At 41.1% G+C, this 144,179-nt stretch overlaps 2 protein-coding genes and 1 long non-coding RNA gene across 3 annotated transcripts in view; 2 read left to right on the top strand and 1 right to left on the bottom strand.

The window, feature by feature from the left end:
• Positions 1-12,795, bottom strand: part of LOC132872149 (uncharacterized) — a 17,645-nt gene extending 4,850 nt beyond the window's left edge. The window contains exons 1-5 of the long non-coding RNA XR_009651389.1: positions 12,094-12,795; positions 11,774-11,910; positions 11,513-11,583; positions 10,772-10,985; positions 5,434-5,570 (exon numbers count right to left, since the gene is read on the bottom strand). This is a non-coding gene — a long non-coding RNA (uncharacterized LOC132872149). The remainder of the gene's footprint in view (positions 1-5,433; positions 5,571-10,771; positions 10,986-11,512; positions 11,584-11,773; positions 11,911-12,093) is intronic.
• Positions 12,796-27,905: 15,110 nt separating this feature from the next.
• On the top strand, positions 27,906-36,383 carry selenoe (selenoprotein e). The gene is made up of 4 exons (XM_060906759.1): positions 27,906-28,022; positions 29,599-29,675; positions 35,577-35,655; positions 36,240-36,383. The coding sequence occupies exons 1-4, from the start codon at positions 27,906-27,908 to the stop codon at positions 36,381-36,383; spliced, it is 417 nt and encodes a 138-aa protein (XP_060762742.1).
• Positions 36,384-36,918: 535 nt separating this feature from the next.
• zgc:112294 (transmembrane protein 17A) lies at positions 36,919-92,371 on the top strand. Its single transcript, XM_060907141.1, has 5 exons — positions 36,919-37,048; positions 39,788-39,894; positions 44,896-45,009; positions 45,093-45,380; positions 92,204-92,371. The coding sequence occupies exons 1-5, from the start codon at positions 36,919-36,921 to the stop codon at positions 92,369-92,371; spliced, it is 807 nt and encodes a 268-aa protein (XP_060763124.1).
• The last annotated feature ends 51,808 nt before the right edge of the window (positions 92,372-144,179 follow it).

Here is a 144,179-nt window from a genome sequence, read left to right as displayed (position 1 = left end):
TAAAGGGGAAATGGGCATGGCATCATGAGAAGAAGGTTTCTGGGGAAGGGCAGGGGAGTCACGTCACGTGAGCTCTGATTAGAACCAGAGAAGTGGGGATACACTCGCGAGCACCAGTGATACGTGTGTCGCATGTGTGTAATAGACTAAACAAAAGCCAAAAAAGTCATGACTGTACAGATTTGCTCACCAGTTCACCAGCTCTCACAGTACAAACACTTCTCATCGGCGGAACTTTTATACGAGTGTCCTATAAAACACTCCTGTAACACAGCCGTCTTCGTCGTGTCAGCAAGTCTCGGGTGCAGTTTAGAGCCGTATGAAGTGCTAGGTAAACATTATGATAAAGCCAGCATGTGTTCTCACAGGAGCAAACGTTTCTTCACATCTCTTTATCTCTCTTTCAGGAGGATCTACTGAACGTGTTTGCATGAATGGGCCACACATGGAGGAAGTCGAGTGCTAACATGACATACTGAACGCACGTCGAGCTCCAGTCAGCCCCCACAACCCCAAACCCCAAATCTATTCGCAACCCGGACCGTCGTTATGGTGACACGACCGGATTGCTTTCACATCTGGTAGCAATTTCAGGCCGTGTGGAAAAAAAAAATGCAGCAGAAGAAAGAAATTTATGAGTGAAGGGGAAAAAAGACAAATATTTTCTGCAATGCAAAGCAGAAAGAAGCCCAGGCTAGAGTTACGCTTGAAAGGGGTGCGATTTTTTTTTTTTTTTTAAGACTGTATGTTGCTCTGAGTCAGTAGCTGTGTGCGAGATTTTGCTACGTTGACATGCAACAGAAGGTAACGGACAAAAGCACAAAGCTAAACTGAAAAACAAAACATTGTTCTTGACATATATTAAAAAAAAAACTTTTTGGAAAGCAGAGTTGGAGATCTGCTGTTTCCTCCTCCATCCAGAAAGCATGCTTTTGGCTGTGCAAAGCGACAGGAAGAGGAAACTGCCAACATTGTTGGCGAATGTCATTGGGTTTCTACTCCACTGATTTCTGAAGCCACTCCCATATCGGACTTGGATCTTTCTCCGTGGCTGGCATGGAGCAGCGGACGTGTCGCCATGAAGGAAAAGCGCTGTTTGTGAAAAGGCGTTCGGCCCTGTCGTGGGCCTCCGAGCGCAAAACGCTGAGCTCAGCACTTTAGCAGGCAGAACCACAGGAGTGAGCTCACATGTATGTGTGTGTGCGTGTGCGCAATATATTATTTCCAGCAAAATTGAGCTTGCACTGTGATTTAAGATGTAGTGATTTCGCCTGAAATACATTATAATTAACTGGGAAACAATATAAGCCAATAAAAGCTTTGGTTTTTAGTCGTTTTTGACGTGCAATATTTAACTCACCTCATTAAACTTATTTCTGTCGCACCCTGGCAAGGGTGTCAGGATTGTTTGAAAAAAAAAAGAATCACATGATATATAAAAATGCATAACACAATGTGCTAGTTGGAAAACAAACAAACAAACAAACAAACAAACAAACACCCTCCCACCTAGTCAAAGTCATGTCAGACAAATATTACATTTAACTTATCCAGCATTGCATTTCTACATTGTTATAAAGCAGGGGTGGTGCAGTGGTTATCACTCAGTGCGTTTACATGCACATCCAAATCGAGCTACTGTCGGTAATCCCAGCAGGGGTGCCAGAGAAATCCAATCCTACATGCACACAAGGAAATCGAGCTATTGTGTGAGGTACATTGTGCACCGGGCGGCACGGTGGTGTAGTGGTTAGCGCTGTCGCCTCACAGCAAGAAGGTCCGGGTTCGAGCCCCGTGGCCGGCGAGGGCCTTTCTGTGTGGAGTTTGCATGTTCTCCCCGTGTCCACGTGGGTTTCCTCCAGGTGCTCCGGTTTCCCCCACAGTCCAAAGACATGCAGGTTAGGTTAACTGGTGACTCTAAATTGACCGTAGGTGTGAATGTGAGTGTGAATGGTTGTCTGTGTCTATGTGTCAGCCCTGTGATGACCTGGTGACTTGTCCAGGGTGTACCCCGCCTTTCGCCCGTAGTCAGCTGGGATAGGCTCCAGCTTGCCTGCGACCCTGTAGAACAGGATAAAGCGGCTACAGATAATGAGATGAGATGAGACATTGTGCACCTGAGCCACAGGTGGCGCTACACGCCCCATCATGTTGGTACACTTCCGGTTGTCATCATGAAGAAGAGCTATTCAAGAGTATAAACAAAGTTATCAGTTCCGTGTTCACAAAGTTATCAGTTCCGTGTTCCGCGTTCTCTTCCGCTGCTCGCTACTACTACTGTTGTCATGCCGACCGAGGCTGTTGTGTTTCCCGCTTGTGGTCTCGTCGCTCGTTACTTCCGGAAGGGGCAGTGCTGAAGTAAGTAGCTCGACTATGTAGCTCGATAGGGTTTACATGCACTAAGTAGCTCGGCTACAATCGCATAATCTAGGTCGCGTAGCTCGATTACGAGAAATCCAGTTCGGTTCGATTTCAGCCGAGCTAAGGTGTTTCCATGGCATTTAGAACTTCGATTTCAGTCGAGCTACGGCAGAAATTCGATTTTCTCTATGTACATGTAAACGCACTGACTGTTGGCTCAAAGCAAGAAGGTTCTGGGTTCGAATCTTGGAGCCGACTGGGGGTTTTATTGTGTGGAGTTTGCACGTTCTCTTTCTGCCTGTGTGGGTTTCCTCCAGGTGCTCTGGTTTCCTCTTACAGTCCAAAGACATGCAGATTAGATCAACTGGCCGCACTAAATTGCCCATAGTACATGAATGTTCGGCTTGAAGAAATGAAGTTTATCTTCTTGTGTTGAAAATCTCGTATTTTTCGGACAAAATACATCACAGATCCGAGTGACATATTTAACAGTTATTCCACGAAATCGAGTCCACGTAGCACCGAGTCGTCTATAAGTCATGTACGATGAGATTGAGTGGAATAGCTGTTTTATTTTATCCACATTCACTGGGTTTTGAGAAACAGAGCATTTTTTTTCAAATCTGATAAATAAAAACTTTATACAAAACGTCCGACAAAATAATTTCCATTTAGAATGTAAACAAACCGGTGAAATGACAGGAGCAATTTGCGAAAAATGCGATAATAATAATAATTCTTGAAAAATAATAAAAAAAGATACGTTCTTACCATCAAATAATTCATTCCATATTTTGTTGCTTTTTTGTATTTTTTGGAGTTTTGTTTTCAAGTAGGGCGGCACGGTGGTGTAGTGGTTAGCGCTGTCGCCTCACAGCAAGAAGGTCCGGGTTCGAGCCCCGTGGCCGGCGAGGGCCTTTCTGTGTGGAGTTTGCATGTTGTCCGCGTGGGTTTCCTCCGGGTGCTCCGGTTTCCCCCACAGTCCAAAGACATGCAGGTTAGGTTAACTGGTGACTCTAAATTGACCATAGGTGTGAATGGTTGTCTGTGTCTATGTGTCAGCCCTGTGATGACCTGGCGACTTGTCCAGGGTGTACCCCGCCTTTCGCCCGTAGTCAGCTGGGATAGGCTCCAGCTTGCCTGCGACCCTGTAGAAGGATAAAGCGGCTAGAGATAATGAGATGAGATGAGATGTTTTCAAGTAGAGTTTTTATTTCACCCTCAGTTGGTTCAGCAACATGCTCCGCCATTTTCTTCTTCTTCTTTAGGGTTTTTTGGCGGTTGGCAAACCAACTTAAAGGTGCATTACTACCACCGACTGGGCTGGAGTGTGGAACAGGAGATATTGGGGGGGGAGATGACAACCCCCCCCCAGTATATTCTTTTAGCTATTTCTGTTTCTTTTACATACTTGATAACAAAGTGATATATCTGACTTAATGTGCTCTGCCATTTTGTTTTTCTCTACTCACAGTATATGAGCTGATATCCTAGTAGTAGAGTAGGCAATCAGAGTGCACGATTACTCATATTCAGTGCATGTGGATAAAATTTATGTGTGTGTGTGTGTGTGTGTGTGTGTGTGTGTGTGTGTGTGTATATACCGTATACACAATACTGTGCAAAAGTCTTGGCTCCCTATTTTTTTCGTCCAAACTTTGTTATAGATTTCTATTTTATGGCTTCTACATTATCGAGTCAAAGCATTACAAAAACATTTTAGAGTTCCAAACGTTCAGTTTTTTCCAGCACAAAATTAAATGTTACAGAAAAAAAAAGTTTGTATCTGAGCAGCATATTACAAAGAGAGCACTTTTCAGATTAAAAAAGAAAACATAATGAAGGCTGCTGGTTTTTGGTGCAAAATGAAGAAGCGAGTGTGACAGTCAAAGTGTCCAGATGAACTGTGGCTGGTTCTATAAGATGCTCAGTAAAACCTACAGCTCATTTCCGCATAAAACTGCACTCATTGGACCTCAGACTACTATTTCTTTTAAGCAAAGGGTCGTCTTACACCAAATATTGACTTTGTTATATTGATTTATTATGGCTTACTGATTATAGTACTTTTTTAATGTTGAAATATCCATCCATCCATCCATTATCTGTAACTGCTTATCCTGTTCTACAGGGTCGCAGGCAAGCTGGATCCTATCCCAGCTGACTATGGGCGAAAGGCGGGGTACACCCTGGACAAGTCTCCAGGTCATCACAGGGCTGACACATAGACACAGACAACCATTCACACTCACATTCACACCTACGCTCAATTTAGAGTCACCAGTTAACCTAACCTGCATGTCTTTGGACTGTGGGGGAAACCGGAGCACCCGGAGGAAACCCACGCGGACACGGGGAGAACATGCAAACTCCGCACAGAAAGGCCCTCGCCGGCCACGAACCCAGAACCTTCTTGCTGTGAGGCACCAGCGCTAACCACTACACCACCGTGCCACCGTGTAGAAACATTTCATTATTTTTTAAGCCATTTTTGGTCTACAGCATGCGCCTAAGACTTCTGCACAGAACTGTATCTATAAGTCTATGTGATCTAATTTTTGTTCTTCTGTTCTTGTGCATAATGCATGAGTGCAGCATGAAAAACAAAATTATGTCTCTCTTGGTGTGTAAGTGTGAGAAATAAGGCTGATTTGCACTGTCTGGCTCCTCCCCATCACCGCTCTCTTTTCCTGTTTTGTCAGCATAATTTGTGCCGAGTTTATTAAAGAGGATCTGTCTGTAACGGAAAACAGACCTTTATCCATCTCTCTCTCTCTCTCTCTGAACCCCCTCTTTTTGTCTCTTGCTTTCTCTTTCTCCCACTTTTTCCCTCCCTCTCTCTTTCTCTCTCTAGAGGAAGTTGTGTGGCCAATCGAGGTTTCAAGTTTCAGAGACTAACAGAGAAGCCAGGTTCTCTTTCTCTCTCTCTCTCTCTCTCTACTATGTTTCAACGAAGGACAGAGAGAACGTTTGTCCTGTCTGTACCAACATGGGCAAAAACATCATGGAGAAACACTCACAAACCCATTTCCCTCTTAACAGCACACACCAGCAGGGTCAAGCGACACTGACCTGGTGTAAATCCATACACCATCCGTGTGTCCTGCTGTGACCAGAACCAGACCACCAGCTCCACTGAAACGCAATGTGCAGCGATGATTAATGAGACGTTTCGGTTTAATTCTGGATGAAATCTCGACTTGAAATCTCTGCAGAGTAAAAAGAATCAGGTCATTATGAAACGTCTTCTCGTGTGTGTGTGTGTGTGTGCGTTTTCTCTCTTCCTCCCTCCCACTCTCTCTTTTTCTCGGCTGCTTCACTGACTGAGCATGTGTTTTTCATTATCAGTGTGAGATTAGAGCTGTGGCGTTGCTGCTGTAGTCTGCTCTCTCTATAGCGCCTCTGATGTGGTCACCTCTGGACCTCAGTGTGTATTTGTGTGCGTGCGTGTGTGTGTGTGTGTGTGAGACTCTAACCAGTGTACATCCGGTCCCTGGTGTGGTGATGTCACCAGTGCAACAGCTCGAAATCTGTAAACACGACTGCTTTCTGCCTCTTTGCGCCTCTCTCTCTCTCTCTCTCTCTCTCTGGAGCTCAGAGTGCAGCACGGAGGAAACATTGGTCTATAACCGCAATGTTCATGCTAAAAGAGGATTGTTTAAAAATAATATATGGTGAAAAAAAATTACCCTTTGGATCCCTTATCTAGTATTGCAGCACAACATTTGGCACACGCTTATATCCGAAGAGGCAGGATCCCAGTTATTTTAAAGGCCCGGTCTTACAATACCAATAAATATAACTATAACTGGGGCGGCACGGTGGTGTAGTGGTTAGCGCTGTCGCCTCACAGCAAGAAGGTCCGGGTTCGAGCCCCGTGGCCGGCGAGGGCCTTTCTGTGCGGAGTTTGCATGTTCTCCCCGTGTCCGCGTGGGTTTCCTCCGGGTGCTCCGGTTTCCCCCACAGTCCAAAGACATGCAGGTTAGGTTAACTGGTGACTCTAAATTGAGCGTAGGTGTGAATGTGAGTGTGAATGGTTGTCTGTGTCTATGTGTCAGCCCTGTGATGACCTGGTGACTTGTCCAGGGTGTACCCCGCCTTTCGCCCGTAGTCAGCTGGGATAGGCTCCAGCTTGCCTGCGACTCTGTAGAACAGGATAAAGCGTCTAGAGATAATGAGATGAGATGACTATAACTACAACTATAATGATAACCATAAATAAATCAGTCCCCTGCAGTCATACATGTCAACCTATACGGAATGTCCGTATTTTATACGGATTTGATTCAATAAACGTAGTATACGGGCGTATAAATAAAGTTATACGGATTCTTTAAAAAAACTTCAATATTTATTTAGAGCTATAATCAATTCCCACGATGATAAAAGAGCGCATAACATTTAAATGTACTGTACACCACAGACAGCCAGTAAAGAGTCTTATGAAATCGCGCGTTATCTTGTGGTAGCGAGACTTCGTTCCACTTTTGATCATGCGCACACTGCATTGCGAGAATCCCGCCAACCGGGAAGTCATAGACATATAAACATAGACATCCTATTATTACGTAGACGGAGCATCCAATGTAAATTCTAAAAGCGCTGACGAGACGCGGGGCCGCCATCTTGGAGTGGTGATACGCTGCACTCAGTGTAATGCGCTGGCAGCGCTGGCTCGCATTTTTTTGTCATACATGTAGCTATGATAAAGGATAGCGGCGGGGTTATTATTCATAGTTGGCTTCACGTTAATAGAATATCCTGATATTAAGTGAACAGACGTCGGAGATTGTTGAAGTTGAGGAAACGGTGATTAATATCCTACAAAAAATGTGTGAATACTAAATACATTAGATATAAACAGCTTAACGTTTTTCTATCGGCTACAACCACCAACCTGTTGCAATGGAGAGGGTAAATTCAGGTAAAGTGGGACACTTTTTTAAAATAAAATGTGGTTTTAACAATCTAAATCCATTATAATGATTCAAATGTGTGTATGTTTTCTTTAAATAGATTGTTAAGAACATATCAAAGGGGAAATTAATCTAGTCAGTGAATTTATAAGAGCCTTTTACATCCTTCAACACAATCTTTGTATCTTTTTAACTGTCAAACAATAACCGTTTATTGCAACACGCCTCATCTGTTATAAATAGTTGTGTATGAGGAATAATTTGTTCGCTCACTTCTCTCGAAAAGATCATGGAATGAGATGGCGAAGTGTAATCTTGTAGCATTTCCTCTACTGTTATTTACAGGTTACTTTAACCGACAAACTTTTTTTTTTTTGAAACCGAGAAAAATTTGACAGGTTAACGTAGGTTAACAGCCCTACCCCATCACAATCTAGACTGTACATTTATACCCGTTGGCATTCACAATCATCATAATTTCTTCATCATTTATTTCGACTTTATCATATTTAATTTCATTCATGTCTATTATTGTCATACTCTTATGTATTAGACTAGTGCTACCTGATGACGATTTAAGTCTCTTAGCTCCTTCTCAGCTCTGGTAATATACTATTTAAAAAAAACAACAAATAGTACGGTAATGTTAAATCTTAGGCCAAGTTTACATTAGACCGTATCTGTTTCGTTTTCTTCGCGGATGCACTGTCCGTTTACATTAAACTGCCTGGAAATGCTGGGAAACGGGAATCCGCCAGGGTCCACGTATTCAATCCAGATCGTGTCAGCTCCGGTGCTGTGTAAACATTGAGAATACGCGGATACGCTGTGCTGAGCTCTAGCTGGCGTCGTCATTGGACAACGTCACTGTGACATCCACCTTCCTGATTCGCTGGCGTTGGTCATGTGACGCGACTGCTGAAAAACGGCGCGGACTTCCGCCTTGTATCACCTTTCATTAAAGAGTATAAAAGTATGAAAATACTGCAAATACTGATGCAAATACTGCCCATTGTGTAGTTATGATTGTCTTTAGGCTTGCCATCCTTCCACTTGCAAGTAGTAAGTGATATGCGCTGGGATCACACAAACAGCGGCTCAGTCCCAAATCACTGCTCGTGCGCTTCACTTGCGCGCTCTGTGAGCTGCGCAGGGCCGGAGTGCGCACCCTCCAGAGGGCACTCGCTGTTCAGGGCGGAGTGATTTGGAGCGCAGGATGCCTGCGGAGCCGAGCGTATCCGTGTATTGGTGTTGCTGTGTGCACGCGAATCGTGTGTTGGCGTTGCTGTGTGCACACTAATCGTTTTAAAAACGTTAATCTGATGATCCGCTGATACAGTCTAATGTAAACCCCACCTTACTTGTGAAAAGTAATCCCCCGCTTCTGTTTGAAATGGTTTGCTCGTTTGAGCAGGAGTACGCTGAGCACCAGCCTGGCATCTTGTCTCTTGTCTTCTTCTTCAGTCGTGTAGTATGGTGCAGTAATAGACGTTACCTTGATATATATGAGTATCTCGCGCTTATCTCACTACTCCAAGATGGCGACCGTATTTCTCGCGTCAGAACAGCCAACGCTCCGTCTACATAATAATAGGATGTCTATGCATATAAACATAGACGCCGCCTTCTGCGTAGAATCATACGTCATCCTCGCAGCCATATTGGATGTGGCAAAGTGGAGATTCTTCACCCGTCTCTGGTATACCGTCTAGACAGTAGCCGAGAATAAAGATGCCTCATTCATGTGCTGCGTTTAACTGTACCAACAGGTTTACCGTCCAAACGAGATCACATGGGATTACCTTTCACAGGTGAGACTGGAAAAATACTTTTCATTGTATTTGGTCATTATAACGTAATTTTACGAACAGATTTTCCTGACTTTGTGGCTAATATGAAGTCTCGCGCATAATAGCCGCTCGGTGAAACCTGTCTCCAAACAACGAAGTATTTCCTTCGTAACTACGCTGATAACACTTTGTGTTTTTGTCAAACATTGGAGCTTTGTATTCATTCTGAAGGTTTATTGTTATTAATATTGAATAAAAAGTAACTGGGATATATCATTGTTAATTATCATTCAAATTTTAGGTAAATTATTTTAATTTGCATCTTATATGGATTTTATAAGGGAAACACGGATTTTGGAGGTTGGTTATACAGGTTTGATTGACCAAAGGTTGACATGTATGTGCAGTTTATGTGGTCGGTGCTCACACCAGCCCGATAACGATCCCTCTAGCCCAGGCCTGGGTTTATCCGTATCAGTGAGATTTGCTTCTGGAGCCATTTTTCCAGGCCTGGACCTGATCCGATAAAACATCTGACCAATCAGGTAACTGTTTACATGTGACGTTGTCTGAGCACGTGCTATTTTTCCCCAGGCATCTTTGTACATCCTTGTCGCATCATGAAGTCACGGAATACGGATTCACGGGAAATAAAAAATATAATACAAAGCACGGATCTTTTATTCACAGATATGTGATTATGTTCCATGAAATATCAATCGTAAATTAATAAACATATAAATGCAGGTAAGATATTTTAATTATGAACTTCGGCAGGCCAAACATTGAATTGTTTTAGACTTCTTCTTCATTTTTTTTTTTTTATCTCTGATGCATCATCCGTGTGAAATCGGGAACCGATCCGTAATATACTGAAACGTCTGCGACCAAGCCGTAAATTATTAGCATCCGTATTAAAATCCGTAACCACTCCATATGTTGTATCCTTTTTTATTATATTTCCATAGTCCATGACCTATCCGTATTTTATCAACCACTGGAGTGTGTGCACGGGTTGTTTTGAAGTCCAAGCTGTGCAGTATGACCCGGAATAATGTGCTACTACTTGGAAAAAACTTCCATGACTATTCCTAAGTTGCATGGCATTTATTTCCGTGAGTGTCAGGACCAAGCGATGTGAAAGTCGGGATTATAGTTGTGGTGTTTTTGCTCCAGACTGGAATTAAATTCAGGCAGAGGGACGGTCAGAGTTGGAGATAGTTATAGTTATCGGTGTTGTGGGACCGGGGCCTTATACGTGTATGAGCAGCTGAAGGTTAAAAGTCTTGCCCAAGGGTCCCACAGAGACTCTCAGGTTCCACAAGCATGGAGCCGGCACTGGTTCAGGGAACCCACACATTTATTTATTTATTTATTTGTTTGTTTAAAACCCTGAGCCGTTGTTATTAGATGTGGGGGTTTATCAGATACTTCATAGACAATCGTATTTCTCAGTTGAAAATTCAGAATTGTTGAATCTGTGTGTGTTCAAATGCACTAAGAAATATTATTTCTATGATAAGTATGATTTCTAAGCTCTGTATAATTGATCAGAGACATAAGGTAAGTTGAGACACACCTATTTGTCTCTAGGTAAGAAAGGAAGTAATGTTGTTTTCGTAAAATAATCAGTTCCAGGCTTGTGTAAAGTTAGAAGTTAGAGCTTTAACGACAAAGTCGATTTGATTTCCTCTAAACACACACCTGATTTTTTTTAACTGTTGTTAGCTCATCCAGCTGACAGGCGATGAGTTTATGCCATCGTGTGTCGTCCGTCGTCCGTCCGTCGTCGTCCACATTTCACGAAAATCGCTTCTTCTTTCTCAATTCCTCACCAATTTTTATTCTTTTTGGCAGGAACGTAGGTCTGCCTGGGGTGCAGAGATCTGCTTTGCAGCCAGAACTACAGTCTGAGCTTCTGTCAGAGGAAATTAATCAACACATACCGACCAATCAGAATCAAGAATTCAGCGTTGCTGTGGAATTTTTAAAAAAGTGTTATTTCTCTATTTGGGAATGAACAATTACAGATTTTTAGTGTTGTGAGGTGGTGGGGTGGTGGAGTTAAACTGTGTGTGTGTGTGTGTGTGTGTGTGTGTGTGTGTGTGTGTGTGTGTGTGTGTTTATATAATACTAAGGACCAAATGTCCCCATAAGGATAGTAAGATCTGACAATTTTGACCTTGTGGGGACATTCGGATGGGCCCCACAAGGAAATTGCTATTGTTGTGTGTTTTTTAAACAAATATTTAAAATAATAAGAATAAAAGAGCCAAAAAGTTTCCTTTTCATTACTGAGGTTAAGGTTAGGGTGAGGTTTAGGTTTATGTGCAGGCACAGCATTAATTAACTGCAATAATAATTATGTCAATGGAAGGTCCTCACAAGGATAGTGAAACAAATGTGTGTGTGTGTGTGTGTGTGTGTTAGTTAGTTAATGAGTACCTTGGGGACCCAGACATGCAGGATCAAACATTCCGCCTTCATTATTCGCAGGAGGAAGCTGTACTTAAATGCTGAGTGTGAAGAAAAACAAAAGAGGGTTTTGTTTTGTTTTGTTTTGCTTTGTTTTTTACAGAAAGGATGAGAGCCTGGAGCTGAAAATGGCTTCCGCTTCCTTATTATGAATGTTTAAAACAGGGTTATTGTGTGTGTGTGTGTGTGTGTGTGTGTGTGTGTGTGTGTTAGGATGTCCCGCTGCTTAACCAGAGGAAAGGACAGGATGAGCTTCCGAAACGTCCCGACTGATCATAACCTGGACATAAGTGACTCATCAGGGATGAAGGGATGTTTGTAACAGGAGGTGTGAGACATCAGGAATAAATATCAGGGATATGAGAAACCTGCACAGGCAACATGTGAAACAATGTGAAAACGTTTCGCAGATGTGGCTGGAACACTTGCGTAACACTGAAATATTCCTGTTCAGGCACACAAAGTCCTCTCGTCCTTTCTCACACTAATTCCCCTCTCTCTCTCTCTCTCTCTCTCTCTCTCTCTCTCTCTCTCTCTCTCTCAGTACTTACCCTGAAGGTTCATTTGGATAGAAGCTCAGACAGTGAGACCAAAAGAAGGAAACAGCAAGAACAGAGGGATAGAGAGAGAGATAAATGGAGGGTGAGGGAGAGGATAGGATGGAAATGGAGAGGTATAAAGAGTGGGAGAAAGAGATAGAAAGAGAGAAAGGGTGAGGTAGATAGAGTAATAGAGAAAGAAGACTGCAGTGAAGGTGTGAGTGGAGGATAAAAAGCAAGAATTAAAGGCGGGATAGAGAGAGAGAGAGAGAGAGAGAGAGAGAGAGAGAGGAGGAAGAGAAAGAGAGCTGGAGAAAGATAGACAGGAGAGATGAGCAAAGCAAGGTGAACAAAACAGACATGAACTGTGTGGGGATACGAGTTAGACGGATAGAGAGAGAGAGAAGAAAGGAGGGCGGAAAGAGAAAGAGGAGAAGAGTGGGGGAAAGAAAGAGCAAGAAATAGACAGAGAGAGAGGAAGAGGCAGAAAGGTGAAGCAGATGAAGGGAAAAGAAAGTGGGAATGCAAAAGAAAGTGAAGGAGAAAAAGAGTGCGAAGAGAATGAGTAAAAATGATGGCAGATGATATGAATGGAGGAGAGAGAGAGAGAGAAAAGGAATGATGAGAATGAGGGGAGGAGAGAGAGAGAGCAAGAAACAGACGTGGTATTGAATGATCGAGAAATGGAGGAAGAGAAAGAAAGACAGAAGAGGAAGAGGAAATAAGGTGAAAGGGAGGATATGAACAGAGAGGTAGCGAGAGAGAGAGAGAGAGAGAGAAGAACTAAAAGAGTAAGAGGATATGGAGAGAGTGATGAAGAAGAGAAAGATGAAGAGGAGGAGTGGGCGTGTTGTCATGCTGTAGTGTGTAGTGGGTTGGTTTCATGTAGCATTCCTTTGGACAGCAGTTTATTTTCACAGCTTTGTGAGGGACAGGAAACACAGCGCCCTCTGTTGGCTGTTTACTATTTAAGTCACTTCGTCATATTCACCATATCAATCAGTATCAAAATCAACTTATTATTATTATTATTATTATTAAATAGAGCTGATTTAATTATCCAGTTATTCATCTTGACGCACATTATTCAGTAACTTAGTCGTGCTAATGTTACAGTTTAGAAGCCCTGTCCCTCATATTTACTTTTAATAGAGCGGCGGCTACAATTATCGACAGTCCATAATTATCGACACCTTTTCAGATTTACCAATAAAAAAATTTTTTACAAAGGTGAGTTTCAGTTACAACAGTTATTATTGGTTAATTAATCAACCGGAAGACCCCTCCCCCTTCGCCCTTTGAGTTTGTCGTCTGATGACACAGCTCGTTACCTGAGATAGAATTTATTTTCGCATGATCAGCAATTTGACAAAAACCCAGATAAGGTAAGCATGGTGGAAAGATCATGGACATGTTTTTACTAATCAAATTCACCGATATTTCATGATCTCTTTGTCCAAACCTACTTTGTTTCTTACTCTTTCATTTGACAGTCGCCATTTTGTATCTAAACGTGCGTTTGAGAAGTCACGTGAGGTGTCGATAATAGCGATCACTTTCCACTAATGGTGCCCACCATTATCGACACCCTGTGGAATTAAGTGATATTTACAACTGTTATGGATCGATCTTTGGGTAACATTGTTGAAGTAGATGAAGTACTTTAAAAAAATAAAAGTGCTGTGATTTATAATAATATTTTTAAATTCATAACAGAATGGAATATTTATAGAGTATTTTGGAATCCTATTGCAATAAACAGAGTTAGACCAGAATTAAATTCCTAGCATATAATAAATTACATGCTTGAAATATTCAGATTTTTCTATTCCATTCAGATTTTTTTTGTCAGTTTGTTGTAAATATCTACCACATATTACAATATCAGTAGAGATTTTATATTTTGGTTCGATGAATGACATGCGACCTTTGACCGGGAGTTTCATGTGGTTACAATGCCAATTGCCCGTTGACATTTATTGGTAAGCTACAAAACTAGAAATTAATACAAACAACAACGAATGATTAACAAAATGTGATCTATGAAAATACTTAGAAAGTGGGTAGAAAGATTTTCTGACAGGTTAAACATTATCAGTTCATTTGTGTACAAACATTAGAATTACTTCCTCATTTATGTACCGTAAACACCGACATTGATATGTTTATATAAAATATATTTTGTACTATAAGTCTATGTCAAACAAATTTTAAATAAAAACTGTTTTTTAACTTAATACCACATACTGATTTTTTTTAAAATAAATAATCATCTGGATGTCAATAATTGCGGAATGGTGTCACATGAGCTAATACACCAAATAATCAAGAATCAACTCGTTTTTTCCAATGGAAGTTTGAGTAACTATTCATGCACAATTTACATATTGAAAGTCTTTTCTACTTTTGCAACGGCCAAAAGATCATTAAGGTGTTGATAATTGTAGCCGCCGCTCTAGTTTATTTACTTAAATATCTATAATTTGATGTCCCTCATGTGTCAGCCATTTTAAAATAATCCTCCATTTTGATAAAAAATATAATTGGTACCAGTCAAAAGGTTAGACACACCTTCTGTTTCAATGTTTCTTTATTTTTATGAATTAAAAGACGCTTCTTCATGTCTTAAAGTAATGATGGATGTCATTTCTCTTTACTTAGTTGTTTGGTTCTTGACATAATATTGAATGGATTAGTACAGTTGTGGAATAGGGATATTTATTTAGAGAGTATTTTTATAAGAGATAAGATAAAACTTTATGAATCCCGAGGGAAATTCTTGTGCCAGAAGTCGATCTATAACAAAACAGTATAAGTTAAAATACAACAGTACAAGCTGGAGGGGGGAAAAACATGATAAGAACTGTGTAAGAAATAAATACCTAAAAAACAGTGCCTAATAGAACAACAATGGAAATACAATAGAAATAAAATAAATACTGTAAGTTACTATAAGGGGAATAGAAAAAGCAAAAACCAGTGCCTCGATGGTCAGCACTCTAACGGTAGAAATAAGGTAAGTTACAGTCGTGGCCAAAAGTTTTGAGACTGACACAAATTTTGGTTTTCACAAAGTTTGCTGCTTCAGTGTTTTTAGATCTTTTTGTCAGATGTTTCTATGGTATACTGACGAACAGTTATAAGCATTTCATAAGTTTCAAAAGGGGGCGGCACGGTGGTGTAGTGGTTAGCACTGTCGCCTCATAGCAAGAAGGTCCGGGTTCGAGCCCAGTGGCCGGCGAGGGCCTTTCTGTGCGGAGTTTGCATGTTCTCCCCGTGTGGGTTTGCTCCGGTTTCCCCCACAGTCCAAAGACATGCAGGTTAGGTTAACTGGTGACTCTAAATTGACCGTAGGTGTGAATGTGAGTGTGAATGGTTGTCTGTGTCTATGTGTCAGCCCTGTGATGACCTGGCGACTTGTCCAGGGTGTACCCCGCCTTTCGCCCGTAGTCAGCTGGGATAGGCTCCAGCTTGCCTGCGACCCTGTAGAAGGATAAAGCGGCTAGAGATAATGAGAGATGAGATGAAGTTTCAAAAGCTTTTATTGACAAATACATCAAGTTTATGCAAAGAGTCAATATTTACAGTGCTGATCCTTCTTTTTCAAGACTCCTGCAATTCGCCCTGGCATGTTGGATATCAGCTTCTGAACCAAATCCTGACTGATGGCATCCATTCTTGCATAATCAGTGCTTGGAGTTTATCACAATTTTGGGGTTTTTTGTTTGTCTACCCGCTATTTGAGGATTGACCACAGGTTCTCGATGGGATGAAGATCTGGGCAATTTCCTGGCCATGGACCCAAAATTTCAATGTTTTGTTCCCTGAGCCACTTACAGTTGTGGTCAGAAGTTTACATACAGTGACATGAATGTCATCTTGGATATGAATGTCATGGCAATATTTGGGCTTTCAACAGGGCCGGAGTGGGCCCTGTTTTCAGTCCGGGAGTTTAATTCACATTCAGGCCACTTTGAAATAGAGGAGGAATTTGAGTACATTAAAAAAGATAAAACAAATAACTGTTCTTTCACAATGCTTTTTATTTGGTTTAAATTCAGGTAAACTTCACTTCACTTCACTTTAACAATATAGGTTATAATTCAAATTAACATAAAACAAAAGATAAAAATTAAGAATAAAAGTTGTTTGTACAGTTATTTAACCAATCAAACTGCTGGTGTTCTACTGTAGCTTCACTACACATATTTAGGATGTTAAAACATCAAAAGCCTCTTCAGCAAAGCACTTCTCTCTGCAAGTTTGTTGATGACAATGCCATTATCAATGGACATGTCCCAAAGTTCCTTAGTGAAAATATTTGAAAACACATCCAAAGGACATGCATCTTCAGAAATCGGCATCTTCGGCCCGGGTGTGGGAATGAACTTTTACGTCGGGGGCGAAATCCAGCTGACTGCCACTCCAAATAGCAAAGCAGCGAGTATGGCTGATTGTTTCGCGTTATTTAAGATGAATTACACAACACATTTTTAGTCACATAGTCTTAAAATAACGAAAGCACCCATCTCGCGTGCATTTGAACCAATGCTTGTGCATTACTGTTAGGACTTGGACTGTTTTGGCCTCTAGAGGCCGCTGTTATTTCCTTTTCGTGTCATGTTTATTTTGGCCTCTAAAGGCCGCCACTGTTCCTGTGTTTTGTGTTTTTGTTAATTGCCTGTTTGTCCTGATTATCTTCACCTGTGTCCTTAATTAGTTTGTGTATTTATACCCCTGAGTTCAGTCCTCTTGTCACGGAGTCTTTGTGCTGTTATGTTTATCTCCAGTTTCCTCTATACCGTGTTCTTTGTTTTGCACTTTGCTTTTCTGGTTTTTTGGCTTTTGTTTTGTGCCTTTGGATATTTTTATTTTTGTGATCTTCTGAGCTTTTGCATTTTTGCCTTTTCCTTTTGGACTTTGAACTTTTATTTTATTTTTCCCTTTGTCTTCCCAGTATTGGATTATACTCTTTGTTTTTTTTGTTTTGCCCTGTATATAGTGTATATAGTATAAATAAACCTTTTGATACTTTTTCTACTTCCGCCTCACGCCTCTGCATTTGAGTCATCCCCCTGGTGGCCTAGTGGGGGTTTGCTGGATTATCACACCAACGAACCAGGTTTGAATCCCAGCAAAACCCTAACAATTACATGCCGCATATGCCTCGAAAATAATGGCAAATCAACAATGCTGGGTACTCAGCAACCGGCAGATAAAGCATGAGGGCACATTAGGCAACTCAAAAATGGTTAAATGAAATGTAGGCTAAAGCAAGTGTTCGATTCTGCTTAGAATATTGGCATACGCATACACCTCTTCTAAATTATATATTTAACAACAATTATTTAACATCAAATATGACTTCTAGGCCCATGTGTTCATAACCACAATGTGCGCACGCCTGTGAAAATGCACGGTGTGACAGCGAGATGAAATAGGCTGGATGAGGAAATAACGCGCAACAGCACATTTGGGACCTGTTCATCTAAAATTGTTAATAACTGGGATGTAAAGCAATGTCCGGTTCTTCTTAGAATTAAGACATACACCACATCTATACCGTGTAAATTGCGAGATTTCACATGACATCAAAAAGCTGAATTGACATCGCAAACTATCGACACATTATAGGCCTAGCATAGACTGATAAAATCAACAAACAGGGTTATCATACTCCATATCTTTTGTAACCTACCAGCTGGTCTTGAGAACATATCTGTCAATTTGGCACATTTTGCTGCCACCTCCTTCCTTTTTTTAAGCTTTGCCCTTTCGGTTCCACCTGGCCTCTTTCTGCCCTCCATCACTGACGCGCGCTGTTTCGCGCCAATGTTGTTTAAGTTCCCCGCAATACAGAGGAGGAGTCTTGGACCAAACCAACTGCAATAGAGGGGAGGGGAGAATTTCCTTATTTGGTAGCGCCTATTTAATCTGCTGCGATGCTGTCGGCGTCTGGGCTGCCATGTGAAAATGCAGAGTGCAGTTGAATTGATGATTAATGCAAGAATAAGATCAGTGACCAAAATTAGTGAAAATTATTTTCCCCATGGTCCAAGCAGGCCACCATTGATGGTTTGGGCCGGGGATGGTCCCGGCTAAATATAGGGCCACCCCGGCATTGGCTTTCAATGATTTCTTTGAATGGTTTGTTTTCTGTGACGAAATGATTGTACAACATATTTCTTGAATAGAAAAAAAACATGAATTTGGTGCAGAAGTTTTAATTTATTTTGGGTTTTCTGAAATCAACACAGGATCAAAATGATACATACAGGATCAAAAATTTACTGATAGATTATTAATTCAGAGGTGCTGAAACTTCCAAAATGTCTCTTATCTTGCCAAGGCCGAGGTCTCTTAACTTCCTGTTAGTGATCATGATTGACTACAGCTGGTAGCTTTTCTGTGGCTTCATAAAAAGGGCTTGTTTACAGCACTCGTTGGATTGACCAACACACAGTAAAATGGGAAAGTCCAAGGAGCTCAGTGCAGATCTGAGAAAGAGGATCGCAGATATACACAACTCCGGAATGTCTCTTGGAGCCATTTCTAAACAACTGCAAATTCCAAGATCAGTTCAAACAATTGTATGCAAGTTATTGTGAGGTGTAGTCACTTTGCCAAGCCACTTTGCTTCAAGAAAACCCAAGCTGTTACCCTCAGCTGAAAGCAAATTGGTTTGGATGGTCAGGAACAACCTGGGAACCACCATGGCACAGCCCTGCCATGAACTGGAAGCTGATGGATGACTGTCTACAGTTCAGATCACCATGGACTAAGAGGCTGCTATCCAAGAAATAACCCCCTGCTATAAAATTGACACCTTTAAGCTTAACTAAAGTTTGAAGCTGACCACATGGACAAAGAAAAAGCCTTCTGGAGGAAAGCTGTATGGTCAGATGAGACAAAGATTGAGTTGTTTGGCCAAAATGACCACCATGTACAAAGGGACGCTGTACCAGCTGGTGGTGGTGGTAGGATCATCATGCTCTGGGGCTGTTTTACTACCAGTGGAACCGGTTCATTGCACAAAGTGGATGGAATAATGAAGGAGGAGGACTACCGCAGAATTCTTCAGCATAAACCATCAGAAACTTGAACACGATTTGGGAGTTACAACAGGACAATGAACCCAAACACGCATCAGAGCTGGTTGTGGAGGATAAAGCAGGCGAACATTAAGCTTAAAACAAGTCCTGACTTCAACCCTATTGAAAATATATGGACCGTACTTATAAGTTGAGTCCATGCCAAGGAAAAAAAAACAAAAACAACAACAAAAAAATTTAATTGAACTCTACCAATTCTACCATGAAGAGTTGTGAAATATCCAACCAGAATTCTGCCAGAAGCTTGTTCATGGTAATCTTACGAAGAGACATTTTACCCAAATAGTGTTTTTTTTTTAAATTAAAGATGTATGCTGTATGTTTTGCCACAGAAAAAGAACAGTTCAAAGAAATGACTGAAAGCCCAATATTGCCATGACATTCATGTCACTGTATGTAAACTTCTGACAACAACTGTAGTTATCACTTTTGCCTTGTGACATGGTGCTCCATCATGCTGGAAAAAGCATTGTTTATCACCAAATTGCTCCTGGATCATTGGGAGAAGTTGTTCTTGGAGGATGTTTTGATACCATTCTTCATTCATGGTAGAGTTCTTCGGCAAAATTGTGAGTGAGCCCACTACTTTGGATGAGAAGCAACCTCACACCTGAATAGTCTCAGGATGCTTTACTGTTGGTATAACACAGGACTCATGGTAGCACTCACCTTTTCTTCTCTGGACAATCATTTTTCCAGATGTCCCAAACAGTCTGAAGGGGGCTTCATCAGAGAAAAAAAAAAATCATTTTGCAGGACATTTTGCAGACTGCAGAGGACTGGGGTAAAGTTATTTTCTTTAAAAGCCTTTCAAACTTATGAAATGCTTATAATTGTTCGTCAGTATACCATAGAAACATCTGACGAAAAGATCTAAAAACACTGAAGTAGCAAACTTTGTGAAAACCAAAATTTGTGTCAGTCTCAAAACTTTTGGCCACAACTGTATGTAAGAGACTAGCTTAATGGTGAAAATAAATATTGCACATACAGTACGTTGGGGAAAAATATTGCACATGGTGTTGTGAAAAAAAAAACATTATTGTATATGACCACTCTGAATATGGCACATGATTGATCAGCTATCTATCTTACAGAAGGGGGAGGAGTTATACAGTTTGATGGCCACTGGTAAGAAGGACCTCCTGTGGTGTTATTATTTACTATTTACTGTTTGATGATTTCAAATGGGGCGGCACGGTGGTGTAGTGGTTAGCGCTGTCGCCTCACAGCAAGAAGGTCCGGGTTCGAGCCCCGTGGCCGTGAGGGCCTTTCTGTGTGGAGTTTGCATGTTCTCCCCGTGTCCACGTGGGTTTCCTCCGGGTGCTCCGGTTTCCCCCACAGTCCAAAGACATGCAGGTTAGGTTAACTGGTGACTCTAAATTGACCGTAGGTGTGAATGTGAGTATGAATGGTTGTGTATCTCTATGTGTCAACCCTGTGATGATCGGGCGACCCGCCTCTCACCCATAGTCAGCTGAGATAGGCTCCAGCTTGCCTGTGACCCTGTACAGGATAAGTGGCTACAGATAATGGATGGATGGATGTAGAAAATACAAACTACAGAAAAACCTATGAATGAGTAGAGTAGGGGTGTACAAACTTTTGACTGATACTGTAGTTTAGAAAGTAAATAAAAACATTTCTTCATTGTTTTGGTGAAAAACAAAACAATGCATGCTGTCTTAAAGGTCCAGTATGTAGGATTTAGGGGGATCTTTTACAGTAAATATATTTTCATTAGTGTATAATTCCCTGTAACTACGACTCATTGCGTTTTCAAAAGCTTAGAATGAGCCCTTTATATCTACACAGAGTGTGGGGTCACTTCCACGGAGCCGCCATGTTGTGCCGCTACAGCAGCCCAGAACGGGCAAACCTCTAGAGAGTGCCTTCCACGTTTCACGTTTTTACAAGAGGCAGTGTGAATCCAGAAGGAAGCACTGAATGGAAGAAAGAAGAAGAATCAGTGTTTGCTGGTGCTGGCTAACACATTTTGAAAAATGGAAGATCATATTACTTAATTAGCATGAGAAAAAGCAAGGGAGCGTGAATGTAATACCCTGTCCACACTAGGGATTTTGTACCGATACGATACTACTTTCGTACCGCAACACCTGTCCACACTAGCAACTATACCGGTACTGTAGCGGTATAACTGTACCGGTACGAAACCCACAAATGTATGGGTTTACAGTATCAGTACTGTAGCGCTTCGCTGTAGTGTGGACAGATGAAGCGGTTCTGTATCGATACAAATATAATGCGCATGCGCAATGAACCATTCCTACTTCTTCCGGGTTATTCATACAATACAATACGCACGTGCTTTCCAGCTGTAAATAAAACGTCAAAATGGCTCAAAACGACCGTGGAGCTACATGGAGCAAAGACGGAGTTATGTGTTTGTTGGAGCTTTGGGGAGACGAGCGATGCCAGGAACAGTTGGAACAGGAGATTCGTTTTCTTTGTTTCTTTCTCAACTGCCTCGCGCGTTTTATACGATTCGACTGAATAAATGACCACCAGAAATGCAGACTGTACATTGACAACAAAAAGCACACACACGTTGTTTCATCCGCCATATTCTCGGAAGGAAGTTACTCGGTAACCACGGAAACATTTCGCGCATGCACATTTCAACTACTGTGAAAGAAAACCGCAAACATTTCTTGCTAGTGTGGACAGATGCACTAAACTGTACCGGTATACTTTGTATCGATACAGTTATACCACTATCGTACGGGTATATATGTGAACACAGCTTAAGTGTTGAAAGTACTCTATGGGCACCTGACCTTACCTTCACCACCATACCTTCTACACTGTCAAAAAATAAAGTATATTATTGTACCTTTAGGGCTACAATGGCTTGTCACTGGGGTAGTATTCTCTAAGGTATTTATTTGTAGGGGAGAGCGGGGTAAGATGAGCCACTTTTTACATTTTTCATCATAACTACATGTTAAAGCCATTTTTGCTTCCAGTCTACACACCATACCAAATTTCAAAGTGTACTGTTACTATCTGAGCAAAACATAATTGATAAGCTCTTATGGTTAGAGTGATATTACCTCTTGAAAAAAAAATGTCAAGTGGCTCAACTTACCCCATGCACGGGGTAAGATGAGCCACTGTGTGGGGTAAATTGAGCCAACACAAAACATGTTAGGTTAACAAAGTAAACAACTTTTATTATTAGAAATGCAATCAATGAATCAAGTCAAGTCAATCAAGTGGGGGATAGGGTCGTTGCATAGAGAAGGGGAGATGAAGAGAGAGGTGATAGAACGAGGGATAGATAGGGATAGATAGGGAGGGATAGATAGATGGATAGAGAGAGAGATATGCGTAGATAGATAGAAAGAGGGATGGTTAGAGAGGGAATGAGAGATATACTATATTATAGAAATTACTAAAACAGTAGAACAGTGCCAAAAAAATCTTATTTCTTTCAGTAGGTTAAAACATTGCTAAAACATGCAGCAATCATTCCATCAATCATTCAATCATTTCATCATTATTCAATGTTCCAAGCGTTCAAATGGCAAGGGAACACCATTTGCCTCTCCCTCCGTGCTGTCCCCCCAACAGTAAAGGGGCGGGGCAATTTTTTCACAATATCCTGTCTTGACAGGACAGCCTCATCTTTCTCTTTGAAGACAAAGGTTGGCTTTCTTGCAGAGCCATGGCATGACCGGCTTCTTTTGAGAAATCTTGCCTCTATTTCGAAGACATCCAATTTGATTATCTGGCCAATGAAGAAATGCACTTTCTTCTTCCCCGTGTATTTTGCCACAACATAATCCCCCACATCTAACAACTGGTCTTCCTCATCTGATGTCATATATATATATATATATATATATATATATATATATATATATATATATATATATATGTTGTTGTCATATATGACCAGTAAATGTGAAAACTTAAGTGTCATCCATATTGGGTAAGCGCTCAGCCACCAATGGGGTAAGTTGAGCCAGTGGCTCAACTTGCCCCACATCTAATGGCTCATCTTACCCCATGGCCACCATTTTGTAGAAAAAGCTAATAAAGGGGATTAGGCTAATCAAAATTATTTTTATTAGCATTCATATCATAGCTTAGAAAGCCACTAACTTAACCCTAATGTGTCTAAATATTATTCTACTTTTGTCTTCTCTAAATCATCTTCACTGTGGACAAACATGGAATTGACTTAGAAAGCACAAAAACACATTTTTATAAATATGTCCCTCACCTAGTTTGACATGTGGTGCTCCTCTCCACAAGTGTAAGTAAATGGTCCTGGCCCCCTTTGAATGTGGTCACATGGTCACATTTGTTTACTGTTTCTTAGAAACAGGGGGTGGCTCATCTTACTCCCTGGCTCATCTTACCCCGCTCTCCCCTACCCTTTATATACCATTTAGGAACATATATGTACCTTTTTGGCCCTAAAAGGTACACATAGTTACCCTGAGGTCCAGTAATGAGGCCTAAGAGGTACATTAGTGTTGACTGTATCTTGGGGTACAGAAATGGACTCCTACTGAACCCCTATTTCTTTTTTAAATTTTTTTTGGGGCTTTTTCACCTTTATTGGATAGGACAGTGTAGAGACAGGAAATGAGCAGGAGAGAGAGACAGGGAGGGATCGGGAAATGACTTCAGGTCGGAAGCGAACCCGGGTCCCCAGATTTATGGTATGGCACCTTATCCACCTGAGCCACGACGCCCCTGAACCCCTATTTCTGACAGTGTAATACAATTTTGGAAAGGGGAGGGTATTCAGTTGGTTGAGTCCTACATTGTGGAGCTTTAAAGTTGAACTTTTTTGAGAAAATCAGCAACATCTGATGGGTTATCTGTTACCAGCCCAACACATATGGTGTTGGTATTGTGATTGTTGTTTTCTCTCTGAATACTCAGGGTTTGACAGACTTTCAATGTAATAATTTTACTCCTTTTTCTTCTCCCAGTGATTCTAAATGTGAAGTTCTTACATTTCTTTCGCCCTGTGTGTTACACCACTCTGTTGAAATGTCAGCACTGAACAAATTTACGTAGAGACCTATAGATTCAGTGAACTGTGTAAACAATCTCAGAGGTCATGACCTCCAACGTATTCAAAAGCACCAGTCCTGGTACTGAGGGGATTTTGAACTTCAGTGAGTGAGTTATGACCAGCGTTTGTTTCTGTTGCAGTATAGTAACATGTGAAAGTCAGTGTTAGGTGATGAAGGTTTGTTGGGCTTCGGGAGACTCTGAGCAAACATCAGGTGCTCATTTATATCAGAAATTGTTTGAGTAAAAGCAATGAAATGCACTAAATTAGGTTAGGTTTCTAGTTTTATTAAGATAGTATTGAGGATTTCAGATAGGATTTGTGTTTCAGTAAATCATATGTAACTAGAAGAGCATATGGTAGAGCGTATAACTTCACCAAGATACATATTATCAACATCAAAATTAATTCACATGAACCTAGGATAATACTAAAGCTGTCCACCAAACTTCATCCAAATCCGTTCACTACTTTTTGAGTTATGTTGGGAGCAGACAAACAAACAAAATCCTGGATCCACATACATATTTGGATTTGCATCAAAATTTAATCAACTGTTCCTTGGCCCATGGCTCACCTTTCCTCCAAATTTCATCCAAATCTGTTCATGACTTTTTGAGTTACGTTGGGAACAGACAAACAAGCAAGTGGAGATGAAAATATAACCTCCTCCAAAACATTAGCCCCCTTTTTTTTTTTAAATCTAAGAAAAAATGTATTTAAACTGTTCAGGACACGGGCGATTGCTCTAAGACAACGAGGGAGGCTCAGCCTCCTCTAAAAATGACGAACACCGTGTAGGATGAATTGCGCTAGGCTTATGTTATAGCTGACCTTATAACATTGCTATTTCAGATCCAGAATCATAGAAATATATGTGCTCAACCCAACTACAGTGCGAAATCATTCCGTTATAACTTTCCCCAGTTCGCCTAATGTGTGCGTGAGTTTTTCCCCCTCGTGACAGCGCGATGCAGCCCAGCCTCAGTGGACTTCAATGGCATTTGGGAGCTATGCGCTTTTCAATATTAAAATGCAAGACGATTATTGGACAAATACTGTGAAAACGCCCGCCCACCGGACTCCGAGCCTCACAGTGGGAGGGACATGGCAGTTTCCGTGAGGAGACTGGTGATTGGTGAAAGTGGCCAGATATTTTCTTTGATTGACAGCTCATTTCAAATATAGACAGGCAGCGGTGAATTTCAGTTCAGTCCCATGCGGATTCGCAAGTGCTGTGGTGTATTGTAAGAGATCAGCTTACATTTCGATTTCATTCATTACATACGGTTTCTACCAGCTTTTTTAGTTTGTATATATTTTCATTGTAAATAAAGTGTAAATATAGTGTTGTCAAGTTTGCTATCTTAGTTCCAGAAATTTTGTTTATTTGAGTGACTGAACTTGAACTTGAGGGGGCTAGTCAGCTAGCAAGAAAGCTGCGCACGGATGCCAAGCATTGCTGATTTAATTTTGGCGATGCCATTTGCCAGTCTTCCTTTCGAGGAAAAAATTAAAATTAAAGAGCAGGGTAGACCAACGCCTCAAATTGACTTGGTGAAAAAGGTAGGGAATAATACTCGTTCCTTTCAGCTCTCCTGGTACGAGAAAGTGAATTGGCTAACAGCAAGTGGCCCACATCAACAACAGTAAATAGGCTACTTTAGTAATATGTCATGGATGGACCAAAAATATAGAATCTATTTAAAATGTTTATGCTGAGTATATTATATTGGAATATATATTTTTCTGGATATGAATTAAACACAGCTACAATTTGGAAAACATTTTTAAACAAAAACACAGCCGAGAACATTTCACACTACAGACCTGGATTAAAAGTGAAGGGTTATCAAAATTGTCAATAAAACATTTCTCAGTCAAAATAAGTAAAATATAGGGAAAGTGTCATTGAATGAAATGTGTGGCACCCAGCTCTATGTTTGGCTCCCCAAGGTCAGTGCTTGTGCCTATTCCAGAACACTCTGCTGTTACTGCTGAGGTTCCTGACAAAGAGCTGCTTTCAATAATGATCAATTTTTAAACAACATGCCACAATTTTAAAATATAAAATGTTAAAATATACCCCCCCCCAACACCACCATCATGTATATTGGACAGTAGGCTAATGGGCCAAAAGAACCTGTCATTTCACAGTTTGTGACCCTGCCAACAATCAGCCAGATCAGAGGCAAGAGTATGGGCAAAATTGATGTGTTTTTTCTTTTAAAATCTGGAAATATCGTAACCGACCAGCCTCCCCTGTTTGAAAGACTACCAGCCGCCACTGGTTCAAAAACTGTGTCATCCCATCCCAGGTGACAAGATCCTAATTGTCTCTTTGATGAAATTCTCAAAAATGAGTAACAGAATTGAGATTTCATGCAAGAAAACATTGTAAGCTGAAAAAGTTAATGCAGGCTAAAACAGAAAGGTATCAGCATTAACTTTCTCAGCAGTTTGTGCTACAGTAGCTCTTCTGCGGCATTGGATCATATGGGCTAGCCTTCGTGCCCCATGTGAATCAATGAGCCTTCGACACCCATGACCCTGTCACCAGTTCACTGGTTGTCTTTTGGATCTTTGGACCACTTTTGGTAGGTACTAATCACTGCATCCCAGGAACACCCCACAAGATGTGCCATTTTGGAGATACTCAGACCCAGTCATCTCACCATCACAATTTGGCCTTCGTCAAAGTTGCTCAGATCCTTACACTTGCCCATTTTTCCTACTGTGTATATATATGTGTGTGTGTGTGTGTGTGTGTGTGTGTGTGTGAGAGAGACTACAAAAAAAAAATTAAAAATGAAAGAATTGCATTCTTCCACCCATGATCTTCAGGAAACTGAGACGATGCAGCTTCCTGTTGAACATGGGAAGGGACAGGAAGGGAGGGAAGCCATGGCCTAATGTGTAGAGAAACAGCTTTGGGACCAAAAGGTCACTGGTTTGAGTCCCTGGACCAGTAGGAATGGCTGAAGTGCACTTGAGTAAGGCACGTAACCCCCAACTGCTCCCCGGGCTGTTCTGGGTATGCTGTACGTCACTCTGGATAAGAGCGTCTGCTAAATGCCATTAATGTCATGTGACTTGTGGAATATTCCATAGGAGTTAATGTGTTCAGGTCACAGGTGTATTTCTTAATTAAATAATAACATTAATTAAATACATTTTTATGTACAGTATGTTTCACAAATGAGATGTCAAATGGATTCACAGATTGATGCAAAAACAATAAAAGTATTATTTCATATTTCAAAGTAGCCTGTAGTTAGTGCACTGGCATTCCAAACTGAAGTAGCAGATATTTATTTTTCTTTTTTTTTTAATTAAAGTTTTAAGTCATTTATTTAAAACGTACATGGGTTGCTGTCAAAATCAAGAACATTTTATATGTGTTGAAATGACCTTTAATTTACGTACAGGACATATTTATACAGTAAATGTAATATTAGATGGATACAACTGGCTCTCCAGTCATAGAATCACCAGCATTTTCATAAAATTATACAAGATGGGTTTTATAATTTGCTTTCATATTCCAAAAACAGCCAGGACCTTAAACAGACCAATCAGGCTTTGCCACGAGTGTAGTTGTGTATCAGTGCACCTGTATTTCCCACGGACATTTTCCATCGCTGTGAGATTTCACCATGTGGCTCTCACTGCTGCTCCTCCTGGCTCTTAGTGCCACGGGAAAAGCAGAGGAAAACACAACGCAGAGTCCAGCAAGAGAAGAAAAACTCATCATTGCAAGAGGAAAAGTGATCGTGAGTAGTTTTATCGAGAATCTTGACAGGTTTGTGATTATATTGCAAAATGATGCCACAGGTCAAAACATATGTTCAAACCCCACCACACAGTCAGAGGACTTGTGTGAAACCAGGATATGGACGTGAAGCTCAGGTAGACAAGAATGGACAGACAGACAGACAGACAGACATCTACAGTACTGTGCAAAAGTCTTCAGCATGATATTTATTTTCTCCATACAAACTTTGTTATAGATTTCTATTTTATGACTTCTACATTATCGAGTCAAAACGTTACAAAGATATTTTAGAGTTCCAAACGTTCGTTCTTTTTTCCAGCACAAAAGTAAATGTTACAGAAGAAAAATGTTTGTATCTGAGCAGCATATTCCATAAAAGGGCACTTTTGAGATTAAAAAAAGAAAACATAATGAAGGCTGCTGGGTTTTGGTGCAAAATGAAGAAGCGAGTGTGACAGTCAAAGTGTCCAGAAGAACTGTGGCTGGTTCTGGAAGACGCTCAGTAAAACCTACAGCTCATTTCCGCATAAAACTGCACTCACTGGACCTGAGGGTCGCCTCACACCAAACATCGACTTTCTTTCATTTATTATGGCCTACTGATTACTGTTTATAGTGGGGTTTTTTTTATATTGAAACATTTCATTTCATTATTTTTTAAACCATATTTGGTCGACAACATTTCTTTACATGTGCCTAAGACTTTTGTACAGCACTGTAGATTTGGGTAATGTTGTCACTTTATTGAGTTTTTGTCTTATGCATGGTATTAGAGTGTATTATACAAACAAAAGTACAGATCTTTGTCTCATCTCATTCATCTCATTATCTCTAGCCGCTTTATCCTGTTCTACAGGGTCGCAGGCAAGCTGGAGCCTATCCCAGCTGACTACGGGCGAAAGGCGGGGTACACCCTGGACAAGTCGCCAGGTCATCACAGGGCTGACACATAGACACAGATAACCATTCACACTCACATTCACACCTACGCTCAATTTAGAGTCACCAGTTAACCTAACCTGCATGTCTTTGGACTGTGGGGGAAACCGGAGCACCCGGAGGAAACCCACGCGGACACGGGGAGAACATGCAAACTCCGCACAGAAAGGCCCTCACTGGCCACGGGGCTCAAACCCGGACCTTCTTGCTGTGAGGCGACATCGCTAACCACTACACCACTGTGCCGCCCAATAATAATAATAATAATAATAATAATAATAAAGCACTTATTACATGGCTCATTTGAATACTCATTTTGATTGGTCAAATATGGTATTCAGGGGTCTGATATTTCTTTATAACACACCGTTAGTATGGACCATGTCATTTCAGAAACATGAAACTGCATGCCATCTGAACAGCTAGTAGTTTAAGATGCCATGTCAACTTGTGCTCTCAGTAAGCGATCACTATATGCCAACATTCCTGTGTATCACTTACTGCACCTCACTACATTATCTAAATGCTAAAATGGCTTCTACCACAACCATCAAGAGAAGCAGAAAGAAAATGAACAAATTACGCTTCTCTTTTCTTAACTCTAATCTGTCTGCTTCTTTTTTTTCTCCTCTGAGGCTCCTAGTGTGGTGGGATGATCCATAAAGAAGATGCCTGAGCTCTACAAGTTCCTCATGGAGCGCTTGGCACTGTAGTATCCTCACAGATTAGCATGAATTAGCATGAAAATGGCTCCTCAGATTCCGATACAGTATAATTTACTCTGAAGTTAAGCTTTCAATTTAGCCAGATTTAAGAGAAGAGATTTAGATGTTCAGCTTCAGTGAAAAGTAAAGTGATTTTAGAGCTGCATTGTTTAAGCACGTACAGTAAATATACAATACCCTAATTCCATATATGGGTAGTTATTCGGTAACGGAATTACATTCACAGCAAAATGTGGTAACTTTTTTAGTTGCAATACTCAAGATAATGGTATTAAATAAAAAAAAAAATCACGCTGTATGGTGAATCTTTTGATCCTAAAAAAGCATAGAAAAATTGGCTCTATGTAACTCTGAATGCAAACTCTTTTATGAGGAAAGAAAAGTCAGTAACAGATTTACGTGAGAAAAAACTGAGCTTTCATTTCTTAAAATTCAAACCAAGATTTCTCTGAAGCGACATTGCTATAATTGGGGTGTTGATTTTTAAACATGGTTTTCAGTAAACCGTAGGTGCTAAAGAAGTCAACTGAAAAAAAAAAAAGTCAAAGTCCTTCCCACGCCCAGTACCTGGTATTCCTAGGCAGTCTCCCACTCAAGTACTAACCAGGCCCAACTCTGATGGTGGCGCATCGGGCGGCGCCGATCTCCGTTTCCGTAGCCCTCGGCCTCTCGCCTATTACATAGCTAGGGTTACAGTGGGGGGCTAGTCCTCTGGTAACCACGAGAGTTCAACTCCCCATGCACATCTGTATTGCAGCGTGCCTTGCCAGATGGTAGTAGGTACCATTTTTTATGATGGTCTTTGGTATGACCCGACCGTGAATAGAACTTACGATCTCCCGATCGAGAGGCGGACACGCTACCACTAGGCGGTAAAGAAGTCAACTGAACTTGCTTGAAATTCTTGAAGACGTTTCACCTCTCATCCAAAACGCTTCTTTAGTTCTGTCTGACTAGTGGGGAGTTCCAGGTATTTATCCTCTAGTGCAGGGGTTTTCAAAGTGTGGGAGAGTCAGCCCCCCCTCGGAGAGCAAATAAACAACAGCGCCCCCCCTTACAATTTTTGTTGTTGCTATACTTAATGTTCCATTCATATTTTTAAAAAATGGTTGCTGTACACATTTTTCTTTTTTTCTTTTTCACATTTTAAACATCTGTGCTTTTTAAAACATCTTGTTTTACACATTTTAAACATCTCATAGCATCGTTAGCTAGCACCTCTTGGCAGACAACACACTGTGGCAGTGGAGCATCTTCAGATCCAGTCCATGAAAATCCAAACTTTAAATAATCGTGGTCATACTTCCTTCTTTTTTCAGTCCCCCCAGGATTTTGCGGGCCTTTTTTGTGATTGTTGCGGGCTAAAATGTCTGATGTTGCGAGGGGTTTTCCAAAAAATTGCGATGAAAGTTGCGGTGTTTTTTAGGTTTTTGTTGCGATTACATTGCGGGAGGAAGTGAAAGTTGCAAGAAATTGTTGCGATTTTCTCTTTTTGTGATTAAAATTGATATGTTAAAGATTAAGTTATTACTGAAAAACTATTGATTAAAAAAACAAAGACACTGAGAAATGGTCCTATAAACATCTTTACCAATATAAAAGATTACCAGGACTACAAAAATGCAGAAAAATAGGCTTTACTTATCCAAATGCACCTGTTGGTTCAAAAGTTAAAGTGCAGAGAACCTCACAGCACAACATGAAGTTACCTTAAAATATAATATAAATGCCTCAGCTTTCATGTAAGAAAAAAAACTATAAATACTAGTACTGTGTGCAGGCAGTCTCTCCTGAAGACTAAATTAAACAATAATTATAAACTAATAAAATAAATGGCTCAGGCTTCATTGAAGAAAAAAACAATTTGAACAGAATCTCACAGTATGATGCTGAAGCTGCCTAAACAATGGAAAATAAAATACCATTTTGGCAAAAATGTTGGCATCCATTAATTTCTTGTATTAAGTAAAAAAATAATGTAAAGTGCACACAGTCCTTCACTGTAAACATAACACACTTTCAGTAACAGAATTTAAGCCTACATAAACACTGACTCACATATGCAGTGTTGCCAGATACTGCTGACGTTTTCCAGCCCAAAATATGTTCAAAACCCGCCAAAATGCACTTGAAACCGCCCAATCTGGCAACACTGCGCGCATGCTGCTTCTCTTGAACGTATAGACGGAAGTAAGGCAGAAGGTAGTTTGTCGACGTCACATCAAGACGACGCCAACGATTGGTCAAATTTGCGGGAAAGTTGCGGTGATTGGATATAATTGCAACACCGCCCTGAATTCGTGGGGATTGGTTGAATTTGCGTTGAAGCTGCAAATCGCAACATCCTGGAGGCTCTGTTTTTTTGCTTGGCCCAGACTCTGTCTCCTCACTCACTGTAGCTTTAGGTACTAAAAATCGATCCATTTTGTCTCTGGTAAAGGCTAGCTGAAGTTTGCTAAATGTCCGCAATAGTAACTTATTCTGGTTTATTTTTCCTCACGTTGCGCTCCCCCTGAAGAACTCTGGCGCCCCCCAGGGGAGGTGCGCCCCACACTTTGAAAAGCCCTGCTCTAGTGGATCAAAAGCGAACCTAAGGAGAGTTGTTGAGGTCACATGAGTCGTTGACCCTCTCAGTCATCCTGTAGGTTGTTAGGGTCACTGGAGGCTGGGTGTGAACTGTGTTAGCAGCCTAGAGGGTCGTTAGGGTGATCTGTGGGTCATTGGCTCTCTCTGCCATCATGTGAGTCATTGAAGTCAGATGAGTCTTGGTGTGGATGTGTATTCAATTTTCTGGGAAGTGTGCCAAGGACTGCATTATAGAGGGATCCCGCATGACGTCACCGCGCCGCGAGATTTCGGTAGTCGCCATATTGGAAGACCAAGTACACATCTATGCAAGTACATACATACATAAAACAAACTACACCTGAAATGTAGCCAGGGCCGGTTCTGCCCTAATCTGGACCCGGGTGCAACATCGCGCAACCCCCCCCCAAAAAAAAAAACCCCAAAAAACACCAGTGTAAATCAGGACAACCAGTGTTCGAACTACGGGGGTACTCGGGGGATCCGAGATCCCCTGAAACAAACATGAGATCCCTTGAAAACATGATTTGGGAAATGTTGGGGGGTCTCTAAAATATTGGCAAAATGATGTTTATTGACATAGCAATCGTGTGTAACGGGAAGCATTTGCATATCCGAAGTGTTGTGTTTACATCAAAGATAAAATAAACCGATATGACAACGACTGCTGCTGCCAGGTTGGTTGTTGAGTAGCCTGACTGTTTTTTTTTCTTGCGTGTGGTATCATTGTTGACGCGAGGTTGTTTTTTGAACATGCCAATGCGGACACGATTTCCCCTGATGAGTTATGACTTCAGACGTGATGCGTGTGTGCAGGTGTGGAGTCCGCGTGATATGTGCGTAAGATAGGCTTCTCATGTGTTTGGAGATCCGCGCTCCGAGACAAACGCAAGCACCCCCCAGGGAAAAAAAGGGACCCCCCAAAAATATCGGCATAGTTCGAACACTGAGGACAACCATCACATAACTATAACTATAAACATTTTAGATCAACTATTTTAACTAAATGGGCTATAATAAATAAGCCTGCAGGCAGCCACGGCGGGCTGCCTCAGAAAAGTAACCATTCAATGACACAACTGAAAGCCTGCAGCCATGCCGGGCTGCCTCAGAAAAGTAACCATTTGTCCTACCTTAAAACTCGTTTTGCATTATCTGCCTCCTTTTTTGTATTTTCGACCCTGCGTTTATTTTCTTTCCTTTTCTGAAAACCCGATTTGTGTCCAGACATTTTGTTCTGCTACCAACGAACTAACTCGTCAGGTCTCGTCTCTCGAGTCCGCGATGAAGGGCAACAATTGATACATTTTTACAAACAGCCAATAAACAGCCAATAGGGAGGTTGCAACGTTCAGGCTCTCCTTTGCTCACAGACACTCAGTAATGCACTTATTCTCTGTCTCCTGGCAGAAAGCTCCTTAGTTTGCTCCCCTTGTGTCTCAATCACAGCTGGTATTCTGAAGAACGACTTCTTTTCACCTTTCCCATCAGCTTTCTTGGAACACCCTAACACAGCACAAAAGTTTACCATTGTAGGTTTATGATGAATCAAGTGCCTCGTGGGTTTAAATTCTGCGCGCTGCCGTTATTTCCCCCTGATCACGAGTTTGTTGGTCTTCCAATATGGCGCAGGGTCTGTTTACTTCCGGTTTCCGGTGACGTCAGTGGGAAGGGTCTATAGGTGGCTGATAAGTGGTGTCTCAGACCATCTCCTCTGTTCAGTGATGGCCATTCCAAATTGACGAAGATGGCTTCTTTTACTCCTCTTTCAAACCACCGGTCTTCTCAGACCAAACTCAGGAGGATCTTCTACAAATGCACCATCCCTGTAAACTTCAGACCTACTAATACTCTGAGGCAGAAATTGGTCCACCCTAAGGACAGAATACCCAATCACAAACAGGACAACATAGTGTACATAATTCAGTGCAGTGAGGAATGCACAGGAATGTCTCATCTCATCTCATTATCTCTAGACGCTTTATCCTGTTCTACAGGGTCACAGGCAAGCTGGAGCCTATCCCAGCTGACCACGGGCGAAAGGTGGGGCACACCCTGGACAAGTCGCCAGGTCATCACAGGGCTGACACATAGACACAGACAACCATTCACACTCACATTCACACCTACGGTCAATTTAGAGTTACCAGTTAGCCTAACCTGCATGTCTTTGGACTGTGGGGGAAACCGGAGCACCCGGAGGAAGCCCACGCGGACACAGGGAGAACATGCAAACTCCACACAGAAAGGCCCTCACTGGCCACGCGGCTCGAACCCGGACCTTCTTGCTGTGAGGCGACAACGCTAACCACTACACCACCGTGCCACCCGCACAGGAATGTACACTGGGGAAATGAAACAACTGCTTCACAAACACATGGCTCAACACAGGAGAGCCAGTTCCTGAGGCCAGGACTCTGCAGTCTATCTTCATCTCGATAACAAAGGACACTCGTTTCAGGACTGCAATGCATGCATTCTAGCCAGAGAAGACCAGTGGTTTGAAAGAGGAGTAAAAGAAGCCATCTTCATCAACCTGGAATGACCATCACTAAACAGAGGAGATGGTCTGAGACACCATTTATCAGCCACCAACAATACAGTCCTTGGCACACTTCCCAGAAAACTGAATACACATCCACACAAAGACTTGGCTGACTTCAATGACTCACATGATGGCAGAGAGAGCCATCGACCCACAGATCACCCTAATGAGCCTATAGGCTGCTAACACAGTTCACACCCGGCCTCCAGGGACCTTAGCACCTACAGGATGACTGAGAGGGTCAACAACCCATGTGACCTCAATGACTCTCCTCAGGTTTGCTTTTGGTCCACTAGAGGATAAATACCTGGAACTCCTCACTAGTTAGACAGAACTGAAAAAGCCTTTCAGATGAGAGGTGAAACATCTTCAAGGTTTTCAAGCAAGTCCAGTTGCCTTCTTTAGCACCTACGGATTATGATGACCTGGATGACTGAGAACCTTCACAGATATGGCTTTCAGTACATTTTGCCTTGGATTCAGTACTTTAGCAACATCACTGAGCTGACAATTTAAGGCAGTCTTAATAATTTCATAATTTTGGCCTCTCTGCTGAAGAATTGCCCCTATGTTTCATATGTTATTTCATAGTTTTGATGTCTTCAGTATTTTTCTACAATGCAAAAATAGTCAAAATAAAAACAAAACAAAACAAAAACATACACCTTTGAATGAGTAGGGGTGCACAAACTTTTGACTTGTACTGTACAACTGGGGCATCTTTGAGTGGTTGTTTGCTTTAACCTGAATGCCAAAGTCATAATCTGGAGTATGATTCAGGGGACAACAAAAAACCACGTCTTATCTTCTACAATGACAAGGATGAGGAGGTGAAGGTAAGCTGTGCTACATTTGAATGTGTACAGCTAAAAATTATGCATAGCATAGCATTGCAGTGCTACAAGTGCTAAACCAGGCAATCAAGATTACTTTGGTTCATTTATCTGACCAGAATGCTGCTTTATCTAATAAGATAATAACTTTTTAGGGAAATATCCTCGTATGTTAGCATGAGCTAGCATGAATCATGAAAAATGTGCAATTTTACAATGGTACTTTATGGATCACAAAATCGTAATTCTGATAATTGCATGGTTTAATTATGGCATGTTATGGTAACTATGGTTACCAAATTCCGAATGCTGAAAATTCAGTAGTTTTACTGTCATAATTAATGGTAACTATGGCTACCAAATTCTTCATCTGACTGGAATGAGTCAACTCCCAACTGACTCATCTGACTGGAATGTTGTTTATCTAATAGGCTAATATCTCAACATCATGCATCATCATCATCATCATCATCATCATCATGCATCATCATTATCTTCATCTGAAGGAATTCTCCTCACATGTTGTTAGCATGGACTAGCATGAAAATGGTCAACTCTTTTGATCCGGCAATCTTTTTTGTCTTCAGGTTGTTCCATTGAAGAAGATGAAGGTGGATGAGATCTGTGATCTTTTGGACTCACTCGGTTTCTACAAAAGGTCACAGAAAGGCGAGGACGTCCCTGAAGAATTTCAGAACTTCCCCCTGAAGGCACCACGAGACGAACTTTGACCCCTGGTGGCCAACAGCTGCAACTGCACCAAGCTAAATCATGATGCCCAGGACCTCAAGACCAAACAATCGTGTCAGGTTCTGGGCTGAGATAACTTTAGCTCAGGGCAACAGCTGTTCGCTTAAACATGATGAATTTCCTAATAAATGTTTTTGAAATCTTTGCATTGGTGCACCAATCAATCATGGGAAAGTGTTCGATGCAATTTCATCTGGCTGAATGAAGCAGCATCCATTTAGTCAGGATAATGAGAAATTCTTGACAAGCCACTGATTCCGTCACATTGAATGTTTCGAAACAAAGTGTCTAACCATCTGTGTCTAGAAAGTGGAATGGTTACTGTTAAGCACCCGGTATATAGTTGGCACATTTAATCAGAATCCAAACGAGGCATATGCAAGACTAAAGCTAATCCCCTGTCAGGGGGATTTAATCTGGTTAGCGTTTAGCCATCTGTCTCTAATCTCAGCCGACACAAGACAGAGCCTCAGAGGGGCGAAGTGCAGCATGGCTGAGTGCTTCTCTTAGGCCACCATGCCAGTGTTTTTTACACCAATACCCCAGAATTTGAGAGTGGGTCTGGTGCACGCCACTAGTGCCATATTTATCAACAATAGAACAAGAGATAGCGGTTATCTGGGGGGACATGGAGTTGAGAAGGAAGGTAAGTGCTAACCTGAAGGTTACATTTGAAAATTCACTTGTAGTTTAGAATGTTTACCAAATTCTGATAAAGTCCTGATAGTTGTGTGGTTTTAGTGCTTTGCTTTATAATGCCTGTCTCGACAAAATTCTTAATGTTTATAGTTCCATATAGTTTTTATTGTGATGCTGTATGGTAATTATAATTACTAAGTTCTGGTATGGTTACCAAGAGTGTTATTTTGTTAATTTGTGCTAACTCTGTGTGGCAGAGGGGGTATGGTCAAGCGTCAGTTTGTGAATTGAGGGCAGGGCCAGGGAAGGTGAGTGGCAACAAGTGTGACCACTTTGCCACTCACCTTTCCTGGCCCCACCCTTGATTCACAAACCGACTCTTGACCATATCCCTGCTGCCACACTCTGTTTACCAAATTCTGAATTCTGATACTTGTGTGTGGTTTTATTCTTTTTGGTGTTTAGTAATTACATTTACCACATTTTCAGAACCCAGAAAATTTGATGGTTTTACTGTGATACTTTGTTCTGTTTGCGTGTTTGTTTGTTTGTTTGTTTGTTTGTTTGTTTGTTTGTTTGTTTAACCAAATTTGAATCCTGAAATTCATGTCCTACTACGTGGTGATTGCAGTTCCCATGAAACTAGCATTTTACTATGGCACCTTATGATATTACCATGAGCTGGCCTAATATTTAGTGTGTCCCCCTCTTGACTGGGAGATCGTAAGGCCGGGTCACACCAAAAACCATCATTAAAAAAATGGTATCTGGCAAGGCGCCGCAATACAGATGTGAGTAGGATGTCAGTCTTGCGGTTATCAAATCAAATCAAATCAAGTTTATTTGTACAGCGCTTTTAACAATAAACATTGTCGCAAAGCAGCTTTACAGAATTTGAACGACTTAAAACATGAGCTAATTTTATCCCTAATCTATCCCCAATGAGCAAGCCTGTGGCGACGGTGGCAAGGAAAAACTCCCTCAGACGACATGAGGAAGAAACCTCGAGAGGAACCAGACTCAAAAGGGAACCCATCCTCATTTGGGCAACAACAGACAGCCTGACTATAATATTAACAGTTTTAACAGGTATAACCCTGTTATAATTATCAGAAGATCAGCCCCCACTGTAGCCCTAACTATGTAATAGGTGAGAGGCCAAGGGCTATAGAAACGGAGATCGGTGCCACCCAATGCACCTTAATGGCCTGGTTTGTACTGGGACAGGAGACTGCCTGGGAAGACGAGGTCCTTGTATGGGAGGGACTTTGGCCTTATGATATTATACGTTTCTTAAACTCTCTTACACTAAGTATCCTTATTTTACAAAAAAAAATGGTAGTCCAAAGGCAACATGGTGGTGCAGTGGTTAGCACTGTTGCCTCACAGCAAGAAGGTTCTGGGTTCAAGCCCAGTGGTCAGTGGAGGCCTTTCTGTGTGGAGTTTGCATGTTCTCTCTGTGTCTGTTTGGGTTTCCTCTGGGTGTTCCGGTTTCCCCCACAGTCCAAAGACATGCAGGTTAGGCTAATTGGTGGCTCTAAATTGACCGTGAACGTGAGTGTGAATGGTTGTTTGTCTCTATGTGTCAGCCCTGTGATGATCTGGTGACTTGTCCAGGGCGTACCTCGCCTCTCGCCCGTAGTCAGCTGGGATAGACTCCAGCTTGCCCGTGACCCTGCACAGGATAAGCAGTTATGGATAATGGATGGATAATGGATGGATGGATGGCGGGCCATGCCAGTAGGCACCATTTTTATGTTGGTCTTTGGTATGACCAGACCATGAGTAGAACTTGTGATCTCCCGATCAAGAGGCAGATACGCTAACCCCGAGGCCACTTGCCGGTACAAAAAATATTACACAGCAAAATTTGGGTTAACAAAACATAATAAAATAAGAATAAAAACACTAAAAACATATTGAATGAAATGCAGAATTCAACTATATATATGTTTTTAGGGGAACAAATTTTGGCTGTATGGTGATGTATCTGGTCATGTTGGTGCCTCATGTCTCCAGGGTTGATGTTTCAATCCTGATCATTCACATCTGTTTAGTTATTTATCTTCCAGTACTCTGATCTTTTCCTATCCTGCAGGTGGATTGGACTCACATAAATTCAAATCCATGTTATTTAATTTTAGATTTTCATTTATAATTTTTCAGTGGGGCGGCACGGTGGTGTAGTGGTTAGCGCTGTCGCCTCACAGCAAGAAGGTCCTGGGTTCGAGCCCCGGGGCTGGCGAGGGCCTTTCTGTGCGGAGTTTGCATGTTCTCCCCGTGTCCGCGTGGGTTTCCTCCGGGTGCTCCGGTTTCCCCCACAGTCCAAAGACATGCAGGTTAGGTTAACTGGTGGCTCTAAATTGACCGTAGGTGTGAATGTGAGTGTGAATGGTTGTCTGTGTCTATGTGTCAGCCCTGTGATGACCTGGCGACTTGTCCAGGGTGTACCCCGCCTTTCGCCCGTAGTCAGCTGGGATAGGCTCCAGCTTGCCTGCGACCCTGTAGAAGGATAAAGCGGCTAGAGACAATGAATGAATGAATGAATGAATGAATTTTTCAGTGCTAGAAATGACCTTGTCAGTTCTACCTCTCTTCCTTAAAAAGCAAACTGTAATGCGTATATCATTTCATTAGAAGGGGTGTAAGGTGGGAAATGCGAAAGGCCTAACAATGTGTTCCTTGCAGTTAAAATTTCCATCACAACCAGCAGAAGGCTTTAAAAATATCTCCAACACATTTACAGTTTCCAGCAAGGTTTCATCTTACCTGCCTCTGCAGATGCTTCTCTACTTCAATACTTTCTTCTTTCCTTTCTGGTGGCTCTCTGAGATCGTCATGTTAGAGTTAAAGGTGCGTCTAAGTCTTTCAAATATAATATAGGTGCATGTTGGAAATTCAGGACAGTTTCATATGAAGCATTTTTTAAATTTTATATTATGGTATGGTGAGACTTTGGGTTCACAATAAATGACCATATCTTATAGATATTATTTCTATTATTACAAATAATTGTTATTATTCGATCCACAGTCACTGGATATGAGCAATCACGTGCTCTGATTGGCTACTCTACTACTAGGCTATCAGCTCATATACCATGAGTAGAGAAAAACAAAATGGTGGAGCGTGTTGCTGAACCAACCGAGGACGAAATAAAAACTCTACTTGAAAACAAAACCCCCAAAAATACAAAAAAGCAACAAAATATGGAATAAAAGTATTTGATGGTAAGAATGTATCTTTTTTTATTTCTCAAGAATTATTATTAGAGTATTTTTCACAAATTGCTCCTGTCATTTTGCCGGTTTGTTTACAACCCCGATTCCAAAAAAGCTGGGACAAAGTACAAATTGTAAATAAAAACGGAATGCAATAATTTACAAATCTCAAAAACTGATATTGTATTCACAATAGAACATAGACAACATATCAAATGTTGAAAGTGAGACATTTTGAAATTTCATGCCAAATATTGGCTCATTTGAAATTTCATGACAGCAACACATCTCAAAAAAGTTGGGACAGGGGCAATAAGAGGCTGGAAAAGTTAAAGGTACAAAAAAGGAACAGCTGGAGGACCAAATTGCAACTCATTAGGTCAATTGGCAATAGGTCATTAACATGACTGGGTATAAAAAGAGCATCTTGGAGTGGCAGCGGCTCTCAGAAGTAAAGATGGGAAGAGGATCACCAATCCCCCTAATTCTGCGCCGACAAATAGTGGAGCAATATCAGAAAGGAGTTCAACAGTGTAAAATTGCAAAGAGTTTGAACTTATCATCATCTACAGTGCATAATATCATCAAAAGATTCAGAGAATCTGGAAGAATCTCTGTCTGTAAGGGTCAAGGCCGGAAAACCGTACCGGGTGCCCGTGATCTTCGGGCCCTTAGACGGCACTGCATCACATACAGGCATGCTTCTGTATTGGAAATCACAAAATGGGCTCAGGAATATTTCCAGAGAACATTATCTGTGAACACAATTCACCATGCCATCCGCCGTTGCCAGCTAAAACTCTATAGTTCAAAGAAGAAGCCGTATCTAAACATGATCCAGAAGCGCAGACGTCTTCTCTGGGCCAAGGCTCATTTAAAATGGACTGTTGCAAAGTGGAAAACTGTTCTGTGGTCAGATGAATCAAAATTTGAAGTTCTTTATGGAAATCAGGGACGCCATGTCATTCGGACTAAAGAGGAGAAGGATGACCCAAGTTGTTATCAGCGCTCAGTTCAGAAGCCTGCATCTCTGATGGTATGGGGTTGCATTAGTGCGTGTGGCATGGGCAGCTTACACATCTGGAAAGACACCATCAATGCTGAAGGGTATATCCAGGTTCTAGAGCAACATATGCTCCCATCCAGACGACGTCTCTTTCAGGGAAGACCTTGCATTTTCCAACATGACAATGCCAAACCACATACTGCATCAATTACAGCATCATGGCTGCATAGAAGAAGGGTCCAGGTACTGAACTGGCCAGCCTGCAGTCCAGATCTTTCACCCATAGAAAACATTTGGCGCATCATAAAACGGAAGATACGACAAAAAAGACCTAAGACAGTTGAGCAACTAGAATCCTACATTAGACAAGAATGGGTTAACATTCCTATCCCTAAACTTGAGCAACTTGTCTCCTCAGTCCCCAGACGTTTACAGACTGTTGTAAAGAGAAAAGGGGATGTCTCACAGTGGGAAACATGGCCTTGTCCCAACTTTTTTGAGATGTGTTGTTGTCATGAAATTTAAAATCACCTAATTTTTCTCTTTAAATGATACATTTTCTCAGTTTAAACATTTGATGTGTCATCTATGTTCTATTCTGAATAAAATATGGAATTTTGAAACTTCCACATCATTGCATTCTGTTTTTATTTACAATTTGTACTTTGTCCCAACTTTTTTGGAATCGGGGTTGTACATTCTAAGCATAAATGATTTTCTCGGACGTTTTGTATAAAGTTTTTATTTATTGAATTTGCAATAAATAAAAATAAAAATGCTCTGTCTCTCAAAATCCAGTGAATGTGGATAGAATAAAACAGTTATTCCACTCAATCTTGCCGTACATGGCTTATAGCCAACTTGGTGCTACGCGCCTCATTGACTATCAGCTCATGTACGACTCGATTTCGTGGGATTACTGTTAATTAGACCTTGATGTTAGACCTTGGGCTGAGATCGTGACCTGGAATTGGACCGAATATAGTTGGACAGCTTGCCATTTAAGAAAATGTCCAGCAAAAAAAAGCAACGAACCAACCAAACAAACAAAATTTATTATTATTATTATTATTATTATTATTACAAATGTATTCAATCAGCCAATATGTTTGATTGATGAAATTTGCTTCTTGCCTTAGTTTTAGACTGAAGCAAGGAACCAATGAGGTAACGTGGTGGTGATTATTTTTAAATAAACTGCAGCCACAAATTAATATCTTGAGGCTAGGAGTAAAGTTTCTTGAGATCTATTTCACTGCCACAAAGTGCATAAAAATCATGGCAACAATCATATTTGAAAATGACCAAGACAGCGAAATCAATTAAATTCTCCCATTGTGGTGAAAGGAGCCAGTATGGAGATGACTCATAATATTACACTCTCACAATACAGTATTACAATCTTGGAAGGAGTCATGAAAACAGACTGGAGTCACTGATATTATTAAGGCTTCAGCGAATTTCTAAAATTGAATTTTGTCTGTTGTTTCCACCAAATAATTAACTTGACACCAAGTATAACGTTCAAACCTCTTATGAAGTCAACGGCTCAAATGACACAATTTGTGGCCACAATTTTGGTATCATAATAATGAATAGTCATGAAATACTTCTTGAAATATTTTATTGTAGTTGTAATATATACTAATATTATATAGACATGAGTGTTTTACTGGGAAATACACCACTTGCATTTTTCACACAAGCTCCATCTGGGACATGGAGAGCCAAAACCATGACATAAATCTCTATATGTCACTCGTGAGGAAAACGATGAATTGTTTTGATAAATTTGGGAACTTTTTGTTTGTGAATGTCTCATCTCATCTCATTATCTGTAGCCGCTTTATCCTGTTCTACAGGGTCGCAGGCAAGCTGGAGCCTATCCCAGCTGACTACGGGCGAAAGGCGGGGTACACCCTGGACAAGTCGCCAGGTCATCACAGGGCTGACACATAGACACAGACAACCATTCACACTCACATTCACACCTACGGTCAATTTAGAGTCACCAGTTAACCTAACCTGCATGTCTTTGGACTGTGGGAGAAACCGGAGCACCCGGAGGAAACCCACGTGGACACGAGGAGAACATGCAAACTCTGCACAGAAAGGCCCTCGCCGGCCACGGGGCTCGAACCCGGACCTTCTTGCTGTGAGGCGACAGCGCTAACCACTACACCACCGTGCCGCCCGTTTGTGAATGTGTCAATATAATAAAAAGAAAATCACACGTTGGCTTGAAGACATGAAGTTTATCTTCCCGTGTTGAAAAACTCATATTTTTCATACAAACCACATCACGGATCTGAGTGACATATTTAAATAATATTGGCTGGATTTTTTTCATGGTATATCAGATATATTCTGTTCAGCTAGCATGATACTGAACAAGTCGAAGATGAGTAGCTGAACGGAATATATCTGATATGCCACGAAAAAAAGCCATTATTATTATTATTATTATTATACACTCTCTTAATATCAGCATTCTCAAAGGCCAATGCTAGCATACTTGCAACTCGGTGCTGTTAGCGCAGCAGTCCAGTTACCTTCCAGCCGGTGTAGCGTTCATCAATAGTGTTAGGAAATGCTAATAAAGTGGTCAAGCCAGTGCTATTGAGAGCAAGTAGCACAGGCTAATGACCAAGAAACTAAGATTTCTGTCTCCAGACTCTTCTTCCATGCCACTCACTCAGACTTAAGTATTCATTTCCCTGTGTAATTTACTTAGTTACTTTTAAAATCAACATTGACAGCGACACACAATGGAGCGACCTGGCAGCCAAAATTCTCTCAAAATCTTCTGTATTTAATGAAGCAAACCTGGCCGCCATGTATGATTATTTACAAATTGTCAAAGTCACTCGCTCATACGGAAGCTTTACATCTCTGGCGTGTGACGTCATGTTGTCTTGACAACCATGCAATATCGTAAACCATATTCAGTGCTCATTCTCCATTGGGTAGAGTGACGTAATACACGTAGGATAAGCGATATGCTAACAATATTCCATGCTATCAAACCAAATGAATGAAACCCACTAGAAGGGAATAGAACACGTTTTTATTCCATCGAAAAAGTGTCCTGTGTGTATAATAATTCCCGATATTTCACTCTGATGATGTCACTCCTAGTGTTTTCCTGCTGACGAGATGCGCATTGTCAAAATGGCAAACCGGTTCACAACTAAAATTCTTTTGATTAACTTGCGTATTTTTGTGGATGTGTCCGTATAATATAAAGAACATTACATGGTGGTGTGAAGATATGACGGTTATCTTCTCGTGTTGAAAATATTTTCACTCGTTTGGTTGAAAGATAAACTTCATATCTTCACACAACCGTGTATCCTCTGTCCTATGTGTATAACTTTTTGGTGATACGTGACTGAAAAATAAGCACCATAGCTTCAGAAACTAGATGGCTAATGCTGTATTGCTAACAATGACAGCAAACAAGAGACACTAAGATGTTTGTGGTTGATTTGGGGTAGTTAGGAAACTGGATAAATTACATTTTTTCCACTGAATTATTACTGAATAATAGTTTGGGAGAAATCTATGGTAATTATTGTCAGACTCTAAATGAATGATTTTTGTTTCTATTTTTTTCTTAAACCCCAGTTCAGCCTACTTCCTGGATACTACCAGTGCCTGATGGTGGGTGGAATGGGAATAATTAGCATACTTGAGGTTCTCCGTGTGTACCTCGGCTACGTTGGGAACCTGAAAGAGAAGGTAATCTGAGTGTGATTAAGGTAAAGTGTTTGTGTCTGTACTGTATATGTTCAGGATTCTTCCCTCCTCTCTTCTCCTGTAAGGTCCCGGAGCTAGCTGCTTTCTGGCTGATCTCTCTAGCCTTCCAGCTGCCCATCCTCCTCTTCTTTGTCACTGATGAAGGCTTGCTAATCCTCCCTCTGGAGCGAGTAGTACACTCTCTGTATCTGGCCTTCCTCCTGGGCGAGGTGTTATCTTCATTTGTGGCTCTGAGGGTCATGACACGGAAACTCGCACTGCAGTTCCACCTCAGGCAGTTCAGACCTGTTGACCCATCCTCTGTGTTCAGCTTCTCTTGTGGAAATAGGAGTGTGCTACCAATTCTCCCGATGGTCAGAGATGTCCAAGTTCAGTGATTAGACTGACAGTAGGAGCTGTGTTTCATTTGACGTTAACAATCTCACTCACTGGGCAGCATTTGAACTATCAAGGAACCTTGAAAGGCTTGAATTTGAGTCATTGTAAATTTTATGTTGGACTGTGACATTAGTTTATTCCAAAGATCTCAAGAAGGTTGGGTATGTTGGTTTAGTCAGAGTTTCTGATTCATCTCCAGAGTAACCCACAAATAAATTATAAAATAAGTTCCTGGTTTAAACACTGGGGGTCACTATCATGCAACCAGATCAGCTTTCCTTCTCTTTTTTGAGCTTTTCATAAACAGTACTGAAAGTAGTTCCATATTAAAGGGGAACTGAAGTCATTTTTAAACTTACTTTATTTCTTAATTAACGTGTTATTCAATTACGTTTTCGGTTTTAGTAACCTTACAGTATATCGTGACTCGTATTGGCAACTAATTGCAATTAAATATTATACTTATCGGCCTATTCGTTTTTAGCCGTGTTGAATTTACTTCGTTTGGTCCACGGCAGGCGTCGCTTATCCGCGCGATCTTCACAAGACTTGTGCGAGACTTTGAAACGTCAAGTGTCAGACAGGTGTCAGTGCCGCCATTTTGAAAACTGTTTTCCAAATTGCACAAAAACGAGTTTAAATCACGATTACTGCCTACTTTTTTCAAACTTTCCTGATCGCTATCAAAACAAACAAAACTTCCGGCTTGATTACATCAGCATTCGAAAGAGGCCGCGCGTGTCTTTTGACAACGTTGGCAGATGTCGGTCACTTTGATTCCGCTGTACGTTTTACTTCCGTCCTACGACGTCTCGCACAGGTCTCAGCGAATCTCGTTTACGCCCATTGCTTTGACATATGGACTACAGAGCGTATTTCAAACACTTATTTTATAATTTATTGCTGTAGCAGTGACAAAATAGTGATCAAAAATGCATTCCTATATTTAATAAAATGAGATAAATAGAATTTTGATAATAAAAAAACTTGCCTTCAGTTCTCCTTTAATGTTACAGAGATTCTGCACAACAAAAAAGTTGGAAAAAAAGTTGAAAAATGTGCTTATGTCGAGAGGTAACTGGATTGTAGCTTAAAGATATCAAACACAGGCCTGCGCGAAATAACCAAGACTCAACTGATAAAGCTATTTTACTATGAACAACAGTTAAGATACATCACACACATTTGTCGTATGGATAATGGGGAACTGCAGAAACAACTTCTGTTTGACACAAGGTCACCAAAATGGACTCGGTTTGAGAATTTGCTGGGATTAGATGCCCAGAAGATACGGTGTATAATGATGTCAAAATCAGGCTTTAAGCGACTGCTGGATAGAAGCACCCTAAGGAGTGGAGAACTTCACTCGGGGAAAATGATGATGGTGATGATGATGATGATGATCCTGGGAAGGAATGTAGTCATGACGGAATACACACAGAGAATGAAATCTGTTCTAAAACCTTCTTGAAACAGATACACTTTCCTGTTAACTTCATAAAAACAGGTCGAAAAATCAGTTTTTCTGGAAAAACTAAAATTATTGGCAAGGCAGTCTGCTCACTTAAACTCTAAAGCAATTAAATTAACCTCATCTTTACATATTGTGTATATATTATGAGTACAAATACCCTGTGGCTTGTGTCTCCATGTTTATTGCAACGTTTGGAGAAAAGTTTTGGCACCCTGCTCCCTGGCCATGTTACACTGTGTAATAAACATCATGACCACATGGTGGCACAATAAAACAGTTGCACCTCGAGCAAACATTGTTGCAAGAAAACCATCATGGGATGACTCATCACACTATTTCTCATGCGACACACACACACACACACACACACACTGCAGTAGGGAATACCACGAATATTTTGTGTTAATCAGGGTAAAACCTTTAGTAGCATATAACATGGTGTTCTTTTTCTTTTTGCTGGGCAACTTTGGAAAAAGGGCGGCACGGTGGTGTAGTGGTTAGCGCTGTCGCCTCACAGCAAGAAGGTCCGGGTTCGAGCCCCGGGGCCGGCGAGGGCCTTTCTGTGTGGAGTTTGCATGTTCTCCCCGTGTCCGCGTGGGTTTCCTCTGGGTGCTCCGGTTTCCCCCACAGTCCAAAGACATGCAGGTTAGGTTAACTGGTGACTCTAAATTGAGCATAGGTGTGAATGTGAGTGTGAATGGTTGTCTGTGTCTATGTGTCGGCCCTGTGATGACCTGCCGACTTGTCCAGGGTGTACCCCGCCTTTCGCCCGTAGTCGGCTGGGATAGGCGCAGCTTGCCTGCGACCCTGTAGAAGGATAAAACGGCTTGAGATAATGAGATGAGAACTTTGGAAAAAGAAATATTTGAAAAAATAAAGAGTCTGATCATAATTTTTCTACAAACTCCTTTTAGATTTGTATTAACTGTTATAACACTTAATACAGAGAAATAAAGTGTCCCTTGCTAATGACCGTGATAGTGTCTTTAAATTAAAATGGCAGTTTATACCACAGCGCTGCTGATTACTTAACTCTGATTTGTCAGAAAGCGTTGATTAATTTTCTATAACAGCAGCTCAAATTCACCAATTTTTATTAACGCACTTGTTCTATCTTCCATGTTATCATTTCCGGAGTAACAACTTACACAGGGACTTTAACGGCAGATGCTCCACATAAACAAGAAAAAAATATTTGTGCAATTTTTGATATATCATAGACATGTTGATTTATGAAGGAGTCTCCAGTGTCAGCGAGTGTCAGGTACGTTTTCCACCATGTGAAAGTCTTCATGACAGAGCACTTTTTGCATTTCGTAGTTTATTGGTAAGACGACAACCCGAGTTTTTGTCATATTAAGAGAGTGAAAAATTTGAGAGGATGTTGTGGGAATGGATATTTATAGCTGCTAAGTGATAACAGGGACTAATTTGCGTCATGGATGTTCCAAAACATTAAGCATACAGTGTCCTCCAGAATTATTGGCACCCTTGTAAAGATTAGTCAAAACGGATGGAAAAAAAATCCACCTTTTGGTGAAGTCGCTTCATCTCACACTGGAAAAAAAAGGAGAAAAATCCTACCTTTAATTGAAATAAGTTCATCCAAAAGGCAAAAAAAAAAAAAATCCCTCATTAAGAAATAATTATTTTCATCAAAATACATGTGCCACTATGATTGGCACCCCTGGAAATGATAGTGAACATAATATAACTGAAGCATGTTTCCTATTTAAATTGTACACGTTAGAATTGATTGGGGGGCGGCAGGGTGGTGTAGTGGTTAGCGCTGTCGCCTCACAGCAAGAAGGTCCTGGGTTCAAGCCCCGGGGCCGGCGAGGGCCTTTCTGTGCGGAGTTTGCATGTTCTCCCCGTGTCCGTGTGGGTTTCCTCCGGGTGCTCCGGTTTCCCCCACAGTCCAAAGACATGCAGGTTAGGTTAACTGGTGACTCTAAATTGAGCGTAGGTGTGAATGTGAGTGTGAATGGTTGTCTGTGTCTATGTGTCAGCCCTGTGATGACCTGGCGACTTGTCCAGGGTGTACCCCGCCTTTCGCCCGTAGTCAGCTGGGATAGGCTCCAGCTTGCCTGCGACCCTGTAGAACAGGATAAAGCAGCTAGAGATAATGAGATGAGATGAGAATTGATTGGAGTGTGTAGGAACTTTCAAGCTGAAATCCATGACTTCCTGATTAACTGGGGAACAAATATGAGGTGACACAGAAGCCAAATTCCCTCAACATCAACATGGGAAAGATAAGAGAACACACAAGCCAAATGAAGGAGAAGTGTGTTGACCTTCATCAGTCAGAGAATGGTTATGAAAAAAAAAAGCTACTCGTCTGAAAATCCCAAAAGTAAATAATCTTTACAAGGGCTGCCAATAATCACTGAGGACACTGTAATAAGTTTGAAAACAATAGTGTGTCATTCTTTAATAAATAAATAAATAAATAAAAAATCATAACCACTGGGCAAATTCTACACAAAATTCGAAGAGGAATAAAACACTTCATGACATGCCGTCATAAGAAAATGATCAACTGCTTCGCACCAGGCCATATCATTGATTATTCGCTCATCCAGCCAGCAAGCAATGAGTTTATCCCATCATGTGTTGTCCATCGTCCATCCGGTGTCATCTACATTTCATAAAAATCACTTCTTCTCTCTCAATTATTCACCGATTTTTATTCTTTTTGGCAGGAAGGTAGGTCTCCCTGGGGTGCATATATCCATCCATCCATCCATCCATTATCTGTAGCCACTTATCCTGTCCAGAGGGTTGCATGCAAGCTGGAGTCTATTCCAGCTGACTATGGGTGAGACAAGTCGCCAGGTCATCACAGGGCCGACACATAGACACAGACAACCATTCACACTCACATTCACACCTACGGTCAATTTAGAGTCACCAGTTAACCTAACCTGCATGTCTTTGGACTGTGGGGGAAACCGGAGCACCCGGAGGAAACCCACGCGGACACGGGGAGAACATGCAAACTCCGCACAGAAAGGCCCTTGCTGGCCACTGGGCTCAAACCTGGACCTTCTTGCCGTGAGGCAACAGTGCTAACCACTACACCACCGTGCCACCCTTGGGGTGCATATAGTCAAAGCCCTTCCTGCACCATACATGGCGCATTTGGCGCTGCCAGTCTCCATTTCGGAGCCCTCAGCCTCTCACTTATATTACATAGCTAGGGTTACAGTGGAGGGTTGGTCCTCTGGTAACTGCGAGAGTTTGACTCCCCACTCACATCTGTATTGCAGCGTGCCTTGCCAGATGGCAGTAGGCACCATTTTTATGATGGTCTTTGGTATGACCCGACTGTGAGTAGAACTCGCGATCTCCCAATCGAGAGGCGGACACGTTAACCACTAGTCCACTCGCCAGTTATATAGCTTCTACCCAAATTTGCCTAAATGCAATTAATAATGAAGTTATGGAGTAATTAATAAATTCCTAACAAGCAGTTTCCACACAAATCACTTCTCCCTCAATTCTTCACTGATTTTGATTCTTTCTGGCATGAAGGTAGGGGTACCTAGGGTGCATATAACGTCTACCCAGATTTGCTTAATTACAATTATTAATGAAGTTATGGACTAATTAAGCCTTAATGAGCAGTTCAACAAAAATCGCTTCTTCTCGGTCAATTCCTTGCTGTTTTGTATTCTTTCTGGCAAATAGGTCGGTATTCCTAGGGTGGATATCGCTTCTATATATAGCTTGTATATAGTGTATAACATTTATTGTGCAAGGTGGCCCACTTTAGATCGTTCCTTCTGGACTAGACGGTGCCGGAGTGAGCTACGCCATCATTGGTTAGCGCTGTTGCCTCACAGCAAGAAGGTCCGGGTTCGAGCCCTGTGGCCGGCGAGGGCCTTTCTGTGTGGAGTTTGCATGTTCTCCCCGTGTCCACGTGGGTTTCCTCCGGGTGCTCCGGTTTCCCCCACAGTCCAAAGACATGCAGGTTAGGTTAACTGGTGACTCTAAATTGACCGTAGGTGTGAATGTGAGTGTGAATGGTTGTCTGTGTCTATGTGTCAGCCCTGTGATGACCTGGCGACTTGTCCAGGGTGTACCCCGCCTTTCGCCCGTAGTCAGCTGGGATAGGCTCCAGCTTGCCTGTGACCCTGTAGAACAGGATAAAGCGGCTACAGATAATGAGATGAGATGAGATGAGAATACAGTGTAACAGATGCTGCTGCAGTTACTGGGTGCGTTCAAAATGAGGAAAATGCCATCTCAGGAGGATGACAGCGAGGTATCAAGGACCATTCAGAATTGATCAAACTCTCATTTCCTGTCTTATAAGATGCCCCCAGTTGAAGGCATCATCAGTGTATCCTCAAAGCTGCTTATTACCCATTAGTCTGGGCAACAGCTCCCTGAAGCAACTGAATAAAATAACAAAAAATAAGAGACAAAACTTCACAGAAAATCAAATTCATATACAGATGTACATGTTTCGGGGCCTTCTTTTGCTTTGATTTTTGAAATGTTAAAGAGAAATAAACATCTTGTTAACTTATAACCCTGTAACTGTAATCAACTAAATTTGTTACCTCCATCAGCTTTGTTGGAGGAGGGTATGTTTTCACCTCCATTTGTTTGTTTGTTTGCTTGTTTGTTTGTTTTTTGTCAATATAAATAAAAAAAGTAGTGAACAGATTTTGATGAAATTTGGAGCAAAGGTGAGCCATGACCAAGGAACAACTGACTAGATTTTGATGCAAATCTGGATACGTATGTGGATCCGGGATGTTTTTGTTTGTTCCCAATGTAACTCAAAAATTCGTCAACGGATTTGGATGAAATTTGGTGGACAGCTTAGGTATTATCATACACTATATTGCCAAAAGTATTTGCTCACCCATCCAAATTATCGGAATCAGGTGTTCCAATCACTTCCATGGCCACAGGTGTATAAAATCAAGCACCTAGGCATGCAGACTGTTTTTACAGTTTGGAGCTGGCCCCTTCCTCTTCCAACATGACTGTGCACCAGTGCACAAAGCAAGGTCCATAAAGACATGGATGACAGAGTCTGGTGTGGATGAACTTGACTGGCACAGAGTCCTGACCTCAACCTGATAGAACACCTTTGGGATGAATTAGAGCGGAGACTGAGAGCCAGGCCTTCTCGTCCAACATCAGTGTGTGACCTCACAAATGCGCTTCTGGAAGAATGGTCAAAAATTCCCATAAACACACTCCTAAACCTTGTGGACAGCCTTCCCAGAAGAGTTGAAGCTGTTCTAGCTGCAAAGGGTGGACCGACGTCATACTGAACCCTATGGATTAGGAATGGGATGTCACTTAAGCTCATATGTGAGTCAAGGCAGGTGAGCGAATACTTTTGGCAATATAGTGTATGTTCAAGTGATTTGATTTGGATGTTGATAATACAGTATATGGCTTGGCGGAGGTATGCGCTCTACCGAGTGCTCTTCTACTTTGATATGTTTTGTGAGGCACCTGTTAGTCAACTAACTAATGTTAGCTAGCTTGCTTAAAACAAACAGCTTTAGTCCTGGTGTGCTGATGTGATATATTACCATAAATGTTATCTTAAAAGGTCATTCGAAATGAACGTTCTTATAAGATGCCTTCAGAAGAAAGTCACGCTGTCTATTAAGGCAGCGACCGCTTATTTCGAACACACCCATCATATACCGTACTGTATGAGTGACACTTTTGAGACAGCTGTAACTGCTGTTACGAACTCTGCCAGTGGTAACGATGATGATGATTATATCAAAGGTTTTGTTGTCTCCGACAATCATTTTTTCTCATCAGAGATTGGAGCTGAACTCTGGAACATTCCTGCTGCTGCTGCTGCTGTTCCAGATGTTCTGTCATTTTTCATTTGCATTAACCTGTTGAATCTGGAATTTTTCCCAGCCCTGGGAGAACTGAGGAATTTTACACAAGACATCAACAGAAACTGTGCGTTTCTTAAAAAAAGATAAAAGTCTGGAATGGTTATTGAATTGATGCGTTTAATTGTTTGGTTACAATCTCATCTCATCTCATTATCTCTAGCCGCTTTATCCTGTTCTACAGGGTCGCAGGCAAGCTGGAGCCTATCCCAGCTGACTACGGGCGAAAGGCGGGGTACACCCTGGACAAGTCGCCAGGTCATCACAGGGCTGACACATAGACACAGACAACCATTCACACTCACATTCACACCTACGGTCAATTTAGAGTCACCAGTTAACCTAACCTGCATGTCTTTGGACTGTGGGGGAAACCGGAGCACCCGGAGGAAACCCACGCGGACACGGGGAGAACATGCAAACTCCACACAGAAAGGCCCTCGCCGGCCCCGGGGCTCGAACCCAGGACCTTCTTGCTGTGAGGCGACAGCGCTAACCACTACACCACCGTGCCGCCCTGGTTACAATCTGCTTCTATTAAACAGTATAATGAATGACTGAATTATACAGTATAGCCAAAAAGTAACTAGAATAAAACTTTAAAGCAACTTTTACAGTATTGGCAATACACATGTACCGTAATAATAGTGAAGATGTAAAGATACAAAATCACATGCAAAACTATTTTGGCCGATATCAATTTACCAAGTCTTACACATGACACATCAAACTATATATAAAAGAAAAACAATTCATAAACAGGTTTATGTATTTCACATACCCATCCATTATCCGTAACTGCTTATCCTGTGCAGGGTCGCAGGCAAGCTGGAGCCTATCCCAGCTGACTACGGGTGAAAGGCGGGGTACACCCTGGACAAGTCGCCAGGTCATCACAGGGCTGACACATAGACACAGACAACCATTCACACTCACATTCACACCTACGGTCAATTTAGAGTCACCAGTTAACCTAACCTGCATGTCTTTGGACTGTGGGGGAAACCGGAGCACCCGGAGGAAACCCATGCAGACACGGGGAGAACATGCAAACTCCGCACAGAAAGGCCCCCTTCGACCACTGGGCTCGAACCCGGACCTTCTTGCTGTGAGGCAACAGTGCTAACCACTACACCACTGTGCTGCCTGCTGTATTTCAAATAGGTTATCTTTATTCTGCTTAATATCGAGGTATAATTTGATGAAGATAGCATTAATAGATCCTTTAAAAGGTCCCATATGGTGTGAATTTTCAGACTTATAAGTTGTATGCCATTTCAGACATGGTGTACATCATGAGGCTCCGATGATAAAAAAAAAAACGTCTGCTTCACACAGAGCCAATGTTAGTGACCATGTTAGCAACAGCTAATTTTTTTGAAAAACTTTTTATTTTTATTTTTTAATTTTAATTTTTTTTAAACAAAGGGAGTGTCACTTCTTTTTGCTTAATAGAAAAAAAAACATGATCATAAATCCATTCCTAGCTTCACAGCTTAGCAGTTAAAATTTATTTTGTATTTTTTTTAATTTGCTGTACGATTCTGAAAGTTAACTGCACTATAAACAGCAGATCTACCGCTTTCAAAAGACGGCCTTCTGAACCAATCGGACGCTTTGTTATACGATGATTACGCTAATGTGAGGAAATCTGGGGATCCAACAACAGGTTTGTATGTGTCATTAAGCTATCTGCGATTTAAAAAAACAAAAAACAAAAACCTATACCAGTCAAAAGTTTGTACACCCCTACTCATTCATAGGGTTTTCTGTATTTTGTATTGAAATAACATCTGGAACATATGTGGAATTATGTGGCAAACAAAAAAACATACAGTCCTGTGCAAAAGCCTTAGGCACATGTAAAGAAATGCTGTCGACCAAAAATGGCTTTAAAAATAATGAAATGAAATATTTCAGCATTAAAAAAATACTATAAACAGTAATCAGTAAGCCATAATAAATGAAACAAAGTCAGTATTTGGTGTAAGACGACCCTTTGCTTAAAAAAAAAATAGTCTCAGGTAGCCTGGCAACCCAGACTAAATGTGAATATTTAGTCTGGCCTCGATCCGTAGACATTTCCGAAGCGGGTGGGAGGAACAAACCGCTGTCTTTCAAACTGTCTCTGTGCGTATAGGCCAACGCTCTGACCAATCAGCGCAACAGTGACTGTGACGTAGTCAGAGCGACAGAAAGCAGTGGGGGAGACCTTGAAATAAATAATTTTTCAAAATGCGTATTAATTAATAAACAGGTTCTAGATATTAAGACGTTTGGAGATAATGACCACAAGTTTGGAGTCTGTACCACATACACATTTTTTTCCAAGTGTTTTTCAAGGGTTTGCTTAAACTGTTTTTGAGAGTTTTTATTTAGTGGTGTTTGGTGAAATAATTTCCCTTAAATTTAAAATAACGGGAAAATAAGAAACAATCAAAAAGTAATGTTTCAAAGCTGTTTATTAATTCTTCGAACTGCACAAACTAGCCCCATCCTTTTGGCTACGAGCGGAGCCAGCTGGTAGATCAGACTTTTGCCATAGCCGGTCGGCAAAACAGCGAAAACGTCCTTCTTGAAAAGGAATGAGCGGAGAGCCTCTTCCTGCTCATGTTTCAACGAAAACTCCAAGTCTAATTCTTCTAAAACTGATTCCAAAGCGGAGTCAAACGCGCGCTGTTCACTAGCCGTAGCCATCTTTCCTGTCGCGATTTCTCCAGCGTCGCGCAGCTTTGTCGTCACTCCTGCAAAAGCCTGCCCAAAGAATCCAAACAAAAACCCTGCGTTGTGATTGGTGGGCACGATTTGATGCCCGGGGTGTTTTTGTTTATATGGTGCGAGGCTAGACCCACTCGCTAGGCAAAAATATTTTTGGCCGCTAGGCGGTTGGGTCTAGTTTACTAGGCTAAGGCTCAGGTCCAGTGAGTGCAGTTTTATGCGGAAATGAGCTGTAGGTTTTACTGAGCATCTTCCAGAATCAGCCACAGTTCTTCTGGACACTTTGACTGTCACACTCGCTTCTTCATTTTGCACCAAAACCCAGGAGCCTTCATTATGTTTTCTTTTTTAATCTCAAAAGTGCTCTCTTATGGAAAATGCTGTTCAGATACAAACTTTTTTCTGCAACATTTAATTTTGTGCTGGAAAAAAAACTGAACGTTTGGAACTCTAAAATGTTTTTGTAACGTTTTGACTTGATAATGTAGAAGTCTCATCTCATCTCATTACCTCTAGCTTCTTTATCCTGTTCTACAGGGTCGCAGGCGAGCTGGAGCCTATCCCAGCTGACTACGGGCGAAAGGCGGGGTACACCCTGGACAAGTCGCCAGGTCATCACAGGGCTGACACATAGACACAGACAACCATTCACACTCACATTCACACCTACGGTCAATTTAGAGTCACCAGTTAACCTAACCTGCATGTCTTTGGACTGTGGGGGAAACCGGAGCACCCGGAGGAAACCCACGCGGACACCATGTAAACTCTGCACAGAAAGGCCCTCGCCGGCCACGGGGCTCGAACCCGGACCTTCTTGCTGTGAGGCAACAGCACTAACCACTACACCACTGTGCTGCCCAATGTAGAAGTCATAAAATAGGAATCTATAACAAAGTTTGTATGGAAAAAGAAATAGAGAACCAAGACTTTTGCACAGCACTATCCAGCATTTGCCTTGATGATGCTTTGTACATTATTGGCATTTTCTTAACCAGCTTCATGAGGTAGTCACCTGGAATGCTTTTCAATTGCCTCGTCGAAAGTTAATTAGTGGACGAGTTTCTTACCTTATGAATGCATTTGAAATCATCAAACAGGAAATAGTAAATAATAAAAATACTAAATAAATAAATAGCCCTACTCAACAACTGTAGTAATCCGTACAGTATTATGTCAAGAACCGAATGACTAAGTAAAGAGAAATGACATCCGTCATTATTTTAAGACATTTTAAGAAAAAGAGACTTTTAATGCATAAAAATAAAGAAATACCATTGAATTAGAAAGAATTACTTTTGACTTCTCTCTCTCTAAACCTGTATCACATCCCAGAAGCAAATCCAGTGTCTGGTTGTTTTGGGGTTAAAATGGTTTATAATCACAGCTGCAGGTGAAGTGGAACTGGAAAATTTGTCTACAAAGTCAGCATCAGTGACAAAATTTCCATTTTCCTAGCAAAGCACTAACACTGCAGCTAAAGCTCATGGGGATAATTCTATAATTTACAGCCATATAGGTACAGAAACCTGACTGCCATTTGTATAGCAGTCCCTTTTTTGCTCCGTCTTTATTGCTTTATCATTGTGTGTGTGTGTGTGTGTGTGTGTGTGTGTGTGTGTGTGTGTGTGTGTGTGTGTGTGTGTGTGAAAGAGAGAGAGAGAGAGAGAGAGAGAGAGAGAGAGAGAGAGAGAGAAAGAAAATGAATATATCTCCCTAATTACAATATTACAGCTGTACCAGCCTCCAGTTATGGCTCCTTTAAAGTGCTTTAATGAGCACTCTGCGACTCTGTTGGAGCTGTTGAACCACCTGAAACAATCCACCCATGAGCTCGTTGCGTTCTCTGGAACTGCTTTCGGGAACAATAGGGTTGACAGATATTTTATTTTCACATAATAAAGAAGAAATAAAGTGAGATCCATATATAGCTGACGGGTGGTGAAGTAATAAAAGGTCTATTTTTACCTCTATACAATGTACCCCTTTTATAAATATACACAGTTCTGAATATCAGAGGAGTTTTGATCCATTTGGATGAAGTATACAGTGAATTACCTATAGTGTGAGGATGATAATAGTAACATCTACGACTGTCCATTCGGATTGCTCAGAAGATGTTGATGAATTTTCTAGAACGGCAGCTCTGAAAGTCTCATCTCATCTCATTCATCTCATTATCTGTAGCCGCTTAATCCTGTTCTACAGGGTCGCAGGCGAGCTGGAGCCTATCCCAGCTGACTACGGGTGAAAGGCGGGGTACACCCTGGACAAGTCGCCAGGTCATCACAGGGCCTCTCAAGAACATTTTGAACATTTATTTCACATTCATGAAAGGAGTCTCCAGTGTCAGCATGAATAGTTTCCGGTTTCTTGGAACATGAAAAGCTGCATGTTGTTTTTTTTTTCGTGCACTTATTCAAGAGATATCTACTATAACATGAAATATAACAGGAAGTAACTTGTTTCAAGGACACCATTAACTGCAACTCTCAATGGATAAAAAAGTAAGATGTGATGTTACCTCATATTATCTGTAGCCGCTTTATCCTGTTCTACAGGGTCGCAGGCGAGCTGGAGCCTATCCCAGCTGACTACGGGCGAAAGGCGGGGTACACCCTGGACAAGTCGCCAGGTCATCACAGGTGATGTTACCTTTTTTTTAAATAAAAAAATATACTGTGTATATATATATATATATATATATATATATATATATATATATATATATATCTCATTGGCAAATTGCTGGAGTATAATTAAGTTATTCCACGAAATTGAGTCATACATAAGTTGTCTATAAGGCATGTACAACAAGATTGAGTGGAATAACTGTTTTATTCTATCCACATTCACTGGATTTTGAGAAACAGAGAATTTTTATTTTTTTATTTTTTTGCAAGTTCGATAAATAAACACTTTATACAAAACATCGGACAAAATCATTTCTGCTTAGAATGTAAACAAACTGGTGAAATGACAGGAGCAATTTGCGAAAAATTCTATAATAATAATAATTCTTGAAAAATAAAAAAGATACGTCCTTACCATCAAATACTCATCTCATCTCATTATCTCTAGCCGCTTTATCCTTCTACAGGGTCGCAGGCAAGCTGGAGCCTATCCCAGCTGACTACGGGTGAAAGGCGGGGTACACCCTGGACAAGTCGCCAGGTCATCACAGGGCTGACACATAGACACAGACAACCATTCACACTCACATTCACACCTACGCTCAATTTAGAGTCACCAGTTAACCTAACCTGCATGTCTTTGGACTGTGGGGGAAACCGGAGCACCCGGAGGAAACCCACGCGGACACGGGGAGAACATGCAAACTCCGCACAGAAAGGCCCTCGCCGGCCCCGGGGCTCGAACCCAGGACCTTCTTGCTGTGAGGTGACAGCGCTAACCACTACACCACCGTGCCGCCACCATCAAATACTTTCATTATTTATTTATTTATTACCTTTTTTTGGTATTTTTGGGGGTTTTGCTTTCGAGTAGAGTTTTTATTTCATCCTTGGTTGTTTCAGCAAAATGCTCCACCATTTTGTTTTTCTCTACTCACGGTATATGAGCTGATAGCCTAGTAGTAGAGTAACCAATCAGAATGTGCGATTGCGCATATTCCGTGACTATGGATAGAATGATCATTGTTACTGAGAGATAATCAACTTTGAGATGGTAAAATTTTAGGGGCGTGTTTGATTATTTATCTATTTATCATGTCATGTTTTATTCTTTACTTTTGAACAACTTTTTCCGTTGTTAATATCTGAAACTGTGGGAAAAGTTGGACACTAGAAAAAAAAAGCATCAAAAGATTAAAAAGTATGTCTCGCAAGGGAATCATATCTATACGACTGCAGGCGTGCTACAGAAAGGAGCGAGAGTGTAATCATATTTCTCTCCCGGGTAAGTAACCATGAGACCTCGCCCTCTGTGGCCTCTCGTGGCTGCAGCTTAATGACTTTGCCCTCCATCATTCTGAAAGAGATAGAAGCTACAGAAAAGAGAGAGAGAGAGAGAGAGAGAGAGAGAGATGAAGCAGTGGGCTTGGGAATGGAAATGCACTCTTGAGATCAGGGCTCTTCAATGCCCAGACCTTGTATGCTTGAAGAGTGAGGTGAATTAATCCATTTTGGAGAGGGAGAAAAGAGATGAAATGGAACAGCACTGGCACACTAATACACTTGTGCTAGAATCGAGAATAAAGCCTTGCACTCCCTGATTACAGGATATTGTGTGTATTCCAGCATCGTGATTGAAAATGGCATTGCATGGCTCTCAAATTTCTTTCGAAAGTAACTGAAGCTGTAATGATGCTAAAGTTCAGACCTGGTCATGTAGAATGTCCATTCAGAAGTGGGCAAAGTACCCAACTTCATTACTTAAGTCAAAGTGCAGATCCCACTGGTCAAATGTTACTCTGATACAAGTGAAAGCTGTACAGTCAAATTTTTACTTAAGTTAAAATACTAAAGTACTTACTTTTAAAAATACTCAAGTGTTAAAAGTACATTTTCTGTCAACGCATCGTTGTATTATCACCACAATGCTTACAAAACCTAACGCCGTTACCAAAGACAGAAATGTGAATTCACAAAATGAACGCATGCTGTGCATCATGGTGGTTTAACGTTAAGCTAGCTAGTCAGTGAAGCTCCACCTGACATGCTAGCAAACTCTTTTCAAACTCGAAATCATGTTGGGTCGCTAACGCTACTAGAAAAGAAAGGTTTCTACATTCTGTTTATTTGGCAAGATTATGCTAAAACATATTTCTGAAAGCACTTCAGATAAGTTAACGTTATTCATGTTAGCGTAACTCCATTTTTACATGCTAACTAACAGTGTCCAGGTTAACTAGCTATGTGTTAACGTTAGCCGTGGACGAGGCTACGGCAAGTTGGTGGGCAAATCCATAGAAAGTCAATTGACGAACCAGACTGCATAGCTATTGCAACGTTATCGTTAGCTATAAAGTACAGACAACTTCATTACAAGCTTTCTCTTGGAATAAAATGTTTACATACCTCAATATACTTCCGCAGGTTGGATGGCGAGTTTTTGTAAGCTGTGATGTGGTCCGTTTTCAGCAAACAATGCAAACGTTTAAAACGAAATGAATCTTTATTCCTTTTTGAAAACTGAAACATGGGTTCATGGGCCATGAGTGCGTGCATTCTCCAGAAGAACCGCCTCCTTCCATTCTGCCATCAACTGATCGTGTTAAATAATACTGCTAAGAAATCACTGAACTTGATTTTATACAGTCTATGGACGTGACGTGACCCTAGTGATTACTGATCGGCTGTCTCAGCGTCACCTGTGAAAAAACCAATCACATTTTAGAAAAAAAAAACATCCACTTTCAAAGCTGCTTCATAGTAACGAGTAACGAGGACCTTGATAGAAATGTTGTGGAGTAAAAACTACAGTATTTGCCTTTCAAATGTAGTGAAGTTAACGTCAGAAGTTTCCAAAAAAATAATACTCAAGCAAAGTACAGATACTCAAAAAGTGTACTTAAGTACAGTACTCAAGTAAATGTACTTCGTTACTGTCCACCTCTGCTCATTTTCTGTATGTACAAGCATGATGCTATAACATTGAAGATTCACTGGAAAACATATCACGAAGGTAATATTTTATAAATACACTATTTCATACAGGTACTAGTCTGCGCCATTATTCTATGTTTACATTAAAACTGTGGAAGATACAGTACCTAATTGGAAGAAGGACTCAGAAGATCAGGATCAGTGATTAGGAGACGAAGGGAGCAAAATTGTCTGCGCTGTCTGAGTGGGAGTGATGATATACTACACACTATCACCTGTCAATCACAGCAACACTAGACAATCACGAGCATCTGTGAGCACGTGTATGTGGAAGAGGGCGGATAGCGCTTCCCTGGGAATGTGTAATGCTGTCCTGTGATGCAGCGTGAGCAGAAATTTGAAGTGATGTCATTGGTTGGATTGACATGTCATGGAGGAAGCCCTTATCACCCTTATCATCCGTATACCCCCCCCCCCCAGGTGGTAGCTGTTGTGAGATCCGGGACAGCTGCTTATTGGGTGGGGATTGGCAAATTAATAATTTGAGAGAAAATCGGGCTAAAAATGTGAATTGTGGCAAACAGCAAAAAAAAGATTCCATGATCAGCCATAACATTTTGACCGCTGACATCTCATCTCATCTCATTATCTCTAGCCGCTTCATCCTGTTCTACAGGGTCACAGGCAAGCTGGAGCCTATCCCAGCTGACTACGGGCGAAAGGCAGGGTACACCCTGGACAAGTTGCCAGGTCATCACAGGGCTGACACATAGACACAGACAACCATTCACACTCACATTCACACCTACGGTCAATTTAGAGTCACCAGTTAACCTAACCTGCATGTCTTTGGACTGTGGGGGAAACCGGAGCACCCGGAGGAAACCCACGCGGACACGGGGAGAACATGCAAACTCCGCACAGAAAGGCCCTCGCCGGCCCCGGGGCTCGAACCCGGACCTTCTTGCTGTGAGGCGACAGCGCTAACCACTACACCACCGTGCCGCCCGACCGCTGACATGTGAAGTATAACATTGATTATCTCATTACAGTGGCACCTGTCAAGGGGTGGGATATATTAGGCAGCAAGTGAACAGTCAGTTCTTGAAGTCGATGTGTTGGAAGCAGGAAAAATGGGCAAGCGTAAGGATCTGACCGACTTTGACAAGGGCCAAATTGTGGCAGTGAGATCCCAGCAAACACAAAAAACGTTTATATAACGTTGTATAAACGTTTGGCTAACGTTTCAGAAACGTTACAAAATAACGTTTATAAAACAAAAATTTGTGGACAATTTTTTCGTTTTATAAACGTTTGAAAAAACGTTATATAAACATTTGAAAAACATTCTGGAAACCATCATACAACATTCTGGAAACGTTTCAGAAACGTTTTTTAAAACATTGTATAAACGTTTCTTAAAACCATTTAAAAACAATAGTAAAACGTTTCTTTAATGTTTTAGAAATGTTATTAGAAACATGTTCTCATCTCATCTCATTATCTCTAGCCGCTTTATCCTGTTCTACAGGGTCGCAGGCAAGCTGGAGCCTATCCCAGCTGACTATGGGCGAAAGGCGGGGTACACCCTGGACAAGTCGCCAGGTCATCACAGGGCTGACACATAGACACAGACAACCATTCACACTCACATTCACACCTACGGTCAATTTAGAGTCACCAGTTAACCTAACCTGCATGTCTTTGGACTGTGGGAGAAACCGGAGGAAACCCACGGTGAGAACATGCAAACTCCGCACAGAAAGGCCCTCGCCGGCCACGGGGCTCGAACCCGGACCTTCTTGCTGTGAGGCGACAGCACTAACCACTACACCACCGTGCCGCCAGAAACATGTTAATACCTGTTAAACTTATAATATAACAACACATTTTTGTTATTGCACTTAAGTTTATTTCATTCCTCTTTGCAAGTTCAACAAAACCGATTTAAGAGCAGAGTTTTTTTACATAGACAATATTCACATTTACATATAAAGCCCTCATGAACAGCAAAAATGATAAAGATACTAGTATTAAAAATTTATCTAAATTTATTAAAGAAGCCTTGCTACTAAGAACCAAAACATTAAAGTTAACGTAATCATAGCAAATGCGCAAAATCAGTTAAAAGTTGAAATAAACAACAGCAGCAACACGCTCAAAATGGCGCTACTTCCGGTCCCTGCGCCTGCGCAAAGACGTAGGTCGCGCAGGCGCAGGGAACCAGCGAACAAAATGCCAGGGCCAAAAGGGCGTGTATTTTAGCAAATATAAAACGACGAATGGTCGTCTATCCAAATTATTCAAACCATACTTGATAATTACGAGACTAGAGACACACATTTAATGATTTATCTATCTATCTAGATCTACATCTAAAAAATATTTAGCTAGATCGAAGGTTTTTTTCAACGTTTATTAAACGTTTATACAACCACTTATTTTCCATAAAATTATTCCCATGTTTTTTGATACTTTTTAAAAACGTCATCATGTAGTGTTTATAATCACACAATTAATTGTAGAAATTTTAATATTATCTGTTTTAGCCAGAAGTCTCCGAATATGTATAACGTTTTATAAACGTTTCATAAACGTTGTGAATGAAACGTTTTAAAGAGAACGTTTATAAAACGTCAATAAAACGTTACTCATTTACTGATTATTTTGATAATTGTAATACAATCATTATGACATCTTAATATCTAAAAATACCAAGAGATGATAAAAAATGTGCCACGGGTCAGCAAATATGACTTTATTAAATTTTCACCAACGTTTCATAAACGTTTAATAAAACCTAACCTTAATGCAACCCAAATGAAACGTTTTATAAACGTTTTGTGTTTGCTGGGATGACTGGGTCTGAGCATCTCCAAAATGGTACATCTTGTGGGGTGATTCCTGGTATGCAGTGGTTAGTACCTACCAAAAGTGGTCCAAGGATCCAAAGGACAACCGGTGAACTGGCGACAGGGTCATGGATATCGAAGGCTCATTGATTCACATGGGGCACAAAGGCAAGCCCATATGGTCCAATCCCAAAGAACAGCTACTGGAGCACAAACTGCTGAGAAAGTTCATGCTGACTAAAACAGAAAGTCAGGTCTTGAAGTTGTGTTGGAAGCAGGAAAAATGGGCAAGTTTGGCCCTTGTCAGAGTCGCTCAGGTCCTTACACTTGCCCATTTTTCTTGCTTCCAACACATCAACTTCGAGAACTGACTGTTCTCTTTCTGCCTAATATATCCCACCCCTTGACAGTTGTCACTGTAATGAAATAATCAATGCTATTTTATCCACATTCACTGGATATGAGCAACCACACGCTCTGATTGGCTACTCTACTACTAGGATATCAGCTCATATACAGTGAGTAGAGAAAAACAAAATGGCAGAGCGTGTTGCTGAACCAACCAAGATGAAATAAAAACTCTACTCGAAAACAAAACCCTAAAAATTGTTGTCAAGTATGTAAAAGAAACAGAAATAGCTAAAAGAATATAGGGTCTACCTTCCAAGTTCTCCTGTTCTACACTCCAGCCCAGTCGGTGGCAGCAATGCACCTTTAAGATGGTTTGTGGACCGCCAAAAAAAAAAAACCTAAAGAAGAAGAAGAAGAAAACCCCCAAAATGCAAAAACAATTCCAAGAATTATTTTTATAGCATTTTTCACAAATTGCTACTGTTTTTCATTTTTCACAAACTGTTAGTGCAGTGGTTAAAACAGTTGTTGCTATAGTAACAATAACATTGTGCATTAATATAAACTTATGACTTGCATCACAGGGTTTCCTTCATCTATTGCACACCTCAGTATAGTATGATCCAGTAGCATGCAAAAGTTTAGGCACCCATGATTGCAGGATTTTTTTTTCTCAGATGTATGGATACTGTATTTTCCTTGTTTTTTTTCTGCCTCCAAAGACAGAGCCATTAATGCAGTGTGAGCAAATGAGAAATTCAACCTACAGGGGACCAATTTTCAAAAATGGTGCACATTTCCACCAACGATATAACATGTAAAATGCAAGTTATCTACTGGGAATGGGAACGTGATGGATGTCATTGGATGAATGGCTTCATTTCATGCTGACACTCTGCTGCTCGAGTTCCCTTTGAGGACTGATTGCAGCCTGTTCCACATGAGACTGATTTGATCAGCGGGTAAAAGAATGGCATTGTTAGTTCAAGACATGTGTTTATGCACAGAGGATGGATGAGCAAAGTGAAGGATCGTTTTGTAAAGAGGCCACTTCTGTAGTTTGAATGTAGACTTTTGTGTGACGTGTTAAAGCTGGAAAATCATCTGACGCTGCACTGTAAACATACGTCAAGTCTGTGAAGTGGATCTGATTTCTCATCTCATTCTCATCTCATTATCTCTAGCCGCTTTATCCTGTTCTACAGGGTCGCAGGCAAGCTGGAGCCTATCCCAGCTGACTACGGGCGAAAGGCGGGGTACACCCTGGACAAGTCGCCAGGTCATCACAGGGCTGACACATAGACACAGACAACCATTCACACTCACACTCACACCTACGCTCAATTTAGAGTCACCAGTTAACCTAACCTGCATGTCTTTGGACTGTGGGGGAAACCAGAGCACCCTGAGGAAACCCACACGGACACGGGGAGAACATGCAAACTCCGCACAGAAAGGCCCTCGCCGGCCACAGGCTCGAACCCGGACCTTCTTGCTGTGAGGCGACAGCGCTAACCACTACACCACCGTGCCGCCCCGGATCTGATTTCTTCTGTCAAAATCTACAAGATGTGCAGGATGTTTTACAGGTAAACAGTGTAATAGCATGGGTTTTAGTCTCTTTCAGTCAGAAGTAGTGATATTTTAAGGATAGAAATTGCACAATTGTCATTAAACTTCCCATTAAATGTCATTAATTAGACCTGAAGAACACCGATTTGGAGGTTTTTGAGTTTTGCTACACTTTTGCCAGCTTGTAGCAAGCCATATTTAACCGCGCTGCAACCGCCACGGCCTTAAAGAAAATATCTCGCAAATAAACAAATTGAGCTAAAAGTCGGTCTTTATGTTTGTCCTTTATTAAAAAAAAACTGCATGTTGAATTTGTTCTTAACGATATAACCACTACAGTGATGAAAATAGACGGGACTATTTTTTTGTCAGGGAGGCCGCCATAACTCCATCGTGCGTGATGTTATTTTCCATGAGCACAGCGGTGGTGTACAAGTGCATGCCATACTAGACTGTAGTACAGTATAGTATATTATGGTCTAGCATAACTTCTTGGTCAGTTTGTTTGCATTTCTGCACAAAAATTATGGTAATTCAGGATTAGAAGAGGAATCAATATAAAGTAGTGGCTTTTGCTTGTTTATTGCCTGTTTATTTTAAAAATATATATATGTTTACCTGCTTATCTTCCATCCATTTGATGCGTGATATGGTACAGTGCCTTGAAAAAGTATTCATACCCCTTGAACTTTTTCACATTTTTCCACCTTACAACCACGAACTTAAAAGCTTTTTATTGAGATTTTATGTGATAGACCAACACAGAGTAGCACATAATTGTGAAGTGAAACGAAAATGATAAATGGTCTTCAAAATTTTAAACAAATAAAAATCTGAAAAATGTGGTGTGCATTAGTATTCAGTCCCCTGTACTCTACTCTGATACCTCTAAATACAATCCAGTGCAATCAATTGCCTTCAGAAGTCATCTAATTAGTTAATAGAGTCCTGCTGTGTGTAATTTACTCTCAGCATAAATACACTTGTTCTGTGAAGGCCTCAGTGGTTTGTTAGAGAACACTGAAGAACAAACAGCATCATGAAGACCAAAGAACTCACCAGACAGGTCAGGGATAAAGTTCTGGAGAAGTTTAAAGCAGGGTTAGGTTATAAAAAAATATCCCAAGCCCTGAACATCTCAAGAAGCACTGTTCAATCCATCATTCAAAAATGGAAAAAGTATGGCACAACTGCAAACCTACCAAGACATGGCCATCCACCTAAACTGACAGAGCGAGCAAGGAGAGCACTGGTCAGAGAAGCAGCCAAGAGGCCCATGATCACTCTGGAGGAGCTGCAGAAATCCACAGCTCAGGTGGGAGAATCTGTGCACAGGACAACTATAAGTCGTACACTCCACAAATCTGGCCTTTTTGGAAGAGTGGCAAGAAGAAAGCCATTGTTGAAAGACAGGCATAAGAAGTCACGTTTGCAGTTTGCCAGAAGCCATGTAGGGGACACAGCAAACATGTGGAAGAAGGTGCTTTGGTCAGATGAGACCAAAGTTGAACTTTTTGGCCTAAATGCAAAGCGCTATGTGTGGCAGAAAACCAACACTGCTCATCACCCTGCACACACCATCCCCACTGTGAAACATGGTGGTGGCAGCATCATGCTATGGGGATGCTTTTCTTCAGCAGGGACAGGGAAGCTGGTCAGAGTTGATGGGAAGATGGATGGAGCTAAATACAGGGCAATCCTGGAAGAAAACCTGTTGGAGGCTGCAAAAGACTTGAGACTGGGAAGGAGATTCACCTTCCAGCAAGACAATGACCCTAAACATACAGCCAGAGCTACAATGGAATGGCTTAGATCAAAGAATATTCATGTGTTAGAATGGCCCAGTCAAAGTCCAGACCTACAGTGGTGCTTGAAAGTTTGTGAACCCTTTAGAATTTTCTATATTTCTGCATAAATATGACCTAAAACATCATCAGATTTTCACACATCTTAAAAGTAGATAAAGAGAACCCAGTTAAACAAATGAGACAAAAATATTATACTTGATCATTTATTTATTGAGGAAAATGATCCAATATTACATATCTATTGCCGCTTTTCCACTACAAACGCGGCTGAGCCGTGCCGTGCCGAGTCGAGCTGAGTCGAGCTGAGCGGGGCTGTTGGAGTTGCATTTCGACTACAACCGCGCTGAACCGTGCTGGCTGGAAGTGGGTGGACACATTGGGTGGAGTTAGCGAAAGTGGGTGGACGTCATGTGATGCCGTTAAGCAGCGCAAACAGTGACCTCAGTGACAGTGGCGGAACAAGTCAGAGCCGGGCCGGGGGCGGGGCAAATGACCGGACCCTTTATTAAAGCTTATCATAACATCATTTTAGGCTACAAAATGTCCGCAACTGCGGTGTTTACCAATTTCAACACTACCGGGTGCAACTATGTTATTTAGTACATCAAGTCCTTCAAACGAACATGTAACTCAGAAACAAAAAACATTAGGATACTGTACATGGCTCATAATAAAACATCAATAGCCTATACTGCGCACATTATTTGAAGGGCATACGAATGAGCGCTCAGAGGTTGCAACGCTGACAGGAAGAGTCAGAAATAAAAGGAGGGCGGTGCAAACCTCACTGAATGCACTGTGTTTACCAATTTCAACACTCCGGGGTGCAACTATGTTATTTTGTACATTAAGTCCTTCAAACGAACATGTAACTCAGAAACAAAAAAAAAACATTAGGCGACATACTGTACATGGCTCATAATAAAACATCAATAGCCTACTGCGCGCATTATTTGAAGGGCATATTTTAGCCCATTCCTTGGTATAGAACAGCTTCAACTCTGGGATGTTGGTGGGTTTCCTCACATGAACTGCTCGCTTCAGGTCCTTCCACAACATTTCGATTGGATTGAGGTCAGGACTTTGACTTGGCCATTCCAAAACATTAACTTTATTCTTCTTTAACCATTCTTTGGTAGAACGACTTGTGTGCTTAGGGTCGTTGTCTTGCTGCATGACCCACCTTCTCTTGAGATTCAGTTCATGGACAGATGTCCTGACATTTTTCTTTAGAATTTGCTGGTATAATTCAGAATTCATTGTTCCATCAATTATGGCAAGCTGTCTTGGCCCAGATGCAGCAAAACAGGCCCAAACCATGATACTACCACCACCATGTTTCACAGATGGGATAAGGTTCTTATGCTGGAATGCAGTGTTTTCCTTTCTCCAAACATAACGCTTCTCATTTAAACCAAAAAGTTCTATTCTGGGCTCATCCGTCCACAAACATTTTTCCAATAGCCTTCTGGCTTGTCCACGTGATCTTTAGCAAACTGCAGATGAGCAGCAATGTTCTTTTTGGAGAGCAGTGTCTTTCTCCTTGCAATCCTGCCATGCACACCATTGTTGTTCAGTGTTCTCCTGATGGTGGACTCATGAACATCAACATTAGCCAATGTGAGAGTGGCCTTCAGTTGCTTAGAAGTTACCCTGGGGTCCTTTGTGACCTTGCCGACTATTACACGCCTTGCTCTTGGAGTGATCTTTGTTGGTTGACCACTCCTGGGGAGGGTAACAATGGTCTTGAATTTCCTCCATTTGTACACAATCTGTCTAACTGTGGATTGGTGGAGTCCAAACTCTTTAGAAATGGTTTTGTAACTTTTTCCAGCCTGATGAGAATCAACAACGCTTTTTCTGAGCTCCTCAGAAATCTCCTTTGTTCGTGCCATAATACACTTCCACAAACATGCGTTGTGAAGATCAGACTTTGATAGTTCCCTGTTCTTTAAATAAAACAGGGTGCCCACTCACACCTGATTGTCATCCCATTGATTGAAAACACCTGACTCTAATTTCACCTTCAAATTTACTGCTAATCCTAGAGGTTCACATACTTTTGCCACTCACAGATATTTAATATGGGCGGCACGGTGGTGTAGTGGTTAGCGCTGTCGCCTCACAGCAAGAAGGTCCTGGGTTCGAGCCCCGGGGCTGGCGAGGGCCTTTCTGTGTGGAGTTTGCATGTTCTCCCCGTGTCCGCGTGGGTTTCCTCCGGGTGCTCCGGTTTCCCCCACAGTCCAAAGACATGCAGGTTAGGTTAACTGGTGACTCTAAATTGACCGTAGGTGTGAGTGTGAATGGTTGTCTGTGTCTATGTGTCAGCCCTGTGATGACCTGGCGACTTGTCCAGGGTGTACCCCGCCTTTCGCCCGTAGTCAGCTGGGATAGGCTCCAGCTTGCCTGCGACCCTGTAGAAGGATAAAGCGGCTAGAGATAATGAGATGAGATGAGATGAGATATTTAATATTGGATCATTTTCCTCAATAAGTAAATGACCGAGTATAATACTTTTGTCTCATTTGTTTAACTGGGTTCTCTTTATCTACTTTTAGGACTTGTGTGAAAATCTGATGATGTTTTAGGTCATATTTGTGCAGAAATATAGAAAATTCTAAAGGGTTCACAAACTTTCAAGCACCACTGTAAATCCCATTAAGCATCTGTGGCAAGACTTGAAAATTGCTGTTCACAGACGCTCTCCATCCAATCTGGCTGAGCTTGAGCTATTTTGTAAAGAAGAATGGGCAAAAATTTCAGTGTCTAGATGTGCAAAGCTGGTAGAGACATACCACAAAAGACTTGCAGCTGTAATTGCAGCAAAAGGTGGCTCTACAAAGTATTGACACAGGGGGGCTGAATACTAATGCACACCACATTTTTCAGATTTTTATTTGTTTACAATTTTGAAGACAATTGATCATGTTGGTTTCACTTCACAATTATGTGCTACTCTGTGTTGGTCTATCACATAAAATCTCAATAAAAAACTTTTAAGTTCGTGGTTGTAAGGTGGAAAAATGTGAAAAAGTTCAAGGGGTATGAATACTTTTTCAAGACACTGTATGCTGTCGTGCTGTCAGTGTTTTGTGGTGAAACAAAGTCGTGATCGCGTCTGGCTTCGGTTGTCGTTTCTGCCTCGTGTCTCGCTTCTTCCCAGTGATTTTTTTTATCCACGTCCTCCACAAATCCACGATCTTCTGTAAAATGCTCACAAGTGGGCACATGAGAAAGTTTATCAGAATTCTTAGCCCTTTCCTGTAATCACAGCCTGAGCCTCCTCCTTAAAATTACTGTAAAGCAATTCCGAATCCTTTCCCTCCCAACCAGCAGACTTCATTTGATTTAGCAGGAGAAGTATTTGGTCTCATTTATCTTGCTGCATTTGCCTTGCCAACGCTGCCAGGCCTTCAATTTAGAGAATCACATTTTCAATTTGTTTGACCGTCAGTGTCGAGGGCAGAAACAGTGATCTGATCCACTGCAGGTGGTGGAAACGTGGCTCGGGACATTGATGAATATGGCTCAACACTGGTGTGGCTTTAATCTCAAGGTATTTTTCGTGACAGCAGCAGTGAGCGAGCGAGTCAGCGAGTGCCTCAGCCTGTTAGCGAGCTGGCACTGGCATTAATGACTCACGCGTCAGTGTGGATCCTGGGTTTAATACACAGGGCTAGAGCTTCAATTTCATGACAATGAGATTTGTGTAGCGGGATTTTGCTCGATCTCTATTAAAAGTTTATTCAGCAACCGTGTTTGTTCAAGGCAAGAGGGAATAGATCAATTTCCATTGTGGTGCAACGGGAATTGGTTGACGTAAAGCAGTTAATGAAGGAGAGGAATTGGTTGTGTGGCTTGTGGCAGGAAGAAGAAAAAAGCAAAAATGAGCAGCAGAGAAATAATGTTGGAATAAAAAAAAAGGTTTTCATTTTGTATATTTTGCACGTATCGATTACGTTTCAGTTCGACAGGAAAGAAAGCATGTGACTCTACTTGCCAAAAAATGTCCATGGTTGTTCAAAAATGTCATTTGGACAGGAATCGTGTTCTCCACTGGAGCATGACTGCAGAAAGATGTCATGCATGATAGAGCTGCATTTCTTCGTGGATGTACACGACCAAAATCTGGACCTGAGTCACATATTAATGAGAACTTTGTCACCGGTGAGCATCTCCGTAAGTGTTTCAGTGATGGGATTTGTAGCAGATACAAGGACAAAATGACATGAGTGTGTCATTTCATATTAATCAGTACACACAGTCTGGTGGCTCGGTGGCACTCTTATACTCTTGGGGCGCATTTATTTATTTTGCTGGCATGGTTTGGGTCCACTTCTCTCCAAAGAAAGAAGAGTCACTCCAAATCGTACAGAATTTATTTATTTATTTATTTATTTATCATATTTTATCCTAGGGCGGCACGGTGGTGTAGTGGTTAGCGCTGTCGCCCCACAGCAAGAAGGTCTGGGTTCGAGCCCCGTGGCCGGCGAGGGCCTTTCTGTGTGGAGTTTGCATGTTGTCCGCGTGGGTTTCCTCCAGGTGCTCCGGTTTCCCCCACAGTCCAAAGACATGCAGGTTAGGTTAACTGGTGACTCTAAATTGAGTGTGAATGGTTGTCTGTGTCTATGTGTCAGCCCTGTGATGACCTGGCGACTTGTCCAGGGTGTACCCCACCTTTTGCCCGTAGTCAGCTGGGATAGGCTCCAGTTTGCCTGCGACCCTGTAGAAGGATAAAGTGTCTAGAGATAATGAGATGAGATATTTTATCCTCTGATTTGTGGTTTTCCATGTTTTTTTCCCTTTGATTTGCTACAATTGCAGAAATTAGACAGCTAAAGATTGGAAAACTTTCATGTGCTCTTTTCCAAATCTTCAAATCTGTTTTTGGATTCTGTGCCCATTGTAGCCTCAGGTTCTTGTTCTTGGTTGGCAGGAGTGGGACCTGATGTTAGGTCTTCTCCTGTTGTAGTCCATCTGTCTCAAGATTTAACATGTCCATTCGGAGATGCTTGTCTGCTCAACACGGTTGTCAAGAGTGGTGACTTGAGTTACGGTAGCCTTCCAGTCAGTGTGAACCAGTCTGGACTGAGTTTCCCAAAAGCATCGCAGCACAAAGATCATTGTTAAATGGTAGAGCAAGCAGCACAATGAACACTCTCTCTCCTAGTTAAGATGCTCTTAGCATTAAGAGGCTTTTGGGAAACTCATCACTGATTATTCTTCTCTGATCTCATCCATCCATTATCTGTAACCACTTATCCTGTACAGGGTCGTGGGCAAGCTAGAGCCTATGGGCTGACTATGGGTGAGAGGCGGGGTACACCCTGGACAAGTCACCAACTCATCGCATGGCTGACACATAGGCACAAACAACCATTCACACTCACATTCACACCTACAGTCAATTTAGAGCCACCACTTAACCTAACCTGCATGTCTTTGGACTGTGGGGGAAACCGGAGCACCCGGAGGAAACCCACACAGACATGAAGAGAACATGCAAACTCCGCACAGAAAGGCCCTCATCGAACCCGGAACCTTCTTGCTGTGAGGTGACAGTGCTAGCCACTACACCACGGTACTGCCCCTGCATAACTTGAGTTGTTTAATAAATAAATAAATAAATAAACTGTTTGCATGTTTATTGTTTGTTCACACCAAATGGTTGTGGGATGCAACCTGCGGAGGGTCCCATCGTCTCCAATCTCTTGTGTTGCCATGGAACAAGATCCGCCCACGCCAAGCAGTGTGGATCAATGTTGCAAACTGATCACCACTCTAAACTAATTCTCAGCGAAAGGCTCCAAGGTCATGGACTCTGTGCCTTGATCTTGGAAAGGATACTTGACCTTGAGCTACGCCAATGACGACGACGTTTGTTCACACCATTCTATCTCAGCTGTAAAGAGAGCAGGGAGATTTGGAACAGGGAGACTTGGGACAGTTTGTATTCCCATAAATTAATTTCAACCAATCAGGTTTTAGATTCCATTGGAAGTTCGATGTTGACACCAGCCCCTTTTCCACCAAAGCAGTTCCAGGGCTGGTTCGGGGCCAGTGCTTAGTTTGGAACCAGGTTTTCTGTTTCCACTGACAAAGAACTGGCTCTGGGGCCAGAAAAACCAGTTCCAGGCTAGCACCAACTCTCTGCTTGGCCAGAGGAAAGAACCGTTTACGTCAGCGGGGGGGCGGAGTTGTTAAGACCAACAACAATAACAAAACTGTGAAAGATCGCCATTTTTAAGCGACGAGAAGCAGCAGCTATACAAACGCGAAGTCATCCATTATTATTGTTGTTGTTGTTGTTGCTGCTGCTGCTTCTTCCGTGTTGTTTTTGCTTCGATATTCGTGCCAAGGTTTATGCAAATGTAGCAACGTAACTGACGTGTACAACGACGTAACTGACGTATACAGCGACGTAATGACGTGGCTTCCCTTAGCACTGCGAGCTATGGAAAAGCAAACTGGTTCTCAGCTGGCTCGCAAGTTGAACGAGTTGTGAACCAGCACCAGCACTGGCCCCGAACCAGCCCTGGAACTGATTTGGTGGAAAAGGGGTAACTGAGAGTAACCGACTTCCTTTGGAGCCGTGAAGCGGGACACTGCATTAAGGTTTGTACAGTTCGATATTTCATCTACCAAAACTTGTATTTTCTACTTCACTTCCACCTCCATTCTATGGTGTCATGTATGCTGGAGAACTGGGGATTTGTTAGGAATTAAAGTATGTAGCCTCGAGTTACCAGATATAGTATTACTTATTAAACTTAAATTCTGGGGAAAAACATTTAAAGGAGAACTGAAGTAATTTTTAAACTTGCTTTATTTCTTAATTAACGTGTTATTCAATTATGTTTTCGGTTTTAGTAATTTTCATGACTCATATGGAGCACTTGCATGTGACGTCACAGCCGATCCAGATTGTGACGGACGCCATCGTGTCGGTCAAACGCCACATTCCGCCTTCTACTTCTATTTCTGGTTCTACTTCTGCTTTTACTTCTACCTTTTCTTCTGGAAAACCCTACTATATACAATTCTACTACAACGGCTGTGGCTACAAGCTCTCCCTACCTGTGCACGTTTTTATGTTTTTTGTGTGTATTTTTGCGTGTTGTTCGTCTGTACCGGACTTCAATATCCACTACAACCATATGGACTTACTGGACATTAGTTTCCAGCAGAAAATGACGGTTTGTAGTGATTTCCATCGCATGCACAACATTCCGGACGAGAAAAAAAAAAAACATTCCGGACGAGATGGCGAGACCAGCGGGGTCTCCATGGATTGTTATTGGAAGCAAAGCGAAGGAGGCGGCGCCGGGAGCCGAAGCAAAAGCGAGGCTGCAGAGCCGGCCTGTTGACTAAGCTCAGAAAACAGCTACTCAAACCTCCACTGCCAAGCCTCTACCTCTCCAACGCCAGATCCATGTAAACAACACGGACGATTTGGAATTACCTTATTCTATTCTATAATCGGCTGATCAGTGCTATACTCAATACTTAAGTGACTTACCCATCCAATGAGGATTATTTTCTTGTTTACAAGATGCCACATCTGAGTCGCTGACAAATCCTGAATTTCTGTAAAGATAACTGTCCAGAGATTTATAAGCACGCAGTGCTTCACCACTGAACAGCGAGGGAAATTTGATGAGGTAATTATACACGTCCGGGTATTCCGCTGGCAGTTCAAAATCCGGTCGTGAAAACTCTGTCCGGTAAGCCATAAGGGTCACAAATCTGTAGATCGTTTATTTTAGACATATATCTAGTTATCTGTTCATTAGAAAAATGAGCCGTGTAGTCCGTCGGTTGAAATTGATCCATTCTGTACACGAGTGCAGCAGTATTCAGCGGTGTTTTTGACCGACAAGATGGGGGTTGTGTACTTTCTGGTCACGTGACTGCAAGATCTCTATTGGCAACTAATTGCAGTTAAATATTATACTTATCGGCCTATTCGGTTTTTAGCCGTGTTGAATTTAGTTCGTTTGGTCCACGGCAGGCGTCGCTTATCCGCGTGATCTTCACGAGACTTGTGTGAGACTTCGAAACGTGAAGTGTCAGCCAGGTGTCAGTGCTGCCATTTTGAAAACTGTTTTCCAAACGAAATATTACACAAAAACGAGTTTAAATGACGATTACTGCCTACTTTTTTCAACCTTTCCTGATCGCTATCAAAACAAACAAAACTTCTGGCTTGATTACATCAGCATTCGAAAGAGGGCACGCGCGTCTTTTGACGACGTTGGCAGATGTTGGTCACTTTGATTTCCGCTGTACGTTTTACTTCCGTCCTACGATGTCTCGCACAGGTCTCAACGAAACTCGTTTACGGCCATCGCTTTGACATATGGACTGATATATTACAGAGCATTCAAACACTCATAACTTGCTATAGCAGCGACAACATAGCGATCAAAAATGCATTCCGATATTTAATAAAATGAGATAAAGAGAATTTTGATAATAAAATATTTGCCTTCAGTTCTCCTTTAAGGATATGTTTCCCAAAATGGCCAGATGGGGAGAGTTGGGACAGTTCATCATCTCATCTCATCATCTCTAGCCGCTTTATCCTGTTCTACAGGGTAGCAGGCAAGCTGGAGTCTATCCCAGCTGACTACAGGCGAAAGGCGGGGTACACCCTGGACAAGTCGCCAGGTCATCACAGGGCTGACACATAGACACAGACAACCATTCACACTCACATTCACACCTACGGTCAATTTAGAGCCACCAGTTAACCTAACCTGCATGTCTTTGGACTGTGGGGGAAACCAGAGCACCCGGAGGAAACCCACGCGGACACGGGGAGAACATGCAAACTCCGCACAGAAAGGCCTCGCCGGCCACGGGGCTCGAACCCAGGACCTTCTTGCTGTGAGGCGACAGCGCTAACCACTACACCACCGTGCCACCCTGCAGTTCATCATGTTACAGTTTTTTTTTTCTTGTGTATTACAAATATAAAATTGTTTAAAATGTTTCTTAAAAATGTGGGTGTGTTCCTGTATAAGGATTAAACTTATTTCATTCCTTCTTGAGAATGGAACTGTTTTGTCGAGTCAGGTTTTGGGTAAACGGACATTTTTCTATTGCTGTACCAACACTATGTGTTCATACAGTTCATATGGTACAAGTTTTGATCATAAATAAAAATTAAACATGTAGGATTAAGCTAGGTATTTTATTTTTGGGGCGGCACAGTGGTGTAGTGGTTAGTGCTGTTGCCTCACAGCAAGAATGTCTGGGTTCAAGCCCTGTGGCCGGCGAGGGCCTTTCTGTGTGGAGTTTGCATGTTCTCCCCGTGTGGGCTAGGGCGTAATTTTGGGTAGGGACGCTAGGGACGTGTCCCTACCAATATTCAGCTGCTACTGTGTAATCACGATCAATAAAACTGATGTCCTAACCTGAGCAATGATTATATGGCACACAAAGGGTTAAATGTATGACACTGCTAATAATCCCCCCTCTAATGTAGATATCATTCTCTGATTAGCTACCTGTTTCTCGCTAACTTTACATGGTTGGCTATCCCAGCTGACACTCCAGCAGCACACTTCCCACAGCAGCCGTGACTACCCACCCATCAACCCCCCGTATCTCACACGTACACACCTGACCTACCCCACGCACCCCCCACTCTCCGTCAGCCTACAAATTGAGCTGGACTTCGATGTCCATGCATGCTTGCCCTACGACTCGCATGCTGACTTGAGTATCATGGATGATGGCCCCCCTCCCAAGAAACAAGACATTCGTTCATTCTTCTTCAAAGTCAAGAATGTACTGTAAGTGCAGGGTTTCCGTCGAGCTTTAAAAACTCAACAAAATCCTTTTGATGTATGGAAACCCTTCATAAAAGTATTGCTGCGGCTCCTTAGGCAGGTTTAGCAACGTGACAGGATGCATCAGAGCTAGGCTACTGCATAGCTGCAGAGAAAAGGAATGCTGGAGCAATGTAACTTGGTGTTAGATAATATCCTCGATGAATGAATGTTAAATTTATAGACCTAATGGTTTTACAGAATGTAAGTAGTCAGATGTAGGCTACTGCATGGCCATGCAGATGTGCCACTTGCATTTCAGAATCAACAGCGTGACAGCTGCTGAGTCTGCTGCGTTCACCGTTTTACAGAGACCTCTTTCTACTACTACTAGGCTAGGCCAGATACAACAAATCCATGGTCCTTTACTGCCACCTACAGACGAATATTGGTAACTGCAGCATGAACATAAAAGAAGTCACAAGCACATCTGCAGTGAAAATCATAACACACGTTACGAACACAGAAACAGGCAACAAAAAGACAAAAAAAGGGGGGTATACTACAAATGCAATACTAATGTAATCATAATCATGCTATAATAGGCGATCACTAAATTATATATCCAAATATCATTTTAACTAAATTTGAGCTTAATTACAGAATAGAAAATGCCACCAGTAGCACCTATTTATGAGTGTCTCAATAAGGCAGTCAGTGAATTTTGAGACACCCCCCATGTCAAACAATACAGATATTGAATTTAAAAAAAACATTTAATGCTAAAATGCTTAAAGTTTTTAATTCTTATTTTCATGTATTTCTGTGGAAGAGACAGAACGACTGCTTAAACACAAATTAGTAATTGTGTGGTGTAAAAGTAATAAATCATCTGATTCTAGCAATGTTGGGTTAGGTGGCTTGCTCAAGGGCACTTCAGCCATGAATGGAAATATAAGGGTGGGATTTGAATCTGCAATCCTGGGATCCAAAGACCAACTCCCTAACCATTAGGCCATGGCTGACCACGTTAACCTACAAGATCTGCATGACATGAAATTATGATTGCTAATGGAAAAAAAACCCACCTTTTGGAAGCTCTGCCTTGGATCACTTTTGTGTCCCCACCAATGTCAAAATCAAAGTTACTCCCTTGCGCGTGGGTTTCCTCCGGGTGCTCCGGTTTCCCCCACAGTCCAAAGACATGCAGGTTAGGTTAACTGGTGACTCTAAATTGACCGTAGGTGTGAATGTGAGTGTGAATGGTTGTCTGTGTCTATGTGTCAGCCCTGTGATGACCTGGCGACTTGTCCAGGGTGTACCCCGCCTTTCGCCCGTAGTCAGCTGGGATAGGCTCCAGCTTGCCTGCGACCCTGTAGAACAGGATAAAGTGGCTATGGACAATGAGATGAGAGAGTTTATTTTTGTCCCATGTCTCCCACCAGAATGTCTCGTGTCTCCCTGCAAAAAAAAGCCAGAAAAAGTGAAGTCTGAAGGCCAGTATATGTGACAAGCTGAGAAACTATTGTTGTGCTAAGAGGGTATAGTAAATCCTCTCTAATGCAATATGAATGTGACGCTGCCTGCAAAGAATTTCACACAATCTACAAAAGCTGAAAACTTGTCCCATTTCCCCTCGTTCTCCCCTCTGTAGCATGAAAAGTTCAAACAGACTGCCTAACAGTTTACTGTGAGCAGAAAAACAGTTCCCACATGGTCTAAATCTGAAAACATCGACAGAAGTAATCAATGCTGTATCTTGGCACTGGGATAGGTTCGTACAAATGAATCCTGTAAAAAAGCGTTCAGGTGTATAAATAGTGCAGCCGGTCAGTTGAACTGTGAAAAATACTCAGAATGGATCTCATCTCATCTCATTATCTCGAGCCGCTTTATCCTGTTCTACAGGGTCGCAGGCAAGCTGGAGCCTATCCCAGCTGACTACGGGCGAAAGGCGGGGTACACCCTGGACAAGTCGCCAGGTCATCACAGGGCTGACACATAGACACAGACAACCATTCACACTCACACCTACGGTCAATTTACAGTCACCAGTTAACCTAACCTGCATGTCTTTGGACTGTGGGGGAAACCAGAGCACCCGGAGGAAACCCACGCGGACACGGGGAGAACATGCAAACTCCACACAGAAAGGCCCTCGCCGGCCACGGGGCTCGAACCCGGACCTTCTTGCTGTGAGGTGACAGCGCTAACCACTACACCACCGTGCCACCCATCAACAAAACTGACTTCATGTTAAAACTGTTAATGTTATAGTCATGTTGTCTGTTGTTGCCCAAATGAGGATGGGTTCCCTTTTGGTCTGGTTCCTCTCGAGGTTTCTTCCTCATGTCTTCTGAGGGAGTTTTTCCTTGCCACCATTGCCACAGTCTTGCTCATTTGGGATAGATTAGGGATAAAATTAGCTCATGTATAAAGTCATTAAAATTCTGTAAAGCTGCTTTGATACAATGTAAAAAAAAAGCGATATAAAAATAAACGACATTATTATTATTATACTTTTCAAATCCTTTCATCAGCTTTTGTTACCATCCCAATGTTGGGCTGCGACCAGATGTCTGAGGCAGTGGGAAAGCTGTTGCTTATATCTTTAGCCCTTGAAAAACATGTCAAAGTGAGAGGGCTTTTCTTAAAATATGAGCTGTACTATTTACAGCTTTTTTTTTTTTAATTTCCTGTATCTTTGTCTTCCCTGGGATTTTTTCAAGATGCTTCTCAGTATCTTTCTGTACCAGCCCTAAAGCTCCGACAACTACTGGTACAACTGTGGTCTTAAGGTTACTTACATTACTTCCTTATACTCTTCTCTTGTCCATTTTACTCTTTTTCTTTTATTGTTATTGGTTTGAGTTGTTGGGTCTGATGGATCTATGTTGGGAATATCACGGTTTAGGTTTCCAGACAGATTATCCATAGGAGAGTGTGTTCCAGGAGCCAATTTTTTAAATCCCAGCCTGGTCCACCACTGGGGGACACGTCCTTCGGTAATTCGTGTGACAGACAATGCAACATGATTTTGATCTGGTTTGCATTATCATTATTTATTTGCATTTTATCTTTACTGCCAAGGGGTGTTCTTTTTTTCCCGCTGGCATCATTAGCTAGATGGAACGCCTACCAAGGCTGAAGGGTTCCATCCACCCTGTTATTTTATCCCCCGCCCAAACAAAGTCTGGTGGGGGATATAGAAATGGGTTCCATCCATCCGTCCAGCTGTCCATCCGTCCGGTCATGTTTTCATTCCCGGGCCATATCTTTAAAACTACTGAAGATGTCTTCATGAAACTTTGCATACATATCAAGCAACATGTGAACTGCTGCCTTTTGCTATTTTGGATTTTTGAAAAAAAAAGTATTTTTCAAATATTTACATAAAAAATAGATTTTGACTTAGTTTCTAAGAGCAATGTTCGTTTCCGGAGCGTATACCCAAAATTATTCATGATACGGATTTGAAACTTGGTATCCATTTTAACAAGGTGATGTAGATGTGCCTTTTCATACTAAGAAATTTGAGAAATTTAAATTTTTCATGTTTCCATGGAGGGTGGCACAGTGGTGTAGTGGTTAGCACTGTCGCCTCACAGCAAGAAGGTCCGGGTTCGATCCCCGTGGCCGGCGAGGGCCTTTCTGTGTGGAGTTTGCATGTTGTCCGCGTGGGTTTCCTCCGGGTGCTCCGGTTTCCCCCACAGTCCAAAGACATGCAGGTTAGGTTAACTGGTGACTCTAAATTGACCGTAGTGTGAGTGTGAATGGTTGTCTGTGTCTATGTGTCAGCCCTGTGATGACCTGGCGACTTGTCCAGGGTGTACCCCGCCTTTCGCCCGTAGTCAGCTGGGATAGGCTCCAGCTTGCCTGCGACCCTGTAGAGCAGGATAAAGCGGCTAGAGATAATGAGATGAGATGTTTCCATGGAAACAATTTCAGACTTGGTCTCTCAGGTTAATCTTCGGGTTAGGTTTTGTTTCCGGAGCAGAACTTGAAAACTATGAGTGGTACGGTCTTGAAAGTTGGTATATGTGTTGAGTAAGTAATGTATACAGTATGTGGCTTTTGATACTAAGAAATGTGAGAAATGTTAATTTTTAGCTCACCTGGACCAAAGGTCTGGTGGGTTTATGCCATGGGCTGTTGAGGTCAGTGTAAAGAGGTAGGGTTGGTTTCCTGCAGTGGAACTTGAAAAATGTGACAAATAATATCTTGAAACTTGGTATATAGTTGGGATATAGGGTGGGGGATATAGATGACTCTGTCTTCTTGTTATTTTGGGGTTATCTTTCCCCTCGATTAGTTGTTTATCACAGCTATTGAGCCTAATCCACCCGCCTTGAGCTGGATTTAGTTGTCAGAGGTTCTTTGAGACGCACGCCATTGGAGTATTTTATAGATCAGCGAGAGCTCATCTTTTCTGATCATCCCGGCACTGACAACATTAGAACATTATTATTATTATTATTATTATTATTATTATTGATTGTATGACTGATTCACAATGCTGAAAGGATTCTTGATCTAGTCGTGACACACCATCCAAGTTTGCATCATCGGTTATTATTTAATTTTCTCACACCCTCTGGCTTGGCCTCAGTTCTCTGCTATAGAAATATAATGCTTCATTTAGTTCTTATTACAAGCGCTGACAGCAACATCGAGTTTGATTTCCTATTTAGCCTACTTCGCATTTTACTTGGCTATGCTTCAAAGGACACACAGGCAAGTGGGAAATGATGCATAATGAAAAACTAAGCAGTGGGAACAGATCTCAAATTCCATAACTGACTACAAGTACTGTGAGCACAAAGACTTGAAAACACATCTGGAAAAAGATATGGAGGAGTTTGTCCAAGAAAATGGCACATTGTCTAACGGAATGTATGATTAAAGATACTAAAAATATACGAAAAGGATTTTCTTACAGATGTACGACTTATTAACAAAATCCATTCTGAAACATGGGATGCTGGGATAGATTTCTATTTTATGACTTCTACATTATCGAGTCAGTACAAAAACATTTTAGAGTTTCTAAGGTTTGTTTTCCAGCAAAAAAATAAATTTTACCGGGGGGAAAAGTTTGTATCTGAGCAGCATATTCCATAAGAGAGCACTTTTCAGATTAAAAAATAAAACATAATGAAGGCTGCTGGGTTTTGGTGCAAAATGAAGAAGCAAGTGTGACAAAGTGTCCAGAAGAACTGTGGCTGGTTCTGGAAGATGCTCAGTAAAACCTACAACTCATTTCATTATAAAACTGCACTCACTGTACCTGAGACTACTTTTATTTTTTAAAGCAAAGGGTCGTCTCACACCAAATATTGACTTTGTTTCATTTATTATGGCTTACTGATTACTGTTCATAGTAATTTTTTTAATGTTGAAACATTTCATTTCGGGCGGCACGGTGGTGTAGTGGTTAGCGCTGTTGCCTCACAGCAAGAAGGTCCGGGTTTGAGCCCCGTGGCTGACGAGGGCCTTTCTGTGCGGAGTTTGCATGTTCTCCCCGTGTCCGTGTGGGTTTCCTCCGGGTGCTCCGGTTTCCCCCACAGTCCAAAGACATGCAGGTTAGGTTAACTGGTGACTCTAAATTGACCGTAGGTGTGAATGTGAGTGTGAATGGTTGTCTGTGTCTATGTGTCAGCCCTGTGATGACCTGGCGACTTGTCCAGGGTGTACCCCGCCTTTCACCCATAGTCAGCTGGGATAGGCTCCAGCTTGCCTGCGACCCTGTAGAACAGGATAAAGCGGCTAGAGATAATGAGATGAGATGAGACATTACACTAAGAAAAGTAATGAGTCTTAAAGCTAGATGGCCTTTCAATTTCATAAAATCGGTGAAATTTAGTTCCCTCTGAAATTTGGTCATTGTGATGTATGTTTATTTCTGTAATATCTCACGGCAGCTGGCATCCACAGTGTTGCATTATTGCCATCTACAGGTTTACCTTTGCCCGTGCACTGACAGTTCCATCATTCTGTCGCTAAACGAACAGCTGATCACACCGAGGTGCTCGCTGAGCGCCGATATTTATTAGTTTGGTCCTGCGTTTCCTTTCTTTTGTATATAACATAACGTCTTTTCTTCTCGCTTTCTGTTACTATAGTCGGTCTTTCACATTTCATTCGCACACTCACGTCCTCCATTTTTCTCTCCTGTTTCAAATTTGTATCCCACAATGCCTTGCGCGAACGGGGAAAACCCACCATGTGATGCATGATTTAGTATCTTGAATTGGGTCATGGTGAAGCAGGAAAAAATATCGGAGAATTAAGAGCCACATGACCTTAAATTCATTAATTGTTCTATTTAAAAAAAAGTCTAATAAAATTGGAAGTCTGTGATTCGAATTCAGTAGCTTTTGATCCACTAAACAAAAATAATTGGGTGTCAGGAAAATTATTTTTATGACCTACACTTGAAAAATCTGAAAGGCAGTCTACCTTTAAATAAAATTCCAACATTCCAGGACCTTTACAAATAATTCCCCTTCGTGCTGCAATGAAGGTTATGGTAGATCAGGAGGAGGATTTTAATCAATTTTATTCAGCATCAGAAAAATACATACAGATTTAGAATATCAAAGCTCCAACTCCCAAACCCTAAAAGTGGATTAGCTTTATTTTATATTTATGTCCTCGCTTGCCATTTGAGAATTCTTGTTGCTTGTCTTTTTCAAAATCCTGTAACCTGGCAAAGGCTTGTGGGTTTTATTTTCTTCTCATTTCTCTATAAGGTCTCTGACTGTAAGGAAAAGCAGAGGTTGGAAGTAATGAAATACAAATACAGTACCAGTTCACTTCAGACCACTTTATGTCTTAAAGTAATGATGGATGTCGTTTCTCTGTACTTATTTGAGCGGTTCTTGACAAAATACTGTATGGATGACTACAGTTGTGGTGTGGAATATGGCTTATACAAAAATACTTATAGTCGTGGAACAAAAATACTTATCGTATTTTTATTATTGACTATTTACTATTTGATCTCAAATGCATTAAGGAGGCAAGAAACTCATCCACTAATTAACTTTTGACACTTATTAATTGAAAAGTATTCCAGGTGACGACCTCATGAAGCTGGTTAAGATAATGCAGGGTTAGATCTTAACACTAGCCCGCTAGCCCGTGGCTAGTGCAGATAGCCACGGGCTAGTGCAAAATCTCTGCTACTAGCCCGTGTTGGCTACACTGTAAACCCTGATAAGTTGAGTTTACTCAGTGTTTGGAAACTGGTTGCCTTGAAATTTATAGTACATTAAACTTCAGATGTCTTGTAAATGTAAATTGCTTTACCATGCAGCATGAACTAACCATTTTAAGTTTTTTGTACTTAAAAGCCTGATAAGTTGTATTTACTCAAACAGTGTTGGGAAACTGGTTGCCTTGAAATTTATAGTATATTAAACTGAAATATGTTTATTTGATTGAACTTAATATTTAAACTTTCCTAGAATTCATCTTTAGTGATTATACTTTACATTTTAACTTAACAAGAATTCGATTTACCTGTTAAAGCAATAAAACAAATGACAGTATATAAAGTTTTTCCATTGCATTTGTATTTTATTAACAAGAAGTGCACAATAAACATTGAAACATGTTTTTTCTTTAACCAGATATGTGCTAACATTAATACGTAGCCCCTTAACATTCCCCGTACTGCCAGCGGGACGCTGTATACTTACATTATCCGAAAAGTTTTCAAAAAAAAGTGTCCCATTCCAAATCCAGAGAGCTCTCCACAGTGATAAAAGCAACTTAGCCAACAGATGAAAATGACGTGAAATTGGTAAAATACCACCTGTAACTATCAAACTGTAAAACGCGATTTCCACTGCTCTTAAAGTTAAACATTCCCACCGACAGTCAGGATCCAAAATACTAAGTTCAGAGAACAAACGTTGGCTGAAGCTCACTCTGAATTTTACCAAACCTCACGTAACTGCTGCTGATCTGTGAAAGTTAAAATGGCGGCTTCACAACTCTGCGCAGATTAAAAAAGAGGTGTGGTCATGACTAAAACTTAGAATTTTAAGGCCATTCAACTTAAACTTATTAACACTTTTGACTATGTGTACAAATTAGTAGAATATACTTAATATTTTTTAGTAATGCAATCAAACTTAAATTTTTACGTACATTGTAATTAAAACATTTAATTAAATACAAAGTCCGGGCTTACAGTGTAGTGCAATAACTTGACATGGGTGTGGCCATCTTGAATCACGCAAAATCTGATACAAAATCTTTTAGCTCATTCTATTTATTGTACATCAGATCAAGGAGACCCAACACTGGGTATGTGTTTACTAGGCCAGACTGCTATGAAGAGTCTTATTCTTACGAGGACAGTGAGTCCGACTCCAGCCAGTCTGAGGATGAGCCATCAAGTGTTCTGCAGCTTGATTATGAGTCTGCAGATACCATTGTTCACATAGACTCTGTTAGTGTGACTGAAACAACCAGGGAATGAACTGGTGACTTACTTTCACTTAGTGAATAATCCCACCCTTAAAGGGAAAATAACTGTGATATTTCTTCAAGTGTTGTGGTTTGTACTTAACAAACAGAAATTAATTTTACTTGCAACTCTCCGTTGACTGCCATCATGTACTTGTATCTTCCTATGTTGCTATTAGATCTCATTTATGTTTGTTACCCTGACAGTATTGCTACATGTATGTGCACAATTAATGAATATTTTTGTATGGAATGTTTACTTGTACAAGAATTAGTCATGTTCTTTTCTAGTCCAAGATAAGTTTATGATTTCAGTTCTAGTCCATTTCTATAAGAATTTGCTATGTTTTTTTCCAGTCTAAGGCAACTGAATGATTTCAGTTCTAGTCCATTTTGCGAGATTACTACATGTACTAGTCTACTTAACTGTAAGCAATGACTACCTCTTTTATACTTCAAAGTGACAATTATGGTTTGAAACACAAAGTCACATGTGAGAACCATAATGAATTGAATAAAGTACTGGTTTTGTTACACTGAATTGGGAGCTTCTGTTGTTTCAACTTGTTCATTGTTTAGTATTTAAAATTCTTTCAATTGTCACAGGAATTGGGCTTAAAATAGCAGGCTAGTGCAACACTCTGCGGGCTAGTGCAATTTGCAAGCCACTAGCCCGGCTGGCTAGTGCAGAAAAACCTTAAGATCTAACCCTGTAATGCCAATAGTGTGGAAAGAGTCATCAAGGTAAACATAATGTAGAATGTGGAAAATAGTCAAAATATAGAAAAAAAAAACCTGTAGGGGTGTACAAACTTTTGACTGGTACTGTACATCGTTACTGTACTTAAGTCAAGTTTTCAAGTATCTGTATTTACTGGAGGATTTATTTTTCAGACAAATTTTTACTTTTATTCTCTACATGTTAGCACAAGGATCTGTTCTTTCTACTCCTTACATTTTCAAATCAGGCTTGTTCCTTTAGTTCTAATGCCTTTGAGGGGAATTATTGATTATTATTTCTTTTTTACATATCATTACGCACCTTTCCAACACAGATTACACCAACCCAATCTGGCAAACCAGGTAAGATAAGGATAGCTACTGTATAAGTTACCATTATATACAGCTGGGTTGTTGAGGTTAGCATGCTGTCGAGGTTAGCTAGCTACTAGTCAATCAACTGCAGTGGATTATCTGTTTGTCACAAAGTATTTGGCAATTAAAATATTTGCAATTAAAATATCAGCACACTAAGAAGTAGGGGTAGAGTTACAGTAGGAGTCCATTTCTGTCCCCCAAGGTACAGTACAATCTACACTAATGTACCTCCTAGGGCTCATTATTGGACTTCAAGGTAACTATGTGTACCTTTTTACTGCCAAAAAGGTACATATACCTGTATGTTCCCAATCAGTAAATAAATGGTACAAATGAGTACCTTAGAGGGTACTGCCTCATACCCCTTTTCCACCAAATCGGTTACAGGGCTGGTTCGGGGCCAGTGCTGGTGCTGGTTCACAACTCGTTCAACTTGCGAGCCAGCTGAGAACCAGTTTGCTTTTCCATAGCTCGTGGTGCTAAAAGAAGCCACGTCATTACGTTGCTGTATACATCAGTTACGTCGCTGTATACGTCATTACGTCGCTGTACATGTCAGTTACGTTGCTACGTTTGCATAAACCTTGGCACGAATATCGAAGCAAAAACAACACGGAAGAAGCAGCAGCAACAACAACAATAATAATAATGGCTGACTTCGCATTTGTACAGCTGCTACTTCTCGTCACTTAAAAATGGTGATCTTTCGCGGTCTTGTTATTGTTGTTGGTCTTAACAACTCCGCCCCCCCGCTGACGTAAGCGGTTCTTTCCTCTGGCCCAGCAGAGAGTTGGTGCTAGCCTGGAACCGGTTTTTCTGGCCCCAGAGCCAGTTCTTTGTCAGTGGAAACAGAAAACCCGGTTCCAAACTAAGCACTGGCACCAAACCAGCCCTGGAACTGCTTTGGTGGAAAAGGGGCAACAGTGACACGCTGTTGCTTGTACCTAAAGGTACTTTTAATAATGTACTTTATTTTCTGGGAGTGTACATGCACACACTGACCCCAGAATATATTACATTACATGAATAATACATGAGGTTCAGTTAACTTTGCACTGAAACATCTGGCAGAAATGTCCTTCAAAGGGCGACTTTTTACTTTGAACACGTTTCAGTGCCTATACTTTTCTACTTTTATTTGAGACAAGAAGTTGAATCAGTACTTTTACTTGAGCATTATTTTAAATGATTAAAGATTAAAGAATGTGTGCACTGTTGCAACCTCTGGTGAAAATGGATGGCTTGTCATTTGGTTTATCTCCATTTAAGACAGTTTTGGCATCAGTGCACTGTCGAAGCGCGCAGAAGGTGTTAGTACGCCTGTCATTATAGTGCGAACTTTCCATAGCATAGAAAATCGCCACGTTTCAATTTGTGTAACTGAACTTTGTTTCATGTCACTGGTCATATAAACCTATGTAAACAGGAAAAACGTGGAAGAGTTTGGTCGCATCTAACTACAGCCCCAAAAAATACCATTGGCCATGCTGAGCCTAGCTACATTGCTAACAGGAGTAACAGCGCGTCTGACTGACTGGGAGGTCGCGCAAAGCTCGGAGAGGTACGGATCAGCTCGTCTCGATTCAGAGAAGAACATATTTCATTATGGAAGTACGGTGGACTGTTCCTTTAACATTTGCAATGAAAATTTTACCCTTTCATACAAAGTGTCCACACTCATGGACAATCAACTTAAGGCTCTTAAAATAAAAACGAAACAGTCAATGACGGTGTAGCTCACTCCAGCCCCGTCTAGTCCAGAAGGAATGATCTAAATTGGGCCGCTTTGCGCAATAAATGTTGCAAGCTATATACACTATATACAAGCTACATACAGAAACTATATACACCCCAGGAATACCAACCTATTTACCAGAAAGAATTCAAAACGGCAAGGAATTGACCGAGAACAAGCATTTTTTAACTGTTCATTAAGGCTTAATTAGTCCATAACTTCATTAATAATTGTAATGAAGCAAATCTGAGTAGAAGTTATATGCACCCTAGGTACCCCTACTTTCATGCCAGAAAGAATCAAAATTGGTGAAGAATTGAGGGAGAAGAAGCGATTTGTGTGGAAACTGCTCGTTAGGGATTGATTAATTACCCCATATCTTCATTATTAGTTGCAATTATGCAAATTTCTGTGGAAGCTGTATACACCCCAGGCAGACCTACCTTCCTGCCAAAAAGAATAAAAATTGGTGAAGAATTGAGCGAGAAGAAGCCATTTTTGTGAAATGTGGACAACAATGGACGGATAATGGACAACACACGATGACATAACCTCATCACCTGTCAACTGGATGAGCAAATAAAGTTAATAATAATAATAATAATAATAATAATAATAATAATAATTTGATTAATTGGCAGGGTTTTTTTTTTAAATCTAATAATGACTGCTCATCTCTGTCCTGTAGCACAATGTATGCCCCACGGGTTGGTTACCACCTTGGCTGTCCTCCTTCATTTACTTCCATGCATCATAGTTGTAGTGGTAAAACTCCCTACTTCCTAATAGCAGGTAATCACCCAGTGGGAGCCATTTGTCTGTTTTAATATACTTAATTCCTTATCTCTCCTTTTCCCTCCATATTTGGAGTATAACATCCAATATGACTGCAATATTGGATGTAACTGCATCTGTATTGTACGACAAATGACTGTTCTATACCTAAACGTTCCTCTATAATGGGTTTTTAATTCTGTGTTTCAATAAATATTTCTTCATGTATGAATACTTATACTCATACATGGTACTTGTCTTGTGCCACTTGAGTAACCATCCATCCATTATCTGGAGTCGCTTATCCTGTACAGGGTCGCAGGTAAACTGGAGCCTATCCCAGTTGACTATGGGTGAGAGGCGGGGTACACCCTGGACAAGTCAGCAGATCATCGCAGACAAACAACCATTCACACTCTCATTCACACCTACGGTCAATTTAGAGCCAACAATTAGCCTAACCTGCATGTCTTTGGACTGTGTGGGAAACCAGAGCACCTGGAGGAAACCCACGCAGACACGGGGAGAACATGCAAACACTACACAGAAAGGCCCTCGTCGACCACTGGGCTCGAACCCAGAACCTTCTTGCTGTGAGGCAACAGTGCTAACTACGACACCACTGTGCCACCCCACTTGAGTAACCCTACACACTCAACTCAGAGACAGGTTTCTGACTTTTTTTCTTTGCTACTTACCGTACCTGTAATGAGAAGTTCTTTGCATCAAACTGCCTTTTCATATTATTTCCTGGGGTGAGATTCCCCAGGAAGGAGAAGGCTGCTTTGCTGTTTGAGGCAAAGTTCCACATATCCATGAAATTTAAAAGTTTAAAATGTTTTAATGGTCTGCTTGTTTTTCAAAATGAAAACACATTATTAAAATCATTCATTATTCACCACTTAGTATATAAAAAACAGGGTAACAAAGAAACCACTGTGCTTAAAAAAAAAGGATAGGTGAAAAAATAGGAGAGAAAAAATAGAGGAAAAACATGTAACTAGCTCTAAGTTACATTTAGAAATGGGCACAATTAAACGTAAGAGTAAACATAGTTGAAGTAATAATAATAATAATAATAATAATAATAATAATACAGTAATAAAAGTAACAGTATTTTTAGACAATGATACTATTTGAAACGGGTGGCACGGTGGTGCAGCGATTAGCGCTGTCGCCTCACAGCAAGAAGGTCCGGGTTTGAGCCCCGTGGCCGGCGAGGGCCTTTCTGTGCGGAGTTTGCATGTTCTCCCCGTGTCCGCGTGGGTTTCCTCCGGGTGCTCCGGTTTCCCCCACAGTCCAAAGACATGCAGGTTAGGTTAACTGGTGACTCTAAATTGACCGTAGGTGTGAATGTGAGTGTGAATGGTTGTCTGTGTCTATGTGTCAGCCCTGTGATGACCTGGCGACTTGTCCAGGGTGTACCCTGCCTTTCTCCCGTAGTCAGCTGGGATAGGCTCCAGCTTGCCCGCAACCCTGTAGAACAGGATAAAGCGGCTAGAGATAATGAGATGAGATAAGATAAACAAATTGAGCTAAAAGACGGTCTTTATGTCTGTCCTTTATATAAAAATAAGCTGCATGTTGAATTTGTTCTTAACAACATAACCACTGAAGTGATGAAAATAGACAGGACTTTTTTTTTTTTTGTCAGGGACGCCGCCATAACTCCATCCTGCGTGATGTCATTTTCCACGAGCACAGTGGTGGTATACAAGTGCATGCTATACTCGACTATAGAATAATATTATGGTCTAGCGTGACTTCTCGGTCAATTTGTTTGCATTTCTGCACAAAAATTATGGCAATGTAGGATTAGAAAAGGAATCAAAATAAAGTAGTGGCTTTTGTTTGTTTACTGCCTGTTTATTGGAAAAAGAATATTTACAGTACCTGCTTATATTCCATCCATTTAATGTGTGAGACGGTATGCCGTCGTGCTGTCGCTGTTTTGTGGTGAAACAAAGTCGAGATCGCGTCTGGCTTCATTTGTCGTTTCTGCCTCATGTCTCGCTTCTTCTCAGTGATTTTTTTTCATTCAAGTCCTCCATAAATCCACAATCTTCTGTAAAATGCTCACTGTACATTGTGTTGCTTTTTCCAGGAGTAAAATGTTCTCGCTTTACTTGATGAAGCCACTCGGCCAAACGTCTTGGATCCAAGATGAGGATGGAATGAGGAAGACGTGCGGAATCCTACGTCACGCAGCGACAGCCTCGTTTTCTTCTCCTAATACTGTACATCCAATGTATCTGGCTAATCCAGTACAGCCGCGCCTGGGGAAATGGCCCAACGGACTGATGTTACAACTTTAACATGTTTTTTTTAGCTAAAGTCCACTTCTTTTTTTCCATCTAGAACATCTTGTATTAATGTATAATGATGACATTTCATAACCCCGTAATTTCAAAATGTCCTGGTTAATTGCTTCAATACTGGTAATAAACTCAAGCTTAATAGCAAGATTTTGTGTGTTCCAAATCTCTGGCGCATTTAACACCAAATACTCTGCTCTTTCTCGTAAAACATGCTCAAGCTCTTCTGATGTTCATTTGGATCTAGAGCAGTCATTTAATATTCATTGTATGGGTCTTCTCACTCGTGGGTCTATTTATCTCAAGTTCACTCTGAGCTCATGCATTTTGTATTCGTGGTCATTAGGAGTCATAAAAGCAGTTTTAATATCATCTGAGATCTTCTGCCAAAGTCTGAAATCAGTGCCATCACCATCGCCAGTCCTCCAGTTAATGCTCATGCTGCATATCGTAAAAGCAGCAAAGCTCCTCAGAGAGCCGTCACGCTTTATGCTGAATCGCAGGAACGAGGTTGCGGTCCTGTGTGTGACATGAAACACAGCCTGGTGTCTTCATCGTGACACACACACACACACTTTTCCTGGCATCCATAAAAATGAATAGCACAGTAAATAATTGAACTATAATGAGATGAAACTTGGATGCATTATTCAGATTTGCAGACAGTCACAGCAGTGTTATTTAGAGCAAATGATGGCATTATACTCTACATTAGGCTGTAAAAATATATTTTAATAGTGATATCTAGCTGTCTTTTCTTTTTTTTATCACATTGGCTCTGGACTGTAAAGAAAATCCAAAACTCATTGATTGCATCTGAAGTCAAGTAATGACTGCTTTATGTTTTAATGGGTTTCCGCAGAAATATTACCATTATGTTCTCTGTCAAACCACGAACACTGAGCTGCTCAAATAATGGTGCATAAGTAAGGAATAAAATGTGTATATTGTATAACGTGACTGTTCACTATTGATTGTTTCCCCATAAGAGCTTCTCCTGAATTGTTTTATTTCTCTCATATCACATCAATTTGCCCATATGTAGCATTTTTATGGTTTTTTTTTTAGCAGTTTATACTATATTTCATGCTGTGGAACGTGCACAAAAGTAAACATATTCCTGTTATCAGTTGCATTATAGCAGCTATAAATAGATAGTTTTCACATGACGTCACAGAGTCGGGGATTCCCTAGTGGTGGCCATCTTGCGGGTCAAGCTTACCGTACGGGTCACTGAGCACACATTGTAACGCGCGAGTACAAAGTCTTCAAAAGAACCCAAGCAGGCTATTTAAAGCTAGCAATGGTGCACACCTGTTGTATTCACGGCTGTCGTAATAGGTCAGATGATGAAGTCAAGCGGAGCTTTTATGGAATTCCCACTGTACGGGAGCACGAAGGCGAGCAAACAAAGAAACTCAGCATACAAAGGAGAAATCTATGGCTTGCGAGAATCAACCGCAAGGATTATCAGCCTTCCAAACACAGCAAAGTCTGCTCCGATCATTTTATAAGTGGTACGTTGTTTAAATAAACAATCAATTGTGTTTAAGTTTGTTTTTGGAAACCAAAACATCATGTGAACAATCTCTGGAGAATGCCTAACTGGAACCTCTGAGTGTACGTTTACATTGTAATGTACACTTAATATCACTCGTTTGTCACGTTTCTATTTGACACTTGTCACTTCACTCACGGAAGGGTCATTTTTGAAAAACATTTTAGGTCTATTCTGTATGATTTGATTTGTGTTTGGGATGCAAACAGCGCGCCTTTTGGCGGATGCCGCCTAAATCGCGCAGATCCGATTTTTTTTTTTTTAGGGGGGGCATTGGAGTGTCTGATTATAATTTCAAAGTAAATTCTGTATTAAAATTACTAAATAAGCAAATCCGTTACAGTCCATGAAACAGGAAGTATAAGGATGAGAAAAAAAAACAGTTTAAATCGGAAAGCTGCGCACATTTGCGCAGCCCAAGCGGTGTGCAGGACTGGGCAAATGTGCGCAGCTTTGTGATTTAAACTGTTTTTTTCTCATCCTTATACTTCCTATTTCATGGACTGTAATGGATTTGCTTATTTAGTAATTATAATACAGAATTTACTTTGAAATTATAATCAGACACTCCAACGCCCCCCCAAAAAAAAAAAAAAAAATCGGATCTGCACAATTCAGCTGTGAAAAAGGCGGCATCCGCCAAAAGGCGCGCTGTGAATATATAAAGTTGTATATATCAGACAGCCTTTAAAGTTTGATGAAGTCAGTTTCAGGCTTTGGAGCAGGCTTTGGCAGTTTCAGGCTTTGGCAGCCCTGGATAGTCACTTGAAAATGCATCTTTGTCCACTTCGTAGGGGTCAATTCCCCCAATCAAGGTCAGTTTGGCTGCATACCGTTGTCGTGAGATGTCGTCTAATGTATCTATATACTTCTGTTTGCTTGATTTTGCCGACATTGATCTTTATTTTAGAAAACTGACTATATAACTTCATAAATTCGTCCGAGATAACGTAGCCGGTAATGGCGACCGTTTTGTTTGCCCCACAAGATGGCGGCTGGAGGGCGTTCCCCGGAATGCCGTGACGTCAGTGAAAACTATCTATAGCCATCCCTTTCTCAGGCTTTCCTCTCTCTCTCTCTCTCTCTCTCTCTCTCTCTCTCTCTCTTTTGAAGCTAATAGGACAAAAATAAACACATTTTGTCATGTTATTGATGGAAAAAAGTCATGAAGTCTTGAAGACATTCCCGTATCTGTAAATGTATCTGTACTAACTGTAGAGATTCCTTCCATCAATGATAAATAAACACCTCCTTACACAAAACTTCAGCATATTTAACAATTATTCCACAAAATCGAGTCGTACATGAGCAGATAATTGGCTATAAGCCATGTATGACAAGATTAAGTGGAATAACTGTTTTATTCTATCCACATTCACTGGATTTTAAGAAACAGAGCATTTTTATTTTAATTTTTTTTGCAATTTTGATAAATAAAAACTTTACCCAAAACGTCCGACAAAATCATTTCCACTTAAAAACTTCTTATTTATTTATTTATTTTATTTATTTTTCAGGACAGTGCACATTAATGAACATATATACATACATGTAAATGTGCCAGATTTTAGCACAAGTGCTAATTTCCATCTGTTGTCCAACATAGGCAGGTTAGATGTATGTTAAACACAAACAGAGTAGTAATAAGAACAAGTAGTAAGAGTATATAAAAGCAATGGAAAGGTAGTAATAAAAAGCAGAAACTAAAAGAACAGAGACACAGGGAATAAGCAAACATATACAGACCAGAGACAAAAGAAATTAGCAGATATACACACTTATATAAATTCATATACAGACCAGAGACAATAAAGATTAGCAGACATGCACACTTAATAAGAAGGGGGGGGGGGGAGAGAAAAAAAGAGAAAGAGAGGACAACAATCAAAGGTGTGTACATATTTGTTGATCTCTGATCCACATTTTGACCTGACACTTAAAAGTGGGAAAAGAGGGACACTCTCTGATTTGCGCAGGTATGGAGTTCCATAAGGCACTACCTTTTATAGATAATGCAGTCTGACTAAAAGCCGTTTTCCTAAATGGAACCACTACGTCTTTATTGACCACTGCTCATGTCATCCGTGTTTGACGGTATTTAAAGAATTCCTGCAGGCAGGGTGATGCCAAGCCATGCAGAATTTTATATAATAAGCAAATGTAAGACAGTTTACAGAAATTATCAAAGCTCAGCAGATTATACTTCACTAGAATATTGCAATGATGGTATGATATAGGTTTCTTATCTAAAATTTTCAATGCCTTTTTATATAGAATCTCGACTGGCCTAAGTGTAGTGGAACCCACCATGGTCCAGCTAGTAATACAGTAGCTTAAATGAGAAAAAATCATTGCGTGTAAAAACGTTAGGGCAGCCGTATCTGACATGGCACCTCTAATGTGCTTGAAGTTATAAAGATTAACTTTAATTTTTTTGGTTATCATTTTTATATGTTTTTTAAAAGAAAAATTTGAATCTAAAATAACACCTAAATATTTAAAATCTGTGACCACTTCTAACTTTTCATTACCTATAGTAACCCCAGGCAAAGAGAGCGTAGGGGATGGTTGCTTGGACAAATACAGGCAAACAGTTTTTTTTGTATTTAGAACCAAACATGATCTGTTGAGCCATTGTTGTATGTGTGAGAGTGCTATAGAAAGTACACATGCTGCTTCCTCAGGATTTGTAGCTTTTGTAAATATGACTGTGTCATCTGCATAAAGCTGTATGTCAACATTTGGACAGTGTGCAGGCAAGTCATTAATATAAAGAGAAAATAAAATAGGCCCCAGTATGGACCCTTGGGGGACCCCTACTGGACAGCTCATGAAGGTGGACCTGACACCATCCACCATAGTACATTGTTGTCTATGAACCAGATATGACCGAAACCAAGTTATGGATTGAGATGAAAAATGAAAATGGTTGAGTTTTGATAGTAGTAAGTTATGATTAACAGTGTCAAAGGCTCTTTTCAAATCCAAGAAAACAGCACCAACACAGCCGTTTCTATCCAGATAACATTTGTTCTTTTCCATGAACATGGCCAATGCAAAAACCTATCGATGGCTGCATGAATTGACTTTAGTGTTGTTGTTGTTTTGTAGAAAGTGCCGTCTTGCTGTCGTGCCGGGGTATAGAATAGCTTTAGACATTTATTTAATTATTTCATGGACATTTCAGTGCTGTAATTTAGATACCTTTACTTACTTACTTGGGCCCTTGGCTCCATGCGGAGCATAGGCCACCGATGATCTTCCTCCATCCAGCTCGGTTCTGGGCTTCCCTCTCCAGATCTTCCCAATGCATCCCCAGTCCAATCAGCTCCCGCTCCGTGTCTCGCCTCCAGGAGTTTCTAGGGCGGCCCCTCCTTCTCTTGCCTCAGGGGTTCCAGGTCAGTGCCTGCCTGGTGGTACTGTCAGCTAACTTCCTGAGGGTATGACCAATCCACCCCCATTTCCTTCTCAGGATCTGTTTGACAACAGGTTCCTGTCCTGCCCTACACCACAGCTCTTCGTTTCTGACCTTCTCTGGCCACCTGATGTTGAAGATGCATCTGAGGCAGTTGTTGACGAATGTTTGTATCTTGTGTTGTGTTGTCTTGTTCATTCTCCATGCCTCTGATCCGTATAGCAAGACTGACTTGACGTTGGAGTTAAAGATGCGCACCTTGGTGTCCATGTGGATTTCCCTGGAGGCCCAGATGTTCTTCAGCATGACAAAGGCTGCTCTTGCCTTGCCAATCCTGGCTGTGACATCCTGTTCTGTGCCTCCCTGTTGGTCCATCACACTTCCCAGGTACACAAAGGACTCCACCTCCTTGATTGTCTCTCCACCTACTGTAATGGGGATGTTAGTGGTGTCGTTGACCTTTAGGACTTCTGTTTTCTTCTTGTTTAGATACCTTTATTTAAATAAAGGTATCTAAATATGCAGAGGCATATAGCCACTGATTGGACTATCCTGTTGTTTTATTTAGATACCTTTATTTAAATAAAACAACAGGATAGTCCAATCAGTGGCTATATGCCTCTGTTATCAAAAGGAGCCCTGCTGCACACATATAACACACAATATATAAAAACTAAACAAGAAACTAGTTATAATCAATATCAAATTACAATATACACAATATGTACATATCCAATATATTCAAATTATTTACAAAATAAAAAAAATGCACAAATAAAATACATTATTATACATACAGGACAATGTTTCCATGGAATAAAAACATGCATTCTATTCCCTTCTAGCGGGTTTATTGATGGCATGTAATATTCTTATCATATCGCTTATCCTCCATGTATTACGCCACTCTCCCCAATGGAGAATGAGCGTGCAATATTGTTATGCTATTGCATGTTGTCAAGATAACATGACGTCACACATCAGAGCTCATGCAAATATCCAATGACAAAACTTTTCTGCTGCGCATGCACAGAATTATTTCTTTGTCCACAGGGAAAGAGAGACGATGAGGCTAATCCAGTGCTACTGCTAGGATTAAGCACAAAATAAATAAACTGAAACTGAAGACGCATTGACCACCAGAAAGGCTACCACAACTTCATTAGATATTCTTCATGCATATTTACAAGAGAAAAACATACCAATGGACATCGAAAAACTGGAAAAGAGACACATCGGAAATGTAAAACTTGCGCGATAGTGAGTGACTGTGACAGTTTGTAAACAAACATGGCCGCCGGATTTGCTTCGTTAAAAGTGGAAGATGTTGAGAGAATTTTGGCTGCCAGGTCGTGCCATTGTGTGTAGCTGTCAATGTTGGTTTTAAAAGTAATTAAGTAAATTACACAGGGAAAACAATAATAGTATTCGGCTTGACTGCACTAGCATTGGCTTTCGCTAACACTACGCCGGCTGGAAGGAAACTGGACTGCCGCACTAACAGCACCAAGTCGCAGGTAAGCTAGCATTGGCCTTCGCTAATGTTACTGCTACACCGGCTGGAAGGTAACAGGACTGCCACATGAACAGTACTGAGTCATGGGTAAGCTAGCATTGGCCTTCAAGAATGCTGAAATGAAGAAAGTGTATAATAATAATAATAATAATAATAATGGCTTTTTTCGTGGTATATCAGATATATTCCATTCAGCTACTCGTCTTTGACTTGTTCAATATCATGCTAGCTGAATGGAATATATCTGATATACCACTCAATGCCAGCCAATATTATAAAATACAAAATATAAACTACAAACTATAAACTTAATCTATTTAAAACAATACATCCATGATAATAAAATGATTTCTTGGCCAACTTGGTTCTTTCCCTTGGTAAATGGAACATATTGCTTTGTCTTGTAATTCTGCTGTGTATAGCATTATTGAATGTAAACTAATTTTCAAATTTCTTTGAGTTTTTGATCCAGTCTAAAAAAAATTCTAATAAAAATTTTAATGCTTAAAGATGAGGAATGTAAACAAACCGGCAAAATGACAGTCACAATTTGTGAAAATAGCGATAATAAGAATTCTTGAAAAAATAAATATATATATATTCTTGAAAAAAAAAAGTATATATATATATTCTTAGCATCAAATACTTTCATTCCATTTTGGGGTTTTTTTTTTTTGGTTTTGTTTTTGAGGAGAGTTTTTATTTTGTCCTCGATTGGTTCTGCAACATGCTCCACCATTTTGTTTTTCTCTACTCATGGTATATGAGCTGATATCCTATGCTTAGTTTACACATACCCGGGTATCAATCAATCAATCAATCAATCAATCAATCAAATTTTATTTATATAGCCCTTTACAATAACCAAAAGGTACCCAAAGTGCTTTACATCAAAGCCATAAAACAGAACACCAAAACACATAAAAACACAGGTTTTGACTGGGGAAGGTGCCACCGTGCTGCAGATTACCAAAAGCCTTTCAGAAGTACATGAAATAAAACAGACGAAACGAAGCATCCCTCAAAAACAAGACTCCCCTAATCAGGATTGTATGCCAATCTAAAAAAGTAGGTCTTCAACTTTGATTTAAAAAGGCCGGGATCAATAGTGGTGCGAATGTCGGGGGGCAGATTGTTCCACAGTCTGGGAGCAGCGACAGCAAAAGAACGATCACCCCACTGTTTATATCTCGACCTTGGAACTTCTAACAGAAGCTGACCCGAAGAACGCAGGGCCCTACCATGATCACGAATAGTTAAAATCTCAGACAAGTAAGAGGGAGCCAGGCCATTGATGGCATTAAAAACAAACAACAGAAGTTTAAAATCAATTCTAAAATGGACTGGAAGCCAATGGAGTGATGACAACACAGGAGTAATGTGTTCACATCTAGACGTGCTTGTTAAAAATCGGGCCGCAGCGTTCTGTACAAGTTGAAGACGTAAAATTGAAGACTGGCTGAGGCCAACATACAGGGCATTACAATAGTCCAGTCTCAAACTGATAAATGCATGAATTGCCTTCTCGAGATCCTGCCAACTGAGAAACGGCTTCGCTTTGGCCAAGAGACGAAGTTGAAAAAATCTCGTTCTAGCAACAGAACTAATCTGTTTATCAAATTTAAGCCCACTGTCAAATGTTACCCCAAGATTTTGTACAAATGGTTTAAAAAAGGGGGCCAGAGTACCAAAATTTGTTGTAAAAACATTTGACGTGGGTGACGTGCCAAATAAAATACATTCTGTTTTGCTGTCATTCAAATGCAAAAAGTTCCGTGCCAGCCACTGCTTTACATCAGTAATACAATCCAGTAACTTAGTCAGCGCCGTATTTTCGTTGGGTCTCATGGGCAAATATATCTGCAAATCATCAGCATAAAAATGAAAAGACAGATTGTTTTTTTTTATAATTGATCCCAGAGGTAACATGTACAAAGAAAACAGAATAGGGCCGAGAATAGAGCCCTGTGGCACCCCACAAGAGAGGAATGCAAATGAAGAACAAAGGTCGCCAATCATCACAGCGAAGCTCCTGTATGGAAACAGATAACCCCACCTCTCCGTTTTCAAAAATATCCATGATTACACCAGACTGTTCTCAAAAATATCTGCATTTACACGGATCCGCATAGATACGTGGCTAAGCGCTATTATGAGCATGCCAAACATATAGGTGGCAGTATAAGGAGAAGTATAAAGCCATATTAGCCTATCAGAATCGTGAAAATACAAATGACATGACTTCCGTTTCCTCCTAACTGCAAACATGGCGCGAGGTTCGTTTCAGTGGACAGACAGAGAAGTGGAGCTGCAAATGCAAACAAACCAAAAGTGTTTGCAAATATGTCAAAAAGACGACCACCTGTGTTGCATCCATGAGACCATCAAACCAAAATATTGAGCGCCTGATGCAAATATTGCTCTGTGACGCATATCGTGACGTCGGGAAAACCTAAAACTCCGTTTTCCACTATTTACACACAGGCATGAAAACGGAGTTTTCAGAAATCTCCACTTTGCCCAGAGTTTTCAAAGATATCCGTTTTCAGTGACTGAAACCTCCGTTTACGTGTCAATGAGAGGTGCGACCGCATAAATAAATATGCGTCTTCATAGATATCCGGCTACGTGTAAACGCACCACTAGTAGTAGAGTAGCCAATTACAGCATGCGATTGCTCATATCCAGTGAATGTGGATAGAATAACAACAATTATACAGTATGTTTTTCTTCATTATTCAGCTATTAATAAGCTACTGCCATCATGCTGTGTCTGTTGTCCGTCTGTCCATCCACAATTCACAGAAAATCGCTGCTCCTCCCTGAGTTATCAACAGATTTTGATTCTGATTGTTGTGTTTGGAAGATCTAATCAGTCTGCACAAAAGTTACTTCCTGGTTTTGTGATTTTTCATTAACAAGTCGCTAATTAGGCTGATTAACAAACTTACAGGAAAATCGCTACTCCTCCCTGAGTTATCAATGGATTTTGATTGTTTTGTTTTGAAGATCAAATTGTTGTAATTGTTCTCATAGCTAATTATAAACGAGTCTGATTTCTCTTGGTACGGCTGTGTGAGCTACTGCGTTGCTGATGCTCTGGTTAAATTTCAAACACATTTTTAAAAAAAATCTAATTATTAACTTTAGATTATAACGATAAGCTAAAGAGTTCTAAGCTTTTGAAAAAATTATGTATTACATGAATAAGAGTATTTTATACAATCAAATACTTTGACATAAAAGATCAGTTTTATCATGTTTTCCTTTTTATTACACTTTTGGTTATTATCTGTTTAGGTGCAGTTCTCACTGACAATCAATCTCTTTCAAATATATCATGTTAAATATCCCAAGGCAATATCATATTTGCATATGTCAGGCTTCCAGCAGACTCGCAGAGACGTACAGAGGTTAAAAATAGCACAGAGTTTTGTTAAGGGGGAAAAAAAAAAAGACAGACACTGAGTGAAAATGGCAGTCAAGAAAAGGCAAAGAAACAAAAACCAGGTCAAAACCATAAATAAAGTATATTTAAATTAAATCTAAACAGGCATTTCTTATACACTATATTTCCAAAAGTTTATGAACGCTTGACCATTACAGCTGTATGTGTTTGATGGTTGAAAATCTCCTTCCAGATTTAGTCCCATTTTGCTGTGATAATAACCTTCACTCTTCTGGGAAGGCAATCCACTAGATTTTGGAGTGTGGCTGTAGGGATTTGCATATTCATCCACAAGAGTATTAATGAGATCATGCACTGATGTTGTGCAAGAACGCACCGATGCTCATCCCAAAGGTGTTCAGTGGGGTAGAGTTCACAGCTCTGTGCATGACACTAGTGTACCAACCTTGGCAGAACATCTACCCATGTACCTTGCTTTTGTCTGGAAGTGGTTTGGAGACCCTTAGTTCCTCTGAAGGGAAATTGTAATGAAGAAGAAGATGAGGTCAGACCACTGTTGGGCTTTTGAGCAAGGCTCTTAACCCTGCTCTGCTCCAGGAGCACCATATCATGGCTGACCCTGTGGTCTGACCTCATCTTCTTCTTCATTACAATAAAGAAGACAAGTGTCTGTACTACTAAAGTATTTCATGGAGCATGTCTAAACTTCTCCAAAGCCAAAGTCTCTGACTCTTTTCAAGGATTCTCTTAAGTACTGCTCTTATTCGAGTGATGTTGAGACTAAATGATTAAGGAATAAATCAAATTATCATCAATATATATCATCAATATCAAATTATCATCGTGCCTATTAAGTGAGGCATGGTGTTGGTGGTGGTGGTGGTGTAGGGGTTAACACTGTAACCTCACAACAAGAAGGTTTTAGATTTAAACCTTGTGGCTGACTGGGTCCTTTCTGTGTGGAGTTTGCATGTTCTTCCCATGTTTCCTCTAACAGTCCAGAGACATACAGATCAGGTCAACTAGATACTTAAAATTGCCCATAGGTGTGCCATACATCTCCGTGTTAGCCCTGCTATAGACTGGCAACCTGCCAGTGTGAACCACACCTCTCACCTGAAGTCACCTGGGATTGGTTCCAGCTTCCCCAGCAACCTTGATGGCTAAGTGGTATAGATCAGCGTTTCTCAACCACTGGGCCTTGGCCCATTAGTAGGCCATGAAGCACCATCTAGTGAGCATTTTTTTCCAAGCTGAAGCTAATTTTTACTCATAGTAGGGTGCAATTGCTGGGTTGCATCCAACGTCACAGCCGCATCATTAGATATGCAAGACATGAAGTGGTGGTCAGCTAAGCTCACTGTTCACAAAGTGTTACTATCACTGGGGCACCTTGCTAGTCATTAAAATGACCTACGCTTGTGTTGTTTTGTGCTGTTCAAATCAAACAAACTGATAACTGATAAATTTCTTCCGGGTTCCCCATGAAGTGATAAAAAAGGAAGAAAGAATTTACCAAAAGATGATGAGAAAGGTGGGTGGCACGGTGGTGTAGTGGTTAGCGCTGTCGCCTCACAGCAAGAAGGTCCTGGGTTCGAGCCCCGGGGCCGGCGAGGGCCTTTCTGTGCGGAGTTTGCATGTTGTCCGCGTGGGTTTCCTCCGGTTTCCCCCAAAGACATGCAGGTTAGGTTAACTGGTGACTCTAAATTGACCGTAGGTGTGAGTGTGAATGGTTGTCTGTGTCTATGTGTCAGCCCTGTGATGACCTGGCGACTTGTCCAGGGTGTACCCCGCCTTTCGCCCGTAGTCAGCTGGGATAGGCTCCAGCTTGCCTGCGACCCTGTAGAAGGATAAAGCGGCTAGAGATAATGAGATGAGATGATGAGAAAGGTGGCTCTTGAACCTTTTGCTGCAATGGAAGGGAATCGCGCCGAAGAACGCTCAAGTTTGCAGTGATCACTTGATGAAAGATTTGTAAATTTCTCTGATTTATTTTGTTTGGATTCACAAATCACTTTTCTCACCGTTTTTCATTATTTCATGATGTTTTGAAGTTCAGGAGATGCTTAAGTCCTCAGATGTGTTTTTGTTTACTGTTTGATCGTGGTCACCATATTGTAAACTAATGCATATATAATATGTGTAGTACTTAGGTCTTTAAAGGTGTTTCTGTGGATCTTTGTGGATCTACCTGGAAGAGAAGAGCAGGCAGGATTGAGAATCATGCGGCTATGGTTTGTTTACATCTGATACTAAAACTTGTAGCATCCTAGCAACCATCGCAAAGAAGTGTACAAAAATCCCCAAAATTCCTACTTACCCAGGAATAAACGATACAGGATTTATCTTGTAGTGTCCTGATCCCCAGATCTTTAACCCAGACACATAAAAAAAGTTGTACTCCTCCTTGCTCTTCCAGGTTTTCATCTGTTTGTCCGTGTAGAACGATGTCTGCAGCACCAGGGAGTTTGAGATGTCGGGGAACTCAATGGATAGATAATTTTCCAACTCATAGGAAAAATCCTTCTTTGTTAGCGTGTACGGATCTAATCCCATTGAGTGGTTTCTATATCTATTTCTTTTGAGTGTACTTCTTGGTTTTAATAATTTGTTTGTTTGCTGTACACCAGGGGTGTCCAAACTGATCCATAAAGGGCCGTGTGGCTGCAGGTTTTCATTCCAGCCATGCAGCAGCACACCTGACTTGGCTCATTCAATCAACTGAACTGTCTTCACACAGTCAAATACTTGCAGCCACACCCACCCTTGATTAAAGGGTGGGTGTGTCAGTTGATTGAATAAGCCAAATCAGGTGTGCTGCTGCATGGCTGGAATTAAAACCTGCAGCCACACGGCCCTTTATGGATCAGTTTGGACACCCCTGCTGTACACAAACATGGCAATAAGTTCTTGTGTTAATGGACCAGCTCCACTTTTGGATCATTAATCCCTTCTGACTGAGAATGCCCTGCATGCATGGTTTGGCTTCTGGCACACCCATGCAGTTTTAAATACAATACCTACAATTAAAAACAGTTTGTTTTTATTGCACTTATTTAATTCCTGGACTCCCATCTGTAACAGGGAGTGATGTTGCATCCCATTAATACACTTTACAACCGAGTATTAGATTCTAATACAGGGGTGTCCAAACTGATCCATAAAGGGCCGTGTGGCTGCAGGTTTTCATTCCAGCCATGCAGCAGCACACCTGATTTGGCTTATTCAATCAACTGACACACCCACCCTTTAATCAAGGGTGGGTGTGGCTGCAAGTATTTGACTGTGTGAAGACAGTTCAGTTGATTGAATGAGCCAAGTCAGGTGTGCTGCTGCATGGCTGGAATGAAAGCCTGCAGCCACACGGCCCTTTATGGATCAGTTTGGACACCCCTGTTCTAATAGAATAGATGAGCCAAAATAATTGGGGATCTTTTTTAATGGGCTCCGACTCGTTACAAGTATGAATAGGTGGGCCTTAAAGTAGAAAAGGTCGAGAATCCCTGGTTTAGATAATGGATGGATGCATGATATGTTTTTATAAAGTGGCCTAGCACGTCTCTTAAAATGCTGAAATAATGAGGGGAGCATTGACCAGGCCATATGGCATTACTAAATATTCATAATGCCTAGACATGGTTCTGAATGCTATTTTCCACTCAAATTAGGACAAAGTTATAGGCACTGCCAATATTTGTGAAGTATTGAGGACCTCAAGGTAGTTCTAAAGAAGTGGATGGGGATGTTTTACTATGATGCTGTTAAGTCCTCTATAGTCAATACATTGGTACAACCTCTCTCCCTTCTTGCCCACAGAAAGAAAGGGACTGCTGTGGGAACATTGGAGGATCTAATATATCCATGTTCAAGGGCCTCATTGATGTCCACTTCCATGGCTTTATGTTCAGCTGGGAAAAGAAGGTAATACTTGAACCAGTGGCACACCACAGGAACAATATGGGGTAAGATTGGTACCGTAGGTTTCTTCTTACTGAACATTTCTAACAGATCTTGGTACCTGAATTTATACTTTGGCTTGATTGGAAGAGGTGGATGCTATCATGAACTTAATGTCCAGGATTGAATACATGCATCAGACTATGACGTGATGCCTGGTTTTCACACCAAATATAAGGGTTGTGTTTTCCCAGCCTAGGAAGACATAAAATGATAACAAAGATGATAATAGGGATAACAACTTTGCTTTAAAATAAGGTGAACGATTTCTTTCTTCTGGATGGTTGGTTCCAACAGTGAGATGGAATTCTTTGGTTGGTGTGTGTGATGGTTCAGGGTCCAACAGGTCTTTAGTCAAGAGCTTGGATCAGTAGTGGTTGAGATACTGGTGTGGTGAGGATCTCTAGTTCTTTGATGAGGTGATGGTCACTGAACCTTCTAGCAGTCACCCAATGCTGAAACAAGATTTTTTTTTTCAGTAGTTCAGTCCACACAAGAGGATTTTTTTTTATTTAATTTTGACAGATCACAGCATTATGACACAGAGTAATGTCTGTATGTCTAATAGAGATCTAATTCAGTATCTTGTTTTTTTTTTATTTGGTTGACAGGACTGATTAAATCTCTGAATAGTTGCTGTGTTGTGTGACAGGTGAACCATCTCAGTATCGCTGTTGCTGTTAAAGCTGTTCCTGCCTCTTCTCATTTTTTTTCAAAGGAATTTCTGATGCCTCACAGTTACTGCTGTGCAGGTGCACCCTCGGGATAGTGGGTTTGTTTCCTTTGATTCCAGCTCTGCACATGATAGAAACCAGGTATTTACTTTTTATATATTCAAAATAATCCCATATCACACTTAATCACTTTCTGCCAGCTACCATTCCCAATTTATGGACAAAATCAACTATAATTTGAGTCATGGACCCAAGCCAACTGTCCATGGTTAAGGATTTTTTTTTTTTTTTGGGGGGAGGGGCATAATATCTGTAGAGCTAAGCACTGCGCTATATTGAAATGATTTTCACTCCAAAATGAATACACAAACACACATAAAATAAAAAAGGAAAAGGAAATGGATCAATATGCTATCACACTTTGAAACTGGCAAAAATTTGGAGGCCGTGTATGAAAATTTATAAAGGTTAAGGTTAGAGTTAGGGGCGGAGTTTGTATTCATACCTTGTCTTATGACTTCATTCATATAAAATTGAAGAAAAATCAACTACATTGGCTTAGTTTCATTGTTTATATATACTTATAATGATTATTCCACGAAATCGAGTTGTACATGAGCTGATAACCTAGAAGCCACGTATGACGAGATTGAGTGGAATATCTGTTTTATTCTATCCACATTCACTAGATTTTGAGAAACAAAGCATTTTTATTTTTGGCAAATTCGATAAATAAAAACTTTATACAAAACATCTGACAAACTCATTTCCACTTAGGCAAACTTCTTAAAAACCTATCGATGGCTGCACGAATTGACTTTAGTGTTGCTGTTGGGTTTTTTTGTAGAAAGTGCCATCTTGCTGTCGTGCCGAGGTATAGAACAGCTTTAGACATTTATTTAATTCTTCATTGGACATTTCAGTTCTGTAATTTTCAAACTTCTCTGAGCTTTTGCACCAGTCTAAAAAAAAAAATTCAACAAATTTTATTGCGTAAAGATGAATGTAAACAAACCAGCGAAATGACAGGAACAATTTGTGAAAAAATGCAATAAAAATAATTCTTGAAAAATATAAAAACATATGTTCTTACCATCAAATACTTGTATTCCAGATTTTGTTGCCTTTTTTGTATTTTTGGCATTTTGTTTTTGAGTAGAGCTTTTATTTCATCCTCGGTTGGTTCAGCAACATGCTCCGCCATTTTGTTTTTCTCCACTCACGGTGTATGAGCTGATAGTCTAGTAGTAGAGTAGCCAATCAGAGCATGCGATTGTTCATATCCAGTGAATGTTGATAGAATAAAATGATATATCGTTCAACAATAAATGAATCGTGATTATTATCAGGATGCATAAGCTCTTAGTTTTTACTTGGTGTAATTGGGTAAAATAGCGGGAATACAAATGACTTCACTCCAGGCAGAAGTAACACAGCTCTAATGCTGTGAAAACACATCTAAAAATATACAGATCTAAAATATGAAAGAGTTGTGTGATTGTACAAATAGATTTAACAAGAAATCAGAGCTCTCTTTTTACAGACTGCTGAAAGCTAAAGAAAAGAAAATGTGGGTACAAATGTTCATAAAATTTATTAAGAAAATGCCTATGTGTTATGAATTTTTTTCATTAAAAAAAAGAATATTTTAGTTAATAGGCTATTATATTTTACTGCAACCTTTATAAATGTGTCTAAATAATTTCTGTTGGTTATTAATAAAATATATATTTTTTAATTTAACAAAAGGAATATTTAAGTTGATAAAGAATAGGAAAATAAATGTTGCTTTTTTTTTTTCAAAAATATCACAAGAAATTTGGACCGTGAACACAATATCGTGACTCGAGTTGAATTGTGAATCAGATGAATAATTGTTACATGCTTATTTCTTATTTGTTTAAGATTTAGTTAATGATAATAACACTGATCTTCACATTATAAATTAGATTGTTTGCATTTAAGCAATTTAATTTGTTGATAACGCTTGTCATGGATGGATTTATTACTATTTTAAACACTGCGTAAGAAGCCAAACTTTTAAATTCAATCATCGTGCATGAATTAATGAAGTGAATTCTTGGATGCATTGGGAATTTTAAGAGATGTTCTGCAAATAGCTTTCTCTTTCTGTGATACTATTTAAGAACCTTGTCACCAGAGCACCTCTGAACACATCTCCACTCATAAAGGTGGCCAAAGAATGAGGCTGGAAAAGCCGCAAACTCGACTCCCCACTTCGGCAGAGAGAGGTTAACCTTTTGAACTCTTTTACAGCTGAAAATTCATTCTGCCTCACCAATAAAATTGAGCTTGAGTCTTCTTGTGGCCATCGTCCAGCCAGGCAGCGGCTTTGCTTGATGAACTACGGAGGTCATCTATTTTTCAGGAGCAGGTTCTTTAGAGAATTCTGAGTAATAACAGAAAGGTCCCATTGTGTCCAGGGTATTGGAAGAGTGAGATTGAGTCTATCTGTATGCATGATGTGCTTCCTTCACCTTCTATCTTGTTCAGCATCTCATTTTCTCAGTCCATCTTTATACCATAATTCACTCTTCATCCAGTCCTGCAGCTTAAACTGTCTTCTTATTCTCTTAATATGACAAACGTTGAATTTTTTTTTTCACCAAATATTAAAAAAAAACATTGACGCAAGATAATGACTTGCTTTAGGATGCTGAGGCTCTTGTAAAGCATGATGAACGTGCATAGTACGTACATGCAAATAATGTATGTTTGTGTCTATTGTTGTTTGTGTTGTTGCACGAAAACATACAAGTTATGGTTATCACCCCAAAGTTGATTATTTTCCCATAACAGCACACCATGACATGTTTCATTCCTCTGATATCACAGCAATTTGCCAGTGACTGAGTTCTGTTCCTTACCTTACCTTGGTCAGGTCTTCATCCATCTTGCGACGGGTCTGCCTGTTTACAATCTCTTAATCATTGTTTGGTGGAACATAGGATTTGGTGACATTTAGCTTGATCCAATGCACAAAGCTTCCCCATTGCAATATCGTGATCCTCTCCTAGATACAGCTCAAGATCATTACCTAGCGTCTTCAGGATGTTTAGTCTTGGGCGTCCAACACTTCTCGAGGTATGGGCAGGAACCCAATCTAGCAGGAACGTAGGGAGCCTGCCACAAGCCCAAAGTAAAGGAGGAGATGGCAGTAGCTTATGCTAATTGACTACTTTCACATATCCATAATGCTTTTGCGCCTTCGTGCCCCATGATAATCAATGAGCCTTTGACACCCATGATTCTGTCGCTGGTTCACTGGTTGTCCTTCAAATCCTTGGATCACTTTTGTTTGGTACTAACCACTGCATACCAGGAACATCCCACAAGATGTGCCATTTTGGAGAGGCTCAGACCCAGTCATCTAGCCATCACAATTTGGCCCTTGTCAAAGTCATTCACTTACACTTGCCCATTTTTCCTGCTATCAACAGATCAACTTCAAGAACCGACTGTTCTCTTTCTGTCTAATGTATCCCACCCCTTGACAGGTGCCACTGTAATGAGATATTTAACAGTTATTCCATGAAATCGAGTCGTACATGAGCTGATAGCCGATGAGGCATGTAGTGCCGAGTTGGCTATAAACCAAGTGGAATAACTGTTTTATTCTATCCACATTCACTGGATTTTGAGCATTTTTATTTGTATTTTTTGCAAATATGATAAATAAAGGCGGCATGGTGATGTAGTGGTTAGTGCTGTCGCCTCACAGCAAGAAGGTCCGGGTTCGAGCCCCGTGGCCGGCGAGGGCCTTTCTGTGCGGAGTTTGCATGTTCTCCCCGTGTCCGCATGGGTTTCCCCCACAGTCCAAAGACATGCAGGTTAGGTTAACTGGTGACTCTAAGGTGGTGTTTACATTAGACCGTATCAGCGGCTCATCAGATTAACATTTTTAAAACGATTCGCGTACACACAGCAACGCCAATACACGATTCGCGTGCACACAGCAACGCCAATACACGGATACGCTAATCACATGACTAATTCGGCACGCAAGTTGAAATGTGTCAGTGCGGCTCAGCGCTTCCTCCTCAGCGGCTGCGCTCCAAATCACTCCGCCCTGAACAGCGAGTGCCCTCTGGAGGGTGCGCACTCCGGCCCTGCGCAGCTCACAGAGCGCGCGAGTGAAGCGCACGAGCAGTGATTCGGGACTGAGCCGCTGTGTGTGTGATCCCAGTGCATATCGGGCATGCGCAAGTCACTCACCACTTGCAAGTGGAAGGATGGCAAGCCTAAAGACAATCATAACTACACAATGGGCAGTATTTGCATCTTACCATGAACAACATTAAGAATGACAAAGCAAAGCATTATATTCATACTTTTATACTCTTTAATGAAAAACAAAAAGGTGATACAAGGTGGAAACAATAGCAGGAAGTGAAGTCCGCGCCGTTTTTCAGCAGTCGCGTCACATGACCAACGTGACATGAACAACGCCAGCGAATCAGGAAGGTGGATGTCACAGTGACGTTGTCCAATGACGACGTCAGCTAGAGCTCAGCACTGCGTTTCCTCGTATCTCAATGTTTACACAGCACCGGATCGGATACGAACTGGGTTGAATACGTGGGCCCTGGCGGATTCAAGTTGTTCCGCCTGTGGAGTCGTTTCCCGGCGTTTTAATGTGAACGGACAGTGCATCCGCGACGAAAACGAGACGGATACAGTCTAATGTAAACACCACCTAAATTGACCGTAGGTGTGAATGTGAGTGTGAATGGTTGTCTGTGTCTATGTGTCAGCCCTGTGATGATCTGGCGACTTGTCCAGGGTGTACCCCGCCTTTCGCCCATAGTCAGCTGGGATAGGCTCCAGTTTGCCCGCGACCCTGCACAGGATAAGCGGTTATGGATAATGGATGGATGGATGTAAACAGACCGGTGAAATGACAGTAACAATTTGTGAAAAATGCTATAATAATAATTTTTGAAAAATAAAAAAAGATACATTCTTACCATCAAATACTTTTATTCCATATTTTAGTGCTTTTTTGTCAATTTTGGGGTTTTTTGTTTTCGAGTAGTTTTTATTTCATCCTCGGTTGGTTCAGCAACGCTCTCCGCCATTTTGTTTTTCTCTACTTACGGTATATGAGCTGATATCCTAGTAGTAGAGTAGCCAATCAGAATGCATGATTGCTCATATCCAGTGAATGTGGATAGAATAATCAATGTTGTTCACTTCACTTGTCAGTGTAGCAGTGCATGTGAATATATTATACATTATGTATAAATATATTGGCATTGACCATTTTCGATTTCCTGTTGCCAGTCTTTGTCTTTTGTTTATCTCCACCCAAGGAAAGTTAATCATCAAATGTACAACAGCCGCAGAACACTTGTCTGCTCTTAAAGACCCACAATCAGTGCTCGGTATGTGCTCTCGCTTCCTCATAAATCACCCAAATAAACCCTGACCAGCTTTAGAGATTTAAGCCGCTTCAGTGTGCAGAGTCAATTACAAAAGCCCACCGTCTGGACCGGATCAAGGCTCTGGAAAACTAATTGAGTCACGCTTAAGATATGCGTGACCTAACATGAATGATTAATAAGGGCTAAAATCTGAGTCCAAGATCATCACTGAAACTGATCGACAGAGGAACATCAAGTTATTCAGGAGAATTCAGATGCCTGTTAACGTGCTGATACGAGCCTCGTATGTATCGAGGTAGAAAATTCCTGTGAGTGATTGAACCAGAGAAGGGCTTACTTTGTATGCAGCATGCAGAGATCGTTTAGATGTATTCTTGTTAGATAAACTTGGTTTCTTGGACAGAGAAGATGTGTATACTATAAAAGTGTGTATGTGGAGCACGCGTGGAAGAGAAGGCAGGATTTTAGGAGAGCACAGATACCGAAAAATTCAATTTGGAAAGGTAAGAAATGAAGTTGCCTACAGCTCTAGGGGCCTCTTGTAGAAGATCAGAGAAAATGGAAGCCTCATACACACACACACACACACACACACACAGATAGAATCTCTTACATGACCTGATTTTTTTTATTCCAAGAGCCTCTCTCTCTCTCTCTCTCTCTCTCTCTCTGAATTCAATTTCATTCAATTTATTTCAGTTCAATTCATTTCAAGACATAATTATTGCTTTTGCCGTTAAGTACATCGTACCATGTTATCAGCACTGAACTGATCATATCCAAAAGAGTGGCAAAACTATGATTAAAGCTGAGGTTCATGCTTTTTTTTTCTTTTTAAAGTCAGAATTAATTCTAATATTTCAGCAAAGTTCTTCTCAAAGTTCATTCCAGAAGCTTCTATAAAACAACCAATATTATTCTATCCACATTCACCGGATATGAGCAATCGCGTGCTCTGATTTGCTACTCCACTACTAGGATATCAGCTCATATACCGTGAGTAGAGAAAAACAAAATGGCGGAGCATGTTACTGAACCAACCAAGGATGAAATAAAAACCCTACTCGAAAATAAAAACCCAAAAAATACAAAAAAAGCAACAAAATATGGAATAAAAGTATTTGATGGTAAGAATGTCTCATCTCATCTCATTATCTGTAGCCGCTTTATCCTGTTCTACAGGGTCGCAGGCAAGCTGGAGCCTATCCCAGCTGACTACGGGAGAAAGGCGGGGTACACCCTGGACAAGTCGCCAGGTCATCACAGGGCTGACACATAGACACAGACAACCATTCACACTCACATTCACACCTACGGTCAATTTAGAGTCACCAGTTAACCTAACCTGCATGTCTTTGGACTGTGGGGGAAACCGGAGCACCCGGAGGAAACCCACGCGGACACGGGGAGAACATGCAAACTCCACACAGAAAGGCCCTCGCCGGCCACGGGGCTCGAACCCGGACCTTCTTGCTGTGAGGCGACAGCGCTAACCACTACACCACCGTGCCACCCTGGTAAGAATGTATCTTTTTAAAATTTTTTCAAGAATTATTATTATTATAGTGTTTATCGCAAATTGCTCCTGTCATTTCGCTGGTTTGTTTACATTTTAAGCTGAAATTATTTTATCGGACGTTTTGTATGAAGTTTTTATTTATCAAATTTGCAAAAAGTAAAAATAAAAATGCTCTGTTTCTCAAAAACCATGCCGCCTAACAGAAAACTGACAGTTGAAAATTTAAAATACCGTAACAGCAAATGTGGATGAATTTTTTAAAAATGGGTTCTGGTTTTTACATTTTTACCCTTAAAATTATAGAATTTCACTCATAACAAGCATTATGAAGTGCAAACAAGACCCCAAACTGTTGAGCAACTGAAATCGTACATCAGGCAAGAATGGGACAACATTTAACTTTCAAAACTACAGCAATTGGTCTCCTCAGTTCCCGTGTGTGTGTGTGTGTGTGTGTGTGTTAGGGTTTGTTTGATTTTTAAATTTTTTTATGTGGGTGGGTAACTTTTTCTTGCACGTGAGTTTTATTGATGTATTTTCCTACAATTTGCAACTGATAACTATTATTGCACAGCCTAAGCCTCTTGGCTTGATTAGTCTCAACTACTTCCAAGTGGCTTGCGTTCCTTTTTCATAGAAATCCTCTGTAATTGTACAATTTTTTTTCTTGAAAGAGTGCTCATAAAAAAAAGTACCAATTAGTATAGGTAATCGTATGGGGCCGAGTAAAATTAAGGATTAATTTCATGAGTGATTTTGAAGTTTTGAAAATTTCAAAACTTTGAAATCACGAGTGAAATTGATCCTTAATTTTACGAGGAACCATACGATTACTTGTTTATAATATATAGGGCCAAATTCATGCTTCGGAAGCTATTCAAGTTCACAACATTCGTCATTCACGTTTTCTGAACCAGTCAGCGTGCGAGACTATCTTGCACGTTTGAATCAGTTTCTAAAGCGTTCCTTGTTTTCGCAAATCTATCACTTTTCCCTCGAGGACTTTTCATGATTCTTGAAAAGTAACATCTTTCAGGATCGATCCCGGATATTTATCTGGTCTCAGATGCCGATCCAATGCTGCCTGCATTACTTTAAGAGAGTCTGGTTCGTAGTTTTCCCCATTTTCTTTCCTCACTTCTGCATAAAACTGCGATAGCACCTTGTCTAACTCACAGCATTCATATGCCACTAGAGAGTCATTTATTTGTCTTTCTGTGGCCCATTTCTTAAACACGGAAAGCCAAAAATTGGTACTTTTTTGGTATTTTCATTTTCGCTTGCAGCTTTCAATTGGTTTATCATTTCTTCGTCAAATATAGTGAAACGCGGCATTGCTGAGTCAGCAGAGTCAGCCATTTTGTTGACAAAATTTGCTAATTTTTGTCACCATAACCAAGCAACGAACTAGCCAATAGCATTTCAGAAATACGACCCTGTGTTAAGGAAAAAAGCCCTCCTTGATTGACCAGTCAGAATTGAGTAATTTGGCCCCGTGTATTATCAGTTCCTATTATCACATATTTGTTTTTTTCTCTCTTGAAGTTAATAACACAAAAAAATGCAACTTGTCATATTACCAAGAAACCACAAAGCACATGTTCTTCGACCCTGAAGACTTTCCTCGGGGAGAAAACTTAAATTTACATCTTTATTTCTGAAGTGCTGACACTGGAGACTCCTTCCATTAATGTTAAATTGGGCTTCGATTATGTCCATGCTGGTTGTTAGTATGCAAATGATAACAGAATGATCTAATACAATGCTAAATTACTTTATTGTGGTCAGTATAGTCAGTCTCACCATAGCAAATTCATCCTGTAATAACCGAAAGTCAGAAGAATATAAATGTGGAGAGGAAAGAAAATGCAAGTGAGATGGATAGCAAGAGAAATGGGAGTGTCAGAGCTCGATGCATCATCAAATATTAATCGAATCTCAGCATCTCTCTCCATCTGTTATTTCCATTCAAATCAGGTGAACTGAGGGAATGTTCCGGAGCAATTTCCACATCTGCTGCATGGCCGTGCCTGAGCGCTGATTGCTGCTTTGTCTCAGACAAAGTCACAGCGTCCTCTACTCGATTCGTGTAATTATAAACTGATTTAATGGATGGCATGGTTCTTTGTTAGAGAACACGTCAATGCTTAGCACCTCCGTTCACTGAAAGTACCCTTGTGGAAATATCACTTAAGTGCCCAGCAAGTTTAGCCAGAAACTACTACTATTGATTACTCAATTCACATGAGTGCACATTAAATCAACAAACAGTGTTTATTTAACCATCTTATTGCCCTCGCCTCCACTTATCCCTCTCAGGATGAGTTCAGTTTGATTCTATTTAAGAAATAATTATTGGTTTGGCTCTTAAGTGTGAAGTCAGATATTGTCTGGTAAGCTGCTCACGCTCAAACGTAACACCAAAATTTTGGATTTTGATTCCAAGTCAATCAATCAATCCATCCATCCATTATCTGTAGCTGCTTATCCTGTCCTACAGGGTCACAGGCAAGCTGGAGCCTATCCCAGCTGACTACGGGCAAAAGGCGGGGTACACCCTGGACAAGTCGCCAGGTCATCACTAGCCTGGGCCCACCCATCCTAAGTGTGACGCAACACGGGGGGCTGTTGCGAACTTAGTCTGGCAAGGCAAGCTATCTCCAGCTCTTCCAAGCTCCCGAAAAATCGGGAGCCAATCAACTTTGAGCATCTCCAACGGCCCTGGGTATAGGCGTGTTCAAGGCAGTGACGTAGTAGAACTGCGACCGGAAGCCATAGGTTGTTTACAGAATCTATGCCGGAAGCGCTTCATTCACTAGAAACATTACGAACATGGAGCAGCGGCAAGCCTTTGACACAGTGGTAGATGCTGTATTGAAAGCATTCAACGGGAAGTTCTCATTGAAAATGGAGCAAAGAGCAGCCCTGGAGGTATTTATCTTCTTCCTGTTACTCAAGCAGTTTCCGTCGCGTCACATACGTCAGAGGAAAGAGTGATGTGATTGGTTTAAGCTTCGTCACAGCCTTTTCTGGCTTCGACCAGTAGCAAACTGAGGCATTTCAGGGAGGCGGGTCAACCACGCGCTTTGGGAAACAGTTGGGCTTAATATCTATGCCAGACCAATGCTCGCAGAGCTTTGAAGTTGCGTTAGCCAGACTAGGGCTACGTTTACATTAGACCCTATCTGTCTCGTTTTCTTCGCGGATGCACTGTCCGTTTACATTAAACCGCCTGGAAACGCCGGGAAACGGGAATCCGCCAGCGTCCACGTATTCAATCCAGATCGTGTCAGCTCCGGTGCTGTGTAAACATTCAGAATACGCGGATACGCTGTGCTGAGCTCCAGCTGGCGTCTCATTGGACAACGTCACTGTGACATCCACCTTCCTGATTCGCTGGCGTTGGTCATGTGACGCGACTGCTGAAAAACGGCGCGGACTTCCGCCTTGTATCACCTTTCATTAAAGAGTATAAAAGTATGAAAATACTGCAAATACTGATGCAAATACTGCCCATTGTGTAGTTATGATTGTCTTTAGGCTTGCCATCCTTCCACTTGCAAGTGGTAAGTGATATGCACTGGGATCACACACACAGCGGCTCAGTCCCGAATCACAGCTTGTTCACTTCACTCACACGCTGTGTGAGCTGCGCAGGGCCGGAGTGCGCACCCTCCAGAGGGCACTCGCTGTTCAGGGCGGAGTGATTTGGAGCGCAGGATGCCTGCGGAGCCGAGCGTATCCGTGTATTGGCGTTGCTGTGTGCATGCAAATCGTGTATTGGTGTTGCTGTGTGCACACTAATCGTTTTTAAAACGTTAATCTGATGATCCGCTGATACGGTCTAATGTAAACATGGGCTAGGTCATCACAGGGCTGACACATAGACACAGACAACCATTCACACTCACATTCACACCTACGGTCAATTTAGAGCCACCAATTAGCTTAACCTACATGCCTTTGGACTGTGGGGGAAACCGGAGCACCTGGAGGAAACCCACGCGGACACGGGGAGAACATGCAAACTCCACACAGAATGGCCCTTGCCGGCTGCTGGGCTTGAACCCATGACCTTCTTGCTGTGAGGCGACAGTGCTAACCACTAAACCACCGTGCCACCCTCAGTCAATCCATTAATTAATTAACTAACAACTCATTGTGATATTTGACCCTACACAAGTTCTGTCATTCCAGAAATTTCTATTTTATAAAAAGTAGATTGAATACACTGCAATGATCTGGTGACTTGTCCAGGGTGTACCCCGCCTCTCGCCCATACTCAGCTGGGATAGGCTCCAGCTTGCCTGCGATCCTGTACAGGATAAGCGGCTACAGATAATGGATGGATGAAATTTTTTCTTTTTAATGATGAGCTACCAATCTATGTCTATCAGGACAAAATGATGTTCTTACTGGCTTGTCATGCATGTTGCATGTCAATTAAGAAAGCTCCACCTACCATATGAAAATCCAAATATTTTCATCTGGGGGTGTGGCTTTGGAAGGAACATGGGGAGGAAGCATAGACTGTAAAAATAATGGACAAAGCCTCTGTGACATCACTCAAAGGATTTCTGAAGAGCTGGTTTGAAGCTCAAATAAGGAGGCTACAGGCATCACCATCTTGGCAGCACCTGACTCCACCTAACTCCCGGCTAATCCATAAATGGAGAAAGGGGCGGGGATAGTGAGGCCTGGCTGATGGAATAGTATGGCTGGAGCACACCTATTAACCTTGAAGTTAACAAGCTAGCCATGCAAGCTAACCAACAAGCTACAGGACTGGCTAAACTAAAAGAAGTCGTTCCATAAGATACAGACCATAACCTCAATGGCCGGTTTAAAAAAAAAAAAAAAGGCATGCAAGCGTGCTAGCTAGGAGTGGCTGAGGTCGATAGCAGCTACTGTTTGATGGTCAGTCTATGATGGTCACATAGCACAGTGTATTTGATATGAAACAAGTCAACCAAACCCGTGATTTAGTTCAGAGATGTGTCTCTTGCTGAACGATTGACTGTTGCTACGCAGATCTTCATGCTGAATGGATATAATTTCTATGTCAAACTCCAAAATGTAATTTTTTAGACACTCAAGCTTGTCAAATTGTCAGTCTGAACCTAATTTACTGAAGGGGAGACCCTGATAAACTTCATCAGTAGTGACTGCATTAAAATATTGAAAGGTACAATGTACAATCTCATCTCATCTCATTATCTCTAGCCGCTTTATCCTGTTCTACAGGGTCGCAGGCAAGCTGGAGCCTATCCCAGCTGACTACGGGCGAAAGGCGGGGTACACCCTGGACAAGTCGCCAGGTCATCACAGGGCTGACACATAGACACAGACAACCATTCACACTCACACTCACACCTACGGTCAATTTAGAGTCACCAGTTAACCTAACCTGCATGTCTTTGGACTGTGGGGGAAACCGGAGCACCCGGAGGAAACCCACGCGGACACGGGGAGAACATGCAAACTCCGCACAGAAAGGCCCTCGCCGGCCACGGGGCTCGAACCCAGGACCTTCTTGCTGTGAGGCGACAGCGCTAACGACTACACCACCGTGCCGCCCCATGTACAATCTAATAAAGCAAATTAAAGTAACTTACGGGTGTCGTAGTGTGTAAAAGTTGTGTTTGCATGGAAAAGCTCTTAGATGAAAATAGGCAAGTCTCCATAAATAATTTATTTTCTGACGTAAGTTCTGAGGTAATGTAATGCCAGCTAGCGGCTAACAAAATGACACAAACCCAGCTGTCACTCAAATCAGCCCCGCCCCAATTATGCATAAATGTATGGCTCAGTATAATTTAAACTGTTGAATTATATAAAAATTCACTCCCCATACAGTTGTCATGAACGGGGAAACTAGTTATAGAGACCGAAACCATTTTTGTACCAGGCTATAAACGTTTGTTTTCGCTGTAAAATTAGACATTTTAACATGGTGGTCGGCGGCACGGTGGTGTAGTGGTTAGCACTGTTGCCTCACAGCAAGAAGGTCCGGGTTTGAGCCCCGTGGTCAACGAAGGCCTTTCTGTGCGGAGTTTGCATGTTCTCCCCGTGTCCGCGTGGGTTTCCTCCGGGTGCTCCGGTTTCCCCCACAGTCCAAAGACATGCAGGTTAGGTTAACTGGTGACTCTAAATTGACCGTAGGTGTGAATGTGAGTGTGAATGGTTGTCTGTGTCTATGTGTCAGCCCTGTGATGACCTGGTGACTTGTCCAGGGTGTACCCCGCCTTTCGCCCGTAGTCAGCTGGGATAAGCTCCAGCTTGCCTGCGACCCTGTAGAACAGGATAAAGCAGCTACAGATAATGAGATGAGATGAGACCCTTTAGCTCACAAATAAGTTGGCATCTGTTTGGGCAGCATGTCAGCTTTCAGTGCCATGAAGATGCCCTCGATGTTATAATTGTAAAACATTCCATCTTGAACGTAACCACAAACAAGCGAGTTGTAATCATCAAGAGGTTTCTATGCCTTCAAGTTCTCTCTAGTATAACTCTCTAATCAGGACAAAGAAGAGTCCCGACTTGTTTGTCATGTTGCATGTCAATCAAGAAAGCTCCACCTCCCAATTTAGCATTCAGATGTAGATTTTCGTCTGGTGGTGTGGCTTTGGAAGCAACGTGAAGATGAAAGGTATGTATTTGTTAGGAATTACAAAACATACGTACATACATTTTACAAATCACAAATTCCCTGTATATGTGTCCTGTCCTGTTGTCCTGAGCTCTGTGTGTGGAATAATAATGCCTAATAATGCGTTTGCATTCTCGGGGAAACTACTAAAACGGTCTGGATGCACCTGTACACTTTTACTCTCATGAAAATTGGGTCAAGATACATGAATATGCATGATATGCAAACGTCAAAAATGTGTCCTTTAAGATCTTTCTGCCTTTCCACAGGCAAAATGAGTGGGATTTCAGCATGTCTGTTTCTACTGTCGTGTTCTCCGAGATTTATGGAATAAAATCTGTTCAAATATAACTACCATTACAGCAAAGGCTCATTTAAAAAAAATAAAATGAAATAAAATAAATAATAAAAATATCAATTTATCAATGTGATAAGAAATTTAACCTACACACCAACCATCTATCCAAGAGGACATTTATTTAAGCATCACATTTATTGAGTTAAAGGCTACTGTACTATAAAACTTTACATCAATGTAGTTGGCTGTATATATTGTCCTATGGATTCAAATATTGCGTTGGGTGAATCATAAATGTATTCATAAACACATTCATTATTACATTTTTAATCCCATCGAATAGACACCGTTCCAAGCCAACAGAAGATATTTGTGGTTACAGGCAATTAGGAAGGATAATTACATCACTCATTCCATCTCAGCTATGCAGCTGGTTATCATTTCAGAGAAGATGGACTGCTGACTAACGGGCTTAAATTGCTAGTTGATTACTATTCATAATTTAACAAACTTTCATAACTCACTTAAAATTCTACATCAAGATACTACCTAGCTAATTAACAGTTATTCCACAAAATTGAGTCGTACATGAGCTGATAGCTGATGAGGCGCATAGCACCGAGTCGGCTATAATCCATGTACAACGAGATTGAGTGGAATAACTGTTTTATTCTATCCACATTTACTGGATTTGAGAAACAGAGCATTTAATTTTTTTTGTAAATGTATTAAATAAAAACTTTAGACAAAATGTCCTGTTACGTATTACGCCTCCTGTGTTTGTATGTGTGCATGTTTCTCCTTCCTTGTGTGTGTCTTTCTCTCTCCTCAGGTGTAGCAGTTTGTGTTGGCTCCTCCTCCTTTCACCTGTTTCTACTTGAGGAAGGCCTATATAAACCTGTGCTTCTACCTGTTAGAGAGGAGAGAGAGGGTTTTGGGGTTTTCGCATGCTCGCCTTGCCATTTCGCGTCTGTTTGCTTGGTTGGAGGGTTGGCTCCTGGGGCTGCAATCCTCCTTGTTGGACTTTGCATTCTGTTTTTTCTATTACCTTTTGTTAAGCATTCTTGTAAATAAATTTCACCTTTTTACTTTATGTCGTCTTGCATTTTGGGTTTATGTCACCACCCTTCTTTTTTGATTGTTCATGCCTCCCTAGAGCATGTAACAATTGGGGGCTCGTCCTAAACCCAATTTATCAATTGGGGGGCTCGTCCGAAACCCAATTTATCAATTGGAGATTCGTTTTATACACCCAATTTATCAATTAGGCGTTTGTCCGTTTTTGTTTTTTTTTGTGTGTGTGTGGAGGAACCAACTGCTCGTATTTCGGGAACTCTGGTAAGGTAGTGTGCTCCAGCTGGGTTTTGAAATCCTTCCATTGGAGTACTATTTTTATTTTCTTTGTTTTCTGTTTTGGAGGTTATTCCGGGGGGAGGTACGCTGCAAGGAGTTGGATCAAGTTGATTCAGCTTCTATGCATTAAGCGTTTAAAGTCGCCTTCAGTTGGTACGCCTCTGAAGACTAGATGAGGTTAGTTAGTATTTTCTTGGGTAGGCAGGTAAGACTAGAGTTTCTGTAGTCGTGCCTTGGCTGTTTAAGGTTGGTTGGGTAAATTCACACTAGTGGTTTTGATTTCGTTTCATCTGTTTCATTTCGTGCATTTGTTTTTTCAGTTGGTGGTGACGGCCCTGTTAGTATTATTATTTTTGTAGATTTAATTTCGGAATATTGCAAAGAGTTTGTTGTGTCGTAATTTCGTGGTTCTTTGTTCTGATTTGAAACCATGTCTTCATTAGAAGAATTTCATGACAATCCTTTAAGGGATGTTTTATTAAAATGTACGAAAGATCAGCTGTTGGAAATTGCGGACCATTATTCTGTGCACGTCAGTAGTGACGACAAAAGGTTAAAAGACGCGTCATTTTCGGCTGTGGAAAAGGCATTAATCGAGCAAGGAGTTTTTATTAAAGGTTCTAGTGCCCCTCCCTCTCCATCACGAACATTTGGTACACCTGGTTCTCAGTTGCGTGGGGAAGTTTAGAAAAGTTTCGTGCCGACTGTGAGGCGCGCGCTCTTAAAAAACTCGAGCTTGATAATAAAGTCCAACTCAGACGACTGGAAGTCGATCGTGAGTTGGACCTTAAAAAGTTGGAACAGGAGGCTGTGGAGAAAGAAAGACAAAGAGAGTTTCAACGCCAGAGAGAACAAGCGGAGCGTGAGTTCCTATTGGAAAAGCTTCGGTTAGAGTTGGCTGCAAGGCAGCCTAGCGCTCCGCTAGTTCCTCCTCCTGCTTCTCCTCCACACTCTGTTCAGTCGTCTCCTGTACGGCCTGTGCAGGTGACTTTACCTGCTGGTGGTTCTCAAGCTGCCGTTGTTTCTCCCCCTACTCTTCGACGTGATTTTGCTTTCGATGTAACCAGAAATATCCGAATGGTACCAACTTTTAGTGAAGCCAAAGTTGAAAAATATTTCGCACACTTTGAATGTGTTGCAACAACATTACAATGGCCTTCTGCTGTGTGGACACTGTTGCTGCAATGCGTGTTGACTGGAAAGGCTAAAGACATTTATTCTGCTCTAACTGTTGATCAGAGTTCTGATTATGCGACTGTTAAAACTGCAATTTTGCGTGCCTACGAACTAGTTCCAGAGGCATATAGACAGAAATTTCGTGGCTTAAAAAAATTAGACAACTTGACGTTCGTGGAGTTTGCAAGAGAAAAGGAGAACTCGTTTAATCGCTGGTGTTCGTCCTTGCAAATCCAGACTAAAGATCAGCTTCGCGAGATGATTCTATTGGAGGAATTTAAAAACTGTGTGTCGGATTCAATCGCTATGTATATCAATGAAAGGAACGTTACAACTTTGGCACAGGCTGCTGTCTGTGCTGACAAATATACGTTGACACATAAGTCTGTTTTTAACTCCTCCCGTCGCATTCAATCTCAGCCTTCTAGTCCGAAGCGAGTTTTTAGACGATCTGACAGTGGTGATGGAAATACTGCTAGTAAGATCTCGCCTACGACTGAAACGCGTGAGTGTTTCTATTGCCACGAGTCTGGCCATCTTATTGCAGTGTGTCCTGTGTTGCAAAAACAAAAACAGTCTCCACAGACGCAGCAAAAAAGCTGTGGCTACCTCTTCTCTATACGATCCGTTTATTTTAAAGGGATTGGTCTCTCTCACTGGTCAGGAGGGAGATCAGATCCCAATTAGAGTTTTGCGAGATACTGGTGCCGCCCAGTCCTTTATTTGTGACTCCGTGCTTCCTTTTTTTTTACCTCACGTATTGTGGCTCTGATGTCTTGATTCAGGGAATTGAGCTGGGAATTACGTCTGTTCCATTGCATAATGTGCATATTGTTCATGATTTAGTGTCGGGTCCTGTCAAAGTGGGCATTCGCTCCAAACTTCCTGTGAAGGATGTTGATTTTATTTTGGGGAATGATTTAGCGGGTGGGAAAGTGCTACTTCCTGAGGTGACCGCTAGTCCATCGATTCTGTCTGATTGTGATTCTGATCAAGGCCTTGCTCAGGTGTTTCCAGCTTGTGTCGTTACTCGAGCTCAGGCTCGGAAATATGGTGAGGCTGTTGATCTGTCTGATACGTTCATGTCGGATGGTTTACTTGAGTCTTCTTCCAGCAGCCAATTAGTGACTGTTGTGTCTGAGCCGCTCCCAACTCCTGTGGAGGGTGACTTGTCGCTCTCTGTGGATAAGGAGTTAATTAAGTTGGAGCAGGCGAAAGACCCTAATTTGGCCAAGTGCCGGGATGCTGCTGTTAGCAAGAATGATTTGGATAGCATGTCTGTTGGTTTTTATTGGGAAGATGGTCTGTTAAAACGAAAGTGGATTCTATCACATCTTGCAGGTGGAGACTTTGATTCTGTCCACCAGTTAGTTGTTCCTGCAAAATATCGGTTACATGTGTTGACACTCGGACATGATCACGACTTTGCAGGCCATTTAGGTATAACAAAGACGTATAATCGTGTTTTGCGTTACTTCTTTTGGCCTGGTATGAAGGCTGATGTTGTTAAACATTGTCGCTCATGTTATAAGTGTCAGGTTGTTGGAAAGCCTAATCAGTGCATTTCTCCAGCGCCACTTTGTCCAATTTCAGTTATCGGCGAACCTTTTGAACGGGTAATTTTAGATTGTGTTGGGCCCTTGCCCAAGACTAAGTCTGGGAACCGGTTTTTGTTATCGTCGTGGGCTGAACATTTGGAAGATGTTCGTATCGTTTTTGCGTGGTTGAGGGATGCGTTTCTAACTTTGAATCTTGCCAAGTGCGAGTTTGGGAAGGCTACTGTCACCTACTTGGGGAAACAAGTTGGCCAGGGTCAAGTTCGCCCTTTAGAGGCCAAGGTGTTGGCTATTGTACAGTTTCCCATACCAACCACGAGGAGGGAGCTGCGCAGGTTCTTGGGCATGGCAGGCTACTACCGTGGTTTCTGCCGAAATTTTTCTGATGTCGTTCTTCCTTTGACAAATTTGTTAAAATATGGTTGTGACTTTGAGTGGTCTCAGGATTGTGAGTTGGCATTTAAAAATGCAAAGGCTTTGTTGTGTAGTGCGCCAGTATTGGCTGCTCCCAATTTCCAGCTGCCTTTCAAACTGGAGGTTGACGCCATTGCCACAGGTGCTGGAGCTGTTCTTTTACAGGAAGATTCGAATGGAATTGATCACCCCATTTCGTATTTTTCAAAGAAGTTTTCTAAACATCAACTTCATTATAGTACAATCGAAAAAGAAGCTCTAGCTCTGTTGCTTGCTTTACAACATTTTGAGGAGTATGTTGGGTCAACCACAGTTCCTTTGATTGTTTTTACTGACCATAATCCTCTTGTTTTTCTATCCAGGATGCGGAACACAAACCAGAGACTGATGCGTTGGTCTCTGTATTTACAAGGTTTCAACCTGGATATCCAGTATAAGAAGGGCAAGGATAATGTCTTGGCAGATGCTTTGTCCCGCATTTAGTGTGGATTTGTAGTGTCAGTGTTTATTCTAGTACCATATAATGTATATGTATATGGCAGGGTTTTGTTCAACCTATAGTAGGTTGAACTTTTGGTGGTGGGGGTGTTACGTATTACGCCTCCTGTGTTTGTATGTGTGCATGTTTCTCCTTCCTTGTGTGTGTCTTTCTCTCTCCTCAGGTGTAGCAGTTTGTGTTGGCTCCTCCTCCTTTCACCTGTTTCTACTTGAGGAAGGCCTATATAAACCTGTGCTTCTACCTGTTAGAGAGGAGAGAGAGGGTTTTGGGGTTTTCGCATGCTCGCCTTGCCATTTCGCGTCTGTTTGCTTGGTTGGAGGGTTGGCTCCTGGGGCTGCCATCCTCCTTGTTGGACTTTGCATTCTGTTTTTTCTATTACCTTTTGTTAAGCATTCTTGTAAATAAATTTCACCTTTTTTACTTTGTCGTCTTGCATTTTGGGTTTATGTCACCACCCTTCTTTTTTGATTGTTCATGCCTCCCTAGAGCATGTAACAGTCCAACAAAATCATTTCTGCTTAAAATGTAAACAAACCAGCAAAATGACAGTAGCAAATTGTGAAAAATGCAATAATAATAATAATAATAATAATAATAATAATAATAATAATTCTTGAAAAATAGAAAAAGATAAGTTCTTACCATCAAATACTTTCATTGCATATTTTGTTGTGCTTTTTGGGGGTACTTTCTGGGGTTTTCTTCTTCCTCCTCTTTTTCTTCTTCTTCCCTGTGTCTGAAATCACTCGCTCGTTCACTACTCCCTACTCCCTATAGAGGATTTCGGCCTACGTCATTGTTTCCATAGCGACAATATTTATGCCACCATTTTGACGGTCACAAATATGGCGACTACCGGTAGCGATACACTGTTGATCATGACGAAGTCTCATTGTCGAATATTTTATCCAGCCTAGATGACGCGAGTAAGAAGCGATATCACCAGAAAATCAATGATGCTGGTGTACGTGATCCGTACACGTTACCAGGCTATCTTTTTCTGGCTTTGCAGCGCGGGTGATCTTCCTGACCTGCAGTCAGGCGTGTGGGAAATACCAGGGAAAAAACATAAAAGAAAAAGGAGCAAGATGCAGAAAACACCTTCACTATCCAGCGACGTAGGGCATTTACAGGGTGAGCAGAGGGAGAGGTATTTGCAAAAATTGAGGTTAGCAGGCTTAGAGAACGACGTTTACCTGCTTCCACCAGGATTGTTCACTGACGTACGGAAGTACACGAAGCCCTCGTCTTTACCTGACTTCGGCCCACATGATCTGTATACCTATGTCGTTAAAAACCAGGCTGGGTAACATGCCTACATCAGCGGGTCGTCCCTGGAGCCGGTGGTCGCCATCTGATTACAGCTAAGGTTTGTTCACATTTTCATTTACTTTCGGTCCTCAGGATAAACAAAATGTTATTAAATGTCATTGAAATAACTTCTTAGTCTGTTGAGACATGGCCCGTTATAAATTTGCTGTTACCAGGCAATGACCAAGAACTGTATTATTAGGGTCAGTGTAGTTGTAGCAGTGCACTAGCAGCTAGCTGTTAGCACTAGCTAATGTCAACAACATAGTAGCTGGTATGTTACTGCAGCAATGTTTACGTTCAGTCATTTGGATGACTGTTAAAACCTTTCAGTCTCAAGTTTTTCCTTTACTGGATTTACTAGTTTACTGAGCTAGCGCGCTCGCTCCCAGCCTGCCCGAGCGAGCGCGCTAGCTCAGTAAACTAGTAAATACAGTAAAGGAAAAACTTGAGACTGAAAGGTTTTAACAGTCATCCAAATGACTGAACGCAAACATTGCTACAGTAACATACTAGCTACTATGTTGTTGACATTAGCTAGCTTGACCTTCAAAATGGCGGACACCGGGGCGTCACGTGACCTGTGACGTCACGTCGAAATCCTCTATAGAGGGAATTACTATGTAGAGGACTATATAGTGAGCTCATTGGTAAAATGAAAAAACGCTTTCGGACACTTGTCCGTCGCGCTGGTATTTACGTCATTACTCTTGCACAATTAAAACATGCCAGATCAGTCGGCTGGTGGGTTTTCAAAATAATAAATACATGCATGTATTTTTGTCATAAATCCATCTTATACTGAGCGTATTTCCCACATTAATCAATACAAAGTACCTGCATCTTTCAGTTTTTTTTAAATCAAGGCTGAATACTTTTGGGGCAGCATGGTGGTGTAGTGGTTAGCGCTGTCGCCTCACAGCAAGAAGGTTCTGGGTTCGAACCCAGCGGCCGACGGGGGCCTTTCTGTGTGGAGTTTGCATGTTCTCCCCGTGTCCGCGTGGGTTTCCTCCGGGTGCTCCGGTTTCCCCCACAGTCCAAAGACATGCAGGTTAGGTTAATATGGGACGGCCTTGGGCTGAGGTGCTCTTGAGCGAGGCACTTAACTCCCAACTGCTCCCTGGGCACTGTTAGCATGGCTGCCCACTGCTCTGGGTATGTGTGTGTGCTCATTGCTCACGTGTGTGTTCACTGCTTCAGATGGGTTAAATGCAGAGAGAAAATTTCACAAGTTTGTGATGAATAAAGTTGTGCTTTCTTTCTTTGCCGCTGCCTTTTATTAAATCAAATATGAGACTTTTAATTTGATTTCTTTCAGCGTGACCGCAATGCATAATGGGATATATTGCTTTGGTTCATGACCATTGGTTGTACACTACGTTTCATGATGCATTGTGGGATACTTTGAGTGCACTATACTATATAGGGTGTAAATAATCCTCACTAAGGTTTCGGACAGCACTACAAAATGGCGTCCTCACTATATAGTGCCCTATATAGTGAGTAGGGAGCAATTTCGGACACGGGCTACCTTCTTCTTCAGGGTTTTTTTTTTTGGCAGTTGGCAAACCAACTTAAAGGTGCATTACTGCCACCAACTGGGCTGGAGTGTGGAACAGGCGATACTGGGGGGGGGGACTATATTCTTTTAGCTATTTCTGTTTCTTTTAAATACTTGATGGCAAATTTTGGGGTTTTGTTTTCAAGTAGAGTTTTTTTTTCATCCTTGGTTGGTTCAGCCATTTTGTTTTTCTCTACTCACGGTATATGAGCTAATAGCTTAGTAGTAGAGAAGCCAATCAGAGCATGCAATTGCTCATATCCAGTGAATGTGGATAGAATAATGGTAGATAGCAAGGTCATGGTTTTACTATGAAGTCGCCTATAATAGATAGGTTAAACTTAGTAAAACTTTCTTCAGCTTTCAAATAAGTTTGTGGCATCTGTTTGGGCAGCACTAGGACTGGTCATGATGTCATGACATCCTGGATGTTATGATTGTAAAACGTTATGTCTTGAATATATCCACAAACAACAAATTGTACGCGTCAAATGACTTCTATGCCTTAAATTTCTCTCTCGTACAAACACTGAGTTTTATAAGGTAGTGATATCATTGCCGTTGATATGAGACTACCGTTTGGCATCATTTAGCCATTGACAGGACACCAAGCCATAAGGATCTTCTCAGGTGACACCATTCGAACGTGTTCATTTAGCCGAATATCACGCCCTGTCTTTTAGTGCTATCTATAATAATAAGTGGAGAACATTTTAGTTCCTTAATAATAATCTTGATGGATACTTCAGTGGGCGGCACGGTGGTGTAGTGGTTAGCGCTGTCGCCTCACAGCAAGAAGGTCCTGGGTTCGAGCCCTGGGGCCAGCGAGGGCCTTTCTGTGCGGAGTTTGCATGTTCTCCCCATGTCCGCGTGGGTTTCCTCCGGGTGCTCCGGTTTCCCCCACAGTCCAAAGACATGCAGGTTAGGTTAACTGGTGACTCTAAATTGACTGTAGGTGTGAATGTGAGTGTGAATGGTTGTCTGTGTCTATGTGTCAGCCCTGTGATGACCTGGCAACTTGTCCAGGGTGTACCCCACCTTTCGCCCATAGTCAGCTGGGATAGGCTCCAGCTTGCCTGCGACCCTGTAGAAGGATAAAGCGGCTAGAGATAATGAGATGAGATGAGATGGGATACTTCAGTCTAATTAGCATCATGTTGCTAAGCTAATGGGATATCTGTGCAACCAGGTTGTGTGCAAATAGAGTCCACAGGAGTCGACTGTCCCAACTTTTTTATAGGATTAGTAATTAAAAAAGCACTATAGACATCAAAATGATGATGATGATTGTTGTTATTATTATTATCATTGTCGGCAGTGCGGTGGTGTAGTGGTGTCGCCTCACAGCAAGAAGGTCCGGGTTCGAGCCCCGTGGCTGGCGAGGGCCTTTCTGTGTGGAGTTTGCATGTTCTCCCCGTGTCCGCGTGGGTTTCCTCCGGGTGCTCCGGTTTCCCCCACAGTCCAAAGACATGCAGGTTAGGTTAACTGGTGACTCTAAATTGACCGTAGGTGTGAATGTGAGTGTGAATGGTTGTCTGTGTCTATGTGTCAGCCCTGTGATGACCTGGCGACTTGTCCAGGGTGTACCCCGCCTTTCGCCCGTAGTCAGCTGGGATAGGCTCCAGCTTGCCTGCGACCCTGTAGAACAGGATAAAGCGGCTACAGATAATGAGATGAGACGAGATCATCATTGTCATCATCATCAACGAGGTGACACAAAAATATGTTAATATTATGAGTCCCAATGTATTTTCTTGTCACTCATGTCATCACATTACCTTCAGTCAAGCTCCTATATACGATCAGTCACCTGATTAGTAATGAGACTCACTTCTTTGTAATCACACTGCTACCTTTAAATAACCTCGACTCTCAGTGTTTTCACTGCAGCTTTGTCTCTGATGATTCCAAGCCTTTCTTGACGACTTTTTGGCCGTTTGCCAATCGCCTGACTTTCACAATGCCTCACTATTCTGAATACTGGCTAGCTTTTTTTTCTTTTTTTCCCTCTTTTTTTTTGCCATAAGCATGACATGAGGCCAAGAACACTGAAAAAATATTAAAAGATAAATTATATTGATTATGTTGGTAGTCCATTCCAAATCATGCATTAAAGACACTGACTGTAAAGTCATCTGAATTTTTTTTTATTTTTTTCGTGTGCATGGCATTTTCCTATGTCCTGCAAGAACAATATCATGTGGACGAAACGTGATCATTTTGATGTCCTGAGGGTCACTTTTCTCCATTTTGGGACCATTTTCCTCCCTCTTGAGGTAGACAGTATGGCCCTATGGAAATAGCCAAACGCAAAGAAATTGAACTAATTAGCATAACTATGGAACTGCATCACGCCAAGATGGCGACGCGCGAAAAACATCGTGACTCTGCATCAACCTCGGAAAGTTTTGAGTCGCAGGGATGTACTCTGTGGTTGACATTCGCGAGTAGATCCGTGAAACAAAATATGTAGCCTATATATCTTTTTTCCTTTATCGTTTCTTTCTCTGTAAGATCAAAACATTAGGTGTATAACTCCATACTCAGACTCACCAATACAAGACAAGTGCTGCAAATTCTTCATCAGATTTCGCGCCTGTTTCATCTTTCAGTCGCTTCCAGCGGTCGATCTGTCCCTTCACAAAAATTCTTGCGGACAATCTTTTGGTTTCCATCATTTTTCTGGCGCACTTTCTAGCTCATTCGCTTTCATATTTTCTTTTCCACTGGCTTTTAGCTGGCGGGAGAGCGGAGTTCACCATGTTTGCCCACGCCGACTTGTTTTGGTTAAACGTAGGTCAAACACGCCCCACGGTGGTCACATGATATTGTTTCTCACTTGCTTCGGTGAGCTCCAGAATCGTAAAATATGGGATGCTTTTTATCTCAGCAAAACATTCATACACAAGATACATGGTGTGTGCAGCATCACAGCTCCTCAATTTCAACTCACATCAACGCAAAACATCTCAAAACTCCAACAGCAATAGAAATAGAACATTTTTGACCAGAACTCATTTTTGCAGTCAGCAACTTTAAATACAGAATATTATTATTTCATTATAACTATTTATCTCTGTAAATAAATGATATACCTTCCTTGAAAACTGATCTGAAAAACAATCATTGAAAGTCAACCATATCAATGAAATGCTGGCTTATATCTATCACACTGAAATTTCTTTTAACTCATTGGTCACTAAAAAAAACTAATTAGTGAATGGATATAAGGAATAAGATATTGTCAATGAGGACTTTATTATGATTAATGTTTGTTGAATAGTTCTGTGTAAATCATTTATGATTGCGTCTATTGAAAGAGATATTTGTTTGAATCTTTTTGCTTTGATTAGTCGCTTAATTTTATGATTATTGGTTAAGTTTATGTGTGTTATGTTGATCTTTGATGTCATAAATCTTAGGTTTTGGTCACACCTTCTAAAAAAGAAGAACATTGCAAAAGAATTTGGCAATCTGATGAATTTAATTATATCATTTCACATTTTGTAAGATCATTTATGCCTCATTTGTTTCTAAAAATGCTGCATTTTTCATTGCGCTTTGGTACAGTGTGTTTAGTCATTGTCATGGAACACATGAAAAAGTACCATACTCACGGTGAAGCGTGGTGGTGGCAGCATCATGCTATGAGCTGCTTCTCTTGAGCTGGGACTGGAGCTCTAATAATAATAATAATAATAATAATGAGGGTTTATTTTACATGTTTTAGCACATAGTGAAATGCAACATGTTTACATTACTGTAAAAATTTACAATAAAAATAATTATATATTATGTTACATACATTTTATATAAAAATATGGCTTTAATTCAAACTATAAAAATAATTTAATTGAATTAAAAAATTTAGAATTTAAAAAGGCCATAGCCGGAAAAAAGCTCCGCTTGTACCTTTCAGTTCTACATCTCGGTAAGGAAATCCTGTCGTTGTTTCGTAAAGACCAACCGTGGATCTCCTGTTGCCTGGGTGGGACATTAACATATGTGGCAGATCACAGAATCCAGGGACACATGTCGGCCCAGGGACATTTTGAGTTATTGACAGATTCAGAAAGCACAGTTTCTAAGCTTTCCAATGATGCCTTCCATGTGGAGATCTGACAATATTTGAAGAATGTGTGGCCTTTTGAAAGTGTATACTTCTTAAAACAGAAAAGGGAGAAAATCGCCCTCAAAGTTTTCCATCTCAGCTACTCTGGGTGCAGGGCGGGCACATAATGGTGCTCATTTGCATGACATTAAGGAAAGCCCTACTCCCTATGAGCTAGTACGATGCTACTTTCATGTAAACAAAGATCACCACGTCAATTTTCCTTCCATGCAAAGTATGCCCAAAACAATTATGAAGTACAAAAATAAGTCCTAAAGTATACTTTAACGTTTTGTGGTTGAAAAATTACTCACACCGTAAGAAAGAAAGATAGCACGATGATGACACAACTAACACAACACTAGTTTCATGTAAAGCCTCGATCACAACCGGCCGTACAGTACGCGCTCCTACAGCCGGTCTACACGCAAAAACGCAAGAAACACACGGAAAGCGCACATGAAACGCACGAGAGCGCGCGTGTGATGTGCTGATTTTCAAGCCGCAGACTGGCCGCAGAGGTTCTTTGTCATGTCAAACAAACTCTACAGGCGCTTACGTTTTTTTCAGGTTGCAAGACAAACTTACGGCCAACGCGCGTCTTTCTCCGTGAACAAAATAAAACCGCAGTGATTTGGGAAACGTCAAAAATCACACGGCCAAAAAATCGTACGTCCGGTTGTGACCTAGGCTTAACCAAACCACAACACTCTCCGTTACATGCAAAAATAACCACACAGCCTTAGATTAATAAACTCACCCCATCAGAAAGAGAAACAGCGCCTTGCACACACCAATGCCTCCGATGGAATGTAATCCTAGAACGGTCCGTGTATCATCCAATCATTCAAGTATTCCATTCAATCTGGAAAACGAGGTTGCGGTTTTTTTGCTAGAAATGGTTATCTCCGATGTAAATACCGAGTGTCTGTTTGCTTCGCGGTGTTTGCTCCTCTGCGCTCTGTTTAGTAACTCATTCCATAGTGAAATTACATGCCTGTATGCAGGTTAAGTAGCCATGCGCTCAACTCGGATCATACAGCTGATTCGCGGAAAAAAAAAAACAAATGACTTAAATCATCATGTGAATGGCCCATATGGTAATTTACCCACACCCCCCAGCAGGCTACAGTCCTGACAAAAACGAGACAATTTGCAACAAAAAATGTATGCTTTTCCAACAAAACAATCTATTATCTGAAATACTGATTGCATTCTTCAAGATCTCAACTTGCACATGATGGAAAAAAACAAAAATCACAAATTTAAAAAAAAAAATGCTTCTTTTGCGATTATCTCGGATTCGTTTCGGCCGACATGCGTCCCTGGATTCGGTGAGGGGTCACATATAGTCTCGATGATGCCTCACACGCTCCTTGGAAAACTTTCTTGCAGATTTCATTCCTCCTTTCGGACAGGATTGGTAGGGAACACTGCGACAGAGCCGTTTTGTAGTCAGCACCAGGGACGATGATTCTCATAGCACATTTTTGAACTCGTTCCAATTGTAGATTAAGATGTGACTGAATGGCATTATTCCATACTAGGCACGCATATTCCATCACTGATCGGATGAGTGCGGAATAGATATTGGCAAGGTGCACGATTGGAACTCCAGCGCGCTTCAGAATCCTTAACATATACAGACGCCTGGAGGCTTTAGTAACAATCTCCTCGATGTTTAGGTTCCACTTCAAATTGTCACATAAAGTGACACCTAACACTTTGTGCGAATATACTCTTTCAAGAGGCGCACCATTGACTGTTAGCTAAGGCACATCAGGGTCATTTGTGAGGAAAGAGATGCGGAGTTCCTTACATTTCTTCAAGTTAAGGTTCATGGAATTTTCTTTCACCCAGTTTGTGATGCTGTCGAGATCTGTCTGCAAGGCAGATTGGGAGCTGCGGGGCACTACTTCAGATATAGTAACGTCGTCTACATATTTCCAGTAGCTCGATTTTAGAGGAGAGCTACATGCTAGGTCATTGACCATCACGAGGAATAGTATTGGACCAAGTTTGGTTCCTTGTGGAACACCGGCATGCACAGGGGCATGATAGAGGGAATAGTCACGATAGAGGGAATAAGTGATGGTTCAAAATACCAATAAGCAGTTGGACAGCTGAAGATGAAGAAAAAAGTTCACGTCAGCAAAGGAATGACTTGAGAAGAAGATGATCAAACTTTTGGAATGTTCTTCTCAGAGTCTTGATCTAAATCCTATCGAAAACCTGTGGAATGACAGTGCAGACCCCCTTGCAATGCAATCGAGCTGGAACATTTTTGCAAGGAAGAATGGAATGAAGTTGTGTTGTTTTTTTTTTCTACATACACTAGACTTGGGGTGGCATGATGGTGTAGTAGTTAGCGCTGTCGCCTCATAGCAAGAAGGTTCTGGGTTCGAGCCCACTGGCCAACAGGGGCTTTTCTGTGTGAAGCTTGTATGTTCTCCACGTGGGTTTCCTCCGGATGTTCCAGATTGCCCCACAGTCCAAAGACATGCAGTTAGGTTAACTGGCTGTTATAGGTGTGAATGGTTATGGGATGCAACCTGATGAGGGTCCCATTATCTCCACTCTCTTGTGTTGCCATGGAACAAGATCCTCCCAGACCAAGCAGTGTGGCTCAGGCCCTGTCCACACGGCAATGGATTCAGGTGACTCCGATACAATTGCTTATCGTTTAGGCCTGGCGTCCACACGGCACCGGCGTTTTGGGTGCCCAAAACGCAATCTTTTTGAGAACGGGTTCCAGAGTGGAAAGATCTGGCAACGTTGCCGTTGTGAAGTCGTCTGGATGAGTAGAACGGATTTGTTTACGATGACGTCACAACCACATGACTGTAAGTGATTCACGCCGGGTAGAAATGTAACGAACTCGATGCGAGTTGTCAACAAATCCTATAACTTGATTCATGAAACGCGCTTACAAAATATTTTCACTGTGCATATTTATTGTGTAATGGTGCAAAGTGAGAGAGAGAGAGAGAGAGAGAGAGAGAGAGACTCTGCCCTTAGGGCAGAGTCAATCCCGCCAGCAAAAATGGGGAAAAAAAGGAGCGATCTCACGTCTTCAGATGTTGGTTTAAGTCCGACAATACATTTCTCAAAAAGGGCGTAGAAGAGCAAATTAATCCATCAACATGTAGCATTCAATTTATTCCGGACCATTAAAGATGCCGCTTTCCGTGTAGAATCATACGTCATCCTCGCCGCCATATTGGATAGGTCAAAGCGGAGAATAAAGATTAGCTGCATTTAACTGTACCAACAGGTTTGCCGTCCAAACGAGATCACATGGGATTACCTTTCACAGGTGAGACTGGAAAAATACTTTTCATTGTATTTGGTCATTATAATGTAATTTTACGAACAGATTTTTCTGACTTTGTGGCTAATATGAAGTCTCGCGCATAATAGTTTATGCGCATGCGTCCTTACTTCTTCTATTGTTCTGGTGTCTCCGAAGGGACCGTCTTACAGCGCCCCTAGAGGTGTGGCATGTGTATTGCATCGTTTTCAGCAAGCGTTGCGTTGCCATATGGACCTGATATTTTACTGATCGTTGCCCATTTGGACGCGATATTTTTTTAAATAACATCTCGTTGCCGTTGTCGTGTGGATGTAGCCTCAGTGTCGCGAACTGATCACCACTCTAAACAAATCCTTTGCAAAAGGCTCCAAAGTCATGGACCACGTGCTTCTTCAAGCACCCTGTGCCTTGATCTTGGAAAGGATACTCAACCTCGAGCTATGACGACAACACCAGGCTTGTTCAATCCGTATCTTTGAGCTGATAAAACCTTTCTAAAGTTATGCTACTATTGGGAAAATGCTGGTACACAATTACCATCAGAGTCTGAAAATCAACACCTCCTGGATCCTGACTCACTGTTGCGGAATATCTAACACTATTATATTGTAATGTTGTTCCAGGAAACATGCGAGTAAGAATTTTATTGTGTATTCTACACTGTACTTTTGCACATGACAGTGAATTTTGAATTGAACAAAACTTGAGCTAAACTCATTTCATCCTACCTTTGATCATGTATGTATCTTTCAGTTGAACTCCGTGTTTCACATATAATACTTTATACATAAATCCACATAAATTTCATTAGTGCTGGAGGAAATTATGAACATAAGATAGCGAGTTTTATTATTCTTTTGTTGCATGGTATATAAAAAAAAACATTATATTTCAAATTCCCTGTCTCGGATTCCTAGCCTGTTGCCTTTTATTGTTTCTCTGCTTTCAGGTTTATTGCTGTCAATGAAGTCATTCAGGTTTCTCAGAATTGTATTGAGCATTCACTGAATTGACTTTGTTATTGATCTGCTGTGCTGAGAGTCTTTTATTTTTCCAATAGATTTTTTTTTTCCACTGGTACGCACACCAAATTACTGCAATTTCAAAAGTGTACACCATCATCATCATCATCATCATTATCATCATCACCACCACCATTTTTTTATATAAATTTTTTTAGGGATGATAATTTGTAGCTTTATAAAACTGGAATATTGATATACTGTATTTTACTATATGTATATACTAATAATTTTAATATTATAAACATCACCCTTATCTATCTATCTATCTATCTATCTATCTATCTATCTATCTACTTCTCCAAATATTGATACTTTTTCTTCTGGTTTTCTTCTTATTATTATTACCTCACCCGGGCCAGAGTCCACCAGGGGGCGAGGTATTGTTTTCAGTCGGGTTTGTTTGTTTGTTAATGATGTTACGGGAAAACGGCTGGACCAATCTTCATGAAACTTTCAGGATAGATGGCCATTGGTCTCAAATAGAACCGCCAACATTTTGGGGGTCATCTGGTCAAGTTCAAGGTTTTTGTGGCTACTGCTTCATATAGAGGTGGTAGCCACTATGTCATCGTGCTGTCAGAATGTAGGAGTGTAACAATCGCACAGTATGGTGTGAGAGTAGTACGGTGTGTTCTGATTGGCTGAGAGCAGTATGGTGTGTTCTAATTGGCTGAGAGCAGCAGAGAATCAGAACCCGAACCATGTTTATTGGCCAAGTATGTTCACACACAAGGTCAAAATCAAGGTCAAGGTCACCAAAAAGGTCAAAATGTTTTTTTTCACGATATCTTCCTACATATTCATGGGAGAGGTCTGTTTTGCCTGGCAACACTTGTTGTTGTTGTTGTTGTTGTTATTATTATTATTATTATTGAGCCACAAAAATATAGATGCCCATTAATTGCACTTTCTGAGGGTATTTTCTATCCTCTTTGTTGATCTGCGTGTCATCCACAAGTACACATCCAAATATTTAACCTACACTTTCACGCTGCTCCCCTTCACTTGAGATTAGACGGACATTAATAAACAGATACAGACAGATGACAAATTAAAGGAAATAACAAACATAGAGTGTGTTATTAAGCTTCTGGGCCGCTACAATCCACCAGAACAGCTTCCATACACCTTGGCATAGATTCTGTGCACCTCTGAAACTCTATTGGAATAATCTGGAATGATGAACACTGTTCTTCGAAAAGATTTTCCCTCTGTTGGTGATTTGGTCTCCAAAATCTCCCACTGGCGTTCAATCAGATTGAAATCTGGTTACTGTGAAGGCCGTAGCATATGGTTTACATCATTATCATCCTCGTGAATCCATTCAGTGAGTCCTCATGCCCTGTGGATTGAGATGGGCCCACGCCCATCAGGATGGAAACATTTCACCATAGGAATAAGGCAATCAGTCTGAAGAACACTGTATTGATTTGCAGTGACATTTTGCTTTAAGAAGACAAGTGGAGGCAAACCGTGTGAGATAAAAAATAAAATAAAATAAATTAATAATAATAATAATAATAAATGCCCTTACAGCATAACAGAGCCACTATTTTTCTGTTATTTGTGTCATCCTTTTATACATACTTATGAGTAATATAAACAGATGGCTTGTGTGGATGTATTTGTCACATCGTGAGTTTGAATGTACAAATTTAGGTGATAAAGCAGATTGTAAGACATAAGAACATTTAACAGTTATTCCACGAAATCGAGTCGTACATGAGCTGATAGCCAATGAGGCACGTAGTGCAGAGTTGGCTATAATCCATGTATGACAAGATTGAGTGGAATAACTGTTTTATTCTATCCACATTCACTGGATTTTGAGAAACAGAGCATTTTTATTTTTATTTTTTTCAAATTTGATAAATAAAAACGTTATACAAAACGTCCGACAAAATCATTTCTGCTTAAAATGTAAACAAACTGGCGAAATGACAGGAGCAATTTGTGAAAAATAATATAATGATAATAATAATTCTTCAAAAATAAAAAAGATATGTTCTTACCATCAAATACTTTTATTCCATATTTTGTTGTTTTTTTTTATTTTTGTATTTTTTAGGGTTTTGTTTTCAAGTAGAGTTTTTATTTCGTCCTCGGTTGGTTCAGCAACACGTGCTGCCATTTTGTTTTTCTCCACTCACAGTATATGAGCTGATATCCTAGTAGTAGAGTAGCCAATCAGTGTGCGATTACTCATATCCAGTGAATGTGGATAGAATAATCTGTTTTATCACCTTAAAATAATGATATCTGGTTACGTGATACAACTTTGTATGTATCTCATACTTTGTCGATTCCTCATAAGTGGATCTATACACCAAACATAGATGCTGACTTTACAGCATGGTGTGGCTTGATGTAACAAATTACTGTAATGTGAACTCATGTCACATGTCGTGTCATTTCAAAAATGTAAAGCACTGCACCAGGCCAGTTTTGCCTGGCTTTTTTTTTATTCTTGTCAGATACAGTATTACATGAAGACGCAGTAAACACACTTCACAGGCTGGACCGACACTCACATATCACATATCAGATTTACCCAAGCTCTGGAACGGCATGTCAAGGTGCATCAATAAATATATTTGGGGGGGAGACAATAAAAATATACATATAATTCAAAAGACAAAACAGAGGTCTGTCTAAAATTTCAATTTAAATAAAATCATTGTAAAACATTGAACGAAAATAAGTGTGTAAAATGAACAACATTTGGCATGGTTTAAAGCTCAAGTATTCAAATATTTCAACCAAACACTGCCTTTAATGAAGATTTGCATTTTTATCTCACAAAACTACACAATAATAAACCTTACATCCAACCTCTTAGGCCTGCTTTATACAGTATATTGCCATCTTTTGAACAAATAATAGTTTTGGACATGTGCATACAGTATATTACCTACAAACATACATTTCTATAATAGAAAACTCATTTAGTATATACATATTCAGTATATCTACAATAATCATTGATCCAATGACAATGTGAATTCATTAAACTTGCGTATAATAGTATTTTAAAGTGCAATAAGAAAATAAAATATCCCACTGGTCTTATCAGCTCTTGCACCTTGGAATCTCAGATAGCTCACAGATTTGTACAGTTGTCCATATATGCGATAACTGCCTCTACAGTTGATGTATTGCTTCAGCACATATGGAACACCAAAGGGACAGATAACACATCCATCCATTATCTGTAGCCGCTTATCCTGTTCTACAGGGTCGCAGGCAAGCTGGAGCCTATCCCAGCTGACTATGGGCGAGAGGCGGGGTACACCCTGGACAAGTCGCCAGATTATCGCAGGGCTGACACATAGACACAGACAACCATTCACACTCACATTCACACCTACGGTCAATTTAGAGTCACCAATTAGCCTAACCTGCATGTCTTTGGACTGTGAGAGAAACCGGGGCACCCAGAGGAAACCCACGCAGACACGGGGAGAACATGCAAACTCCACACAAAAAGGCCCTCGTCGGCCACTGGGCTTGAACCCAGGACCTTCTTGCTGTGAGGTGACAGCGCTAACCACTACACCACCGTGCTGCCACAGATAACGCATGGAAAAAGAAATGCAACTGTAACACATGAGGGTTTTTGGAGGTGCCATTATTCAAACCTTTGCTCTAACATACACATTTACCATTTTATCTTACAGAAAACACACACACGTACCATTTTTATTTCAGACATTCAGACAAAAAAAACATTCCCCATTTTACCTAACACATTCTTCTTCTTACGCACACCACTCACAAATTCACTATTTACCTCATACTCTCTCTCTCTCTCTCACTCACTCACGCACACACACACACACACACACTGTATTCAGTATTTACCTCAGACATTCACACAAAAACACTCACATTTACAATTTTACCTCACATGTTCACACACACCACTCATATTCACTATTTACCTCACACATTCACACATCCCACTCACAGATTCACTATTTATCTCACACATTCACACAAAACACTCACATTCACAATTTTACCTCACACACACACACACCTCTCACAAATTCACTACACACTCACACACACCACTCATATTCACAATTTCCCTCAGACATTCATGCAAAAACAATAACATTCACCATTTTGTCTCACGTTTACACACAACACTCAGAAATTCACTGTTTACCTCACATGCACACACACACACACACACACACACACCATTCATACTCACTATTTACCTCAGACATTCACACAAAAACACTAACATTGACCATTTTATCTCACATTCACACACAACACTCACAAATCCACAGTTTTACCTCACACATTCTCTCTCTCACACACACACACACACACACACACACACACACACACACCATTCATACTCACTATTTACCTCAGACATTCACACAAAAACACTAACATTGACCATTTTATCTCACATTCACACACAACACTCACAAATCCACAGTTTTACCTCACACATTCTCTCTCTCTCACACACACACACACACACACACACTTTCACCTCACACTTTCATATTCACAATTTACCTCAGATAGTCACATAAAACCCTCATATTCACATTTGTAGTTCAGGCATTCACAAAAATTCAAACACTCACAAATTCACAGTTTTACCTCACATCCATTATTTTACATCAGAGATTTTCACAAACTCATACATTGAACATTTTTACCATATTCACACACTTTCACATTCACCATTTTACCTCGCATGCTCACAGTATCAGTACCCCTTTACCGAAAAAAAACCCCTCAATCTGTATTCAAATAAAAATCTTATTCACCATTGAGCTTAATCACATACTCTCACATTTACCATTTTACCTCACATATTCACACAGAACATTCTCACATTTACCCTTTTACCTCAGGAGAAAAAAAAACATTCACATTGACACAAAATGTGAACATACATTCACCATTATGTCTTATTCTCAATCTCATATTTACCATTGTACTTCTCACACACAAAAAAAACAAGTATGTAATGAATTTTGGTAAGTGAGAGAGGATTTATGTGAATATATCATATTTCTGTTCAATGTGACATCAGTTTGAGTGAGGTAAAACTAGTGAAGCTAGTTCTCTAGCTAGCACTAGTAGCTAGAAGCTAGTACCAGAGCATAGTGTGTGTAAATGTGAAGCAAAGCAGCACAGCGAGAGCATTTAGATTATGTTAGAGATAAAGTTTGAGAACATTTTGTGTGCATGTGTGACATAAAGCAATGACTCTCAGAGCAGTGTGTGTGTGTGTGTGTGTACATAAGAACTGTAATTTGAACAATGGCCTAAACAGCACCTCATAGTCATGTACACGCTGTACTCTGTACCCACAGCTGATCTGTTTCTAAAATCATTGACTTACATGCACCCAATATTCTCAAGTAAACATTCTCACTTCTCACAAGTCCAGTCTCTTTTATCTTTATATACGACTTCCACATGGAAATATGAACAACATTTTAGCTAACACACTAACACAATACCAAATTAACACCGCTGTCCTCATATCCCTAAAGCCTAGGTCACAACCGGATGTACGATTTTTTGGCCGTGCAATGTTTGGCGTTTCCCAAATCGCTGCGTTTTTTTTTTGTTTGTGGAGAGAGACCCACGTTGGCCGTAAGTTTGTCTTGCAACCTGAAAAAAACATAAGCGCCCGTAGAGTTTGTTTGACATGACAAAGAACCTCTGCGGCCGGTCTGCGGCCAGTCTACGGCTCGAAAATCAGCACGTTACACTTGCGCCCTCCGTGCGTTTCACGCGCGCCCTCCGTGCGTTTCTTGCGTTTTTTGCACGTGGACCGGCCGTAGGAGCACGTACGGCCGGTTGTGACCGAGGCTTAATCCACCAGATTCTATTTGAAAATAGCGATCATGCCCTTTAAGTCCGTATCTATTGCATATTTCAGCTCAACCAATTCTTCTGATTTAATACATCATAATAGACATAATGTGTTAAATAAACAGAAAGCTAGCTCTAAGGTCCGAAAGTCTGTTGCTTTTTGATTTCCATTGCCGCAGTCAGGATGTCATAGATAGCCTGTTGTTCACTGAGTTAAATCATGCATCTGATCTTAAATGCTGTTAAATAAACTGAATAGCTTTATTATCAGACTATGTCATAAACGTGAAGTCTATTGATTCATGCATTTTGTTGCCAGTAGAAATCACATGGTTACAGCAAACATCTGACTGCGTAGCTCTGTGTTACTAAGGTAAACAGTGTACTAGTGGGTAAGCTAAGTCATTTAACAGTTATTCCATGGAACCGAGTCGTACACGACCTGATAGCCGACGAGGCGCATAGCACCGAGTCGACTATAAGCCATGTACGTCGAGATTGAGTAGAATAACTGTTTTATCATATCCACATTCACTAGGTTTTGAGAAACGGAGCACTTTTATTTGATTTTTTGCAAATTCAATGAATAAAAACTTTATACAAAACATCCGACAAAATCATTTCTGCTTAGAATGTAAACAAACCAGCGAAATGACAATAGCAATTTGTGAAAAATGCTATATTAATAATTATTATTGAAAAATAAAATAAGATACTTCTTACCATCAAATACTTTTATTCCATATCTTGTTCCATCTTGTTTTTTTGTATTTTGGGGGGTTTTCTTTTCAAGTAGAGTTTTTATTTCGTCCTCGGTTGGTTCAGCAACACACTCCGCCATTTTGTTTTTCTCTACTCATGGCGTATGAGCTGATAGCCTAGTGGTAGTGTAGCCAATCATAGCATGCGATTACTCATATCCTGTGAATGTGGATAGAATAAAAGATGATATCCATTTTCATTGCAGATGGCCGCACCCAGGGAAGCCTTTTCTTAGTAATAAATATCGCAACTTTTAAAACAGATAAATTATTGTTATTTTTAATTGAAAAGTGTGGGGGCACTTGCTGTGATCGGCAAATGAAGTATGGACCAAAATTTTTGTTTGGCTTTAAGGGTTTTGAGTCACAAGATGCGATTTTTTTTTATTAAAGGTCCCATGGCATGAAATTTTCACTTTCTGAGGTTTTTTAACGTTAAAATGAGTTCCTCTGACCTTCTTAAGTCACCCCAGTGGCTAGAAATGTCATAATGTGTAAACCAAACTATGCCCAACATTTGAGAATGGCACGTCAAAACGGCGCGTTGATAAACTCTTCCCTTGCCTACGTCAGCAAGGGAGATGATCCCCACGCCCCCCCTCTGGATTCCCACCCACTGTATGGATTGCCCGCCCAGCTCAAAAGTTGCCACCAAACATGGAAGTTGCGCTGTACATGGATGTGACAACACAGAAAAGAGTCTGTTTTTACTGCCGACGGGAGAGCCCCTGAAGACGCAGTGGCTTAATTTTATTTACTCCAATAACACGCCGTCGAGTCTACCTAAGACGGTGTAGGTTTGTCGGAAGCATTTTCCTGATGAATGTTTCCACAACTTGGGACAGTACAGGGCAGGTTTTGCACATCAACTGTCACTGAAGCCTGGGTCCGTACCAAGCATCCCTGCCGCATCAGCAACAAACACCGAACAAGTAAGTGTAGAACTGTTAAGTCGTTTTGCCGTATTTTAAAATCGGTGCCACGTTAGCCTTGCAATGGCTACATTAGCTGTGCAGCTAACCGCTTCCT

This window comes from Neoarius graeffei, chromosome 24 (assembly GCF_027579695.1).
Source record: "Neoarius graeffei isolate fNeoGra1 chromosome 24, fNeoGra1.pri, whole genome shotgun sequence".
NCBI lineage: Eukaryota > Metazoa > Chordata > Actinopteri > Siluriformes > Ariidae > Neoarius > Neoarius graeffei.
Note: the sequence above shows the minus strand (reverse complement) of the source record. Positions and strands in the feature narration are given on the sequence as shown.

Excerpts from the sequence above, each read along its gene's own strand:
- zgc:112294 (XM_060907141.1), top strand. The coding sequence starts at position 36,919 with ATGCCAGTGTTTTTTACACCAATACCCCAGAATTTGAGAGTGGGTCTG. Across the intron at positions 39,895-44,895 it reads TCGTCATGTTAGAGTTAAAG|TTCAGCCTACTTCCTGGATA; the intron begins GTGCGTCTAAGT and ends CTTAAACCCCAG. Across the intron at positions 45,010-45,092 it reads TTGGGAACCTGAAAGAGAAG|GTCCCGGAGCTAGCTGCTTT; the intron begins GTAATCTGAGTG and ends TTCTCCTGTAAG.